This window comes from Oreochromis niloticus, linkage group LG5, assembly GCF_001858045.2.
Source record: "Oreochromis niloticus isolate F11D_XX linkage group LG5, O_niloticus_UMD_NMBU, whole genome shotgun sequence".
NCBI classification, from domain to species: Eukaryota; Metazoa; Chordata; class Actinopteri; order Cichliformes; family Cichlidae; genus Oreochromis; species Oreochromis niloticus.
Genome location: NC_031970.2, coordinates 4144094 through 4265989, shown reverse-complemented (window position 1 = coordinate 4265989; position 121896 = coordinate 4144094). Strand labels below are relative to the sequence as shown.

At 39.8% G+C, this 121896-nt stretch overlaps 3 protein-coding genes and 2 long non-coding RNA genes across 9 annotated transcripts; all 5 read left to right on the top strand.

Annotated features, from left to right (window-relative positions):
- The first annotated feature begins 3518 nt into the window (after positions 1 to 3518).
- LOC102078378 (uncharacterized) lies at positions 3519 to 23573 on the top strand. Of its 4 annotated transcripts, none has more exons than XM_019359407.2 (7): positions 11631 to 13062; positions 14251 to 14307; positions 18599 to 18693; positions 20215 to 21282; positions 21383 to 21538; positions 22427 to 22516; positions 22602 to 23573. In XM_019359407.2, exons 4-7 carry the CDS (start codon positions 20701 to 20703, stop codon positions 22890 to 22892), a joined length of 1119 nt encoding a protein of 372 aa, XP_019214952.1. In that variant the 5' UTR covers positions 11631 to 13062; positions 14251 to 14307; positions 18599 to 18693; positions 20215 to 20700; the 3' UTR covers positions 22893 to 23573. The 4 variants fall into 4 exon arrangements, with proteins under 4 accessions (XP_019214953.1, XP_019214952.1, XP_019214951.1 ...); XM_019359406.2 differs by having other exon boundaries at positions 14251 to 14405; XM_019359408.2 differs by lacking the exons at positions 11631 to 13062; positions 14251 to 14307 and adding an exon at positions 3519 to 3942.
- Positions 23574 to 30870: 7297 nt separating this feature from the next.
- On the top strand, positions 30871 to 50072 carry LOC109202275 (selection and upkeep of intraepithelial T-cells protein 3). 2 transcript variants are annotated; one of them, XR_002062259.2, is made up of 5 exons: positions 30871 to 31036; positions 33449 to 35623; positions 36033 to 36308; positions 42670 to 42780; positions 46993 to 50072. XR_002062259.2 is itself a non-coding variant. In XM_019359409.2 (5 exons), coding segments are annotated over exons 1-5 (813 nt in total). In that variant the 5' UTR covers positions 30878 to 30960; the 3' UTR covers positions 46995 to 50072. The 2 variants fall into 2 exon arrangements, 1 of the variants encoding a protein (XP_019214954.1); XM_019359409.2 differs by having other exon boundaries at positions 30878 to 31036; positions 33449 to 33796.
- Positions 50073 to 58957: 8885 nt separating this feature from the next.
- Positions 58958 to 63175, top strand: LOC112846868 (uncharacterized). The gene is made up of 3 exons (XR_003220049.1): positions 58958 to 60674; positions 60775 to 60890; positions 62381 to 63175. It is a non-coding gene; the product is annotated as an uncharacterized LOC112846868 (long non-coding RNA).
- Positions 63176 to 68527: 5352 nt separating this feature from the next.
- Positions 68528 to 74706, top strand: LOC102078600 (butyrophilin-like protein 10). The gene is made up of 4 exons (XM_019358493.2): positions 68528 to 68872; positions 73163 to 73489; positions 73987 to 74016; positions 74432 to 74706. Exons 1-4 carry the CDS (start codon positions 68797 to 68799, stop codon positions 74704 to 74706), a joined length of 708 nt encoding a protein of 235 aa, XP_019214038.1. The 5' UTR covers positions 68528 to 68796.
- Positions 74707 to 78192: 3486 nt separating this feature from the next.
- On the top strand, positions 78193 to 82009 carry LOC109202276 (uncharacterized). Its single transcript, XR_002062260.2, has 3 exons — positions 78193 to 78358; positions 80502 to 80603; positions 81477 to 82009. It is a non-coding gene; the product is annotated as an uncharacterized LOC109202276 (long non-coding RNA).
- Positions 82010 to 121896: the final 39887 nt, after the last annotated feature.

The following is a 121896-nucleotide window of genomic DNA, read 5'->3' as shown; positions in this document are numbered from 1 at the left end:
CTGAAAGGAATTGCAACACACCTGCTTACATGACATATGCCTGGAGTTATTTTTATCTTTTGTTACTTATATCCTTTAGAGCTAAGATTTAAGTTTGTATCATTTATCACTTAGATCCTTTGAAGTAAGTTTTAAGTTTCATTTAGGTTAACATCATGGTTTGAGTATCATCATTTGAGGGTGACATTTGGTCTAGAAGTCACACATAGTTCAGCTGTGTATGAGCTCAGGCCTTATGTCTGGCTATGACAGAGGTGTGAGGTGAAGCTGGGGTGCAGGAGAGGTCATGACACCTACATAGCATACATAACAGGCACATACACACTCACGCACACACGTACACACCATAGTAGATTGACTTGAGTAGGTAAAAAAGTCAAGATGTATTTTTGCTGCGAGTGCAAGATCGGCCGGCATATTGTCAGAGGCTTACAGGAAGTGCACCTGATGTTCTAAGAGATAAGAATGTGTGCATGGGGCGACACCGGGATGGAGATGAGACGTAATGTTCTTAAAACTATGGTAAGAGGTAACGGAACATTTTGTGGTTTGGGATTGACGTAAGCTGTACTTTGTCTGTTTTTGCAAAAGAGGGGGCTTTGTTGTCCTACCCCTATAAAACCTTTGTCTAATTGTTGTAAGTTTAGTTCGATCACTGACTTTGCCCAGTGGTGGAACTCCGCGCGTGTGAACAATAAATCTTCGCTTTGATCACATCTTCTGGACCAGAGTGGTTATTTGCTTGTGAGCCCTCCGTACTCCTTTTCTCCATTTTTTGAACCTTAACAAAAGGTACGGGTTTAGGGGAGTGGTTTTGGAATGGTTAAAAAGCTATGTAGGGAATAGGCAACAATATGTACAAATAAATGAATATAAATCTAATATGATGGATATAGCTTGTGGAGTACCCCAAGGTTCAGTACTGGGTCCAAAAATGTTTATTATGTACTTAAATGATATCTGCAGAGTATCGCAGATTTTAAAGTTTGTAATATTTGCAGATGACACAAATATAATGTGTTCAGGTGTGGAATTGGCACAGGTTTTGGAGATGATCACACAGGAATTAACAATATTAAAGAAGTGGTTTGATATAAATAAATTATCATTGAATCTAGATAAAACCAAATTTATGTTTTTTGGAAACCAAAAGAAAAACATCAAAATAGAAATATGTGTTGTCAATGTATATTTAGAAAGGGTAAATGAAATAAAATTTCTTGGTGTGATCATTGACCACAAGCTGTGTTGGAAGCCACACATTACTTATGTTCGGGGGAAACTGGCACGGGGCATTGCCGTCCTGGGGAAAGCAAAGCATATGTTGGATCAGAAAGCACTGCACATTTTATACTGTGCTTTACTACTGCCATATATGAGCTACTGTGTAGAGGTCTGGGGAAACACATACAAAAGTAACACACAAACAATAACTATAATACAGAAAAGGACCATTAGATTAATAAATAATGTGGGGTACAGGGACCATACAAATGCACTCTTTGTCAAAATGAAAGCTATTAAATTCCAAGACTTGGGGAAGCTTAAAACAGCGCAAATAATGTATAAAGTAAGAAATAAATTGCTTCCAAAAGAAATCTGTAAATTGTTCATAGAAAGAGAAGGTGGGTATAACTTAAGAGGGAAATGGAATTTAAAAATACAAAGTGCTAGAACAACTTTAAGAACTATGTCTATCTCAATTGCAGGAGTTAAATTATGGAACAGTCTAACAGAAGAAATAAAGGAAAGTAAAAACATAAATCAGTTTAAAATAAAATATAAAAACCTAATTTTAAATAACTATAAGAATGAAGAAAACGGGGTTAACCCAGGACGGTAATGTTGCTGGTAATGGTGTTGTGGTTCTTTTTGGTTTTTTTGTTTGTTTGTTTTTTGGTTTGTTTGTTTTTCCATAACTTGTGTATCTGCAAATATACTCATTCTGTATTTTTCATATGAAAGAAACTATACTGTGGTGGGGCTTGCTTATTTCTTGTTTTTGATTTATTTACGTTTTATTTTGTTTTGCTTTTTTTTTTACTTTTGTTTCATATGTTGATTGTTTAATTTAAGACTAAAAGAAAATTAAATGAATGAGAGGTAAAACTTGAGGGGGTAGGGACAAATAAGTAAATACTTCTGCCTACTCCTTTTCAAACAAATAATGAAATGATATTTTATAATGATTGTGAAGACACATGTTTGAAATGTTTGAAATAAAAATGAACTGAACTGAACTGAACTACAGCTGGTTCAAAATGCTGCGGCAAGGCTTCTGACCGGCACATGCAAGTGAGAGCACATATCCCCTTTACTTGCCTCGCTACATTGGCTGCCAGTTAGTTTTCGAGTTGATTTTAAGATCTTCACACTTGTTTTTAAAACATTGCATGGACTAGCTCCTATATATCTTTCTGATCTTCTAAATTGGTTTACACTAGCAAGATCTTTGAGGTCTGCAGACCAAATGCTCCTAGTTGTCCCTGGGTCTAGATTAAAATACAGAGGAGATCATGCTTTTGCTGTGACTGCTCCAAAACTGTGGAATAAACTGCCTTTACATATCAGGACCTCTCCAACACTTGATACTTTTAAAACTCGTCTAAAGGCCCATTTTTATTCCTTAGCTTTTAAGTCGGTATGAGTCTGTCATTATTTTATTCTTATTATTTTCTTATCCTTGATTTTACTTTCCTTTTAAATTTTATCTGATTATTCTGTTGTACAGTACTTTGGTCAACAGTTGTTGTTTTTAAAAAAGCTACATAAATACAATTGATTTGATATGATAAAATACTTAGAGATGGAAGTTTGTTGATAACCGCTAAGATGGAAGAGCAGAAAAATAAAATGTTAAATACTGAGAGTATCTGCAAAAAGACAGTGAGAGAGAGAAAATATTGTGGTGTGAGGAGTAATCACAGGCATCCCAATAGAGGAAGATCTAGACATTCAATCTGTAGCTAAATGTCTTTTATCAAAGAACAGCTGCTGCAAAATAAGAATCATTCTGGAATTTCACTTGGACAGTAAAATATCTTCTCACTTTAGAAAAAATTAGACGCAGTATTTCTGACAATGAGGTCAGCAGGATTAAAAGACTGATGTGGGTCGTGGGGGTGAACACAGGTATGATGAATGTGACTGTGTACAGAATAAATGTTGTAAATGTGATGGGCAGCACAGGGCAACATATGGGGGATGTGCGGTTAGGAGGGTAGCTGTGGAAATAGAGTTAGTCAAAGCAGTACAAAACATGAAGTTATGCAGAAGCAGTTAAGAAAGTAAGGCAAATTGTTCAGAGGGAATTGGCCGAAATGCTGAAAATGGGAGTAATAGAAGCGCCTGGTGTAGCCCCATAGTTCTTGTAGTGAAGAAAGATGGTTCTGTGTAGGCAGCAGTTCATTACACTTCCGTTCTGCTTGTTCAGAGCCCCGGCCACCTTCCAGTGCCTTATGGACCAGGTGCTGCGTCCGCATGCTGTATATGTTGCCATAGCGACACCTGGGCAGAGCATGTGCCGCTGGTCATGGAGGCAGGCAGGGCTCACAGCCAACCCGAAGAAGTGTGCGGTTGGACGGAGGGAGGTACAGTATCTGGGATACCACTTGGGGGGCAAACAGGTGCATCCACAGGTTGAGAAGATAGCAGCTATTGCATCCTGCAAAAAGGAGACCAAAAAGGAGGTGAGTCAGTTCCTGGGGCTGGTGGGTTACTACCGCTGATTTGTGCTTGGGTTTGAGGAATTGACCAACCCATCTCACCTGAAAGAGTGCTCCAGATCTGGTCCAGTGGATGGGGCCATGTCAGGCAGCGTTTGTGCAGGTAAAGAAAGCTCTCTGTGGGGAGCCTCTGCTCCACACTCCTAACATTTCCCTCCCTTTTGTCCTGCAGACTGATGCCTCAAACAGAGGGTTGGGGGCCATTTTGTCCCAGTAGGTAAGGGGGGTCGACCAGCAGTGTTGGGAAGGTTACTTTTAAAATGTATTCCACTACAGATTACAGAATACATGCCCCAAAATGTATTTTGTAACGTATTCCGTTATGTTACTCAATGGGAGTAACATATTCTGAATACTTTGGATTACTTAATATATTATCATGCTGTTTACAACTACATGAATGTACTATTGCTGTGTGTTGTATTACTGTTACTGAAGGTCCGCGGCTCCGAACCGTAGTAAAGGGACCTCTGGCTAATACGTCGGGTTCCGTGTCGGGCTGGTAGCCGAAAAATAGCTTTACTTTGTTGTTTGGGTCAACTTTGCTAGCGAGAGACAGAGAGAGGATTTGAAAGGCTGCTCCAACGGAACTTATTGTTTCGGAGGAAAACACGAACACAGTGTACAGTCGAGTCTTAATAGCTTACTTACAACTGGGCTCGTCAGGCACTCTTCTTGGCTGCAGTGGTTATTATTATATTTACATGCTTCCAGCTCCCGTTTCTGCTCGATGACAACTCGTACTTTTCCACTCTCCTTTTTCTCCCTCCTCTTGCTCACAGACACATAACGTGTATGGCAGTCCATTCTCCCTGCAGCACGGACTACACTGCCCATGAGGCTACATTCTTTAGGACTATGCCTGTAGCATTCTGCCTATTAGCTTAGCACAACAACAACAACATTTAGGCGCTCTCTCACCCAGGAAACACACAGTCGCAGAGAGAGCGTGCGTCACCCAGTAACCATGGCAACCGTAACGCTGCCACCTGAAACAACAGAACATAGCTGTCAAACAAAACCCAAACAGTCCTGACCCGCCTGCAGTTAGTGCAAAATGCGGCGGCACGATTTTTAACCGGTAGTAGGAAATTCGATCACATCACTCCGGTTCTGGCTTCCTTGCATTGGCTTCCCATTGAATTTAGGGTTCGTTTTAAAGTCCTTTTATTGGTTTTTAAATCTTTAAATGGTCTGGCTCCTGTCTACTTATCTGATTTGCTGAAGCCACATGTTCCTCCTCACTCGCTCCGTTCAGCTGAGCAGCTGTTGCTGTCGGTTCCTAAGTCGCGGCTGAAATGCAGAGGAGACCGAGCTTTTTCAATTGTGGCTCCGATGCTCTGGAATAACCTTCCCCTTCAAATTAGACTAGTGTCATCAGTGCAGGTCTTTAAGTCCAGATTGAAAACCTATTTTTATTCCCTGGCTTTTAACTCTGTAGGAAACTGACACCTTCTTATTTATTTTATTGTATGTAATGATTTTATCATATTTTTAAATTGGTAGTTGTTTTAATCTGTGTTGTTCAGCACTTTGGACTGCCTTGTGTGTTCTTAAAGGGCTATACAAATAAACGATGATGATGATGATGATGATGAATATGAAACAGGGAAATACCGCCGTGTAATCCATTTATTTCAACAAAGTAACTGTATTCTAAATACCACCTTCCTTATATAGTGAAGCAAGAGACGAACGCGGGGGTGTGAGCTGCGACCAGCGCCTAGTAGAGACTGTGCCATTGTGTGTGAGGGTCCATCTTACACCCCTCCTGAGGGAGGTGGGCCCACAGGAGGATGGACCCATATAACTTCAGGCTGAGCCCAGCTGGGCCACGGGATAAGGCCCAGCCACCAGACACTCATCCTCAAACCTCTAGACCACAGGTGTCGAACTCCAGGCCTCGAGGACCGTTGTCCTGCAGGTTTTAGATGTGTCCTTGATCCAACACATCTGATTTAAAGGCTAAATCACCTCCACCTCATCATGTCTTGTAGTTCTCCAGAGGCCTGGTAATGAACTAATCATTTGATTCAGGTGTGTTGACCGAGGGTATTATCTAAAACCTGCAGGACACCACCCCTCGAGGCCTGGAGTTCGACACCCCTGCTCTAGACAAAGTCTGAACCCTTGATTTTATTTATTTTTTGTCAACATAGGGGTTGTCTAAACCACTCTTTGTCTGGCCCCTTACCGAAGACAAATTGGCCTTGGCACACCCCACCAGGGGCAAACTGCCCCCGACAACAATGTAAAGTAAAATTTTATTTGTATAGCACCTTTCAAGATAAAAAATCACAACGTGCTTCACAGAAGCTAAAACATAAAAACAAAAATTAACCGAAAGCAAGTTTAAAAAGATGAGTTTTTAGCTGTTTTTTTTAAAAGAGACCACTGAGTCCACAGATCTCAAGCTCAAAGGGAGAGCGTTCCAAAGTCTGGGAGCCACAGTTACAAAAACTCTGTCACCTTTCATTTTCAGCCTCACATGCTGGACAACCAGCAAGCCCTGACCACATGACCTTAGGAACCTGTTGGGGATGTATGGATGTAAAAGATCTCTGCTGTATGTCAGTGCTTGTCCATGTAGAGCCCTGAATGTCAATGTCACAATCTTAAAGCGGACTTCAATGGGCCTTGCAGCAGCATTCTGAGCAACCTGCAGACATTGCAAGGAGGTGTTACACAAACAAGTGAGCAAAGATGAAACAAATGCATGTATGACAATTTCCAGTGCAGAGCGTGACGCAATGGGACTCAGCTTAGCTATATTTCCTAAATGATAAAAACAGGAGCGAACCAGAGATTTAACATGAGAATCCAAAGTTAGAGCTGAGTCAAACGTTACTTCAAGATTCCTAGTAGATTTGGCAAATGTAGCAAGAGGACCTAAATTTTCCATAACCTTGGACACAAATTTATTGGGAGCACAAACCAGGACTTTGTTTTTTCCAAGGTTTTCTCCTCATTAAGTTGAAGAAAGTTGTCAACCATCCAACCTCTAATGGAGTCTTTGCATCTATGCAAAATCTGTAGCTTGTAAACATCTTGGGGCTTAAAGGAGATATACAACTGAATATCATCTGAATAGCAGTGATAAGAAATGTCCTTAATATTGCTCAGAAGGTGCTGAAGAATGAGTAAATACAACAAAAACAATAAAGGTCCCAAAACGGAACCTTGTGGCACACCAAAGGCAAGAGAAGTAGAAGAGGACCTGTACTTAGAAGTAACCACAGAAAAGCATCGTTCACACAAATAAGATGTGAACAAATCCAAAGCAGACCCAGATATACACCCAGTGTTGCAGCCTGTCTAGCAAAATGTGATGGTTGACAGTATCAAAGGCAGAGGTCAGGTCCAACATCAGCAAAACAGAGCATTCTCCTGCATCACATCTCATCAACATGTCACTGGAGACTCCAAGAAGGGCATTTTCAGTAGAGTGAGCTCTACGAAAGCCAGATTGGAATTTATCCAGAATGTGGTATTCATTCAGAACAGCTATAAGCTACTTAGCCACAACCTTTCATAAAATCTTAGCGATGAATGGTTAGAGTTGGATGTCTTGAGACCGACGTGGTCTTGGTCTTGTCGTGGTCTCGATGGACTTTGGTCTTGGTCTTGTCTTGGTCTCGGATCCCTCAGTCTTGCTTTCTCAGGTCGACATAGTGATCAGGAGATTTGGAGTCAACCATCGGCAGAGTGGGGGGGTGGCTTATTGAGCTTAAGCCCGTGTCATTTTTTCAGAAGCCCGGGGTCTTTTGGAGTGTAATTTGTTTCATAGTTAGATGCCTGACTGACAACTGTATAACACAAAAACTACACACAATATTCGAAGCACAGAGCGCACAGTCGTAAATTCCCCATAATTTTGGTATGATCCGAGCTCAGGTACTAGGCGACTGAGCACAGCAGTTTGCTGTTGGAGAAGCGCAGCCAGGCAGACAGAGGAGAGCTTCAGTTTGACCAGGTACCAAAGCAAATCATTCGTACTGTACAAATAATGTAAATATGACGGTGTATCACAAAAGATTGATATCAAACTGATCACTTGAGCCATATTACGTTACTTGCTCTTGGAGTGAATCAACAAATGGTGAAATGAAAAGCCGAAAAACAATGCTGTTTTTTTAGAGAGTCTTAGCTTACATGTGTGTTTATTTCATATTTTCAGTTGTTACCCTCCACGGCTAAACAAAGCACTCTAAATCAGTTTCAGTTATGTACTGATGAACACAACAATGGACATAAGGGGCTTCTTTAAAAGAAAAAACTCCGATAGATGTTATTTTATATATTATGCTTTATATGTTGTTCAGTATATTTCTATGCAAAACAAGAGGAATTTCAATACACAGCAGTATATTCACAGTTTAAACCATATATTTACATACACTTTAGGGAAAAAACATAAAAACATTTTTTTTTTCTGTTAAACATCCATTTAGAGTAAACTTGTTTTGTTTTAGATAAATAAATATATAAATATCTTTTGAATTAGTTAAATGTCAGAATAAAGAGAGAGAGAGCTGTCTATTTTAATCACTTTCATCAAATTTAGGAGTACATATACACTAAGTTTATTGTTAATTAATAAGAAAACGCCAGACGATTCCATTCTGAGCTTAAGAATCCATATGGAAAAGATATATATAAATCTTATAAAGTTTGTATCTGTCTTCAATTCAATTCAATTCAATTGTATTTATATAGCGCCAAATCACAACAAAAGTCGCCTCAAGGCGAGTCTTGTGTGAAACTTGTATGAAAAGCATACAAGAGTGAAAACAGATATAAGATCCCTTGAAAAATCATATAAATGAAACTTGTATGTTTTGGATACTTACTAAAACAATATATGAAAGTGGCCACTTTCATGAGTAAATCATATAAGCCTTATATGATTCACTATATGAAGTAGGCCAAATCTGATGCAAGTCTTTTATAAGTTTTTTCTGTTTCTTTTCCATATGGGAAACTGCTGATAGGTTAGTAGAGTCCATGTGAGTAAATTGGTGGCACACCTGTGGATGCATATAAGGCACCCCCAAAACACAGAGCCTGTTTCTTTGACATGGGAAAATCAAGAGGTATCAACCAAAACACCAGGAAAGAATTGTGGAGCTCCATAAGTGTGGCTCAATTTTGAATACAATTTGGTGGCATTTGCCATTAAGAAATTAAGTCAATTTCTCTCTTTACTCTTAAATTTAGCAAATATGTTTTTATATTTATCAATCTAAAAAAACTAAACATTTAGTCTGATTTGATGTTACAATTAAAAAAGTGTTTGTGTTTTTATCTGAAGAGTATGTAAATATCTGGTTTCAACTGTATATTTGATGATGTTGGTGTTTGGCTGGATTGTCAGCACAAACGAAACGAAACGAAGCCTAAATAATTATATAAACTTTTCTCAATCTAAATAGTGTACTTTGGTAGAATTAAAAAATAAGTGTAGTGCACGTCTATGATGATTTTTATTGCTACAATCACCTAGTTTTGATTCTGGTTCTGTCTTAGTTAAGTCCTAAGTAGTCCTGATTTTGAACTGTTGTAGTCCTGTTTTAATTCTGGATCTGGGTTCTGGGTCTGGGTTCTGGTTCTGGGTCTGGTTGAACTGGGGTTTAGTCCGCGTGTCTTGATACAGTCCTGATTTTGTTCTGCCTTGCTGCTTAATTAAAAAACTAGTGTAAGGTGTCCTGCATATGTGATATATTTTTTTTCCTATATGAAGTCATTCTTTTTTGAACAAAACTCAAAACACAGCCTAATAATCTTTCAGTCATTTCTAAAGTGAGTGAGACAGTAGACGGCGGCGAGGAGGGCTGTGCGAGTGCATCGCAAAAACACATAAATATGCCTGACAACCGTAAACGAAGCAGCATCTGGCTGCAGTTTAAAGACTTTTTTGTCTTGGTCTTGGTCTTGGTTTAGGTGGTCTTGACTACAAGTCTATGAATGGTAGTTTTGAAATTGGTCTATACTGCTAAGCAGAGAAGCATAAAGCTTGGGGTTTTTTTTAACAGTGGGTTAATGACAGCATTTTTACAATAAACAGGGACCTGACCAAAAAACAGTTAAGTACTGGTAATTGTAAGCACACAGGGACCGATAGACTGAAAGACAATTTTAAACAAAGATCCAGGTAAAATATCAAGCGGAAAATGGATGGAGGAGGAGGATGCTTTCATCAAATCAACTAATTTGACCAGCTCAGGTAAAGACACAGGTAAAAAAATATTTCTAAAATAACAGGCCTAGCTTGAGTTGGAGCAGACAACAGAGACACAGAAGGAGAGATATTGTTCCTCACATTACTAACTTTGTCAGCGAAAAAAGAAAGAAAATTTTTACAATCTTCATTCAGGTGGAGTAGGAGCAACAATATCACTAATGGTGTCAAATAGTACCTTGGGGTTACCTCTGCTTTTTGAAACTAAGTCTGAGAAGTAGGCAGCCCTCACATCACAAACTGAAGTGTTAAATGAAACTAAAAGGTTCTTTAAATGAAGGAGATGAACATGTAATGAGTTTTCCTCCATAATTGCATAATGCTCCTAGGATCACTGGAAATGACAAACAGCTCCTCAGCGAAGAGAGAACTGAGCATAAAAGTGAAGCTGGTTGTTTACCGATCAGTCTGCATTGCTATCCTCACCTTTGTAAAACAGAGATCACAATATCAAGGATAATAACTGAAGTCTGTAAAAGGCCCACACATCACTTTCTAAGAAATTCTCAACAGCAATAAGCTTATAAAAGAAAACACACTGTTGACAGTTAATAAATGTTTTGTCATCATATATCAGATGTTTGTTGTGAAGTGTTTGATGGGAACAAAACCATCGTTCATGTGAGTGAAGGCGGACCCAAACGCAGACTCAAAGGGGGTAGGAAGAGGAACAGGTAACGCAAACAAGGAGAGGAAGTAAAACTAAATACCAACACTAACAACAAGGGCCTCGCCAAAGTAAAACAGGAAGTAATAAAACAGCACAGACCTAACACAGAAACTGAGAGTGAACAGCAAGGGAAACACAGGAGGGCAGGAGACCTGAAAGAAGGAAATCAATACCCGTGTTGTAACGTCACTGCAGTCTATTTAGTTTAATAACAGAAATTTAGTTAGTTTGTAAGTGATTTACTGTCAGCAACAGATTTATTAAGAGCTGTTAATTATAGATTTCCTCATCTACCACGAGATCATTAGACATATTGTTATTAGAAGACTGCATTTCCGAGGATTCTTTGCAATAAAAAGAAAAGGTTTTTGTGTTGTTCAACTCTCAGAAGCTTTTAGTGTGAATTTAGAGATGGGCAGATGAAACCTTGAAAAGATTCTTCCTGATTATCCCTACAAAAGATACAAATCTGAGAGAGTCTCCCCGTGTCTCTGTGTGTCAGCATGTACTCTACCTCTCACCCTGTGACAGCTGGAAGGTATCAGGGCAGGTGGGATGGACTCAGGCGCAGACTGAGAAATATAACTAAACAGTTCTTTATTGAACAACAGCGTGTGCACTATATACAGGTGGGGGAAAAGGCCAGGGTTCCAGGGGTCCGTGGGATTAGGAGAAACAGGGTCTCCACACTTGCTCAGACACACTCTATATGCAGAAATGAACATTACTTCAAGGGCAAACACAAAGAGAGACAGATATTTGCTGAGCCGGGCTTTCACTAATGTGAGTTACTCAATATTCCAGCAACGAGCAGCTCAGTGCCCCTGCCTTATGACGAGGCCAGAAAACAAAGTGATGAATCACAGGTGATTAGCTGCAGGAGCGTGGGGCAAAGGCGGGAGCTCCACATAAGCTCCGCCTAGGCAGAGCGACAGGAGTGAGAGAGAGCAAAAACCAAAACCAAAACATTTGTGGCCACACTGGGCAGGCACAGGGACTATGACAGAAGGCTCCACAGGTCATGCAGCTGGATCCTCTCCTCTACTCTCCTGTGGAAACCAGAACTCACCTTAAACAATCCTGTTACTGGTACTATCCAGATAAAACTGTATATCTGTTTTATCATGTCTCATGTCTGCAGCATGTTTCTAATTTACACACACACAAAAAACCCCACAAGTCCCTGTTTGTGCCCCTGACAGATTTATGTCTAAAGTAATGGAAACTCTTGGTCCCCTTGGTGCTACATTTGCTAAATCTTCTAAATTTGCTGAATCAGGACCCTCAGAGTAACTTTTTACCTTTTAAAGTTTATTTCAAATCACTGGTTCACTCTTGTGTTTATCACTTAGGAAATAAAACCAAGTTAAGTCCCTTTGGACTTAACGTGGAAATTATTAATTATCCTTTTATTTCATTATGTCTGGATTATCATAATTCTTTGTTTACTTGTCTAAACTAATAATGCTGCTGCGAGGCTTCTGACTAACTACACTCACATCACACAGTTGCTGACTCAGCTGCTTTACCTTCCCATTAAATTCAGAGTCAACGTGAAAGTTCAGATTTTGATCTTTTGAGCTCTGCATAGACGAACACCGGCATCCATTACTGAACCTTTACATCTGGATGTCCCCAGACCAAGACTTGCTTTTGGTTAACTTTTGTTTTTACGTTTTAGCATTTTGTTGTTAGGTACTCAAAGGTCCTTGTAAATAATGTTTTATGTACACTCTAAAAAAATATTCATGGTGTTTGTAGGTAGAACTTAACAAAAAAGCATTTTTCTACTTAAAAAAGTAAGTTGTCTACATGTACAAGTTTCAGTGAGTTGACTAATCAATGTTAAAAGTCAGTGCAACACAGAAATTAAAAAACACCTCCTTAACTTAAATGTTTGAGTATATTGAACAAAATACTTTTGTCATCAATCAACAACAGAAAATATTAAGTTTGTGTAACATGTAAAAGTGAGTTTGAACATCCTTCGTGTTTGAACTGCCCATAACTGGACCATAACGAAAAAATAATCACAACTGCCATAAAAAAAGAAGAAACAGAAAAAAACAGAGGTTGGCAACACTACCTGGTAAGTTTCTTGTTTTATAGTCTTTTATAAATATGTACTAGTTATGGGAATTTACTGCGTAAGTTTAGTCTGACAATGGCAGCTACATGATGTGAATTGACACTCTGTGTTATGCTAGTTGTTACTCTATAAAAGTAAGAGCGTTTGAATTTTTTCCTGTAATTAATTAAATCTGTCAATTAAATCTGTCACTCTGGTGGTTACTTTGGTTAGCCATAGGTGTGTATGAGACCATGCATACAGCAGAGGGTAACCCCGTAGCAGATGTTCGTATCATCACAGGCGTAGCAGTTGTCTGATTTCTTATCGCTTTGTGGGAGTAGAGGTGGGACTGTGTTCGGTGAGTTAACTAAGCACTGAATTCTAAATAGATCAATTACAAGTTAATTTTGTACACTTTAAATTTGATGGTTTTAATCATAGTTTAGCATAGTAAAGTTGCTAAAGTTAAAGTTGTTAGCTAGCTTTCTTTTAGCTAGCAAACGTTCCTCGCAAATACGAGAGTACATTGTCAATTTTTCCACTTATAATTAAAATTTGTCACTTGTCAGGGTGCATTTGGTTAGCTGATAGACCTTGCAGACAGCAGAACATGTTCAATTTGAACCTGTATATGTTCAAATTAACCAGTCAGCAGCTGCCTGCATTTTTATCATGGTGTCAGAGTAAATTTGTGATTCTACGGTCTTGGGTGAGGTAACTAATTACTGACAGAGTGAAATGTGGTGAATTTATGCCAGAGTATTTATGTGAGTAAAAGTATTTCTATCGAATGTATTGATATTTTAAGCTCGACTGTTAAATATGCCTGAGGTTAAAGTTAGTTGACCTAGCAAGAAAAAACAAAACTGTGTGTGTGCACACACGACTTGCATTCGTTACCTTCTGTAATTGTAAGCATAATGTGAAGTGTGGGATTGTGGCATGTCAACAGTGGTCTTCAAATAATTAAAAAGAAAATTGTCTCACACATTTGGATATGACACCTTTTTACAATTTTAAACTACAGTCTGTAGATTTATCTTATTTTTTTAAATTTTGGATTCATCTTTTCAGTGTTGCATTGTAGTGTTTTAGAGAAGGTTTATACTTAAAGTAACGTGTTAACTCAAAAGCCTCGATAAGTCTTTGCATTACCAAAAGTTGCAATAAATTTCAAAATGCACTGGACTTGCAAAATTTGCAAATTTGAAACACCAAGAAGGAATCAGCTCTTAAAGCATTACAGGCTTAGACATAGCCATGGTGAACTGTTTATGCCTTGTCTATACTGGGATTGTTACTGCTCATTTAAAACATGGAATAGCTTGCGAACCCATTTATCAAGAAGCCATTCATCCTCTGATACAATGACATGCTCAGAAGTCTTGTCTTTCAAATGTCCATGTTGCTCTTTAAGCACATTTTCAACTCAAAGAGAATATTTTAAGCATATTGGGCACCATTTAAAAAAACTGGAAACTGTCGCTTGTGTTTTTGAAAACTGTAACTTCAAAACAAACGTTCATGGAACATATGCTTCTCATAGGAACTGGAAACACAATCCTCACTCATTGGATGACTTCAAGCCTGAGCTGATACAGAGGTGTGTCAATCGTTTGAATACAGGAGATGATCCTCTTGAAGAACATAATGAAAATCCATTGAGTGAAGATGAAGCAAATGCAGAGGATGAAGAAATTGGTGAATTGCCTAATTTTATTGAGAAACATTTAGCCCACCTACTACTAAAACTGGAAAGTATATACAATGTGGCCATAAAGTAATTAATTCAGGTTTTCACGGAAAGTGACTGAAGATTCGGATTACAAATTACATGATTTTGAAAATAATATCGATCCAGAAAGGAATGTGCTTAATGCAATTAATGTTACATGCGAGTATTATACTGAGAATCAATTTAGGGATAATGTTGACTTAGGCAATACATTTTCATTAATTCATTTTAACTGTAGAAGCCTCTATAAAAGTTTTGTTCTGATCAATGATTTTTTGAATGATCTGAAAGGCAAGTTTAAAGTGATAGCACTATCAGAAACATGGATAGATGAGGAAAGGGGTTGGGACTTTCACATTGATGGGTATGAATTATATCATATAAATAGATCTAATAAGAAGGCAGGAGGTGTGGCACTTTTTGTTGATAGTGATTTGAAATGTAAACAGGTTGAATATATGTCTGTGGCTATTGATGATTTAATGGAGTGTGTGACAGTAGAAATAGAAATGGAAAGAAAGAGTAATATAATTGTTACTTGTATGTATAGGAGGCCTGGGACACTGATAGAAACATTCACAGATGTAGTAGAAGATTTATTGAGCAAGGTAAAGGGAAATAAGACATTCTGTATTTGCGGTGATTATAATATTGATTTTTTAAAAATGTCCAATCATAAGGCATCATCAGATTTTTTTGAGTTATTATTTGGAAGAGGGTTCTACCCTCTGATTACTAAACCTAGTAGAATAACTGAAAAGTCAGCTACTTCAATTGATCACATTTTCATTAATTACTTGGAAAGCAACATTATAAGTGGTCTTGTTATAAATGACATAAGTGATCATTTACCTGTTTTTGTTACTTTAGATTATAAAATGACACGAAAGGAGGAAGCGTGTGTGGACAGATATATAAGAATTAGAAATGATGATGCAATAAATACGTTCAGGCAAGATCTTATGAAAGAAGATTGGAATGAGGTTTATGTTAATGACGTCAATGCTGCATACGAGGCATTCTTAAATATTTATTTGGTTTTGTATGAAAATCACTGTCCACTGGTATTATATAAGCAAAAGAAAAAGAAAACTACTGGTAAACCATGGATAACAAAAGGACTGGAAAATGCATGTAAAAAGAAAAATAAATTGTATAGAGATTATATAAAACTTAGAACAAAGCCTGCTGAAATGAAATATAAAGTTTATAAAAATAAGTTAGTATTAATTATCAGAAAGGCCAAGAAAGAGTATTATAATAAATTATTTTACAAAAACAAAAATAATGTTAAGGGTACGTGGAATATCTTAAAAAACGTATTGGGTAATAAATATACATCTTTAAATTTACCTACTTACTTTAATATGAAAAATAAGGTAGTAAGTGATATGAATGAAGTGGTAAATGAATTTAATTCTTTTTTCGTAAATATTGGGCCTAACCTGGCAAACTTAATTAGTAAACAGGATGATTCAGAATGGAATGACGAATGGAAAGGAGACAGCAGAGTGGTACAGTCTATGTTTTTAGGGGAAATCACTGAAAAAGAAATTATAGCTATTGTAGCAAATTCTAAAAACAAGACATCTACTGACTGTGATGGGTTAGACATGGTCATTGTAAAAAAGACCTTGGATTGTATAATCAAACCTCTCTGTTATATTTTTAATCTCTCATTTTACACGGGTGTATTTCCTGACCGAATGAAAGTGGCAAAAGTTATCCCTCTTTACAAATCAGGAGACAGAGATAGTTTTAATAATTATAGACCAGTATCATTGCTATCACAGTTTTCTAAAGTGCTTGAAAAACTCTTTGCACAAAGATTTGATAGTTTCATTGAAAAACATCAACTGTTAAGTGAAAGTCAGTACGGATTTCGACAGAACAGATCAACAGCAGTAGCATTAATGAATACTATTGAAGACATTTCATCAGCAACACACAATAATAAATATACTATAGGGGTATTCATTGATTTAAAAAAAGCTTTTGACACTCTGCAACACTCCATCTTGATTTCAAAGTTAAGTACTTATGGTGTGAGAGGAATAGTATTGAACTGGTTAAGCAGTTATTTAGATAATAGGTTTCAATATGTGCAGTGTTTAGGCAACTCATCTGATAGAATGAAAATAGAATGTGGGGTCCCTCAAGGTTCTGTTTTAGGACCAAAACTTTTTAATTTATATATAAACGACATTTGTGATATATCAAAAATGTTGCATTTTGTTTTGTTTGCAGACGATACAAATTTTTATTGTTCCGGAGAAAATTTGAAAGAATTGGCTAACATTATGGTTATTGAAATGAAAAAAATAAAAAAATGGTTTGATGTAAATAAGTTATCACTGAATTTGGAAAAAACTAAGTTTATGATATTCGGAAACCGAGCAAAGGAGGAAGAGATAGTATTATCTATAGAGGGAGTATCAATTGAAAGAGTGACAGAATTGCGTTTTCTGGGTGTAATAGTGGATGACAAGTTAACATGGAAACCTCATATTGACCATGTTAAAAAAAAGTTGGCTAAAAGTATTTATATCCTGGGTAATGTAAGATATATATTAGATTACAAGACAATGAGAATATTATATTTTTCATTGTTTCTACCCTATCTGAGTTATTGTGTTGAAGTATGGGGGAATACATATGTGACTAATATGAAACCATTATATTTATTACAGAAGAGAGCGCTTCGAGTCATGCATAATGTTAAATATAGAGAACACACTAATAGTTTGTTTATAAAATCGAAATTATTAAAGCTAGAAGATATAGTGAAATTACAGACATTAATTATTATGTTTAGGGCAAAAAATAAAACACTACCTTTTAAGTTACAAAGTTTATTTGTATTGTGTTCAGAAAATGGGGACGGCAGAAGGAAGTTTTACTTTAAGCATCGGTTTGCTCGAACCACACAAAGGCAAATGTGTCCAACAGTCATAGGCATAAGAAACTGGAATTCTCTCGATGATCATCTTAAGTGCTGTACAAATGTTTTTCAATTTAAAATCTGCTATAAGAATAAAATACTAAATCAATATGAAGAAGTTGAAAATAACAAAGTTTAATTGTAGAAAAAATTAACCTTTTAGTTTGATATTTAGTGGTATTGCTCATTGTTGAGTATATTGTTTTGTTTGGTTTGTTTTGTTTTGTTATGTGCAGAATATTGTCAGAGTGTAATTTTGGTTGCATACTTGTATTGTCACAGGTAGGGGGCAGGTGTCAATAAGAATTTATTCTTCTTCCTGCTCCTTTTCATGCATGGAAACAGTGTTACATTAATTGAAAGGAAGGTTGTGTATGGGAAATGAATTACTGCTGTACCATGTGTGAAACAAAAATAAAATGAATGAAATGAATGAATGAAATGAATGTTTCTCACAAGTGTATTGATGAGTTAGTTGAACAGTTACAATTCATTTCTTCCTCTGCTTCAGGCCCTATTCTAAAAGAGATTTTACAGTTAAGCCTAAAGAAGCATAATTGTGCCGTTGATGATTTAGTGATTTCAGATATGGTTGCAGACCTCTGTCAGTGCAACCCAATCACATTGGCTTTTGGAAATAAAGGTCCTCTTTCTACCTCTTACAAAAGAAGCCAATATTTCAAGGAGAATTTTTGTTTGGTAGAACCCACTGAGTATTTGCTTAGTGTTGGGGAACGGAGAAGTTTCCAGTATGTACCTGTTTTAAAGTCCCTGAATGAAGTCTTGGAAAAAAAAGGAGATCCAAGATTTCCTTACACAGACCTCAGAAATGGATTATAGCTCTGAAACACAATACACGTCATTTCATCATGGCACTAATTTTAAAAATAATCAACTGTTATCAGAAGAGAGTCCAGCCATTTCCCTCATTTTGTATGTGGATGAGTTTGAAGTGTGTAATCCACTTGGCACCTCAAGAAAAAAAGCACAAAATTACAGCAGTGTATTGGGTTTTAGCTAATGTACCACCATTGCTCAGGTCCTCACTGACATCAATCTACCTAGCCATTCTATGCAAATCTGATGATGTAAAACAGTTTGGTTACAGTGCTGTCTTTGAGCCACTCTTGAAAGATCTTGCATGCCTAGAAGAAGAAGGACTTTACATTCCCTCATTAGGCATATGTGTCAAAGGTACTGTGTTTTGTGTTGTTGCAGACAACCTTGGTGCACACTCTCTCGGAGGATTTGTGGAGAGTTTCTCAAGTGCGTATGTCTGCAGGTTTTGTCTTGGAGAACGAACCCAAATCCAAGTAAGTGACGTTCGAAGTGGAGCATTTAGTCAAAGAACAATACAAGAACACAGGGTACATGTTGACACTGCAAAAGGAGATAAAAGTCAGTCTCACTGTTATGGAGTAAAAAAACTTTGCCCACTGACCGAAAACCTAAAACATTTCGATGTTTTAACTGGCTATCCGCCAGATTTGCTACATGATCTCTTTGAAGGTATTGTACCTTTGGAGTTAGCACTTTGCCTTAGTACCTTAATCAAGGGAAAGTATTTTACTCTGGACGAGCTTAACAAATCAATTAAACAGTTTCCATACAGATGGGCTGATAAAACTGATGCCCCACAACCAGTTCCATTGAATTTTGCAACAAAAAAAACTGTTGGGGGGAATGCGCATGAAAACTGGGCTTTGCTTCGCCTCCTCCCCCTTATAGTTGGGGAAAAAATACCAGAGAGTGAACCAACATGGCTGCTCCTTCTCAACCTTAAGGATATAGTTGAACTTGTCCTTTCATCTGTTCATACAGATTCAACCATTTGTTTTCTTGACAGCAAGATTTTCGAGCATCGGCAAAGATTTCAGGAAGCTTTCCCACAGGAAAGACTGATTCCAAAACATCATTTCCTAGAGCACTATCCACAACTCATAAAAGCTTTTGGTCCACTTATTTTTCTGTGGACTATGCGTTTTGAAGCCAAGCACAGCTTTTTTAAGCGTGTGGTTAGGCATACCCGCTGTTTTCGAAACATTCTGTTGTCTCTATCAGTGAAGCATCAGTTAATGATTGCCTACCATCTACATGGAAATCAAACAGCCCAGCCTTCTTTACAGGTAACAAAACTATTAACAGTGAATTTGACTGTGCTGAGAGAAGACATTAGGAAAGCAGCGGAAAATAAGTTCCCTGGGGAGTCAAATGTCCAGATAGCAAATACTGTGTCTTACAGTGGCACCAGTTATACCACTGGAATGATCCTGGCACATGGATCAACAGGTGGTCTGCCAGATTTTGTAGAACTGATTCAGATGGTTGTAATTAATGGAAAAGTTGGCTTCATTGTGAAATGCTTAAATGCATGGTATTCTGAACATTTCAGGAGCTTTGAGCTTGAAAACACTAGAAGTGTTAAAGTTATTGAGTCCTGTGATCTGTCTGATATTATTCCACTGGCAGCATACACTGTAGCAGGGAAGCGTATGGTGACCCTAAAGCATTACATCTATGTGCCGTAGAAGGCACAGTAGCCATTTCAATACAGTATGGCCAAAGCTGCTTTGTCTTCCTTGTATTTGTTTATCTTTATAGCTCAAATTTTGTGGATAGTAATGTTTAATCAATAATTAGAGATTTAGTAGTACACCTATCTTGCTCTGCCACAAGTCTGGAAGGCAATTTACACATGACTGATCTTCTCTGCAGAAGTGGCCACCGGCTACTGATTTGATATCTAGTTTCCAGGGTGATAGGAGGTATATTCCACCATGAGTAAAATTCAAAAACTAAATTCTGTTTTGTTTTTTATTTTCCTTTTTATATAGGTACCTCAATGTCTCATCCTGCTAAACTTCGGATCATACTCAAAGAGCATAACATTCGAAAACTGGACTTACCACATGGAATCCCTGGAACAGTGGAAGAACTTGAATCTATTGTGAAAGAGACTTTTGAGGTTGATGGGAAGTTTACTTTGCACTATAAGGATGCTGACTTTGGAGAAGAATATTTTTCTCTGACATCAACAGGTGATATCAAGGACAAGGACACACTTAAGGTGGTTCAGATTATTGAACCTCCCACAATTACTTTGACATTTAGTGATGTAGACAGTTCCTTCAAATCTGCATCAGAGACCTTGGTCAATGCTTCAGCAATTTCAGAGACATCAGTCTCAGAGACATCGAGTGTGTTCTGTGGCACCAGTTGCTCATCTGGGTCTCAGGATACAGTCATTCTTTCCTCACCTGAACATTTGAGTCGGCGTTTACAGCGCTGGCCTACCAATTTTTCTGTTCCTCGCTTTGCTTATGACACAGAGCTTTTACTTGCTTCAGGAAATGAAACTTTCAAAAAGGATGGAACTAAACTTAACTTTACTCCACTTCTTCCAGACATCCTTGAGAAACTGGCTGAAACGATCTTTCAGTATGTTGCCTGCACAATTAGCAGATGTAGCTGAAGCACTTGTTCAACAACACCCTTGCCTTAAAGAACCGGGATCCTATAATGGATGCTATGGATGGCAACAAAGACTGAAATATAAAATGGGCAATTACAGAAGTAAACTCAGAGGGCTTGGGTGCCCTGAGCTGGATGTGAACTCTCTCAAAAGAAAGCAAGCACATGAGAAGACACCTTCAAAGAATCTCAAAAAGCCAAGAAAGGCTGAGGTGAACTATTTGCCACCTCACCCACAAGGAGAAACAGAGGAAAGCTTGGAAAAGGAAAGATTGGAACTTCTTGATGAAGTGAAGAAGAGGAACAACTATCGGATCATCAGTGAAAAAATGGCCAAAACATTCTCGAATCGTAGACAGGAAGTTGTTAATCTGGCACCACCTGTGAATGACTTCAGAAGTAGATGGCCTGCGCTTTTTGATGCAGCACAGGTGATTTTATTAAATAATTTATAGGATAACTTATAATTGTGACATTGTGCATTACATTAACACATTGTGCTTTTAATTGTGTCTTTTTTATCTTTTACAGATAAATGATGAATTCCAAAGGATCACCACTGTTAACTTGGAAACAACATTCATGGCAAAACTGGACCAGTATTCCACAAGAATAATGTCCCTGGTCTCTTCAAAAGGCGGTGCTGCAAAAATTAAGATTGAACGCATCAGGAACATGTTGCAAGAGGTAAGAAAAAAGAAACTGAATATAACTGATAATCTTACACACCTTAAAAGTTAATTATGTAATTCATTATCTCAGGAGCATTGTGGCTATCTTTTACTGAAGAGTGAAAAAGTGAACATCAGAGGTGGACAGAGTAAAAATTTGCTAAAGAAAACATCACTCAAAATATGTTTGTCTGTTTTCTTTGTTGTAAGAGTCAAGGATATAGTGATGTATTTGTAACTTGGTAACTCAGATTGAAGAGAAAAAATAAAACTCAGATGCATAAGTATTTTGCACCTCATAAGTGAGATGAAAAGACATTAATGTAACTTTTGGTCACATAATTGCAAACTGAGGTGGGTAAATTTAAATAGGTACTTTCCATGTCACATGTAACTTGACAATACATTAAGGTAAGTATGGGTCATATTACAAATAATGTGAGGAGAAAAACTGAGGTAATAATTTGGAGTGTTACAAGTATCTTCATCAACTACACAATAAACGTTTATGAGGAAGACAAGTTACACAAATACATTAAAGAGGGTAGATAGGAGCTTTTAATGTTTTAATCACATCATTACAAGACTTGTCCACAGGTGGCTTTTTCCAGTTCTGCATCACATATATCACATATAACTATTATAGTTGAATCCTTAGAACTCAACAAAAACTGTTTGAAATAGTCTCCAAATCTAGGTTACATTTATTTTCACTCACCTTATCCTACTGCTAGCAAAGGGTGCATTGAAAGCAGGTCAGTATGCAACAGATTAAATTCAAGTTATAAAAATTAAATCGTTTATTTGTTAAAAACAAAAATTAAATCAATAATTAGCAAAACGCTAGTCCTATAAATGTAATATGTTTGACTTTTCACCTAGTTAACTTTTTTTTATTCTCCAGAGTTCGGTGGAAACAAGAAGAGAGGTCGCAATCCGTTGCCTGATGGTGTATCTGAAAGAGAAAGAAGAGGATCTCTTCAGAGAACAGCTGGTAGGTAAATCTAACATTGTTTTGTGTTATATTTTTAAATGGCACATAAAATAACCGACATGTTTCTTTTTAACCTACTTGCCAGGGTTATGAAGAACAGTTCCCAGAAGAAGTGGTAAAGATCGTAGTCACCAGATGTGCAGCAGTGTCTCTTCCAGCCGTCGCTAAAATTGTGATTGAAGGAACAGCTGTCTTGGAAGACCTTGATGTGCCGAGAGCATGTGCCTTAATGATGGGACTTATATACGCTCTCAATCTGAGCTACCCCAAACAAGTAAAGAACACTCTAGAGGTATTCCAGAAGGTGTTTCTGGAACTTGATGGGCTTAAAGCCAGCCCACGGGTAATGTCTCTTAAGTACAAACTTCTGTCATAAAACAAATGTAATTTAGGCTGCAATATTCAGATGTCCTGCTTCTTGTGTTTTTTATGCAGTCTTAGACAAGTGTAGTTTTGAGAGTTCATAATACGTATAACCTTACCTTTGGATTGTTGCATTGTTAAATACTAAAATGTTTTGTAATTTTCTTGATTCTGTAATATTTACCAAGTTGATAGGTTAAAGTTAATGTTTAATAATAAGCAGATTTGCAAAAACAAATTGCCTTACATTGCAATGTTTGTTCTCTGAGGTATTTTAGAAGGGTGTGATTTAAAATTATTGTTATTTGGAAGACGCCGCTTTATTTAATATACCTTTACAAATCTTTATAGTGGTTCTCAAAGTTGGTCATCAGGCCCCACTGCTCTGCTTGTTTCTATTAATAACTAAACAATGTTGATTGGCTGGTGTGTTCAGTTAATCAGAAGTTGTAGACACCATTGTGGAGTAAGAAAAACAAAGTGAATTAGTATGTTTTAGCTTCTGATTCAACACACCTTGTCCAGGTAATAAACATCCTACATTTTCTTTTGTTACTGAGGTTGTTTGTGGAGGAATTGTACTGAAATACATTATTGTTTTTGCCCACTCATTTATAATTAAAGGGCTGCTGTAATGTTTGATTTATGTTGTATGACACAGAAGTGTATTACTTCGAAAATGTTATGCAATAAATTGTTTCATCAGTTGGAATAAATTAAATGGCTATGTTTGATTTTTGGAAAAGTTAATTTAGTAACTTAAAACATTTTGCATGGATAATTGTGAGTTGGATATATGTAAAAAAAGTAAGTTAGAGTAACTCAACTAATGTAATTTGTCAACTCAATATTACCAGAAATTCTAAATTAATATTAGGTTGCTTAAACTTAATTATGCTTGTAGAGGTCAAAGTAAATCATGTTGGTTTGTTGAACCAGTTGAGTTAGCCAAACCTAAAAATTACTTGCTGGATTTACTTAATAATATGCAAAATTTGTAACTTAAAAAGCTGAGTGGAAATTGTTACCTCAATTTTTTTAAGTTGAGCCAACAAAACATTTTTTAGAGTGTACTTTTATTCTACTATCCTTGTCTGACTGCTCATTGAGTCCAAAAACTACAAAACTACAACACTTGGATGGTCTGTTCCTTACAACAGGGGGATAATAAGTGTAAGATGATTGGATTAAATTTTCCAAAAGCACCAACAGTACAAACAGTTCAGTTAGTGGAGGTGAGGCGTAGCAGACAGCTTCAGCCAACTGTGCTGGGACACCTGTCAAACCCATCCTTCCACTTAACTTCCTTCTTCATTGTAAATAATAATAAGAATTTTTAAATAAAACCTACCCAGTTGGTATGAAGTGAGAAGCTGATCACAGGGACCACAAACATTTATTACATCTGGCTGTAAACCCGCTGATTTCTGCTGTGAGTGCTTTAGTCTGGGAGTCTGAGGCGACTGATTCATCTCAGCATAACTGAAATCTGTGTCTCAATAATTCAGGTTCAGCTCTTCTCTCTTTAATAATCTGGGGGTGGTTATTAATTTTGGATTTCTAATAGCACTGATTATAAATCCCGCTGTAACCAGATGTTTCTGAAAAAAGTGACCTGAGGGTTACTCTGGGTTACTGTAAGAGCTTTTCTTCAGAAAGACATATTTAAATTAATTCTAGTTGTCCATCTTAAGAGTTTAGGTCAGATCTTCTTTTTAATCACTAAGCTGTCGATGTGGCAACATCTCTGTCTCTTTCTCTTTCCTTCATACTTGATGAAGCAGGACTGAGCACTGCTGCAGTGTGTGACTGCACTGTCACCCAAACACTGTGATTACTGATTTTTTCAACATTTTTCTCCAGAAAGTGCAACGACTCCTGTGACTGTAGAGGTTTTACCTCTGAAGCTGTTAGCAGTGTTAATGTTTGAGTTCCTCAGTGCTGTGTCCACACTTGCAGTGGCACAAAAAAGTGTTGCAACACTTCCTGTTTATGTGTTTGATGTGTCTGAAGATCAGCCTGAGGGTGCACTCTGGCTTACTGTGTGGGTTTGAGGTTTTTCTTCAGAAACACATAAAGATATAGAATATAGTTCAAACCTTTCCTTTTAATTACTCAAGCAGAGATCATTTCTCTCTTTCTCTTTTCTTCCTGGTTTTAGTTTTCAATGTCTTTAAATTTTTTCTTGATCTGCAAACATACATGATGGAACAGGACTGGGCACTGCTGCAGTGTGAGACTGCACTGTGACCCAAACACTGTTATTACTGATTTTTCCTATTAAAAGATTACTTGAGCAATGACAATGCAAAGACTCCTCTGAGTGTTAATGTTCAGTGTTCAGCTTTTAATAATGTTGGGATCATTATTTCAGTTCTTGTGGAAGTGTAATGTGATTTACAGTGAGTGTGCAGATTTGCAGTGATCACCGATAGCATTTGATACTAGTTAATGTCTCCTGTTGGCACCTGACGAGGAGAATATTTCTTCTTCTAAATGTTCCGCATGTTGGAAACACTTGAAGAAAGTTGGTGCTTTAGCGAGAACATTTTCTTTGACTCCTTAAGCTGTGCACACTGTGCTGTATGACAGGCAGAGGGGATGGCTATCTGTCATAACTGATCGGGGGTCAGCGGAGGAAGACGGGACAAAGACACACTGTGGGAGAGAGCCGGACTAATAATAAGTATGAATGAACACAGTAGTGATGTATAAACACAGAGTGAAAAAAGGTGACTGAAGCGGAAACAGTTAGTGCACCATGGGAATCTCCCAGCAGCTTAGACCTAACTGAGGGAGGATTCAGCCCTTACTATATGCTTTATTAAAAGTTTGAAGTCTAATCTTAAAAGTAGAGATAGTGTCTGTCTCCTGAATCCAAACTGGAAGCTGGTTCCAGAAGAGAAACTGGAGGCTCTGCCTCTCATTCTACTTTTAAATACTGTAGGAACAACAAGTAAGCCTGCAGAGCGAGAGCGAAGTGCTCTGTTCTTGGTTGTAGTTTTACATTTCCAGCTAGTCATTAGTTAAACTAATTCATTCACTATACGTTTGAAAGAATTTTTTATAATGAGTACAGTTTAATAATTAATGAAAAATTAGTTTTAGAATATCTACAGATCAAATTACATCACATGAATTTACTGCAGATTAAAACAGTTCCCTGTACTGATGCTGTCAGATTGGATTTCATCAATCTGCTGAGAAATTAACACAAAGAATGTATTGTGGTTTAATACTGAGAGGCTGAGCTCTGACATGTTGTACACAGTTACTCTGTCATACACAAAATACCTAAAGACAGAAACTGAAGAGAAACAAAATACTCATCTGAGCTGTTTTTCAGCTTTATGAAAGACTGTCAGTCAGCAAGTTTGTACGCACAACCGTTTGCTTTTCATGCAATCAGACCTTCAGTTTTAACAAAGCCAATGTCAGCCTACTTAAATGTACAATACTCACACTTTTCTTGTGATGTGATACTATTTTACTTTACTTCTGAATCTTACTGCTGCCTTTTATAAAATGGACCACAAAATCCTGATGTCATGTCTTCAGCAGTGTATCATCATTTGTGGAACTGCATCAACGTCCCAGGGGCAGTTCTCAGCTCCTGGGCCTTCTGGCTGCCTGTTGTTCTGAGGGGTTCTTGGTCTTTGGTTGTGAGGGCTCCAACCAAAGAGCATATGGACCCGTCCTCAAATGGGTCCATCTGAGGCCTCCCTCCTTCTTTTGCTGGGGTTGGTACGTGCTTGTCATCGAGATGTGTCCACAGGGCTCAGTACTCTTGTGGTGCCATTTCTTTTATGCTTGTGTTTTCTTTAACAGTTGGTGTTTTTCTACTCATTTCTACTCATTCGCTGTCACTGTATTTTCATCTCCTCTTATTTTCTCTCATTTTTATTTTTATTTTCTGTCTGTTTTTTTTATTCTCTCTTCTCTTCACCACTACAAGTGGGTACAAGCACAGCACTGCAATATCACACATGTAAATAATAATAATGATAGAGAAATGAATGGATGACAATATGAAGAGGAAAATTTGTTAAAGACCTCATCTTGGCAAACAAAATATGGTTGGCACAGCAGTGCACTCAGATCATGATTCTGATTGCAAAAGAGGCCGAAGAAGACTGGTTAAATAATAATGATAATGACAATAATAATGATAATAAAGGGGAGAGTTATTATCTGAGAAGAAGTTGCTTTAACTTGTCTAATTTGCTTAATAGTTTTAGACCTTATCAAAGAAAGTATGAATGCTTCCCCGGCTCTGAAATTTAGCCTGGTGCTAAACAGAGTTTCTATCTGCTGCCTGTTTCCTGCACTTTGTTCTGGTTAAAATACTCAGTCATTTTATGTTTGTCACTGTGGATCAACCCAGAATAAACAAGAAGGAGGAGAGCCAACTGAAGCCAGCAGTACAAGGTCTATTTTCCTCTGTTTTGTTTTTGTTATTTTTACAGCATGTAGTAGAAACTAAAATGAGCGTTTGTCTTCTGAAGTTACACACCACAAACATTGTTTTCCTGCCACCATCAAACAGAAACAGAGCAAAACTAGGGCTTCATTCTTTATGTTTAAACAAAAGCTTGTGTTTTTTACACTCAACAATTTCATGTTTCTTTCTCTACTTGCCTGCCTTCATGACTCACTTTGTTGAATTTGAATATGTGTGATAAGCTTCTAAAACATTGGTTTAACTGTGATTTTAATCAGGGACTCTAAAAAGTAGATGACAACCAAGCAGAATAACTAGTTTGTCTCACATTTTCGTTCATGTTGTTCACATGAAAAGTGAAAATGATTAGTGGTGCAAAAAGAAAACAACTCGTAAATATTACTTCTTCCTCTCACTGTCATCTGTTCTCATGAATGCCTGCAGTTTCCTTGATAGCAGAGAGGTTGCATCATGGAGATAATATGCTGTCAGTGCATGAATCAGTACAGCTCCTGACATACGGCCATTATTCCAAAGGCTGTCAGTTCTTGGAAGTCTGGCCTTCTGGATGATGGCCAGCTTGTTGTGAAATTGAATTTCCTGACAGGAAGTCTGTCGTTTAAAGTGAAAGTGAGAGTAGAGCTGAAATCTTTTTTTCTTTTTTTTTATGACTTCATAGCCTGGGTTGTAGTATCATTCCTCTGTCTGACGTTGAGATAAAATTCCGCTGTAAATTCTCAGACTAGTAGTAATGTCATGTTTAATTTTAAAATGATTAGTCATGCCTTTCAAACACTCAATTTCTGTTTAAAAAATTTTTGAATTTCTCTCTCCTCTTTAATAGAATCGTAGTCCCTGAGTGGGGGATCTGATGGCATCAGAATATAAAACGTGTCATTTCCAACATTCAGATACATGAAAACCTCACTATGTGTACTATGATCCGCGGGTGGGTAATTGTCCATTCCTGCATGCAGACAGAAATATGGACCCAGATTTATCTGTTATGTTCATTTCCAGCTTTGTTTTGAATGAGAGAGAGTTGAGGGTGGAGGACAGTACAGTGATTATTAAGGAAGAAGTGAGGGCAGTGATGAAAAGGATGAAAAGTGGAAAGCCCTGGCTCTCTCCTATGTGAGTCTCTTGCTTGTCCTTCCCTCCTAGATAATTGCAGCAGATGGCTGCTCCTCCCTGAGTCTGGGTCTGCCAAAGATTTCTTACTATTAAAGGGAGATTGTCCTTGCCACTGCCAAATGAAACTAAACGTTTGTTTGTTTGTTTGTTTGTTTGTTTGTTTGTTTGTTTGTTTGTTTGTTTGTTTGATTGATTGATTGATTGATTGATTGATTGATTGATTGATTGATTGATTGATTGATTGATCAAGCCAGAAGTGACATACAAAAAATGATCAATCAATCAGCAAATTTTATGGTAGACTGATGACCTGTTTGTGTCTACTTCACCTCTCACCCTGTGACAGCCAAGATTGGCACAAGTCCCCTCAGCCACATCCTCCAGCTCCTCCACGTGGACACTAAGGTGTTCCAAAGCTAGCCAAAAGATATCATCTCTCCAGGATGTCCTGGGTCTGGTCTGGGGCCTCCTCTCTATAGGGCATGCATACAAGAGGCATTATGGTCAGATGGCTGAAGCAGCTCAACTATCTCCACTAGAGGAAATGCAGTTTTTGCCAAATGTTATTTTCATTCAATGAAAATGAAATTTGAAAATTAAAATTAAGCACAGTGGTTAGCACTGCTGCCTCACAGCAAGAAGGCCCTGAGTTCAATTCCACCATCAAGCTGGGGTCTTGCATGTTCTCCCTGTGTTTGTGTGGTTTCTATCTGGCTACTCCGGCTTCTTCGAACAGTCCAAAGACATGCAATTGGTGGGGTTAGGTTAATTGGAAACTCTAAATTGCCAAATGAACCTGCCAGCCGGAAGGATCAGGCATGTGGGGCATGTCCTGATTTAACACACGGATGGCCTGAGAAGCTCCTCTTGAGGCTCTCTGTTCTTGCCCAGATGGTGGGGAACCTTCTGCCTGATTGCAGAAGTTGGAACAGTTTATTGCTGGGGTGGAACGGGTCCTTCAATATCTGAGCTGCTCTGGACCAGCATCTCCTGGTGTAAATGTCCAGTAGGGAGGGGAGAACAGCCCTGCAGAAGCATTCTGCTGTACTGATCACTCTGAAGAGCTTTTTTATCCTTGACACAGCTGTTCCCATACCAGGATGTGATGTTCTGTGTGAGGATGGTCTCCACAGCGCCTGTATAGAAAATCCTGAGGATCACTGGTGAGACCCTGAACTTCCTCAGTTGTCGGAGATGATAGAGGCGCTGCCTATAGGACTGGACCTGAATGTGGGCAGACCATTTCAGGTCTGAGGAGATGTGGACACCGAGATACTTGAAGGACTGCACCCTTTCCATTGGAACTCCCTTGATGATAATGGGCTTGTAGTCTTTGTGCTGACTCCTTCTGAAGTCCACCACCAGCTCCTTGGTCTTGCCAACGTTCAGCTGGAGGTGGTTGTCCTGGCACCATGATGCCAGATTCTTCACTTCATCCATGTAGGCCGCCTCATCGTTGTTGGAGATGGCGCCCAACACCACTGTGTCGTCAGCAAACTTCACAATGGTATTGGAGACATGGGTGGCCACACAGTCTGAAGTATAGAGCAGCGGTCCCCAACCTTTTTTGCGCCACGGACCGGTTTATGCCCGACAATATTTTCACGGACCGGCCTTTAAGGTGTCGCGGATAAAACAACAAAATAAAACTAGTACCGGTACCGAAAAAGAAGATTTATTCATAACACACGTGAAAAGACCCAGGAAAACCGAGTTAACGATAAAAACGATAACAAAATAACGCTGAAAACCGATAAAAACCCTGAAAACCATACATTTCACACCTGAGCCTCAACTCTTGCGGCCCGGTACCGGTCTGAGGCCCGGGGTTGGGGACCGCTGGTATAGAGGGAGTAGAGCAGTGGTGAGAGGACACACCCCTGTGGTGCTCCTGTGTTGATGGTGATGCTGTCAGAGATGCACCTTCCCACCCTCACCACCTGAGTTCTGCCACTGAGGAAGTCCAACACCCAGATCCCTCAGCTTTGTGAACAGTCTGCAGGGCACTATTGTGTTGAACGCTGAACTGTAATCAACAAACAGCAGTCTCACATAGTTACCCTGTTTCTTGTCCACGTGGCTAAGGGTGGTGTGCAGGACATTGGCGATGGCAACAGCTGGGATAGGCTCCAGCCCCCCAGCAGACACTGACAAGGATCAGCAGAAGAGGATGGTTGGGTGGAAAATTAAAACTGAATTAAATCCAAAATGGATGCCATGAACATTTTATTTCCTTTTCCTTTTGCGTTTCCTCATTAGCGCAGGTCAGATGTAGCACTGAGGAAAGCAGTCATTTCTTTCATTAATCTCTCTCCCGTCAGCCTTTCTGTATGTCTGTTACTGCTAATACAATTTAAATCTAAAAGCCACCGGAAGTGCAATTATGACTTACTGCTTTAAGAGAATAGAAACTCAAAGTAGCGTGTCAGTGCGCAGGGGAGTGGCTCTGAGCTCCGTTTGTTAAAGACATGCTGTAACATTTGATCCTCAGAGGGTTTCTGCAGACATGGAGCTTCTTCCACTTCTGTTTCTGAGGTTCTGTTTCCTGACTTTGACCGGACTGACATTTGCAGCTGACTCCGGTAAGAAACTCATTGATTTAGACTTTTGACAGTCACGTTTCACAGCAGCGGATGGAGCTTTAACGCTGCTCAGGCTGCTGCTTTAGTGGGTGGATGACTGCGGCATCTACACCTGTGACATCAGCTGTTAACGCAGCCACATTTTACTGTTGAAATAATTAGAGTTGGCGCAGATAAATGTGCAACATCTTGAACAATGAAACGAAACGAATCTCTATGTTGTTTATGATCAGATACTCATGATTCCATTAAGAGGAGTTTTAATGAAAGTGTGAAAGAGAAAGTGTGGCGTCTTTGTTAGTCCGCTGCGTGTGCGTGTGCGTGTGTGTATATATATATATATAAATTGTGGACTTACCTCCTTAAATCATGCAGCAAACTACAATATTTCAATGTTCTTGGTTTCAATATTTTGAATCCTTAAAAAATAAAAATAAAATAAAAATAAACCTCTCATTTGTTTTTTTAAGTCTTTGATCTCCCTGTATATGCAATTCAAGTTTCAGTTGCATTTCTGGCAACTGGGCCGCTGCCCACCGGCCCATCAAACAATGACAGCGGCACATTCGTTACTGAAACTGGATTAGCCAATCATATGTCTTAATGTAAAAAAGCACGCTTTAGTACAGACTCTACTATAAAAAAGGGGAACCTTTCTCAAACGGAAAGAGCAGTGGCGGAGCCAAAGACAATAGGAAATTTTAAGTTTACGTTTTTAAAAATATAATTTATTTCGCACATACAACACAATAAAATACCCTGGCCAGGGACAACAATTATTCAAATAAAATAAAAGAGCAAAATATTAATATAAAGAGTCCACTAAAACCTAAAAGTCCCATAAATGGTCTGTTTAAATAGCGAAGACAGCGGCGTCCTCCCGACGTCCTATCTTCACCAGCTCTCACGGGCCGCCACTGAGGGACAGAGGAAAACGGCAGTCACTCTTCTTTTAATGACCGGAAACGCCTTTTAATCAAGCGCGTGTCAGGTATCTTGTCCCTCGCCCGGCATTGGGTGTACTTCTCTGCCCGTCCCTCAGTTGCAAATTTCCCGCACCGTTGCAGAATATTCCTTAATCCCAGTTGACTCTCTGCAGCCCACTCGCCAGGGCCTCCAAGTCTGTTGCCGCTGCCAGTTGAGCCTTCTGCGGCCGCCGCCGCTTGCAACCAGCTACCCTCCGTCTCCATCTCTGCTCCTCTCCTCTTCCTGTCCTGCCAGGCACTCTTATTGGCCTCTGTGACCTCCCAGGTGTGCCAAGTTAATAATCATGGAGGAGCGGAGTCTCTCCTGGACAAGTCAACAATATTTACAATAAAAGCATGAAAAAATAAAAACACTCACCATTAAAACACAAACACATGCAAGATGATTAAAAAACCAAGTTAACTTGTCCATTCCACCTCGTGACATCAACGCAACTGACCTTCCTATCTTCCCTATGCGCTGCTTTTAGAACAAAGTTTAATGTAGAAGTAGTGTTTGATAAATATGGAGAAATATGCTCCGCGGTGAACAGCAGTACCAATAACAACTAGTAACAAACCCTCACAGTCATGGGAGGCTGTTGCTCTTAGCGGTTATCATGGAGAGGCGCAAGATGGGAAAGAGCACACCCACCAGCAGAGTGCGAAAGAGACTGAGGAAGGTGTAATTAACCTGTAAAGAAAATAAATCGATTCATACAGTCGGGGGGGGGATATTCAACCCCCAAAACTGAATGGCTACTTTTCTTGTATTTCGCTTCCTTTCATGTGCTATTCAGTTTTACCGTAGCTAGAAATTGCACAACTATATGCACACATTTAACTGGACCAGCGGGGCTGTTTCGAGTGATCATACGTAGAACCAAAACAATCCCTGCTCCGCTTTTCTTTCTTTCTTTTTGTCACACTCAATTTCTGTAACAGCTCATGTGGATGCAGTCATATTAGCAGAAATCAATATTCAGAGAGAGTTCTCTTTAATGGACCTCACCCTCTGAATTCTGAAAACAGAAATGTAATACATGAAGTAAAGGTGAGCTATTATACTAATTTCCAGCTCCATATTTTATTCTTGGACACTGCTGGAACAGTTTAGCATGATTCACAGTTCACAATGATCCTTGTTTATCTCAGTCTGGGCCTTGGTGTAGCCTCTGAGCGCATCCTCTCTGAAACAAGCTCTTCAGCTCCTTCAGCCTCCATTTAAACCAGTCATACAAACTGTGGGGCTACAGGTGGGACAGTGATGACAACAGGAAAATATACTTTGTTAGTTTACTTACTCTTCATGATTTTTGTAGAGGAAAAAAGAATGATCATGACTGATGAAATCAAGGGTCAACTTTCTTCTGATTAGCTGCCCCTGCCTCATATCTGACTTTTCCTTCTATCCTCATCACTGTTTAATTCATGTTTTGTCTTTCAGGGACACCTGTGACCAGAGTGACGGTGAAAGAAGATGATGGTGTCATTTTACCCTGCTCCCTCAGCACCAATGAGAACATTGAGTCAATGCTGTTTGACTGGAAGAAAGAAGGAACAGTTCCACAAAAGAATGTGTTCCTGTATGATGATGGCAAATATTACAATAATGGCCTCTCAGGTCAAGATGAGGAGTTCAAAGATCGGGTCTCACATTTTCCAGAAGAGTTAAAGCATGGCAACGCGTCTATAAGAATAAAAAAAACTAGGCTGGAAGACAACGGAACCTATTTATGTAAATTTCCAAAACTGAAGCCAGAAATCAGAACATTCCACATTGAGCTTGTTGTTGGTGAGTGCTGTTATAAAACAGCTGATTATTTACAGATGAAACGGTCAGCATGCACATCTGGCAGGGCCTCACTCCTACAGCACACCTGCATTAATATTCAGTGAACAAAACTGAGACCTTCCATGTGCATGCTGGTCCTGCACCTGTCTACTTATCATAAATCTGAGGTGTCCATGGAGTCTTTAGTAAACAAAATAAAATAAATAATTGTTCACTTCTCCCGAAATATCAGACACACAACTGTTCAAAGTGTTTTCTGACTGTGTGATTATAACACATTCATGACAATAAACTAGCCTTCTCTTTTACTTTAGGATTATAAAAACTGTCTAATATAGCAAGTTAACATGTCTGGGTTTCTTTTCTCTAGTTTTATTTAACTGCCAAGTTGATGAGACCACAGTCACCTCTAACATGTGTGTTTTTTTCCCTTTCAGAGCCCGTATTAACTTGTTAGAGCCTCTCACAGTCATGTGCAATTCTGCATGTCTGTAACTATAAGGCTAAACTTTGTAATAATTTCCAAACCATAAATATCTGATACCTGCCTGTTTGATCACTGTGAAATAAAATCTGTGATATTTAATGCAGTCTGTTAGTTTTACCTTTAGCTCTAACACAGATAATTAGTTTGAGGATTATGCAGGAAATGACTGAAGCCTTGATGTTCTCAGGCTTTTACTTCATATATTAAATACACTTAATCAGTCATTATAAGGGCTACAATGCTGAAATTTACAGGATATCATCTTCATTTTGGCTACAATAAATGTGCCAAGTTTCATTCTGATATTTAAAAGTGGCTCTACAACACTGCAGAAATTAATTGAAAGGGCAAAGTAGAGGATCCCTGAAAACTTACTTCAGAAGTTCCACAAAAATTTCTCCAAACTTAACAAATAATGAGAATTCATTCTGGTGTTTTACATTTCAAATATTCCTAAATGCTAAACTTAACTTCAAAGCGATTTCCTTAATAATTGAAATAAAAATCTGCTGATTTATTATAATTAATCGGGTCTTTTTCGACAGATAAAACACTTTTCTTTGATTTGTTTCTGTTCCATTGTTACAGCGAGGCTAACTTAATTAACTTCCATATATGGTCAGAGAGGTGATTTTACCGGCTTCAAAAGCAGAGTGGTTTCACTGCGGTGACTTTCTCTTGGATGACAGTAGCTGTCAATCAAACACCCACGTGGATGGCATAAAGATGCTCTGTTGTGATTGGCTGAAAGGATTAACAGCTTTTTGCGTGCATCATTTTACGTCGGATAAGGATGCGAATTGGTTAATTTTACCCGTGGATGCTTTCAGATTCCAGCGATAACCAAGATGATTGGTTAATTTATTTATTAATACTTTTGTTATTGTTCTTTCAAAAGTTTAGGTAGCTCAGACAAAGTTTACTTGGAGAATACTTTCTTTTTTCCCGTTAGTTTTTTTTCTGCCAGTCGAACTCAAGCAAGCTGAAATTAATCTGTGAAGTTTGTTCTCTTTAAAACGAGCCGCTGTTTGTCTTCAAAAGTCTGTTTTTGGGCCAATGAACGACTTGTTAACTGTGATGCATCAGGCTAGGAGTAAGATTAATACCTTTTTACTGCCGTAAATTAACACGTTACTGCTTTTATGTCGTAAATACTTCACTGAGATGAACGAATCTGCTGAAAAATGAGCATCTGCGCTTTGAAATGACGTATAAAATGTCTGTATCGATGTTTCCGGTCAAAGTCAAAATACAGAGTATGTTTATTTATTATTTTTGACATGTAAACTTGGGTCGCATACAACCTCTGCGTTTCAAAAGGTTAAAGGTCCGAATTAACGGTGAGTCCGGTTTGTGATTACGTCACTAATCCTTACGTCCTCGTGTGTATATATGGACTGATAGGTAAATACTGAACAATACTTTTACCATCTTACGGTTAGAACCATATAAAATATCTGCAGATTATCTTTATAAACAGTCCGAACAAAAGTTTTTATGCTTTGTAAATATTAAGAATTACCTAATTCATAATCAGTTCACTAACTTTGAATATGTTATTGATCAAGACATTATCTTAATTGCACAACTACCATATGGCTTACAAATGCTCAAAGCTATCTCATCCCTCTGAGCGTCTTGGTTCAAATTTACAGTAACCTCCAGTTATATTTTAAGAGAAGTCTGCATTAAAATATATTTTTATATTGTCAATTGTCCTTAAATAATCTGTCTATCATGTTTTCACAGGTGCAGCAGAGCCTTTTGTTACAATTCTCAATCACACAAACAATTGGGCGCTCCTTAAGTGTGATGTTAAGGGTGCTTCCCCCAAACCTACGGTCGAGTGGTGGGACAGTAACAATCAGACCATTCCTTCTGATCAGCCACATGTCTCTGAAATAGGAAACCGCTTCTACATCAGCCTCAATACTACTGTGAAAAAGGATGACCACTATCGCTGTGTTGTCAAACAGGAGAAAATCCACCATCAAACACATACGGAAATCTATATCCGTTTGAATGGTGAGTGGTATTTTAATCATTAGATGATTCCAATAATTGTTGCAGTTCAAAAATGTGAATACATGCTCAGAGTGAATGCAAAGAATGATGTCTGCACAGAAACAAAAGATGAAATCATTAAATCATATTCATTCAAATTTCTGCAAAAGGTTACTCGGGTGAAAAAAGAAGTGGTATGGGATAAAATATACTAACTTTAATCTTAATTCAACTCATAACTGATTTTGTTTGTTTATAAGAATTCTTACAGGTATCATTACATTCAGCTATTGTATCAGTGTTACACATGGTCTGATTATATTACTTTTTTATGTGTTGTAGCAAATGTTTGAGGCCAGAAACTAAAAAGTAGGATGACACCCATTGCATGTCTGAGCTCTGTCTCATTAAGGAGTCATTTCCCTTCTGTCTGGAAGTTTTCTGATAGCAAATCATCAAATTCTTTTAAAAAGTCTGTTGTGGTCCCTAAATCCAGGGCTCAGATTAGCCCAACATATTAAGTGCCAAACTATTGCTGCAACCCAAAGAATATCAAATAACACAAAAATAGCACCAAATATAAACAGAGAAATGTTGCAGTCTTACACGACTCTCTGCAGCTTCTTTCCTCCTCTTATCCTCCCAAACTCTCATCCCTTTAGAGACTGTGTCAGCTCCTAAACAGACAAAAACTTGGTAAAAAATGAGTTAAACATAAAAAATCACAAAGAAAGAACAATATAGTATCCACTTTTCCATCAAAGAGTAAAACAGTGAAATGTGGATTATTAAATATTAGGTCTCTCTCCTCCAAGTCTCTGTTAGTAAATGACTTAATAATTGATCAACAAATCGATTTACTCTGCCTTACAGAAACCTGGTTGCAGCAGGATGATTATGTTAGTTTAAATGAATCAACACCCCCGAGTCATTCTAACTACCAGAAACCTCGAAGCACAGGCCGAGGGGGCGGTGTGGCAGCAATTTTTCACACCAGCCTATTAATTAAACGAAAGACCCAGACAGACTTTTAATTCATTTGAAAGCCTGATGCTTAGCCTCGTCCACCCCAGCTGTAAAACTCAGAAACCAGTCTTACTTGTTATCATCTATCGTCCACCTGGGCCTTACACAGAGTTTCTCTCTGATTTCTCAGACTTTTTATCTGATTTAGTGCTCAGCTCAGATAAAATAATTATTGTGGGTGATTTTAACATCCATGTAGATGCTAAAAATGACAGCCTCAACATGGCATCTAATCTGTTATTAGACTCAATTGGCTTCTCTCAAAATGTAAAAGAACCCACCCACCACTTTAATCACACTCTAGATCTTGTTTTAACATATGGCATAGAAACTGAACATTTAACAGTGTTTCCTGAAAACCCTCTGCTGTCTGATCATTTCCTGATAACATTTACATTTACAATTATTGATTACACAGCAGTGGAGAGTAGACTTTATCAAAGTAGATGTCTTTCTGAAAGTGCTGTAACTAAATTTACAAATATAATCCACCCACTGTTATGTCCTTCAATACATGCACCTTAAAGCAGATGACTCATAAGCTGGAAAGGAAATGGCGTGTCACAAATTTAGAGGATCATCATTTGGCCTGGAGAAATAGTTTGCTGCTTTATAAGAAAGCCCTCTGCAAAGCCAGAACACCTTACTAGTCATCACTGATTGAAGAAAATAACAACAACCCCAGGTTTCTCTTCAGCACTGTAGCCAGGCTGACAAACAGTCAGAGCCAACCATTTTTTAAAAAGTTAACTAGTAATGACTTCATGAACTTCTTCACAAGTAAAATTGTAACCATTAAAGAAAAAATTGCTCATAATTATCTCATAGATGTAATATTATCTACAGCTACTTTCAGTACCATTGATATTCATTTAGACTCTTTTTCTCCAATTGATCTTTCTGAGTTAACTTCAATAATTACTTAATAATAATTACTTCCACCAAACCATCAACGTGTCTTTTAGACCCCATTCCTACAAAACTGCTCAAAGAAGTCCTGCCATTAATTAATGCTTCAGTCTTAAAAATGATCAACCTATCTCTAACAATGTCTTGATACATGCTCAATTATCCAGGTTCATCTGTTCATCTGGACGTAGCATTTTCATTGGGAGAAACATTTCGTCACTCATCTAGGTGACTTCTCTAGTCTCAGTTGACTGCAGATTTCCCCAACCTTATAAACAGTACCTTTGCACAATGACTGAAACTAGCCCCACTAGATGAACAATGGGATGTGAGGTCAGTTTCTTGATCAGTAATATGTAAATTGTTATATGTAATATGTAAATTGATCAAAGACTATTGTTCATTGATCGGTCACAGTCATCTGCGCCCCTGGCCTATGGACCACTTTGAATTTAAAGGACTCTAAAGCTCGACACCACTGGGTGATTCTAAGAAGAGAAGCACTCCCCCTCCTCCTGCTGGGACATGCCCGAAACACCTCACCCAGGAGGCGCCCAGGAGTCATACTTGCCAGATGCCCAAACCACCTCAACTGTCTCTTTTCGATGTGGAGGAGCAGTGGCTCTACCCTGAGCCCCTCCTGAATGGCCGAACTCCTCAGCCTATCTCTAAGGGAGAGGCCTGCCATGCTTCGGAGAAAGGATTTTCTGCTGCTTCTATCCATAATCTCATTCTTTTGGTCACTTTCCAAAGCTTGGGACCATAGTTGAGACGAGGGACTTATCAAGAGCTTCGCTTGTTACGCTCATGTCTCTCTTCACCACGACAAACAGGTACAGCGTCAGCATCACAGCAGCCACAGCACCAATCCATCTGTCAATCTCCCGCTCACCTCACTCGTAAAAAAAGACCCAGAGATACTTTAACTCCTCTAATTGGGGCAGTAACTCTTCTCTGACCCGGAGTGGGCACGCCACCCTATTCCAGCTGAGGACCATGGCCTCAGACTTGGAGGTGCTGATTCTCAGCTGCCGCTTCACACTCAGCTGTACACCTGATGAAGCCAACACAACTACATCTTCTGCAAAAAGCACAGATGAGATTCTGTGACCGCCTAAGTGGAAGCCTTCCGCCACTTGGCAATGACTAGAAATTGTGTCCATAAAAATTATGAATAGAATTGGTGACAAAGCGCAGCCCTGGCGGAGTCCACCACCCACCAGGAACGCGTCCAACTTATTACTGGCTATGTTGACTAAGCTCTTGCAACGGTTGTATAAGGATCGAATGGCTCATAGAAATGGGCCAGACACCCCATACTCCTGAAGCACCTCCCACAGAATACTCAGAGAGACATAATTAAATGCCATCTCCAAGTAAACAGCACACCTATAGATAGGGATGGGAATTGATAAGATTTTGACGATTCCGATTCCATTTTTGATTAGGTTTAACAATTCGATTCTTTATCGATTCTCCTATTGATTCTTATTTTTTAAAAAGGAGAACACACAGGTCAAATAGTAAGTGAAAATCAAATTAATTTAACTTATTTTCTGAGTAAAATGAATCAATTTCACAAAGAGAACATTCAAACAGTAATTGTTTTTATTGTGGAATATAAAATGTATACAAAATTTATAATATAACATTTTACTGATTAATTTAGACTGTATGCACTGAAATTCTTCACTAGTGCTTGGAATAGTAATATAATATAATAATAATATAATAGGAAGAATAGGCCATAATTGAAAATACAGTTTCAGCCAACTTCTCAAGAATGTCAGTCATTACTTTGGAGGTGGACAGAAGATTTCCATTCTTTTTATACTCCTCAGTGGCTCTTTCCAGTTACATTTCAGTTTCGTATGCTGACTGTGGAATAGGGAACAGCTTTGGCCAGGTCTCACAACGTTCTGTGAAGTTCTGCCTTTTGAGAATAATGGTGTCCGAGAAGTGGTTGCAGCAGAGTCTGCATTGGATACAACTGGATTGGATGATGAGTCATAGTCAGCTGACAGTTGATCACAGTGTCTTTGTCTTTATCTGGTCATTTCTGCGAATAGTGAAGTAGTCCTGAAATTTTGGTTTAAAATACTGAAGTCGTTCGAAATCTCAAAGGTATCCTTCACAACACTTTGCAGCTCCTCTACTGTTGGTGGGATCCCTGATGGAAGAACCAACTTCTTGATTTGGTCATCAGTGATTACATGGAGCTCTATCTCGTTCAACCTAGAATAAAATGTAAATGGGCAGAGTTAACTTATATTAAGTAGGGTCAACTTGGTCATTTTCTTCTCCTTCAATTTCAAAACTAGTAGTTTAATTCAATACAATCATCCATCACAACCTATTTAAAATGCACAGTCTACATACTGATCAGCTGAATTTAAGTTGAGGGATCTTCCAACAACTGAAAAGAAGACAACATTAATAACAATCACACTCTCCGAAGTAAAAATTTTACACACACAAATTGTTAAAGACAAATTTGAATTAATACTAAAATTTTAAAGGTGAGGTTCACATATAAAACGAAACTTGCAAACGCATAGAAAAATCTCCGTTTTCAAAAATACCCGGGTACATGTGGACGTAGCCCGATACACCAACCAAGTTTAACTGGAAACTTGCATCATCCCTCTATGTGAGCTGTGCCTGCACTAAAGTCACAGGGCTCCAACAGCATGAAAATGAAAACCAGTTATGTTGCTGGACTGAGCCACTTTAGCTTAATTACCACAACTGAAAAACACTGCATGGAGACAAAAGCTTCAAAAAACTGTGACTGACAAAATCCTGCACAATTGTTTTTAGCTACATCACTGAGTGCAAAACTTTTTCATAAAATTTTAAAAGTAAATGAGGGAGGTTACAGCCCATCGAAATACATCATTGATATATGTTTTTAGTATGGTGAAGCATTTGGTTAGTCAAAGCTCTGAAGTAACACAGCCGCGAAGGCTAGGAAAGTGATCTTATGCTAACAGTCCACTTTGTGCCATTTTGCGTAAAAATACAATACTGTCATTACAGTGGTCATTATTAATCTAATTTTGATGTATCATACTGTTTAGAACTTTTACTCAAAACTGCTATACGTTATTGTTTAAAACGTGTCGTATATTCGTACAAATTAAGATAATCTTACCTCAGACAAAATGGAGATTAGCCACTGCTGAAGCGTGTGTGTCCTGCACGTGGCACAACAGACTATGGGCGGAAGTGTAGAATGATTCAAATGAAAATGCTTTTATTAGTTAAATCTATTAGATTTCTTAATTTTTCATGGTACTCATACATTTATGTTAAATCTGCTCAACAAACTATTGCTTAATTTACCCCAAACAAAATTGTGTAAATTTAAATAACTGAATATCTCAATTTTTTTAATTTTGCTTAGATTTAATTAAAACAACACATACATGTTTTTACTGAGTAATAGTTACTGTTACTTTCCTATTAGATACTAATTAACCCAAATCACAGTTTTTACAGTGTACATTGATGGCTGCCTTCAACACATGTTTCAGCTCAGAAATTAGATTTGTCTTTTCAACCGCATACCAAGCAGGGATCAAGTGGTTGGTTAACTCTGTTTGGGGCTTTGTACTTAGGGTTCAGAGTCTTTGTCATTTCTCTAAACGATATATAAATGGAAACGGATTAAACATCTGGTAAGAGGAGAACATGCAGCTTTGACATTCCCTGACTTAGCCTATAATTAAACACATTCACTGTGACTCTGTCTCTCTCGTCGTGGTCATCTAAATGCAATGCACAGTAATAGCAGGTGTTGCAAGGCAAATCGCGCTAACATAATATGCAACGTTAGTTGATTAAATACCTGCCGTATTAACGGGAGGGGATGTGCAAACGTTACCGCTGCTGCTGGGTTGAGATTCACTAGTCCAGAGTGGATCAAAAACACGACATTCATTTAAGATTATCTCATGTTTTATGAGTAAATGCTTTTGCATATTCGTAGTATTTGCTCCCTTTGATAAAAAATCTACTTTGCAAGTATTGCAGGTTGCCCCAAGTTGCCTTTCTCGTAAAGTATAACCAAACTTTTGAGTGTTTGTGCTACTTAGGCGCCATGTTTCCTGCTGGGTAAATGATGCTACGCAACGTGATGACGTCATTTGAGCCGACTGGAATCGATAGTGGAATCTTTTGCAAAAATGGCAAACAAGTCCAAGGAATTGAAGCAGCTTCTCAACAAGAACCGGTTTTCGATTCCCATCCTTACCTATAGACTGGTTGGGCAAACTCCCATGCACCCTAAAGTATCCTTGAGAGGGTAAAGCAAAAGAGGAAAGCAGAAGCAGAACCAACCTGTCAGCTGTGGAGATGAACCGGAGGATGTTTTTGTTTGTTGAATATTTGTTCGTGACATGCAGTCACAGTCGGAATTACACAAACTTTTTCTCTTCTATTTCAGAACAAAACACTGGATGGATGATTGTGGCTGGTATTCTTGCTGTTGCTCTTGCTGTTGCGCTTGTTGTAGTTGGGATTCTTACCTGGCGTTTAAGACAAAACGAAACACAATGTAAGTCAAATGCATTCATGAACATACTCATATTTCTGTCTGTCTGTCATGTTTACTATCTTGTTTATTGTACTTTTTAAAAAAAAATGAATGAAACACACACTGAAATGAACTAAAGCTTATTTCATGGAAGCAAGTGAATTGAACCAAACTAAGTGGTCAAAGCTGTCATTTTAATATTTAAGGCTGCTGATTGGTTCACAGTGTGAGCTTGTGAGGAAAGAGAGGAGGAACACACTATAGAGGCTGATGAAGATGGTTAAAAAGCAACAAAACAATTATACACATCTGAAAATACAGCCACATTAAGTGATACCCCAAATTTTTTATATAAACTCAATTTACCAGCTTTGTCTGAAGGTGATCGAGCTCATCTTGGTGAACAAATAACACAAGAAGACGTACTGACAGCAATTAAATCTCTTCAAGGAGGGAAAGCCCTGGCCCAGATGGTTTTGGTCCAGACTTCTATAAAGTTTTCCAGGATCAAGTAGCTATACCCTCTTAAATATGTATCTGCACTCTATTAAAAGGGGATGTCTTCCCAATACACTGTACTCTGCGAACATATCGCTATTCCATAAGAAGGACAAACCAGCTGATCAATGTACTTCCTATCGCCCAATTAGTTTAATAAATCTTGACAGCAAATTTTGTCCAAAATATTGTCTAGCAGACTAGAGAATTATATACCTAAGCTTATTAAGGCAGATCAGACTGAATATTATAGAACACTCCAATGTAACCAGAACACAAGGACTTGTTGTATCACTTGATGCGGAAAAAGCTTTTGACCACGTTGAGTGGACTTATATGTTTGCTGTGATGGAGAAATTTGGATTGGGCAGGGGCTTTATAGACATGATCAGATTGTTATATGTCACCCCAAGAGCATGTGTTTTAGTAAATGGTATTAAATCATCAGAATTCTGTTTACAGAGATCAATAAGACAGGGGACTCGATTTCCCCATTAATTTTGCTTTAGTAATTGAACCACTGGCAGAGGCCATTAGAAATAATCAAAGTATATCTGGATACCAAAATCAAGGATTTGAATTTAAAATTTTACTATACACAGACGATGTTCTGCTGTTTGTCACCAATCCCCAGGATTCTATACCCTCTGTATTATCTACTATAGAAACTTTTGGATATTTGTCCGGGTATAAGGTTAATATGAATAAAACTATTGCTATGCCACTGGGAAATCTGCCTATGACATGCAATATCCCATTTACCTGGTCGGGTTCTGGATTTAAGTACTTGGGGATACACATTTCACCTAATATAAGAAGTATATTGAAACAGAACATAGACATAGTTCATAAAAGCGTCAAAAAAGATCTTTCTAGATGGATGGACCTCCCGGTCTCCTGGATGGGAAGAATAAATTTAATTAAAATAAATGTGTTGCCACAGCTTTTATATCCTTTACAAATGCTCCCGATAACTCTTACCAAAAAAATTGTAAAAGAAATTGAAAAAGATCTGTCAAGGTTTATTTGGGGAGGGTAAGAAACCCAGATTAAGTATGAAAACGTTACAGCTGCCCAAAGATAAAGGGAGTCTTGCCTTTCCTAACATTTTGCTGTATAACTGGTCATGTCATAGTAGAGTTATACATGAATGGATCCACGCATATCTAAAAGAGACAGATAATCCCCTTGAAGCCTGGACATGTTCGCCATTTAATCTCCTAAGCGAACTAGTGAGTAAATGTATTAAAAAACATAACAAATGATTGATACTTACTTAAAAACATGGTGTGATATGAATAAATACACTGAAAGTAATCCTATACTGAGTTATCTAACACCTTTTATAAATAATCGGCACTTTACACCGGGAATGAAAAGTGCAGTATTTCAGAGATGGTTTGGTGCAGGAATACGTGTGGTGGGTGATCTGTTTAATGGGAATGTTTTTATGTCTTTTGAGCAGGTCCAAAAGAAATATGGAATACATCAAATGGATTTTTTTTGCATTTTTACAGGCTCATCACCTAATTACTTCAAGTTTTGATACTTTGCACAATACAATGCAACTAGGACCCATGGAACATTTCGTTTTACACTTAAATGCAGATAATAGTACTATAAGACACTTTTACAATACACTACAAGGTTATAACAAACATAATATTGGAAAACTGATTAGGAGTTGGGAGGGTGACCTCCAGTGTCTGGAGCGAGTGCATACAATCTGTGCATTCTTTATTTCTTAGTAACAGATTTAAAGAAATACAATATAAAATTTTACATAGACAGTATAGAACGCCTATTTTTTGGAATAAAATTGATCCGAGCAGGTCAGCACAATGTACTAAATGTAAATCTGCGGCGGGGTCCTACTTGCACTGTCTTTGGACTTGCTCAAAAATCTCAAAATTCTGGCTCTGTGTAACAAAAGAATTAAAAGGTATATTTAAAAGCAGAATACAAAAAGAGCCAGCTCAGTATTTATTGGGGCTGCCAACTCTGAACAGATTTCCAGATAAAAACAAATATAAACTACTATGTAAATTATTGTTTTTGGCAAGAAAATGTATTCTTTTCAATTGGATTAATGAAAAACCACCAACAATAACTAAGTGGTATAAAGAAATCTTTAGAGTTTTACCAATGGAAAGACTGAGTGCAAAATTAAGTAGCAATTAGGGCTGCACGATTTTGCATAAAATGAGAATCACGATTTTTTTGCTTAGAATTGAGATCACGATTCTCTCACGATTTTCTTTTCCAATATAAATATTTATTGCACTTATTAACTGCACATCAACTTCCTAACAGTTGAGACTGAACATAAAAACAACAAATGTCTCACATTTTGTCATTGCCGCAAAATGTTGTACTGCTTGAAATTTCGTCTCCACCGTTGCTCGACACTGCGTGTATAGAGCAGGTAGTGCAACAATAGAAAAATAGTTGCGGGATGGCACTGTGTAGCGTCTAGGACAGGGGTAGGCAACTCCAGGCCTCGAGTGCCGGTGTCCTGCAGGTTTTAGATGTGTCCATGATCCATCACAGCTGATTTAAAGGGCTAAATGACTCCTCAGCATTTCTTGAAGTTCTCCAGAGGCCTGGTAATGAACTAATCATTTGATTCAGGTGTGTTAACCCAGGGTGGGATCTAAAACCTGCAGGACACCGGCACTCGAGGCCTGGAGTTGCCTACCCCTGGTCTAGGATGTTGATCATTTTCCTAAATCCCTCGTTTTGCACAGTGTTGATGGGAGCCATATCTTTAGCCATTACGGAGATAAATGATAGCCTCCGTAATTTCTTTGTGCCTGCGGCAGTTCGACGTGTATAGGGAAGCGCTGTATAAGGTTCCCGTTATTGATGTTTGGGTGGTTGACCAGGACGGATTTTCTCCTGTCACTTTCTCGTCATCTCCCAATTTTAGCACCCAGCTGGCTTCTGTATCACGTGGTATAAGGCTCCGCCCTTGTCATTTGTTGAGCAGGAAGAGTGAGCGCTTGTTTTCGTGCAGATTACGTCCCGGATCAAAATGCGGTACAATCGTCGTCGTCGTCGTCTTTTTTTTTCTTTTTTTAAAAAAAATCGTTGTCATTTGGAAATGAGATCGCACATAAGTATGAATTGAGATCGCGATTTTCTAACGATTAATCGTGCAGCCCTAGTGGCAATGATGATATTTTTTTGGATATATGGCGCCCGCTATTGGATTACTTACCTGATGATCTGAAGAAAACCATAGTGAGAGGGGCAGCCCCACTCCAATGGCGGGTTGAGTTTGTCAGGACAAATGTGTAAATGAGTGGTAGACCAAATTATATATACTGTATTAGCTTTCCGTTTACATGTCTCAGACTGCTTATTGTGTTTTTGGTTTCTTTTTGGTTTTGTTTGTTTGTTTGTTTGTTTGTTTTTGTCTTTGTTGTTGTTGTGGTAGTTGTTTTTATTTTTTTTTTGGGGGGGGGGGTTATTTTGTATAAAGGGAAAACTAAATAAAAAAATATGATATAAATAAAAAAGCAAACTTCACGATTTATTAATAAAGACAGTTTTGCATTTGATCATGTCATCATGACAAAATTGGGTAAATGTGCCCACTGTATGTATGTTGCCATAGCAACAAGGATCTCAAACATGCACGTGTCACTGTGCACTCCACTACTTAAATACATAGCGCCACATTTCACCTCACCTATGACTGTTTTAAATGCAGTTTTATTTTCCAATCTGCAGAAACACAACAAGGAGGATCCATCTGAGCCCTCAGCCAAGGAATGGAAAATCAATGCTTAATTAAGTGAGCCCATGTGAAGTATGGTATATGGTGTTTGTGTGTTTGTTTTATGAGAACCAAATTAAGTTTTGGAGCACAACAGTAAGGACATGTTCGATTATTTTTGTTTTTTAAGCACTTTGAAAGTTCATAACAATGTTGAATCCTGTTGTTTAGCAGATGATTAAAAGTAAGGGTGGAGGGATGTAGTTCCTGTTGCATTTGAGGGCTACCAGCTAGATATAGTTGGGCTCACCTCAGTGCATGGCTTGGGCTCTGGAACTAGTCTCCTGGAGAGGGGCTGGACTCTGTCTCAGTCTGGAGTTGCCCTTAGTGGGAGGCGGAGGGCTGGGATGGGTATCCTAGTATTCCCTTTGCTTGCTGCCTGTACGTTAGGGTTTCCCCCGGTGGGCAAGAAGGTTTGTTCCCTCCGCCTTTGGGTCAGGGAATGGGTCCTGACTGTCATATGTGCTTATGTGCCGAATAGCAGTTCAGAGTACCCAGCCTTCTTGGATTGCCTGGGTGAGGTGCCTGAGGGTGCTCCACCTAGGGACTCTGTTGTCCTACTGGGAGACTTCAGCGCTGATGTAGGCAACGACAGGGAGACCTGGAGGGGCGTGACTGGGAGGAACAGCCTCCCAGATATGAACCAGTGTTTTGTAACTGGACTTCTGTGCAAACCTCAATTTGTCCATAACGAACACCATGTTCAAACATAAGGGTCTCCATAAGTGCATGTGGCACTGGGACCCCCTAGGCCACAGGTCGATGATCAATTTTGAAATTGTATCACCAGACCTACGGGCATATATTCTGGACACTTAGGTGAAGAGAGGGGCTGAGCTGTCAACTAATCACCACCTGGCGCACCTAAACGTATACTGAGAGTGCCCTCAGAACGCCTGGCAGAGGCCCTGGTCCACAAGATCTTCAACTCACACCTCTGGCAGAGCTTCAACAGCATTCCAAGGGAGACTGGGGACCAGTGTTGGTAAAGTTACTTGAAAAAAGTAATTAGTTACTAGTTACTGATTACTTCTCCAAGAAAGTAATCCTGTTACTTTACTGATTACTTATTTTCAAAAGTAATTAGTTACTTTATTACTTTGTCACATAGTTACTTTTTTATTACATGATACACAACCTGAATACGTAATAAAGCAATAGACCTTTCAGCCCAGTTCTATTTTTCTCTTTTAAAAATTGTTTTATTAGTTTTAATCTTTTAACCTTATGCATATTGCATCAAGCAAAAAGTAAATTATATGCAACGGGTAAACCCTATTTTCTGCACATTCCAGCACATAAAATAAAATAATTTTTTGTGTTTACACTCACTCTTTCAAATAGATGCAAGTAAAACAGAGAGAAAAAAATAAAATCAAAGACTCAGGGGCTTTCGCTCTTAAGTCCTGTTGCTCTTAAATCTTTTTTTTATCATTTTAGCAGGAGTGGGGCGGGCGGAGGTTTGCCCGGTGCCATAACGGTCATGTCAGTGGAGGATCCGGGGGTTTCTCTGTGAATTTCACATTCCTGTGGCAGTGTGCTAGGAACTTGCTCAGAAGTTTAGGCTGTTTTCTAGCTGCAAGAAGAAGTTTTCGTCCCACGCAGAGTGTACAGTGGACACTACTGTTTTTGTCACTTTTTACGGAATCAAACTCAAAGTAAGGTCAGTACTTCCACGCTTTAAACGCTACATGGAAGCGCTCCATATTATCCTTTGTTGATCTGCTGTCTGTTACTACAGACGTGGCACCCGCTTACATCATGGCCATGAGACACTCTCGCAAACAAAATCATGGTTTATTAACGCAGCGTGCTTACGGGAAAGTAACAGTAATCTAATTACTTTTTTGCAATAGTAATCCCTTACTTTACTCATTACTTGAAAAAGTAATCAGATTACAAACGCATTACTGCCCATCTCTGCTGGGGACATTGAGTCAGAATGGACAATGTTTAGCACCTCTATTACTGAAGCTGCTGCACTGAGCTGCGGCCGCAAGGTGGTTGGTAACCCCTGAACCAAAAGGTGGACACCAGAGGTGAAGGGAGCCACCAGGCTGAAGGAGTCCCAAAGGCTTGGTTAGCCTATGGGACTTCTGAGGCATCTGATAGGTACCGACAGGCCAAGCAGAATGCGGCTCAGGCAGTGGCTGAATCAAAAACTCAGGTGTGGGAGGAGTTCGACTCGTCCATTTCTGGGGGTGAGTTCACTGAGGCAGTTAAACAACTCCTAGGTGGCAGGGCCGCTGGGGTGGATGAGGTTCGCCTTGAATCCCTGAAGGCTCTGGATGTTGTAGGGCTATCTTGTCTTGACATGCCTCTACAATGTTGTGTGGTGATTAGGGGCAGTACCCCTGGATTGGCAGACGGGAGGGTGTTTCCCAACTATAGGAGAATCACACTCCTCAGCCTCCCTGGGAAAGTCTATGCCAGGGTGCTAGAAAGGAGAAATTACTGCTGTTGTTATTCCATGAGAGATCTGAGGTCATCAACCTTTAGAGAAATGTCTTTACCTTCTCTTTTTCTTGATGCATAAAATGTTACTAATAAAGAAAGCTACTTTCCGTTGCCACAGCAGATAGCACCACATGTTTGATGCTTCTTTTAAAGGGTTACTAACCAAACCAAAGAGGATTTGTGTTTCTGGCTGCAGTATTTTTCCAAGATTAGTGTATGGATATTTTTTCCCTTTCACTCATATTTCAGTAAATATTTAAATAACATTTGAAAGGAAATTTGTCTGATAACAGCAGGTTTTTCAAGCATCTGTCTCAAGTTAATTCTTTGTTAAAGAATGCAGAAAAAAGTTTTTCTTTTGTTTTCTAACTATAAAGATACATCAACTATACATACATCAACTATAACTCTGAGCTGTTCTGCTATAAATAAATGTAAAGCAAACTCTCAGGATACACACACTGAATTAAATGTTGTTAATAATGTCTGATATTGGAATTGCTCTGAAATTATTTTATGGTTATAATTTTTCACAGTGCTCAAGGATTTCTAAATAAAATATCAAAATGGCAAACTATTGTGACTGTTTTGGGTGTGTTTGTGTATGTGTGTGTGTGTCTTCAAAGTTCATGTAATCAACTTAGGAAGACTCAAGAAGAGAAAGGCAGATTAGGCTTTGCTGAAAACACCTAAAAGAGCCTGGCAAGCTCAGAAAAAAATATCAGATGTAACCAAGTTGAACTTTTACCAGAATGGTGTACACCACCTCATCTGTCAAAGTGGATGCAGTGTTATTGCATGGCTATGTGAAAACGGGTCACTACTGATGATATGATTGTGATAGAACCAGCAGGGTGAGTTGATTCATTCTTCAGTGGCCAAGCCAGTCAGTTGGTTTCAGTTGGTAAATATGCAGCTTAAAAAATTAAAGGAACACTTTTAAAACACATCAGATCTCAATGGGAAAAACTGTGCTGGATATGTACACTGATATGCACTGGGTAATGTGTTACGAGATTTTACGGATGCTACATCGTTGGATGGAAATGAAAATGATCTGTCTACAGAGGTATGAATTTAAAGAATGACACCATCTAGCCAGGGCCTTTCGTAGTGAAGTTTGCATGTTCTCCCCTTGTCTGTATGGGTTCTCTCTGGGTACTCTGGCTTCCTTTCACTGTCAAAAGACATTCAGTTAGTGGGGCTGGATTAATTCTTGATTCTAAATTGTCCATAGGTATGAATGGTTGTCTGTCTCTGTGTTAGCTCTGAAACAGACTGGTGACACGTTGAAGGTGTACCCCGCCTCTCGCCCTATGGCAGGTCCTGTGACCCTGAATTGAATAAGTGGGAAAAAATGGATGGATGGTTTTATCTTTTTAAATGAAATATAAAACTCCAAAGTATCTACAGTCACACAGGAATCTGGTGAATGTGATAAATACACCTGAGGTCCTTTAAAATTTGACACCGGGTAAGTAACTCTCAGTAGAGGCACCAATAACAGCTCTCCTGAGTGAGAGACATGATATGTATAATCAACACAGTGTAGTTCCTATTATCCATAGTTTGTACACAACAAATTAACAGACTAACTGGATTGACAGTTAGTCTGTGACTGTGCACAAAGATCAGCAACTATAAGGACTAAGGCTGCACCACAGGACCTGACTAGGGGTGGCCTGGCCAGTCAGGAGCACTGGGACACAATGGCTTAAGAGGTGTGTTAGTCAGTCAGCTCAATCAACAAACTAGTGATGTGTCGTTCACGAACGAAATGGCTCTTAGAGCCGGATCTTTGACGTGAACGACGCGAGCCGTGGGTTTTTTTTTTCTTTCTCTCACCCTCTCTCTCTCGCACTTTTTTCCGCTTCACTCCGCACGCGAGTCTTGTGCTTTACGCTGGGATGAGGGGGGAGGGGCGGTAGTTACACTCAGTAGCACAGGAACAGAGCGGGAGGGAGAGACAGAGAAAGAGCCAGGGACAACAACTTCACATTAGAAAGGTATAGTAATCATCCACAACTATTTTCAGTTGCGGATGATAAAGGATTCAGAAAGTTTATTCATGCAGGTCCATATGACAGAGAATGTGCATCTTGTTTTTGTTTTCATATTTTAATTTATATTTAACTGTGTTGTGGTTTGCAGTGTTTTGTGTTGTTTCACTTTAAATTTGTAAAAGGAAAAAGCTGAAAATTTAAATAGTTAAAAGTTGAAATGTGAATAGTTGGATTTTGTATTATATGATTTATTTATTACATTTTATGTGGAGTGAATAAATAAAAGTATATTTACGGTGGCCCCTAGAGACAAAGCAGCAAGTACATACTCCAAAACACGTAAAAACTCAGAAGCACGTAAAAACTCCAAAACACATACAAAAGACAACAGAAGTGCTCCAGGATGCTAGGCACAGTGTTGAGCTTTTGTTACCTAGAGGCTACACAAGCCAGCAAGTACCAACGACTGGATTTGGTGTGTGGTAGTAACAGGTAAATGAACTTTTTTTTTTTTTTAAATTATTTGAGTATATATGAGTGCTTGTGTATAAATACACAAACAATACACATATGCTTTCAATTGTGTAATTTAAGTGATCTAGGTAGCTCTGTTTTGGAAGTTCAGTTAACTCTAGAAATGTGTTTTGGAATTTGTACGTGCTTTTTGGAGTTTGTACGTGTTTTGTCTCTAGGCTAGGGGCCACCGCATATATTTATATATACAAATATATAAATAAAACCACTTTTTTTTTTACATTAGTAATTCCTTTTGTGCAGAATTTTATATTAATGTTAATAATAAATTAATTAAAGCAACAAAAAAACCTGAGGAGCCGGTTCAGAGCCGAAAGAGCCGGTCTCTAAAAAGTGCCGGAAATCCCATCACTACAACAAACAGTTGATTGAGCAACAAACACCGACTGCACACTTTTGGCACACTCTCTTTGGTGAGGCAGACAGGATGAAACAAGGTTGAAAAGATGAAAGATGGGGGAGGTGTCATGGAGCTGAACGTAAATGGAAGAGGGTCAAATTGCAGGTGTCTCTTCAAATCTTAAAGGACTGCTGGCATCTCTATCAGGATACGGTCAAAGAGACTAAAAGGGAATACGTCTCCAACATCATTTCCTCCAACAGTCATAATCCATGTGTGGTATTTAACACCACTGATTTAGTTTTAAATGCCCCACAAAGTTGCTGTTTGGAGGCCTGCAGCTGATGATGACCCCAGTTTTTCTCAAATATCTGTCTCAGCTGCACCTGATCCCATTCCTGTTGTGTTTGTCCCATCATCCCCTTTCCATGTAGACCCTGAGAATGTGGGAATGCAGTGTGTAAGCAACACCAACTGGGCCAGCAGGCACAACTGACAAGGCGTCGGGGTACAGCACCCACTCGGTATGGTGAATGGGTCACTTAGTTTTGTTCATCACAATGGACAGCTACAATTAGGACAAGAGGCTCAGTTCAACTTTTAAGTCATTCTAGTCTCCTACAGTGTTAACAAACATTTTTCAACCAAAGATATGTTTTTTTGTTATTGTTCTAATGTTTAAAAAAAGGGCCACTAACTGATGAGTCAATAGGTTGTTTACATGCAATCTTTGGTTTGTATTTGTTTCCTCCTGAATGCTAGGGATCAGTTAGTGTTATTCCTGGTCACTATATAATAAATAACATTGTGTAATTTCTTTCCCACTTTAAAGCACTTATAATGTTTATTAGTGCACACATGTGTACACCTTAGATGAGCTAACTTCATCACTGAGATTTATTATTTAATAGTAAATCCTGCCTCATATATACAGTAATGGTTGGCAAAGCCAACTTGTGGATTTAAAGGGATTGTGTACTAGTTTTATGCATGGCAATGCTGGAGTGGAATTATTGTTTAATTGCCAATTGTGTGTGGTGCCTGACCTGCGACCGCAGAGCAAATGCACAGTAGTATTATTGTTCTGGAAATTAACTGGAGAGTGACCGGGAACTGTTTTGCAAGCCACAGACAGTGTGCAATGCAAAAATTAAAGCCTAATCACTTCAGTAATCCGGTGTTTCCATGGTTTTTCTGTGGTGTGCCTCACTACATTTATATACAACGTAAAATGGGAAGGTGGTTAACCCCAAAGAGGACAATTTCAGCTCTGGAGGAAGCATCTCTCCTTTGTCCCCTGTCAACACTCAGGTGACCAAAGGAGGAAAGGTTAACATAGTGAATTTGTGTGTGAAGTACTCCTGCCTTACACGCCTCTCTGCAGCTTCTCTCCTCCTGTTACCCCAAAACCCCATCTCCATAGAGACTGTGTCAGCTCCCAAACCAGCAACAAATACTTTAAAATAAAAAAATCACAAAGAATGAACAATACAGTATCCACATCTGAACCAAAGAGTAAAACAATGAAATGTGGATTATTAAATATTAGGTCTCTCTCCTCCAAGTCTCTGTTAGTACATGACTTCATAATTGATCAACAAATCGATTTACTCTGCCTTACAGAAACCTGGTTGCAGCCGGATGATTATGTTAGTTTAAATGAATCAACACCCCCGAGTCATTCTAACTACCAGAAACCTCGAAGCACAGGCCGAGGGGGCGGTGTGGCAGCAATTTTCTAAAAATGCTGCTACAACATGGCATTTAATCTGTTATTAGACTCAATTGGCTTCTCTCAAAATGTAAAAGAACCCACCCACCACTTTAATCACACTCTAGATCTTGTTTTAACATATGGCATAGAAACTGAACATTTAACAGTGTTTCCTGAAAACCCTCTGCTGTCTGATCATTTCCTGATAACATTTACATTTACAATAATTGATTACACAGCAGTGGGGAGTAGACTTTATCACAGTAGATGTCTTTCTGAAAGTGCTGTAACTAAATTTACAAATATAATCCACCCATTCTTATCAATACATGCACCTTAAAGCAGATAACTCGTAAGCTGGAGAGGAAATGGCGTGTCACAAATTTAGAGGATCATCATTTAGCCTGGAGAAATAGTTTGCTGCTTTATAAGAAAGCCCTCTGCAAAGCCAGAACATCTTACTATTCGTCACTGATTGAAGAAAATAAGAACAACCCCAGGTTTCTCTTCAGCACTGTAGCCAGGCTGACAAACAGTCAGAGCACTACTGAGCCAACAATCCCTTTAACGTTAACTAGTAATGACTTCATGAACTTCTTCACAAATAAAATTTTAACCATTAAAGAAAAAATTACCTATAATCATCCCACAGATGTAATATTATCTACAGCTACTTTCAGTACCATTGATATTCATTTAGACTCTTTTTCTCCAATTGATCTTTCTGAGTTAACTTCAATAATTAATTCCTCCAAACCATCAACGTGCCTTTTAGACCCCATTCCTACAAAACTGCTCAAAGAAGTCCTGCCATTAATTAATGTTTCAATCTTAAATATGATCAACCTATCTCTAATAATTGGCTATGTACCACAGGCCTTCAAGCTGGTAGTAGTTAAACCGTTACTTTAAAAAACCATCTCTAGACCCAGCTGTCTTATGTTGGGCATACACTGTGCGATTTTTGGCCCATTTTGAGATGATTTTTCAGTCGTGCGACCGTTTTGGTGATCGGCCCGAGTTTCGCCTTCATCGTGTGTCATACATCGTGTAGTATACATGGGGTAACGAGAAGCGATTAACACCTCATGACCAGCTCCCGATCATCAATCGTTTGGTTGTAATAAAATTAAACCTGTTTGAAATCCTGTCGGCTGTCGTCAGGGTGTCACCGCAGCCTCTCACACTGCGCACGTGCAAACACAGAAATGAAAGTGAAAAGACAGAGCAGCACGGCAGTGCGGCGTGTGATCTGGACACAAGCGATAAAAGCACAATTTGTAGAACTTTGGCAAGCTTATCTGAGCCTTTCGACGTGGCCTCACAAATTTATCACGATCACAACAACCGTGAAAAGAGTTGGATGGACATTGCTGCTCAATCACAGCTGCCTGATCAATGTTTTTCATTATCAGTTTAGCAAAGTTGATGGTGGTGGTGTGTGTCTGTGTGAGTGAGAGACAGAGAGGAAGAGCAAGAGACAGATTTTGTGTTATAACCTTCATGTTATGGACACACAGTGTGAGCACTCAGGTTGCATCAGAGCATTGGGCCGTATAGTGTGAGACCCTGCATTGTGACCTACGAACTTCTAACCCCTGCGAGTCAATTGTACAGTTTGAGCAGGAGCTGAATAATGCGACTGAAAAAATCGCACAGTGTATGCCCAGTCTTAGCTAATTATAGGCCAATCTCCAACCTTCCTTTCATATCAAACATCCTTGAAAGAGTAGTTGTCAAACAGCTAACAGATCATCTGCAGAGGAATGGCTTATTTGAAGAGTTTCAGTCAGGTTTCAGAGCTCATCACAGCACAGAAACAGCTTTAGTGAAGGTTACAAATGATCTTCTTATGGCCTCTGACAGTGGACTCATCTCTGTGCTTGTCCTGCTAGACCTCAGTGCTGCGTTCGATGCCGTTGACCATAATAACCTATTAGAGCGATTAGAGCACGCTGTAGGTATTACAGGTACTGCGCTGCAGTGGTTTGTATCATATCTATCTAATAGACTCCAATTTGTTCATGTAAGTGGAGAGTCCTCCTCACACACTGAGGTTAATTATGGAGTTCCACAGGGTTGACTGCTAGGTCCAATTTAGGACTGAGCAGCTCTCTCTGCAGCTGGATCCTTCACTTCCTGTCTGACAGACGCCAAGTGGTCAGACTGGGCAGCATCACCACATCCCCCGTCATAATGACCACTGGTGCTCCACAGGTGTGTGTACTGAGCCCTCTCCTGTACTCACTCTACACTTACGACTGCACAGCCACTAGCAACTCCAACATCATTGTGAAGTTTGTGGACGACACTACAGTGGTGGGTCTTATCACCAAAGGTGATGAGACGGCTTACAGGGAGGAGTTCAGTGCCCTGACCCTGACCCATCTCACCCTAAACATCACAACAACAAAGGATTTGATAGTGGACTTCCGGAGGTGCAGAGAAGTACACACCCCCATCACCATCAACTGAGCTGCTGTGGAGAGAGTGAACATCTTCCGTTTCCTTGGTGTACATCTGGCTGAGGATCTCACATGGTCAGTACACATAAACAAAACAGTGAAGAAGGCACAGCAGCGCCTCTTCTTTCTCAGGATACTGAAAAGATTCGGCATGAGCCCCCGCATCCTCAGGACCTTCTACCGCTGTGCCATTGAGAGCATCCTCACTGGATGCATCACCACCTGATATGGCAACAGCACCGCTTACAACCGCAAAGCTCTCCAGAGCGTGGTGCAGTGTGCCGGAAGGATAATGGGAGGTGAGCTTCCCTCCCTCCAGGACATGTACTGGAAGTGGTGCCTGAGGAAAGTGGGGAGGATCATCAAAGACTCCAGTCACCCCAGCCGTAAACTGTTCAGACTACTTCCATCAGAAAGGATGTTCTGCAGTATCCTGTCCCGAACCAGCAGACTGAGAGACAGCTTTTTCCATCAGGCCATCAGACTGCTGACCACTTCAAGGACACCTCACCTTCACTTACTGGAACCTCGACATTATGCACTCCATATTGTACATAAATGCTACTTGTTTTGCACAATATCCAGCTGCTGACCTCTGTATATTTTATTTTATTTTATTTTATATATATGTACACACACACATGTATATATACATATTCAGTAATGTGCATACATTCTTATATTTGTACATATATTTATTTTTATAATTCTCAGATTCCCATTCTTATATTTTGCTTGTTTTTATGTTACTGTATTTTGCACACCTCTGTTGCTTGTGAAGCTTGTACACAAGAATTTCACTCACATGTGCTGTACCAGTGTACCTGCACATGTGATGTGACAATAAAAGTGATTAGTGACCATGACTTGTTTAAGTGAAAAAAAAAATGGATGGATTTATCTTTTTAGAAGGAATATAAAATTCCAAAGTATTTGCAGTCACCAAAGGCATCTGGTAAAGACATTATGACCAGATGGTACAAACGAGGCAGGCACAAAGAACAGGACGTTCCCAAAATAAAACTGAAAGTAAAAAGAGGACACCTAACATGGAAACAGGGAGGAAACAGGAGGCCAGGAGAAGGAAACACCAAACTATAAACAAGAACAGAAACTACACAGCAAAACCAAATGAACTCAAAATTATCACAACAAAAATAAGCATACAAAAGAAATAAAACAGAAGCTATAAAATAGTACATAAAAACCAAACTAAATGTTTGGGAATATTTAATAACAAGTTGAACTCAAACTCAAAAACACTGGGTTACATCCCCATGAACATGTGGTTGATGTTTGGTGGTGGATGGGATGTTGGTCCTTCTGGTGTTTTTCGTTCAAACCAGCGAAGAATCAGTCTGATCATCTGCCAGCACAGCAGCACCACACACAGCTTTGGGTCTGGTTTTGTTGTTGAACATCACTAACTAAATATCACACACACCTACCTTGAGTTATTCTTTGGAGGTATTCTCGAAGTTGGACTTTCTTCAACATTCTTGAATGTTCAATTTTCATGGTGGAGGACAAAGGGTCTGCACATAATTGTCAAATACTCTACGTGTGGTGATCAGTGACTACAGTATCTACAGTCTTGGTTTGATTAGCACATTCTGGCTAATATGAATGCTAAGACCTTCACCTCATTTCTGTGAGCACTGGTTTCTTTCTTGGGGGTGTAAGATGTGACCTGTTACCCTGTTAACACAGGACCAGGAGTGGACTGACCAATGAGGAGTATCCGCCTGAGGCCAAAGGGTCGTTTTGGACAGTCAGCTCAATCAACGAGCAGCTTATGGACCATGCTGACTGCACGCTTTTGGTGTACCCCTCTCTCTCTTTGGCAAGGCAGACAGGATGAACCAGGTTGGTCACATAAAAGAAGAAAGATGGGGAGTTAGGTAGAGGTAAGTGCCTGTTAGAAATCAGGTCAGACTAAAACAGGAGCTGAAACTGGAACAGCTTCTTTTACATTGTTGGAGCTCAGGATCCGTGTGGTGATTTGTATCAACAGTGTAGCCTGGGATGATGTCAAATTCCTGGCCTGAATTATTGAACCTGACCTCACTGAATGTGCCTGTACAAGGAACGCTAAAACCAACACAGATCACAAAGTGAAAGACAATGATCTGCAGTCTCTGAAAGGCCAAGACAACAGCACATGTGACACAACTGAGGCAGAGGAAGTAAAACTAAATGTAAGAACAGGAGGCTGTCAGAATAAAACAGGAAGTGATAAAATAAAAGAACATCTAACATAGAAACTGAGAATTAACAACACAGGAAACACGAGAGGGCGAGAGAACTGAAAGAAGGAAATCAATAAGTGCAAACTGACCCAGAACAGAAAATACACAGAAAACTAACTGACCTTCAAAATGCGAGATTACTATAAATGACGAAACCTGCAAAAAATAAATAAATAAATGAAAGCTCCTAAATAGAACATGAAAGCAAACTAAGAATTGACAAGCAATATTTAATAAAAATTAAAAATAGAAAGTCCCAAACTAAAAAACACTGGACCATGACACGTTAGGAAACACTGAACTACCATCACAACACTACATGTTCACATCACTATTAAAATTACACAGTAATTCTTCATTTTCAGACAGAATGACTACTTTAACTTTTAATACTTTTTGTGTATTTTGCAGATAATCAAAAAATTGTAAATATGGTAAAGAGTCAAGAATAAAAACATCAGTGTAGCAACATGATTATTGGTGTCTTTGCACAGCGCATACTTTGGAGCTGATATTCTAACCATTACAGAGGTGCTGAATGCAGTAAAATACAGTTGAAGTTGTTTAGTTGGTTCGTTAGGTAGTTAGTCTCAGTGTACTCAGTTTTTGTTTGTACCTGTTCGGGCAGTTTTGTGTGTCACTCAGCTCTCAGCACCTTTGTGTGTGAAAGTTATTATTAAGTTCAGCGTCTGTGCAGCACAGAAGGATCAGGATCCCCACCCACATCCTTTTAATGCAGTGTTTACATTAAGTTATTTTAACATTTACTTGAGTCCCACACAGGTGAAGCCTCTCACAGGTACACTGCAGTGTTGATGTGCAGTGAAACTTTTTTATTTGAATTTTCTCCATGTTTTCAGGTCTGCTCGGGTATTTAGAAGCAGCTTTACATTACTTGTCATTTGTGACTTAAACTATAGGGTGCATACAAATATTAATAAACAGTTTATTGGTTTTAACTATATAAAACAGCATCTTAGGATTTACTGTGTTCAAGATGGTGCAGTGATTATTATGGTTCCCTCTCAGCAACAAGGATCCAGTCAGAGGGAGTTGTGTGCTCTGTACTCTGGCTTCGTTCCACTCTGTCAAAGAGCCATGTGACAGGTCAGTGACCTGTCCAGAGTCTGTTGCCCTGTGACCATTAAATGCAGAGTCAGAACATAAAGTAAACTGACTGAAATGAGTTTGTGAACTTGGAAAACCAACCAACATGTAATAAAAGGTACAGAGGGAATATTCTTAGTTTTATTATCTGTTAGTTTGGTAAAAATCTTATTACAGTGTGTCTGATGAGGCTTTGGTGTTTACCTAGTCTCCGGATGTCTACAACACTGAGTCGGCTGCTTTCAGAAGGTTCTGTGTTGTTATTGTAATGTCTGTACCGATTTTCTAAATCCTACCTCTGACATATGCCCCCCATACAATAATAATAAAAAAAATAAAATTAATACTGAAACTAATAAAGACTAAACAATATAAACAAACAACAAGAAAATTTACTCAGGAAACAAACTGAAACTAAACAGTAATAAAAAAATAAATGAAAATACATTCTAAGTAGAAAATACAAAGTTACAATGTGGAGGCTGGGCTGCTAACTTATGAGCTGACCCTGTAGTAGTTAAACTGTACTACACTAACACTAGATCAGCAGGTTGTGTTCATAAAGTGCACGGGTAACTGCTTATTTGTGCCAGCAGATCAATAAAACACAAAACTCGACCTCAAACTTGTTTGTGTTCAGATTCTCTCTCTTCTGTCAGGTGGAGAGGTGTTCAGATTCCTCATGTCTCCACCTGTGAGTGAAACTACTCTTCCTTAGCTTGCTTTCATCCATCTGGAGCTCATAGCTCATCATTAGCACCGACCGTGTAAGTCACTCTCTGCCAGATCGTTTTCTCCACCATGGTTGTTAATCTCTAGCTGTTGTTCTTACCCCTCGATAATTCCTTTGCTCTGTTTGCTTCCTAGTTCTCAGCTCACAGAAGCACACCTGCTCCCCAGTCTCCACTCAACCTTCTATCATCTCCAGATTCCAGCCTGATCCCCTGTGTCCCCTCTCTCTTCTCAATCTAATCTAACTCCAAGTAAGGACACATAAGTAAGACTCTTGTACATACAGACAACCTTTAATCATCAGCTCTTGCTAATATCATCTCTCCCTCTCTGTGAATCCTCTGATACATCCTACATAGGAGCTAGTACCTGTTCCATCAGTCTGCTTCCATCAATTATTCAGTTTTAAGTAAACTGTTTAGACTTTTTCCCGACTGTACGAATCTGCTCATCAGTCCAGAAACTACAAAACCATGACAATTAAATGGTGTGTACCACACAGCAGGTCATAATTGCATTAAATGTTCCAAAAGTCACCAACACCACAAACACTTCAGTGACTTCAGTTAACAGACACCCACTACGTTCAGCTGACTGTGCTGATGTTGTACACCTAAATCCATCCAAACATCTGCTTTCATGAAATCTCACCATCATAAATTTTGAATGCATCATATTTGTGGTGGTCAGGTTTGGCACATCAGCGAGTCAGAGTCCAGAGTGACTCTGATATCAACCCTCTGACTCCACATGAAACAACATTTACCCCAAACCACAAAAAACTGGAGCATTACTGGGATTGGCAGCTTTAATTAATTTCAAAGTAAAACTCTTTGTTCAACTTATTCAAATTCAAATTCAAATTTTTATTTGTCACATACACAGTCATACACAGTACGATATGCAGTGAAATGCTTACACAACTGCTCGTGACCTAAGGAAAAAAGAAAAGGCTATGAATAAGATAGGAAATAAATATGAAAATTAAAAAGGGTAAATTTAACTAGGAGGGAATAAAATAAAATATATATATGAATTTGTTGAAAATAAAATAACTGTACAACACAAATTAGAATGAAGGGTAAATTTAACTGGGAAAGAATAAGATAAATATATATGAATTAAAGTTGAAAATAAAGTAGCTGTACAACAAAATACACAATACACAGTATAGAAATATATAAGAATGTATGAAGAAATATAAATATATATACAATAACAGCAGCATTTTACAAGTATTAAATGGAAATGGAGAAATATAATGTCCAGTGTTGTGCAAACCACATTGTAGGTGTCTTGTGCAGTGCAAATATGCTTAAAGTGATTAAGTGTAAACAAAGTCCAGACTGTCCAGTGTGTGTGTGTAAGAACCATATATGTGGGTCCGTTCTATGTGGTGGTGTGATGATTGAGAGACCGTATTCCTGGCACTGGATCATCTGACAGCCTTTAAAACAATTTCCCTCGGGATAAATAAAGTATTTATTTAAGTACTTATTTCCCATAATCCAGCATCTGAGCTTTTTGTTTGACTTTCTTTGTCTGGCAAATTTTCCAAGCCTCCATTTTCATCTTTGTCACCAGCAGCATCTGGACTCTGGTCATCAGAGTCTAATCGCCAGAGAGCTGAATTTTGTATTTCAATTATTCATTTTCAGTCTTTCCAAAATGTTTTCTCCTTATTGATCTGGAGGGGGTTATAAATTTTAGACTGATGCTTGTAAGATGTTTCTGTGTCCAGACCTGAAGTGGATGCTGAACACACCCTGTTTGCGTGCCTGCTGTTTCTGAGGAAAACTTACCCGAGGCTGCCGTCAGAGTTGTTGTTTGGTTTTATGGCTTTTCTTCAGAAACTCATATTTAAATTAATTCAGCGTCTCACGCCAACCCGAGAATATATTTCATGTGTTTCCTTTTAATAAAGGATGGATCCTTTCTCAGTTTCTCTTTTCTTTCACTTTTTAATTCTTTTTTTCATGGGTTTAATTTTTCCTTTTGCTAATTGATGATCTGAAAACATACCTGATGAAACAGGACTGCAGTGAACCAAACATGTCATTACTGATATTTACAAGTGCAAAGACTCCTGGGACAGTTCATGTTTACCTCTGAAGCTGTTATCAGTGTTAATGTTTGATGTCCTCACTGCTGCAGATTATAAAACTGCCTAATGCTAATATGTTTCTGAGCGCTGTGTCCAGACCTGATATGAAACAACGACAAGTGTTGCAACACAACCTGTTCGTGTGGTTGATGTTTCTGAAGAGTAGCCTGAGGGTGCGCTCTTAATTAATGTGTGGGTTTGTGGCTTTTCTTCAGAAACAGGACTTGGCACTGCTGCGGTGTGTGACTGTTAACCAAACAATCTTATTACAGATTTTGCAAGAAGAAAATACTGCTGCAAAGGTGATACAAAGGCTTTTGAAATTATTTTTGTAAATATCTTAGAAATATTTTATCTAACCTGATACTTACTCTCGATGGCATTACCCCAGCCTCCAGTAACACTGTGAGGAACATTTGTGTCATTGTTGAGCCGGACTGCTTTCTTCCATCAGTGTAATATCTGTAAAATTATATGCATCCTGTCTCAGAGTGACGCTCTGCTGCAATGCATTATTATCAGGATGTCCTAAAAACTCCCTGAAAAGCCTTCAGTTAATCCAAAATGCTGCAGCAAGAGTCCTGACAGGGACTAGAAAGAGAGAGCAGATTTCTCCTGTATTGGCTTCCCTTCATTGGCTTCCTGTTAAATCCAGAATTGAATTCAAAATCTTGCTCCTCACATACAAGGTCTTAAATAATCAGGCCCCATCTTATCTTAATGACCTTGTAGTACCATATCACCCCATTAGAGCACTTCGCTCTCACACTGCAGGCCTACTTGTTGTTCCTAGAGTATTTAAAAGTAGAATGGGAGGCAGAGCCTTCAGTTTTCAGGCCCCTCTTCTGTGGAACCAGCTTCCAGTTTGGATTCGGGAGACAGACACTATCTCTACTTTTAAGATTAGGCTTCAAACTTTCCTTTTTGCTAAAGCATATAGTTAGGGCTGGACCAGGTGACCCTGAATCCTCCCTTAGTTATGCTGCAATAGACGTAGGCTGCCGGGGATTCCCATGATGCATTGGGTGTTTCTTCTTCAGCCACTATGTGTTTATACATCACTTTCCATTTAATCATTAGTTATTATTAATCTCTGAATCTCCTCCACAGCATGTCTTTATCTTGTCTTTCTCCCTTTACCCCTAACCCATCATAGCTGCTGTCCGCTCCTCCCTGAGCCTGTTTCTGCTAAAGATTTCTTTTTATTAAAATTTATCTTTTCCTTCTTACTGTCACCAAGTGCTTGGCTCATAGGGCTTTTTTGATTGTTGGGGTTTTCATGATCCTCAGATTAGCTCTTCCTCACTAACCGTCTCCACTCCCCCTGAAAACACGTCTCCTCATGAGCTTCAGATTAGTTTCAGTTTATTGTGTTGTTTTCACAGTGCATCTCTTTTGCTATTATTATATGACTTTTTCTATCATTATTTACTTTTATCATTTGTATTTATCCTCCAATTTTATTTATTAAAACATTACTATTATTGCTTTAAATCTTTTTATTGTTTCTTTGATTTGTACTTGCTGTGAAGCACTTTGATCAATGTCTGCTGTGCTTAAATGTGCTAAATAAATCAAATGACTTGTCTTGACTTGTGTACCTCCTTAGTCCCAAAAATCCTCACAAACCTGTTCCCAGTCTGGCGCCATGTGGCTGCAGTTCTTCCAGAAAATGTGCAGAATTTCATCTGAGCTGAAGCTGGTTTAACTTCTTATTAGCTGAATGGTTTTAGACTTTCTTAGAGAAAGTATGCGTGCTTCTCCTGCTCTGAAATTTTGCCTTTTTTATGTTTGTCACTGTGGATCACCCCAGAATAAACGAGAAGGAAGAGAGCCGACTGCAGCCACGAGATTTGCCTCTGATTAGGTTTTATCTTCATTCTCTGGCATGTAGTAGAGCTGAAATGATCTTTAGGAATTAGAAACCATAAAGCCTCGTGGCTGCTGTATGAATTGGCCCAAACCTCTACTCTGAGAGTCACAGACACATTTTGGAAAAGGTTCATGATGGAGGACAGGATGAGGTCTGAAGAGGTCACAGCTCTGGTAACACTTCGATTTAAAATGTCTTAAATGCACCGAGCAAGTGATGAAATCCTTTGATAAAAAACTTGATTGACTGTAAACAAAAAAGCCTGAATCCATGAATGACAGCGAACACATGCAGCTTTCCTCCAGCTCTGCTCTTCAGTCACATTCAGTCTTTCATACCATCATCTGCCATCTTTGAGCTCGAGGTCAGAAACCAAACACAACCAAACATTTCACACAGAGTTTCATTCTTCATCTTTAAACAAAGGTTGGTCTTTTACACTGAACAGGAAATTTCATCCTTCTTTATTTCTACTCGCCCACCTTCATGACTCACCTTGTTTATATGGTTGCATGTTCCTGAGTCACTGCAGGTTAATAACTAGTGCGTCCCACATGTTTACACAGATATGGGTCTGTTGTAAAAAGTTTAATCTCCTTTTTCTCCTCCACCGCCACAAAGGTCGGACAGTCCTACAGAAAATATAACTCCTATATCTGTATACTTCTGCCACAGTTTTCTTTGATAACTGAAGATAATATGCTGTCAGTGCATGTGTGTATAATAATGCTGACACACAAAGCCATTATTCCACAGGCCGTCAGTTCTTGCACATATTTTCGTCAAACTGAGGTCATACAAAGTGAACATGAGAGTGGAACTGACAATCTTTTTTCCTTATTGACTTTGTATTTAATCCTGAGATAACACTCAGCAATAATAATAAAATACACACGTTCAGTAGCAATCCCAAATCAATATTTTAACTATTAACTTTACAGTCAGTTAACAGTCAGTTAATCCTCTGGGGGCTTAGTAGATTCATAGTTCAACTCCTTCATCCTGAGTGGGTGGATGAAACTATCAGCCCACATGTTCAGGTTCTCATAAACATTCCATTACTGGCTGTAAAAAGACTTTAAACTTTATTTAAACCTTGTTTACACAAAGCACAATCTGAAAAATCAGCTGGTATGAGGCCAAAGTAAGTCATAAAGTCTGTTCTTCAGAATCTAACCCACGTCATTTCCCACCACATCCTATTAATTAAGATCATGTTAGATTAGATTAGCTTTCTGCACAATGATTCATGAGTGGTTTATTGTGTTTTCCTATTGTGGACAGAAATGTGGACCTATTGCACGTTAATGTGGCCATGTTAAACAGAAGCAATAAAACATTTTGGTTAAAACTGATCTATTCTGTTCATTTCTAGCTCTATGAGAGAAACGAGGATGGATGGAGGACGGTTAGTGAATGAGGAAGTACAGAGCTTTATGAAAGAGGAAGTGAGGACCGCGAAGAAGATGAAGAGCAGAAAGACGGTTAGTCCAGATGACCAACTGTCTGATTATTCAACACAATCTTGGAGAGTGAGAAGATGTCTGAGGAATGGAGATTTCCAAGAACAAGGGTGATGGACACAGATGTAGTTACAACAGAGGGATAAAACTGATGAGCCGTATCATGAAGATACAGGCGAGAGCCTTAGAAGGCAGGCTAAGAAGAGTGAGGATCAGTCAGCAGCAGTTTGGCTTCATGCTGAGAGAGAGCTCTGCAGATGTGATGTTTGCTTTGAGAGTCTTGATGGAAAAGTATAGAGAAGACCAGAAGGAGCTTCACTGTGTGTTTGTGGATCAGAGAAAGCAGATGGTAAGAAAGGAGATGTGGCTCTGCAAGAAGAAGCCAGGAGTGAAAGAAAAGTGTGTGAGGGTGCAGAACATGTGTGAGGACGGAGAGACAGTAGTGAGGTGTGCAGTAGGAATGACAGGTGGGTTCAAGGTGGGGGTGGGATTACATCAGGATCTGAGCTCCTTCTTGTTTGCAGTGATGATGGACAGACTGACAGAGGAGGTCAGGCAGGAGTCTCTGTGGAATCTCATGTTTGCAGACGACACTGTGAGAGTAGAGAGCAGGTGGAAGAGAGCCTGGAGAGGTGGAGGTGTGTGCTGGAGAGATGAGGAATGGAAGTCAGTAAGTGAGACAGAATACATGTGTGAATGAGAGGGAGGCAGGTGTAACAGGGAAGGAACAGAGGCAGTGACTTTGAATACCAGGACACGGTTCTACTTAGCAAGGTCAAGATAACCAGGGTCTCTTTCTGTTATCTGGATTAATTTCACCAAAGATTGTTGATCAGGATAAGATGGCACACAAAGCTGGTTATCAGCTAAGTTGACCCAAAGTCTTTAAGTTTCTGAGCATGAGCGTGTTCATGTGAAAGAGGTGGCGTTCGAAACATCTGACCAATCACAGTCATCATAGCAACAGCAGCTGAATTTACAAAGGAAGGCTAAAATTATAATATTAGAAAAATATGAAAAGGTTAGAAGAAGTAACACAGATGCTGTAGATAAATCAGCAGTGTGAGAGGAACAGCTCTGTGCAGTAGTTTAGTGTCCAAAACACTGTACGAATCTGTGTGAGCGCTTTAAGTGTTTTGGTCAGTAAGACTGAAAATGAACTGTGATATTAATAAACTTTTTGAAGTAAAGAAGAAAACCCGGCAAAAATGTGAATATGTGAATGAACAGGCTGAATCATTGAGACACAAGAAAATCTGAAGGGTTCTAATAAAGTCTTAAAATAAATTTATGTGTCCATTTGTACAAGACGGTTTTAGTTTTTATTGTTTTAGATGAAGTTTAATGTTCTGAGCAAACAAAGAATAACTGCAAAAACTGAATTCCAATCTATGTTCAGGTTTAGTGGGTGTAATAAGTGTCAGATTTATGTTACCGCTCACAGAACAACCAGCCAAGAAGTTAAAAATTCATCAAGGAATTGTGTCTAAGAATCTGTATTTATTACTGATGTTCATCAGGGAAACACAAAGACTTTAGACCCTCCCACTATCAGCACACAGAGGTACGAGAGATCGTCCAGGAATCGTAACATTATTTTCTGTTTATCTCTAATCTAGAATCTAACCTGCTCCGCTGCAGCTACATCATTCATCATGGTGATTTACCCAATAAGAAGTGAACCTATGCCGTCACACAGAAAACCAAAATGCTGCTTTTTAGCACAGGCCTCCAGGGTCAAACATCCAAAGCACCAGACAGTGCAGGAGACAGGCTGGTGTGACAGAGGAGGAGCCTCTGGACTGGGTGAGATGGAGGCAGACGACTCCTAAAGAGGGCACCCAGAGGACAAGGAAGACGACTCTAACGACCAGAATAACTTTGTCTCAAACAGCTCATTGACTGTTTGAACAGATGTGAACCACACAGCAGCTTTAACATCCATAAACAAACACTAATCAATACAAGTTTTAACCTGAAACTCTTGAACTGTTCATAAGTCCATTAAAGTGGGCATACTGGCCCATTGCAAATATTTTTATTCTTGAACATTATTAGAGTTTAAAAAGTTCTTATGTGATCTCATACTGAGCTGTGGTGCAGCCCCTCAGTTCATCCCAGACTGTCTCACACAAACAGGTTTGATGGGTCAGTGGGCGGAGCTTCTGTGCTCAGATAAATCCAAGAGCAGAAAGAAGTGTGAAGTGATTACTGTAGTGTACTCACAGGGATTACTGTACGTACACTGATGTCATCATTTAGTCATTGACCATGTTTAATGAGGACGAGGAGGAGCAGGAACAGCCTCAGTTGTATGTGTGTGTGTGTGTGTGTGTGTGTGTGTGTGTGTGTGTTCATCATATAGGTCATGTTAGTGTAAAAAGAACCTGCAGCTGTCTTTGACCTTAAAGGCTGCAGATTCCGCGGTGGGAGGGTCCTTTCTCTAACCTTTTTACAGTAATATGCCATCTTTGCTCATTAATCTTTCTTCTGTCCGCGTTTCTGTGTAACTGTCGCTGTTAATCACGTTCAATCTAACAGGCGCTGATGTTGCGACATATCACACCGGAAGTGCAGTTATGGTTTACTACTTTAAGAGAATAGAAACTGTCTGAAGTGTTTTGGAGTGCGTCAGTGCGCTGGGAGGAGGAGTGGCTCCGAGCTCCTTTTTTTAAAGAGATGCTGTAACGTTTGAACGTTTGAGGATTTCTGCAGACATGGAGCTTCTACCACTTCTGTTTCTGAGCTTCTGTTTCCTGACTTTGTCCGGACTGACGTTTGGTGCTGAATCCGGTAATAAACTCATTGATTTATACTGATCATGTGTGCAGGCGCAGTCACGTTTCACAGCAGCGGATGGAGCTTTAACCCTGCTCAGGGCGCTGCGTTAGTGGGTGGATGACTGCAGAGTCTACACCTGTGACATCAGCTTTTAACGCAGCCGCATTTTAGTGTTGAAATAACGAGAGTTAGAGCAGATTAACGTGCAGCATCTTCGACAATGAAACGAAATTATTCTCTTTAGTGTTTATGATCCATTATCAGCCATCCTGACGTCTTTTAACCTGTAAACACATTTCTGCTTTCATTCTGCTGACACGGTGTGACGTTTGTTTGTGACTGAATGCGATTTCTTAATGCATCCAAAGTTTTATGTTATCTCAAAGTGGGTCGACAATAATAAAATGACTCATAGAATAGAGAATAATTAACCACACTCTCACTCTCTCTCTGTGTGTGTGTCTCTCACTCTGTCTCTCTTCCTGTTTCAGAGTTGTAGCTCTTTGGCCCCTGTACTCTTTTTTTCTCACACTCCTTGTTCCTGTCACTGTCTTCTATCACACCTGCAGTCTTCTGCTCCTTGTTACCCACCACAGTATCTGGTTGGTTGTTCAGCAGCTGCTTGTCCGTGTGGAACTGAAGTCCCTCAGAACCACAGCCCTGTTGTTCTCAACCACCATTGGTGGTGTCTCCCATCGGGACATTTGGACTTCCAGTTCAATGCAGCACAGATGTTCTTGTACACCTTCCCAGCTTCTTGGTTGTGGTGCTCACTGTACGCTATCCCAGATGTAAGCTGGGACAGTTTTAAAAAAAATCTTGTGTTGAAAGTCTCCGGGACATTTTTGCACAGTCTGCAGCGTGGATCCTGTAGGCTGTGGTAGACTCCTGCCTCTGTCGATCTGCTGCGTAGATCCTGTTCTGGTTCTAGTATGATCAGAGCCTCTGTGCTGTCCTTTTGCGCAGATCAATGTTCACATCTCTGAGCATCTCCTCTGATATTGTAAGCCTGGGAACTTGTGCTCTCAGTTGGGTGGTTACCTTGAGTTTGGGCACAATCTCCATCTTCAGCTCAGTAGGTGCATCTGTGATTGGAGGCGGCCGGGCATCATCTAGTTCAGATCCACTCCTCCTTTCTTCCAGGGTCGGCTCGTTATCTCCATGCTGCTCACTTTTGATCCCACTGTGTCCTGGACTAGGACAAAAAATTGGCCCTGGCAGTTTTGGCCCAGGTGACCCACCATGATCGGTCACCCAGGTTAAATATGTGCACATAAAGCAATGATAACGCTGAGTAGTGCATGCAAAAAAACAGGGAAATCGAACAGTTAGTCATATAATTACATTATTTTCTGTTTAAAAGATGCATTACTTAGCAGGACTTGGGTAAGTAAAATAGGTCTTTGTGTTTCTCTCCTTCACTTCTACCACAACAATCTGGCCCACCTACAGACAGGGGGTGATGGCAGTTAATGTTGTTAGCTAGTGCTAACCACAGCAGCTATGTGGAACCTCCAGGGTTTGTTAAAAGTGTTGGTCGTACAGCTGGTGACGGTGCAGCGGCCCTGACAGCTAACGTCTCCCTTAACTTGACACATTTGGCTGAATCTGTTTCTATTTCTTTTCTGTTTCTCTCTCAGCTTTTCAGCTCCACTTTTATTTTATTTTCTTTGTCCATCTTTATCAAACACATCTTCCACACTAAACTCTGTTCTGCAAGGTGCACCAGTGCACAGAGACGGTGGCTGAATAATTATATTGACAAGGAAAAGAAAATGACCCATCGGGCCAGATTACCAGTCCAGCCCTGATCCCACTGAGCTGTGGGCTCTGGATCACCAGTCTCGATAGCAGCTGTTTTCTGCTAATGTTGCGCTGAGTTACTGGATGCTGTCAGTGTGGATGTTGGCTTTTACTCATCCATAGGTCTCTCATGCATAACATATAGTTTTATTATTTTTTTTTAACTCTTTCAGGTCTCTGTTTGTGTTTTAGCCCCAGTTCTCAGAGCGAGTGATTCAATGAGTGAAGAGGCCCCGCAGGATTAATATGACTACGAAGACGAACAGTAGGCTACATTTCCATTTCCTGAGGTTTCTACAGTCAGGGTTAAAACTTTTGTGGCCCATTAACATGAGGCTGTTACTGACTGCGATGTGCAGGTTCAAACTGGCAGGAAGATTTTTGAGAGCTCAGCTGTTGAAAAGGACACAGACTGGATGTGTTTCAAATCTTTATCAGTGAAACATTTTGGCCTCACAGTGTTGACACTGTTGCTGGCTGAATTAGTGATATTTCATCACGTGGAAATGAAGAAACCTGCTGCCACACAAACTGCCTTTAACCTCTGATGAGGCACCTGATCCTGGTGAGCTGGTTAGAGGCAGGGTTATATTCACTTTTATCTCTTTATATGAATTTTTTATGCATTTGCCACACTTTAATAGAAATATCATCCCAGAAGAACTGCAAGACCAAAATGCTCATGAGACACTTGAACTGAGAGGCAACATCTTCTACTTTCTGAAACTCTGCTTGTTTAGCGTGTAGCTAAAAGCCAGTCTACACCTAACCAGCATATGTGGTTCACTGGTGACCTGCTGGATGTTTATGAGTTTAATACATTTCTTGTTATGCCAAATTCTCCTGAGCCCCCAACTGTGTTTGTTTTCCCCATAAACACAAAAGTATGAAGATCTTTGCATCAAATCAGAAATTAGAAATTACATTACAATCTTTCCACACAGCTTTGTGGCAACGACAGTAGATTAGATATTTGTCTGTTTGTAGTCACGTTTGAGTGAGAAAGTCAAGTTTTGTCTTCTTCAGAAAATGGATGAGGCCTGCACACAAAGCACAGTGTGTTATGGGGAAGAAGCACTAAAAGCAGGAAGGAGCCAGTCAAAGTGACTATCAAGGATAGTGCCACTCTATTTCACAGTGGATGATGGTACTCTTAACTTAATATTTTGTTACTCAACCACTGGAGACGATGACTGTAATCGAGCGATTTCTCTAACTGTCAATGACACTTCTGCAGCTGTCTACGTTATACTTTGGCCCAACTCTCAGGAGCAAACTACTCCAAGTGTCTCAGATTTGAAGGTTGCCTTCTGCAGTGTTCAGCTTGATTCACAGAAATCAACCAGATTGGATCAGGGCTCATAGTAAGCAACTTCCATATAGTCCATTGTTTTGTTTTTAGTTATTCCCAAGTCTTTTTAGCTGTGTGTTTTAGATCATTATCCTGTTGAGTGATTGAGACAAAGCTTTCTGACGCAGGACAGAAATTACTGATAGCCATGAGATTTAGTTGTACCTGCGCTGAATTAACATACACTGCGACAAATCCAGTAAATCAGCCCAAGAACCGAGCATCCTATATGTTTCACAGCTGGCAAAGTGTTCTTTTCTTTATATGCTTAATTTTTGTGTCTATGAACATAGAGCTGAGGTAACATACCAGTTTTGTCTCATCTGTCCAAATAACATTCTCCCAGAGGGTTTGTGATTTGTCAATATGCATTTTGACAAATTCCATTCTGGCTTTTTAAAAAAAATTTGCTAGTAACAGTGGTGTCGATGTGAGTCGTCTTCCATTAAGGCAACTTGACACTGATGTACCTTGACCCTGAAGTTCACCTCTAATCTCTTTGGAAGTTCTGGGCTCTTTGGTTGCCATTTTTATGTCCATCTCTTCAGTTTGACAGGGACGCTGGCTATAGCCCTGTGGACCTTCAGCTTCTGCGTAATATGCCCAACTAGCCACAGGAACATCAAACTGCTTGGAGATAGTTTACTGTATAGCTTTAATATGCTTGTCAATAACTGCCATTCTCATTGAGATAGTTCTCTCCTTAGCTTTCTGTGGTTCATGTTCAGTGTGGTGCAGGGACAGCAAACACCACAGTGACTACATTTCACTCTTTAAATAAGCAGACTGATTACTAGATACAAGACCTTTGTCATGCTAATTACAAGACACGCTTTAGTTAATATGTCCCTATCGTCATCTTATTTTGATTTTTTTTAGAGGTCATTTTTGCCCAAGCCAGTTTCATAGTTTGTTTTATGAAGGAAGAATGAGCTGAACAAATATGATTTTTAAAAGGTTTGCAGATTATATTGTTGCGACTGTTAAGGCATAACAAAATTCAATGTGGATCCTTTTTAATGTTCACGCTTAATAGAAATCAAGGATGAACTTCCTTCTGATTAGTCACCCTGATTTATGCCTATATTTACTTCTATCCTCATCAGCCTTGGTGGAACTCACTGTTTAATCCATGTTTTTTCTTTCAGCCTCACCTGTGATTGTGAAAGAAGATGATGATGCCATTTTACCCTGCTCTATCGGCACCAATGAGAACATTGAGTCAATGCTGTTTGTCTGGAAGAAGGAAGGAACAGTTCCTCTAAAACAGGTGTTCATGTATGATGACGGCACATATAGCAAAGGTCAAGATGAGGAGTTCAAAGGTCGAGTCTCATATTTTCCAGAACAGCTGAAGCACGGCAACGCTTCCATAAGAATGAAAAAAACTCGTTTGGAGGACAAAGGAAACTATACCTGCAGTTTTCCAATAATGCAGCCAGAAATCAAAATCTTCCACATTGAGCTTGTTGTTGGTGAGTGCTGTTAAAAATCAGCTGATTATTTACAGATGAAACGGTCAGCATGCACATCTGGCAGGGCCTCACCCCTACAGCACACCAGCAGTAATATTTGCAACAATTGGTGAACAAAACTGAGACCTTCCCATGTGCATGCTGATCCTACACCTTTCTACTTATCAAAGAGCTGAGGTGTCCATAGGGTTCAATAAACAACATCAATCTCTGTGAATTAAACTATAAACACTGAATAAATAAATGTTTCTCCCTATATATCAGACACACAACCTTTCAAAGGTTTTCTGACTGTGTGATATAACACGTTCCCCACCGCAAATTAGCCTCTTTTATAAATGTCCTAGGACATTTATGAAATCTCTGACTGTGCCTTCATTTTTAGTTTAAGATTATAAAAATGGTTAATACTTGTGGGGTTTTTTTTCCAGTTTATTGACTGCCAAGTAGATGATTACACAGTCACCTCTAACATGTGTGTGTTTGTTTCCTTTCAGAGCCCGTATTAAAGGTCCGAAACGTCCCAGGTGAGTCCTGTTTGTGATTACGTCAGTGATGTTTATGTCGCCGTGTGTAAACGTAAACTTATAGGTAACTGATAGGTAAAGACCAACACCTTTAACTTCTTTTGGATACAACTATAAAACGTATCTACAGATTGTCTTTATAAACATTTTTTTGTGTGTGTTTTATGTAAATATTTACAGATTTTTTGTGCGGTATTACCTCATTCATAATCAATTCGGTAACGAGTTATCCAAGGCGTTGTGTTCGTTGCACATAGCTGTTCTGCCCAATAGAAAACTATCTAGGCTCTTATTAAATATGCTCTGCTTTTCTTTTCCTCAAAGACAATGTAACCCACATCTGCACTCAAAGTAGCTGAATAGGAAAAACTGGTTAACGGCACTTGTTCTTATGCAATATATTATGTGTTCACAGGTGCAGCTCCAGAGCCTTCTGTCACAAATCTTAACGAATCAAGTGACTGGGCGCTGCTTAAGTGTGATGTAAAGGGTGCTTACCCTGAACCTACAGTGGAGTGGTGGAATAGTAACAATCAAACCATTCCTTCTGAGGAGCCGCAGGTCTCTAAAGAAGGAGAGCACTTTTATGTCACCCTCAAAACTACTGTGAAAAAGACCGACTACTATCGCTGTGTTGCCACACAGAAGGAATCCACCATCAGATATATACGGAAATCAATGTGCATTTGAACGTGAGTGGCATTTTAATCATTAAATCATTTAAATAATTATTGCTTTTGGATAGTGTGAATATATGCTTAGGCTGAATGCAAAGAATGATATATGCAAGGAAATAAAAGATTGAATAATCAAATAATAAAGACATGGAGTCAAATGTTTCTCTCAAAATCTTTCTCAGGTGAAAAAAGAATAGATGTGTGATAAAACACCTCAGCAGTCAGATTCACTTGACCTGAAGCAAAACTTTAGTCTGAATTCAACTCATAAATGATTTTTTTATTTTTTTATTGAGACTTTTTACAGGTATCATTATGAATGGCTATTATATCAGTGTTACACATGATACACAGTCTGATTACAATCCTATTTTATGTGTTGTTAGCAAAGGTTTCAGGCCAGAAATTAAAAAGTAAAATGACATCCTGTAAAAATCTGAGCTCTGTCTCATGAAGGAGTCGTTTTCCTGATAAGAAAACATCAGACTCTTTTTAATAAGCCATGTTGTGGGCCCAAAATCTAGGGCTGAGATGAGCCCAACATATGAAGCGCCAAATTGTTCTCCCAAAGAATATGTAATAATACAAAAATAGCATCAAATAGAAACAGAAAGATAGAACAAACAAAAGAGAGAGAGTTCTGACAGTTTCTAAACTAATATCAACAATTAAACAATAAACCCAAAGACAAGAAAGGACTCCCAATCATACTGTATATAAAATATGCACATAGCCACAGTCACATTGGTTAGTGAAGGGCAGCTGTGATCCGTCAGAGTTTTTGCTGTCACTGTGTTGGTGTTATGAAGCATTGCACGCTTATAGGCTCGTGATCAAATCATTCTCTGCTTTATCCTAATTTTTTACAATAATGGAATCATAATGTTTAAAATAAAAATAATTTTGTAAAAGGTCCACCAACCATGGCCACAGCATTCTTGTGGGAGGAACTTTGGTCAGGATATCATATATCCAAGTCTTGTAATTAAAGTTTTGTGGGGCTGCCATGTTTTCAGGTGGTTCAAATGGTTATGAGGAAAATTACCTAAAATAATTCACCACTGCTGCATCCCACTGGTGGCACATAGATTCCCCTTTTCCTGATTTTTTTCCTTTTAAAGGACAGAGACCATTCATCACTCGATGGCCTTTCAAAGAGCAGTAGAGCAGAAAGATCCAACATCAATTTAACAATTATTTGTATTTGATTATTATGCTCTCTATATCTGAATATGAGAGCATAAAAGATAGGTTCACATTACAGTACAGCAGCCAGAGCATAAACAGGAAACAATGAAAAAGCTGTCAGACTTTTACATCAACATTTCAATACCAGCTCTGAACTCCTAGCCTTCTTTACTCTTAAAAGGGTGAAATAGGGCTATGAACCCTAACACACACACACAGTGACTTTTGTGTCATCACCTATATTTAAATATGTTGCACTGATTTGTGCATGGGCTTTGTTCATGGCCATTAATTCTATAACACTACAGATGTTGAATGGACAGATTCATATAGTAATAAGGACTGTATTAAAAATTATATTCCACACACATTACAGACATATCAAATAGAAATATAATAAAAACTTTGTAAATAGATTCAGTTTTGGGTTTATTGGAGCTACTTCATCTGATGCATTTTGGAATTAAATCTCCTTTCATGAATGATCAGATTTTAATTATATTATTAAGTGTGGTCAATTTGTGGACTCTGCAGTTTGTGGTCCTGATCTTATACTAAAAATTGACTGTAAATAATTTTGATTCACCTGCAAACTGTCAGCTGAGTGTCTGTTGACAGAAACTGTTTAACATTAGCTCACATCGATCTAACATTAGTGTGATAATGAGCGCATACAGTTAGGTACATAAATATTTGGACAGAGACATCTTTTTCTAATTTGGTTCTGTACATTACCACAATGAATTAATTTTCAAATGGTAAATAGTAAATGGCCTGTATTTGTATAGCGCTTTACTTAGTCCCTATGTACCCCAAAGCGCTTTACACTACATTCAGTCATCCACCCATTCACACACACATTCACACACTGGTGATGGCAAGCTACATTGTAGATATAAAATTAAATAACTGAAAATACAATGTTCATTTGTAAAACTTGGTGAAAACTTTTGCTGGCAATGACAACTTGAAGTCTTGAACTCATGAACATCAGTAGATGCTGGGTTTTGTTATTTTTAATGTCCTACAAGGCCTTTACTGTAGCGACTTTCAGTTGCTGTTTGTTTGTGGGCCCTTGTGTCTGAATTTAGTTTTCAACAAGTGAAATGCTCAGTTGGGTTAAGATCAGGTGACTCACTTAGCCATTGAAGATATTCCACTTCTTTGCTTTAATAAACTCCTGGGTTGCTTTGGCTGTATGTTTTGGGTCATTGTCCATCTGTATTATGGAGCACCACCCAACTGACTGCATTTAGCTGGATTTGAGCAGACAGTATGTCTCTGAACTCCTCCGAGTTCATTCAGCTGCTTTTGTCCTGCATCACATCATCAATAAACACGAGTGTCCCAGTGTCACTGGCAGCTATGCACGCCCAAGCCATCACACTGCCTCCTGTTTCAGTAAACAGATAAAAAACAACCTAACTGTAGCTGGAAAGACTAACAGGAAATAGTACAAGTACACAAGTGTACAAACTCTGTGAAATGGACTGAAGAAATAATGCACCACAAATAAACAGACTGACCCTCACTGGGGTCTGTAATTTGATATCCTGAAGTCCTCACGTTTAACTTTTTACCAAAATTAGTTAATGAAATTAGTTACCTTTTGGGGGGCAGGGATAGCTCAGTAGGTAGAGTGGTCGCCGCATGATCGGAATGTCGGGGGTCGAATCCTCTGAACAGCTATCCTGAGGTACCCCTGAGCAAGGTACCGTCCCTACTAATCGGCCGCCTGATTAGTGGCTGCCCACTGCTTCACTGAGTTAAATGCAGAGAGTAATTTTTCTACGGTGATTAATAAAGTATACATTCCTAGTACTGAGGGTTACACTGAGAATGTTTGAAATTGAATATTTGTACTGGGATTTCACTATTAACAAAATTTGTAAAATTGAAACACAAAAACAAAAGTTAGTGTTGATGGATTAAAAAAGATAAATAAACTTAAAATACTTCTGTGCAGGTATAAAGTATAACTAAAAATAACAGTGGTAAACAGTTAATCTGACTAACCAGTAAACTCTTCACAAACTGCTGTTTCAGATTAGGTGAAGGAGAAGACTCACTTGTAAATTCTGTTACCTGACTTTCTTCTATCCAAGTCACTCTGTATGTCAGTACACTGTTTAACGGATGTTTCTGTCTTTCAGAACAACTGTGATTGTTAAAGAAGGTGATGATGCCATTTTATCCTGTTCCCCCAAGACCAAGGAGAGCATTGAATCAAAGCCTTTAGTTGGACAAAAGAAGGACCAGCTGGCCAAAAGAAGGTTTTCCTGTATGACACCAGCAATAATGACCTAAAGGTCAAGATAAGCAGTTCAAAGATCGAGTTTCACATTTTCCAGAAGGTCTGAAGCACGGCGACGCCTCCATAACTATCAAAAATACGAAGGTGACTGACACTGGAAAGTACATCTGTAGTTTTCCACATCTGCAGCCACAAAGAAAAGCTGAAATCTTTCTGCTTGTTGGTGAGTGTCATCATAAAACACTGATTATTCTCTGATAAAACTGATCACACATTCAGAACACACATCTGTAGTGATATTTGCAGTATTTGGTTTACAAACCCGAGACACTCAACACCTGAGCAGTGACTTTAACGTCTTTATTTACATCTATGGAAGCAACAGCATAAACAGTGAAAGTCTATGCGAGCGCTCATCAGGCTGATTCTGTTTAGCCTTTTTATTCAATTCTGTAATAACACAGTCATTCTGGGAAAAAATATGTGCGATTTTCCTACACACTACTTTCAAAGCAAGCACTTTAATTACATAGTATATTAGAAGATAATAACAGATAGCATAGAGTCAGAGACAGGCAGAGACAGAGAGAGATATATTTCCTCAGCTTGCCTAAAAAGTTGTTGCATAACTTTAATTTTTCAATCATTTACCTTCTGTTTATGCTACACTCTTATAATATTTACAATTTTGATTTAGTTTAGTTTGTTTTTGTTATTGTCCACAATGAAAAGAAATTTCCACAATTTGGACTTTTTAGTGCAGAATATTTTGTTAAAGCAATGTAGCAGGAGCAAAACAAAGGTACAATCAAATAATAATAAAAACAGAATCAAATCACTTGAATCATACTTATAAAATTAGCCTACTCTGAGGTAATGTTGTCTTTGAGGTTAGGGAGGTTAGAGAAAAGAAGGGGAGAGAAGCACTTATCTCTGTAGATATAATCAAGTAAGAAAATAGCCAAGTTTAGAATTTGTATTCCAGTCAGAAGCAATCCAAGATGGCAGAAATGAGCAGAGAAAAGGCCAAAAATCATAAATCCAGTGTTGGCATTGGTTGCTCCCCTACTGTTACTTGCTACAATTTCTAAGTGTGGACCCCAGAGCCAAGTCTTCAGATGATGTCTTCTGCTCATTGCAAGAACTAGAGGAAGTAACGACCCGGAATCTTCCTAGGGTTAGGGTTTATACTCATTTGCTAATTTGCATCCCCTTTTCTCTCGCTCTCTCTTTGTCTATAAACATCCAGTCATGGTCGCTGACATATAATCACTCAATGTCCAGCAACATTTATCTTCTTTCTGACTTTTCACATACAAAAATAAAAACAATTTAAACAGTTTTAAGTTTAAACCTTAAAATCACTTTGATACATTTTCTTCTTCTCCATGTTGTAATTAACATGACTTAACATGATCTATCTATCTATCTAATTAGTTAAACTTATACCTGTTTATGTTCTGATCAGTATCAAGGAATTAAGCATGATTAACTATCAGCAGAATTACATATGAATTATGATTCTGTGTTTAACAATTACAATATACTAATTTCTTATCTTTTCACATTCCTGCAGGCACACACAGACACTAATCTGCCAGGGTCGAAGCTCAATCATGTCTACATACACAAAATACAGACATTTTCCTTACTCAAATTATGTTTCTCATTAATCATATAATTAGACTTAGACTTGTATGTCTTTGATTAAGAATAAGGATTTTTTTTCATTATCAAAAGCACATAGGTGCACACCATCATAGCACTCTGTATTATTTTTAACATAAAAGACTGGATGTTAAGACCTTTATCCAACCATCTCAGATGTAATGAGAGGTAAGTCTGAGAGTCTCTCTCTATCCCACCTCTCTCAACAAACTTCATCCTCTAAACTGCTCTCAGACTCCATTTTGGTGATACATTAATAAGAGGAGAAATAAGGCATTGTGACATAACAAAGAAACATTTCTGAAAGACTGAAATCACGCAAACACACAGTAAACTTCACACAAAGCCAGTGATGGATTTAGAAAAAGCTAGTGTGACAGGTGGGTCAGGTTTAACTTCACTCTTGAACCTTAAAACCTGATTTTTACTGCACAGTCATGCTGTTTAGTCTGTGAGCACATACTCAACATTAATAGCGCCATCCCACTTTTGATCCTTTCTGAAGTTTTATCCTGGAGGTGGAATCTGATTGATCAAAAGTGGATGAAATGACGACATTCATTTCTTCTGTAGATCACTGTTAACTGTCATACACTTGTTGTTGTTGTTGTATGTTTTCCCATTAAACGTTGTAACCTGTGATCAGTACATGTTTACTGTTATACTGTGAGAGTAACTTTACCTTTTTTGTGTTTCAGATGCCCTGTCGGGGACTGGAATGATTAAAGCTGCTGTTTTTTCTGTTGTTTTTGGAATGATTGGAGTTTTTGTTGCTGTTTAATTTTACTGCAAATCTTTAGGTAAGTTTGAATAATGATGTCACCTAATCTGTGATGTGAGAGAAATACTCCTGTTAGTGTTTCAGTTTCCACACCAAATCCACCTCACACACTAATTTGTTGACCCTCCTTTAAAGACAACTAAACACTGAAGTTCCAAACATATTTTTCAAATCATGTCCTAGATTTTCTCTTTCATTAAATATTATTTTTATTTAATCATAGCGAGTGGACCAATCTCAATTAAACTGCATTGCCTAGCGCACTGACATCTATATGACCTATTCAAATATATATTTAACCGTTCAGCTGAACACAGGTGTGTCACAATATAATGATCCTAGCATATGTATCTGTCTATTTTTTCTATCGTAGCATTTCTTTGGTAGTTATCTTTATTATTTATGTAATGATTTCATTTGAAATAGTGTAATAGTCATTTGAAAATCTACATATTTTCCAGCTGGATTAAATCAGCTCTGTTTCAGGATCCAAATATCAGGGTAATGCTTCAGGTCTAAAACACAAACCAAAAAATGTATAAATGCTGAGAGGAATAATGGAGAAGTTGGTGCTGTTGAACAGGGCTACCTTTGGCTCCGACAGATACTTTATGAAACCTTTATTTATATGGATACAACATTCCATTTTCATCAGGTTGTGTTATAATATAATTTTAACTATGTGTAATAAATGTGCAGAAACAGAGCTGTTAGGAGTGGCTGTCCCTGAAATGACAGAACAGCTGGTGAAAGACAAACCAGGCAGAGCAGAAAAAATGTTTTATTACCCTGATAAATGATGTAAAGAGAATTTTAATATAATTTATACAGTCTGCATAGGATAAAGACAGCTATGATTTAATTTAAGTATTTTCTTTCTGCAATCCCACAGCTGCAAAGTCACAGGAACAGTGTAGAGCATCCAGTTATTATAAAAATCAAAAACCACACAAACGACTCTCTCCACTTCTGAAATTCTCTGCAGTGATCTGAAGCTGTGCAAAAGATGGAAGAAAACCTTCACGTCACAGAGCTCCACTCCACTTTTTCCAGGATGTGAAGATGTACATTGGAGTGTTATTAAGAACGTTTTATTTCCTGCACAGATGTGATGAAACTGTAAAAAATTCAAATTGGTCCCAGAGCTGTTTGATATAAATTGCCTTATTTGTAATTTTTTTGAAATGTAATGTGATGTTAAAGACGATCATAGAATAAGTGATGACAGTAAAACATTAAAGTGACACAAAAGGAAACAAACTATAAGAGAGTGACCTGAGAGGTTTGTGTATGAATGAGTGTGGATGAATATCTGCAAGTAAACTGTTAGAACATCAAACATCTGGAGCTAAAATGCATTTAACATTGATTCAGCTGCATTAAACACGAGCACTGATAAAATAGATGCTGAAAAATGATAATAAACTTTTTGTATAATGTGCCTTCTTTAGTATGCATGTGCCTTTGGTATTAGTTTAGATTTTTAAGGCATTAAGCCAGTCTGGGGTGTGCTGCTGCTGATTGATTCTGGAATTTGACTGAAAGTATGTTTATGCTGTTAACTGATGATTTTACATTATTACGTCATTTCAAAAAGTGCTTAAATATTTCTGCAAAAGTCTAAATAAAACAAATGAAAATAAATTATTGTGTCTTTTTTATGTCTTCAAACTTTTATAAAGGAAAACAGAATTTATTAAACTATAGTTTTTTGAGGGTAAGAGAAAATTTGAATGTAGCAGATATTCTATTATTTTAATTTATTACATTTATTTATTGTGTAAAGTTTCTAACATCAGACAATATCTGTTGTCTAGTATTAAAAAAGAAACCAAAGTGTTTCTACCTGCAGTAGCTGATAGTGTGTTGGGATGATTGTTTCTCTGTCAGGAGTCGGTGACTGTCCTTTAGTGATTTTAAAGTGATGTTTCCTCCTCAGAGGACTTCCACAGTGATGGAGCATCCTCTCCTCCTCGTGTGTCTCTACTCACTTTGTCTGGAGTCACGTTTGGACATGAAAGCAGTAAGAAAACTGACAAGTGACGGACTGAACTGGAATCAGCTGGAACATGTGGAGTCTGGAAACTGCAGTTTATCTGTGGAGGGTGGATGAGGTGGGCATCAGCATTCAGCTCTGTCTGAACCTTCATCACACGGTATGAGCCAGCATGGATCCCAATAAACAGCTCAGATCAATACAGCAGCATTGGCTGAGGTCACACAGACTCCTTCTGGACTCTTACTCTTGCATCAAAGACCTGCACAGTGTCTGAGAGCTTTATTCACCCTGCAGAGAGATTCTACTGTTTCAGAGCAAAGCTGCTTTTTATCAAACCTCCTTATTACTACATCATCATTATTGTCATAATGAAAGGTGCTGGGAAGTTTATGTATAGATCGAATGGGGCAGTGATAATACTGTAAATAACAGATATGTAAACTAACTGCTCTCTGATGTGTCTCAGTGGTGTTTATAAGTTTGATTCATAGATTCATAAGCTCAGTATGAGTGCTGACATTTCTCATTCCTGTGTTTCCCCTTCAGTTCTTCAGTTTGGGAGCAGCTTGTTCGTGCTGTAAATGCATTACTAAGGTAGCCAAATGTTACACATACAGGACAAATAAAAGGAAAATCCACCAAAGTCTTAATTTACTCACTAAATAACAATGTTTTGGATTCTCTCTGCATGATGAACAAGGAACACTATCATTCCAAAAGGTACTCCCTCATTGGGTGTGAAAAAAAAAAAAAAAAAAAAAAAAGATCTGATGACTGTGAAGGCCAAACAAATGATACGCATTCTAATCCTCATCAAACCCCTCAGTGAGCCTGAAGAACCCGACATAACTCAGGATTTCACATTCACAGTTCTTTATTTGCTTCGACCGGATGTTTGAGACTGTTCCACTTTGCTCCAGCACCGTTTCTGGGATCGTTCACTGCTTTGGCCCTTTGCAGTGCTCAGAACTCCAGCTCTCTGCTGCAGCTGCTCTCGTCCTCTCCGGCCTGGCCGCTACTGAAATGAGGAAGGCACGATTGGAAGATGCTCACCAGATGTGAAACTCTGCCTTCCCTAACACCACGCCCTGAACCCACTGCTCCACTCCTCCCTTGCAGCCGTGCCACCACACCATTGTCACCCCGCCACAGAGCCCTGCTGAGCTGTATATGTCCACAAGGTAAAGAGATATCGCATTTCAAGAATATATAACTCCCATCAGGATAGAAACACTGTGAATCTTGAGAAAACCTATTACTTCTTTTAGCTCATTTCTTTTCTTCTGATCAATTCCATTCAGTTTTATTGAATTCAATTTTAATTTTGTTGGATTGAATTTACATTTTACATTGGCAAAGAATTTAAAATCAGCTGGTTGTGGTGCGAGTGCACAGGAAATAAACAAACCAAAAAACAGAATTGTAACTGTAATGTGATTACTGTATTTAATACAGCAGTGTATCACACTCAGCACTGCTCAGATCAATACTGAAGTATCAGCTGAGATCATGTGATTACAGCCTCGTCAAACAGCTGCTCAGCATCTGAGGGTGTTGTCTCCATCCTGCAGAGAGATGCTGCTGTTTCAGGGCAAAAGTGCTTTCCATCACAGCTCATTAATACTGCAGCATCACCATCATCTCCATCATCAGGGCTGCTGGGAAGTTTATTTATAGATCTTATTTAGTAATGCAATAGATGTGGTTAATAAATCAGATTTAAGATGAGACCTCTTCTGTCATTTCCTTCAGTTCTTCAGTTTGGCTGTAGCTGCAGTTTGGAAGCTGTAGTGGTGGAAAGTAACTAAGTACATTTACTCAACTATCATGTTTGAATGCTCTTCTAAGGTAGCTTACTGTTAGGGTCATATAATGAAATTAATTAAAGGAAACATCAGTAAAGTCAGCTGGGTTATGATCTGGTGACTGTGAATGATTCACATCATTTTCATCCTCATCAGAGCGACGAGTGAGCCCTGCTGAGCTGTACATGTCCACATCTGTACACATCTGTCCAAATCCTCTAAAACTTTGCTCCCTTAAGAACAGAAACATTTTGCTCTAAATATTTTTTATCTCCTTCTTTCCTAAACATCTATGTTTAAAGAATAACTTTATTCATCTTTACAGGAGTTTGACCATCAGTGAGAACAAATTTGATCCAAACCATGGCAGCAAAACGCCGCCACATCCATTCAGTTTTTATTTTAGTTCTAGCTTTAAGATTTGCCATTTGAAGCAGCTATAAACAATTTTGCCTTTAAAAAACACTTTATAAGAATTCCTCTGGAGCATTAACCCACCTGGACTCGTACAAATAAAAAAGCTGCAATCACAATATTATGATATCAACTCATCCTTTCAGTCCTGTAAGCTGTGAGGTTTGGCCTCCATGGATCAGAATTGTTTGTTTACCAAATCACACAGATGTTACATGGAAAAGTAAATCCACATTGATGGCAGGACCTAAAGTTTACCCAAAGCGCCTCGCACTGCCTCCTCCAAGTCACCTTTTTCCCATAGTGCATCCTGGTGCCAGGTGTTTTCCAGGTAAGCGATGAACCAAACCCTGTCGTCCACATAATGTTAAAGATGTGATTGATCAGACCAGCCCACCTTCCTCCATTGCTCCATGGTCCAGTCCTGATGCTTGCATGGCCATTGTTGGTGTTTTCAGTAGTGGGCAGGGGTCAGCATGGGCACCCTGACTGTCTGCCCCATACACAACATACTGTGATGCACTGTCTATCAGAACCAGCATGAAACCTTATGGCAGTTTGAACTACAGCAGTTTGTCTGTTGCATCGAACCACACGAATGATGATCTCTCAAATCCTTAAACTTTTTCTTGCTTCTAACATCAACTTTGAGGACAAAGAAGAGATAATCAGTGCTATTCACTTCAGCTGTCAGTGGACAGACTGTTATACCTGATCAGTGTGGATCAGTCATTAAAGGTATATTCCCTGTACATCAGAAACTGTTATTGTAACGTCTATCCATAAATAAGGAAGTAATTCCAGACCCATCAGTTTACCATCCACCCTTTCAGGAATGGTAGAAAAAGTTGTAGCTGAACAGCTGATGGCCCACTGAAATGCTGAGATGGCAAAAGTACAGATATTCTGTACTTAAGTAGAAGTACAGATACTTGTGTTAAAAATATTCCAGTAAAAGTTGAAGTACCAGCTCTGAAATGTACTCAGAGTAAGAAAGTAAAAAGTATCTGCTTGGACGACATTACTGCCAGCTATTTCTGTGCAGAGCTAACTGAAACTTGTGCTACATTAATGTAACAATAAAATGATATCAGTAGATTTGAATAAAAACTTTATTTTAGTCTAATTCTAATTGTACTCAGTTTGAATCAGTTAATTAGAACATCAGCAGAGAAAAAGAAGGAAGATTATAGAGGAAAAAGAGGAAGTTTATCCTGCACTAACCTGCCCTTTAAAAATAACACAGTTAGTGTTAGTACACACTGACTTTTATCCAAATCAGTCCTTACAAAGTCACGTTGGATCTGTTTCTATTATACTGACTAATTTTAATCTCACCACTGTGCTTTCTGTAGTTTTTCATTACATCCTTTTTATTATCAGCTCCTACTTAAAATGTATTAATTAGTTCTGTGCAATAGGAGAGCAATTTTGTTGTATTCTCGTTCATAAAATAACAATAATAATTTTCCAAAGAGCTTTTTTGTCTGGATGAATAAATTTGACATAACTTCAGGTTTGAGGCTCATAAACATGAAAAAGATGTTTAAGAAGAACAAATCTGTCAACAGCATCAAATCTTAGTGGTAAATGGACTCATGGATACAGCACTTTCTTTGAACACACCCACTCATGCAGCCTTATATGATATCCGAGAAGCACTCTGATTATATGGCACGTACAAACGATAAATCAGACACTTGTTTCCTGGTACTTTGTTCTGGTCAAAGTACTCGACTCAGTTTAAACACAACTGCTGCCAACAGCTGATGCTGGCATGTAGTAGAGATGAAGGGATCTTGTGTCTTTGGGAGTTTCATACCACCGAGCTTTGTGGCTACCTTCAGTCCACAACTGTCACTGGAAACCTCTAAGCAGATTCCTTATGAAGTCATGCTGTACAAAGGCCGACATACAAGGCTGTTATTCCACAGGCTGTGACATCTGGCAAGCCTGAGCTTCTGCACACAGTCAGCTTGTTGTGAAATCTAATTTCCTCACAGGTGTGTCATTCAGAGGAAAAGTGGGAGTGCCGGGATTTTCTGAAATTTGCAAAAATAACAATAATAAAAATATTTTAAAAAAAGAGAGAAACATCTTTTAAAAAGTATAAAATCTGTTTATAAAACATGTAAAAACAAAAGCCTGAAATAATGAAAATTTATATTCATATTGATTCCTGTGGAAGACAGTAGGACATGAAAAAGCATCTGTCCAAATGAAGGTTTACAGTCAGACCTGACTTCCTGTAAACTGTCAGCAGGAAATCTCTGGGATCAGGTTTACAGATGTAAAAACCACATGCATTAACTCAGCTCAGTGTGTGGATGAATCATAGCTCACTTTATGCTTTGAATTTCTTTGGACACAAACTGTAACCACGCCCACATTCTCAGGTTGTCAGTAAACATTTTATTACCGGATATAAAAAGGCTCTAACCGTTATTTAACCTGTTGTTAATGACGCGTTATGTCATAAAATCTGAAGTCATTTCCTACCTGTTGATTAAGATAAACGAGAAACCCACTGTATGTTTTTATAATTCAGCTGAAGGCTGCGTGAGTCACACTTTATAACACTTTTATTGCACTCTTACATATCATAACATGACAGACTGAAACTGACCGAAGCCAGAGCAAAAGTCCAACAAAAAAAACCTGGAGCTCATGAAATAGTGCAAAACAAAAGTCTGTGAAAGGTACTGAAGCTCAGGAGACAGTTCTTAAACCTTTCAGGGGGCCGACTCGGAGGTCAAGGGCACAACGGTCCATAGTTCAAATGTTCAGGGGGCCTGCCAAGAGTCCAACAGTGGTGACGGAGCAGATCAGGGGGCAGGCCACGTGGAACGTGGCGGTGGCAAAACGGGCACGACTGACCACACTTGGACAGCTTGGCTGGCGGTGACATGGGCGTGTACGAAGACTGTCAGGCGGCATTGCTGGCGGTCGACGGTGGCGTGGGCATGTACGAAAACCCTCAGGTGGCTTTGCAGGTGGTCGACGATAGTGTGGATGTGAAATGTGACCCCTTGGGTGGTTTGGTGGGTTTCCGTGGACGGGCTGTCTTGACAGGCCCCGGACGTGGCCGTGGTGGGCGTGGACGTAGCTTGGCAGGCAAGATGAGACCAGGCGTGTGACAACCTCTGGCTGGGTCAAGACGAGACCCGGTGGCAGCATGGCGGCTGCAAACGATGGCGTGGACAATTCCACCTGGGTTTAAATGAGTCTAGATCTCTCTCCTTTTTTTTAATTTAGGTTCAACAGGGGAGAGCAGTGTGAACAGTGCCAGGGACAGAGAGTGAAGCAGATAATTATTTGTAAAAATAATTTAAACACACACACAATAAACAAAGTACCTGTGAATAAAAAGCAAGATATAAAAAACAATAAAAGAGTTTACGTTAACCTAAAACTGGTATCAGTGAGAAACTTCCAGACAAGGAGCAGAAAAAAATGTTGCAGTCAATAAAAGGACAAAACAACAGAGACGTCCAGCAGACTGTTCGGTACCACGCAGTCCAGAATTTGTTGAAATCCTAAATCCTGCGACCTTTCAGAAGCTCAGCTTCCCTCGGTTCTGACCCACGAGTCCTCAGCAGAGCAGCAATACGTCCATGACTGTAGCAGCTCCTCCCATTACCGCTTCCAAGGTTCTCCATCAGCGGCTGAGGCAGTGAGCCACATCAGCCTCAGAGTCGGAGACAGGAAGAATCCGATCAGCCCCAACTCAAGTTCCACTCTCGGGTTCTCCTCTCTTGTCCCAAGTTCTGCTGAACCAGAACCCAGTACCCTCTCCCTCCAGTTCAGGCCTTCTTAATGATCACATCTGGTACATCGCATCCTGGCTGCTGATTGGCCCTTATGCCTTGTGTCAGGTTACTCAGTTAAGTAAATTAGCCAAGCTTGGGTGAGGGAAACATAATCCGTGTGATGGCCAGTGGGCTGGCCTTGTGTTTTGCTTTTTCTGTTACCTGTTTCTTGCAGGTAGGTGGAGCTGACCCAATTATAGATGCAGCACACCTGAGTAGGCCAGTCCCAGTGTATATAAAGACACCTTGACTGAACCAGCTCACGCTCTCTCTGGCTCTCGCTCTCTCTGTCTGGCACCCATCATGTTCACTTGGAAGTTTCAGTTATGGCTGTTATGTCTAGGGATGCACCGATACCACTTTTTTGGAAAACGAGTACGAGTACTTGCATTTCAGTACTCGCCGATACCGAGTACTTAATAAAAACACGATTTAAATTTACAGGTAACAGCTTTAGTCATATAATTTAACAAAAAACAAACAAGGGACTAGTTTGGAATTAAGAACATTTATTTAAAATGAAAAGCATGTTGTATGCAACATATAACAGAATAAATAATTATACAAAAAAAACAAAATTTAATTTTAAATTTGTTCGTCTGTTTCTCTGTTTAGAAGTCTCACTAGCACAGTCACAGCTGGGATGACATCAGAGGCTAGTGCGTCGTAGCTGCTCACCTTTTTAGTTTTAGTTCCTCAAAAGGGGCGAGCATGGCAACAGTCTTCTCCATAAGAGCCCATTGGTGAGCAGAGAGATAGTCAGGGAGTTCATGCTCGGACACATACACCCCCAGCACTCGCTTTTGGTCTATGAGGGACTGGAGCATGTAATACGTGCTGTTCCAGCGTGTCTGTACGTCCTGCTGCAGTCTCTTTATTGGCTGGTTGAGCTGTCCCTGAATGTCCTCGAGGCGGGAGTAGGCTAAGGCGGAATGTTTAAAATGCCCAACTATTTTCCGCCCCACTGCTATAGCATCAGCTTTGCTCCTCTGTGCTAATAAGCCCTCGTGAACAGCCAGTTGGAGCGTGTGCGCGACACACGGCAGACTTGGGAGCCCTGCGTCATTCATGGCTATGTTTTTGGCATTGTCACGAAGCACAACATGTACTGATGTTTTATGTATACCCCATGTCTGGAGCATTTCCTGAAACACATGTGCTATAGCCTGGCTGGTGTGCGAGCCGCGGAATTGTTTGGCATGTAATATGGCTCGTTGCGGCGTGAAACTCGTCTATCCACTGGGAGGTTAGGCTAATTAGCGACACGGGGCTAACACTGCTTGTCCAAATATCCGTGGTGAAACTAAACGCAGAGGAGGCTTGCAGTAGGCTGTGGATATGTTTTTTCACGGACTCGTGTAGTTTAGGCAACTCCGTGTCAGTCATGTAGTGGCGGCTTGGGACTAGGGTTGCCAACTCCCTGAAAAATAAATAAGGGACACCTCGTAGCCAGGGCCGGGCGACCCAGTTGTCTTCACCCTTGCCAGTGTGGTGAATTTTGTAGCTCTTTTTTTTGTGTGTGAAATTATTTTTTTTAACCATTTAACTTGAAGTTGATTTAAGTAGATGCATATTCTTTGTGATATGAACACATGGGAAACAAATGATCATTTAGCCATTTATTTCTAGCTCAAAATGACAACATTAACACAATAAAACAGGTCTCTTTCTTAAACAGAAGCCTGTCGTGCTTAACTTTTGAGAATATAAGTGTTGTATGTTCACCAGTATGATAATGATGAAGCAGTATATTCAGTTAACGTGGTTTTATTAACCAGCAGAGCAGCAGACAACTTACATGCTTGGACTCAATAACGGAATGGGGCGTATACCACTCCAAACACACACAGACCTACACCGAGGTACGGCAAGCGGATTAGGACAAAATACCAGACTAACAGCAGGTTGTCTACATCCTCCTTCTTTAGTACACCCCTAACCGGATATAAAGTTTAATGCATGCTAAACAACAATAATCACAGCATTAAAAGGTGACATACGCTGATCCTTAGGAACATTTAAATTTACAACCGGATGGAAGAAATAAACATGACAAAATATCATTTTGCTGTATAAAGTTAAATATGATCACTACTGAAAATTACCTCAAACAGAATTTTAACTTGAAACGTGGACATCAGTTACTGTTGGATCAAATATCAAACCTGAACAAGTTCTGTGTTTTAACTAGTACCCAATTAATCCCTATATCTTGGATTTGGTTTGCATACATGACCAAAGCGTGTCCTGTAAACACCATCACTCCTGGAAGGTCTTGGAGAATGCAAAACATCAGAAGAGCTCTCAACATGAGTGCTGTCTTTAAACTGTTCTACATCATTGTTTTCACCCACACCCTGCAGTCCATCATAATGATGATGATCAGTGTCTTTCTGAACAGTAGCAGGCTCAGACACAGGCAACATGTGTCTGCGATTTCTCCTGTAAATGTTCCCATCCGACTGTACCAGGTAGGATCTAGGTTCTTTACAAAGTTCCTTCACCACACCTGTGCGGTCATAACCCTGTGCGGTCTGTAACCTCACTACTTGTCCTTCTTCAAGAGGTGGAAGTGGTCGGCTGGACCTGTCATAACAGACCTTCTGAGTTAGTCTCTTGTTGAGTAGCTGGGCTTTCACTTTCTCAGATCCACGGTGTCGTGGTTCGAGCAGTTTGGTTGTGATTGGGAGCGTAGTTCGAGTCTGTCTGGATAGAAGTCGTTCTGCAGGGGAACCCAGGTTCACATCACGTGGAACATTCCTGAGATTCAGCAGGTTGAGAAATACATCAGTGCCATCTCTGTGAGATTTCTCCATCAGTTGTTTAGCACTGCGCACTGCTCTCTCAGCAAGCCCATTGGATTGAGGATACTCTGGACTGCTGGTGACATGTCGAAAGTCCCACTGTGAAGCGAAGTCTTTGAAACGCTGGCTTGTAAACTGCCTTCCATTGTCTGAGATCAGAGTGTGTGGAGCACCATGAACTGAGAAGTGTCTTTTCAGCTTTTTGATGACTGTCGCTGATGTCAAATCCTTCAGCAGGTCAATCTCAAACCAGCCTGAGTAAGAGTCGACTACTACTAAATAGTGCTGACAATGCCACTCAAAGATATCTGTAGCCACAGTTGACCAAGGAAGATCTGGAACATCATGCAGATGAAGGGGCTCTTTTTGTTGATGAGGTTTAGTGCTGTTACACACCGAGCAAGAAGTAACTGTTTGTTCAATATCTCTTGACATGAATGGCCAGAAGACGATCCCCCGTGCTCTCCGCTTGGTAGCTTCTACGCCGGGATGTCCTCTGTGCATGATGGTGATGTAGTCTCCTTGCAGTGATTTTGGGATCACGGCTTTAAAACCTTTAAGAATGATGCCATCATCCACAGTCAGCTCATCCCTAAAAGGAAAATATGGATGAACCGCCGTGGGAAGGTTGTGGAGTCGTTGTGGCCAACCATGTTTGATGAACGAGCTGAGCGCTTGCAATGTCTCATCCTCGGCTGTGTGTCCTTTAAGTTCCTCCAGGCGTGAAGAAGAGATGCAGCTCACCGTCATGACATCAAAGTTGTCCTCTTCTTCAGACTGCTGGAAAGTGGATCTGCTGGGAGCACGAGACAGCGTGTCAGCCAGATACATTTGTTTTCCACATTTATATGTGAGCGTGATGTTGTATTTTTGGAGCCTTAATAACATCCTCTGCAATCTGGCTGGTGCAGCGTGAATAGGTTTCTTTAGTATGGTGACCAGTGGCTGATGGTCTGTTTCTACGACCACAGGCTTGCCATAAATGTAGTCATGAAACTTCGTACATGCGAAAACAACAGCCAATAGCTCTTTTTCTATCTGAGCATATCTGGTTTCAGTGTCTGTCAGAGTACGTGAAGCATATGCTACAGGCTGCCCTTCCTGTAAGCAAGCTGCACCAAGACCATACTGTGATGCATCGCATGTTAGTGTCACAGGTTTGCTGACATCATAATATGACAGAACAGGTGGATTCGACATGTGCTCTTTAAGTGCGTCGAATGCAGTCTGATGCTGTGTGTCCCACATCCACTCACTGTCCTTGTGTGTGAGCTGTCGCAGAGGAGCTGACAGATGGCTGAAGTTTGGAATGAATTTTCCAAGATAATTGACCATCCCCAGGAACCTCTGCAGGGCTTGGACATCCGCTGGAACTGGCATCTCTTTGATTGCGGCTGTTTTGGAAGGGTCTGCTTTGAGTCCCTCGCTTGTGAAAATGTGTCCAACATAACTGACCTGATTCAGCCGGAATTTGCACTTTAGCGGGTTTAGTCGCAGGTTTACTTCTCTGGCACGATCAAGGACTTTTCTCAGGTTGTCGTCATGTTCTTTCACGGTTCTGCCGCCGATGAGTATATCATCAACAATGATGGCACATGGATATCCAGCGAATATCTGCTCCATGGCTCGCTGAAACACCTCGCTGGCAGCATTAAGACCAAAAGGCATTCTGAGAAACCTGTAACGACCAAAACAAGTGCTGAAGGTGGTCAGCATGGATGATTTCTGATCCAATGACACCTGCCAAAAAGAGTTCTTAGCATCCAAAACAGAGAACACAGTAGCATTTGACATTAATGCAGCCACTTCTTCTACTGTTCGCATTGGATGGTGTGGTCTTTTCAGAGCTGTGTTTAAATCTCGAGGATTTATGCATATCCTGATTTCATCTTTGCCTTTCTTGTTGGTGGCTACCATAGAAGACACCCAGTCTGTCGGCTCTGAGACGGGAGTAATGACGCCTAATTTCTCCATCCTGTCCAACTCTGCCTTGACTCTGTCTTTCATGGCCAAAGGGATGCGATGTGCTGGGCGAACAACTGGTTTCACATCTGGGTTCAGTGTCATGCGATAGGTGACTGGCAACCTTCCAAGCTCATCAGAAAATAATTCGCTGTATTCCGTGATAAGCTGTGGTGACAGGTCATCTGCAGACGTGCTCAATTGGTGGACGGCATTGCTGAATGATACAAGTCCCATTTCTCTGCATGCACATAGTCCAAGTATTGGCTGAACATCGTCATTAACGACAAAGAATGATAGCACATGTGACTGTCCATGCAGAAAACACTGCAGCTTAATTACACCTAAGGTTTGAATCTTGCTGCCTCCAAATGCCACTAGCTTAACGGACTTGGGGTGTGCTTTCATTTGTTTATCTGCTCTTATAATGTTAACCGTTTTCTTGGGAAGCACATTACATTTAGCACCTGTGTCCACTTTCATCTCAACAGGAATCCCATTAATCTGCACGGTGACAAAAACTTCCTCTTTGTGTTCCACATGCACATCAGTCGCATGGATTGCATATTGCAGGTTTATTCCATCAACGTAGAATGTGTCATCTCCGCTGTCATCAGCTTGGTCTGGTTCCACATGATGGACTGACTTTCTGTGCCTTGCTACATTTTGGGTACGCTGAATGGCTCTGCACCGTTTCTTAAAATGATTCCACTTTTTGCATGCATGACACTGCTGCCCAAAAGCCGGGCATTTACTCTTTTTTGCAGCATGAGCACCCCCACAGTTAGTACAGTTAGTGATATGCTGTGTTTCAGACCTGTCTCCTTGATTATTTATTTTATCTCCTCTGTGCTTTCTTGTAAATTTGGGCTGGAGCACATCAACATTTGTTGCAGATTGTTGAGGAAAAGCAAGTGTTTTATTATGCTCTTCAGTCATTTCATGAATCTGGCAGACAGATATGGCTTTTGCAAGTGTTAAATCACTGTCACGCAGTAGCACTTTCCTTAAATTGTCATTGTTGATGCCACAAACTAGTCTGTCTCTTATTAGTTCTTCACTCAGATCACCAAATCTGCAGCTTTTTGCTTTAATCCGTAAATCACTTACATAAGATTCAACAGTCTCACCAGTCCTCTGATTCCGCGTGTTGAACTTGTGTCTTTCCATCGTGACGTTGGTTTGTGGGCTGCACATTTCCCTGAATTTCCTTTTGAGGCACTCAGGATCCTCCTTAGATTCCGCAGGAATGAGAACTCGTCCTCCATCGCCGGGCTCTCTCACTTCTGGCGCGTAAACAAAAGACCGCTCCCGTTCTATAGCTTCGGGACCTGCTAAGTTGAGCAATATGTAGGCTTGTGTGCGCGCTGGCTTGTCAGAGTGTGCCGCCGCTATAAAAATGTCATACTCTTGCTCAAAAATGCGCCAATTTTCGGCAACATTACCATCGAAAACAAGCGGGTCGGGCCTCCTGAATCCTTCCGCCATGTCGGCTGTAGTCCGGACACGAAAAAAAAATGCACCCACAAAATAGACTTGAGACGGGAGAAAAAAATACCGTCAACTACGAAGAACGTGTTCTGTCGCTTCTGACACCATGTTGTATGTTCACCAGTATGATAATGATGAAGCAGTATATTCAGTTAACGTGGTTTTATTAACCAGCAGAGCAGCAGACAACTTACATGCTTGGACTCAATAACGGAATGGGGCGTATACCACTCCAAACACACACAGACCTACACCGAGGTACGGCAAGCGGATTAGGACAAAATACCAGACTAACAGCAGGTTGTCTACAATAAGTAAATCTTTCTTTAAAAGAACTCTGTCCTGCTTAACTTAAAATTATATAAATTAATAGAAAACAATAGAACGAAAAACATTCTTGTAACAGTGCACATTTAGTGCATTTAGTACAATTGGCTTCAGTTGAGGTATTATTTCAGCTTTTCTAATGCTAATCAGCTGCTCCCGTTTGTAAACCCGCTTGTTCCCATGATTACGCATCATAACTCATCATCATTATTCATCTATGTATTACTTTTATGTATTAGTCATTTATTTGTTGTAATCATCTATCCTTGCAGTTGTTTATTACACAAAATAAATGATATTATCACACTTCTGGCCACATAGCGCTGATATTCACTGCACATGCCCATATTAACCTTAACCAGAGGGTTTAAAAAAACAAACCAGTGTTTACAGACCATATCTGCTTTTGCCGTGGCCTGGTGGACAAAAAATTGGTTAAGGGTTCCCCGAGCTTTCACGCCCCTCATGTTCTTCATGTGCCCACCATTAGAAGCATGGCTATGGAAAAAGTGCGCCGGCACACAGTGCAGTGCGCTTTATAGATGTTATCGTGCACTTTTCCAGCCAGGTGTTTTCCTTTTCCCATTCCTCCCTGTACTTTTGCAGCCTTTTTTTCTTTCTCCGAGGGGAACAAACATTGCTGGTCTAATGCTGGGCTTACACTGTGCGATCTTTTTGGTGATCTGCCCGATTTTGGCCTTCATCGTGCATCGTGTAGTATACGTGGGGTAACGAGAAGCGATTAACACCTCACGACCAGCTCCCGATCATCAATCGCTCGTGAGGGTGTCACCGCAGCCGCTCACACTGCTCACGCGCAAACACGTAAATGTCGATGAAAAAGACGGAGCAGCACGGCTGTGCAGCGTGTGATCTGGACACAAGCATGGAGGCACAACTTGTAGAACATTGGAAAGCTCATCTGAGCCTTTTCGATGTGGCATCACAAAATTATCACGACCACAACAACCGTGTAAATAGATTTACATTGCTGCTCAATCACAGCTGCCTGATCAATGTTTTTCATTAGCAATTTAGCAAAGTTGATGGTGTGTGTGCCTGTGTGAGTGAAAGACAGAGGGAGAGCGAGCGACAGATTTTCTGTTATAACCTTCATTTTATGGAGGCACAGTGTGAGCACTCAGGTCGCATCAGAGCATCGGGCCGTCACTGGCGTGCACAGATAGACACGAGGTGGTGCTGAAGCACTTGCCCTTTTGCCCTCAGTCCAAAAAAGTGCCCTTTTGAAAGACGTGATTTTTTTTTTTTTTTAAAGCTGCGCAATTTAAAAAGGTGTGAAAATAATGGCTTGATTTGTGCCCCTTCTTCAAAGACACCTGAACCCTGTCGCTTTTTCACTGTCACCGTGTCACGTGAACACGCTTGCAGTTCATTTGTTGTGAGGCGTGTAGCAGCGGCATGACATAGGACTACTTGGAGTAGGCATAGTAGGCTAACTATAGCGACTGGGAGCCACGGCGGACAACACGGCAGCTCTTTCCCTTCCCAACCAGTCAGGTAACCCATGAATCGAGTGAAATTATTCTGTTTGCCCTCTAAGACCAACCTGCAATTGTTTTGTTGTGAAGTAGCCTGTCAGAAACTGCACATGACAAACTTTGCCAGCTTGCCCCCTCCATCCATCCATATGGATAAACAAAAAAACGACACATTTAAAATGTAACCTAAACCATTTAGGCAACCCCACTCTCCATCAATTCCGACCTTTTTGCATACACTATTGAAAATATCACGTTATGCTATAGGCTACATGCCGTTAGGCAGAGGGCTCTTTTGAGCCCATTTTTCGTTACAAATTTTAGGATGATCTCACGGAAATCTGTGAATAAATACAAAGTTTTCAAACTGAAGTCAGTGACGGGAAGACATCACACATTTTAGAGATGGAACTGCAGAAAAACCTAAAACCTTGACATGATTATGAATAATAGAATTATGGACGTTTCTCCGTTTTTGTGGATGAGCCTTTCCATAACTAACGTCAACTACTGTCCTACTTTGGTAAGATTGAAATTAATGTCTTTGACTGTCTTTAGTAGGTGTCTCCTGTGAGAAAGTTAGAACACCGTCCAACTGTCTAAAGATGCAGTCTTTAGCCTAACTGGTTGTTACTGACTCAGCGATGCTCGCAGACATTTACGCACTGTGTTGTGACCTGATTGTGACAGAACAGTGACGTTGTTATTGGTAGTTTGAAGGGTACGGTGTTGGGGGTGGTGCATGTTAAAAGTTTTGAGAAGCACTGGTTAGACATGTTAATTTTTTTGGTGTAACATATTGGCAACATTAACACATTAATTTGCTAAAGGAAAAATAGGCAGTTCCCAATTGCCTGTGAAAACGACCATTCTGCCCCGTTCTTGTAATGACCACAGTCAGTCTTATTCGTTCTCATACATTTTGGTCTATTTATTTACTAATTTCAGCAAGCATAATGCCTAGGAAAGAGAGGCTGAGAAAGGAGAAAGAAAGGGATCTACAACAGGCAGCCCAGGGAAGCAGTTCTCTGCTCTCCTGGATGAAAGCAAAGGAAAATGAAGATGAAAGGTCAGAGTCAAGGGCAGAGTCAGGTTCTATTTTAATGTTTTAATGTAACCTGCTCCTTGCAGTTAATTCTATTGAAAAATCTTAAAAGCTGTTCACACTTAGTTTTTAATGAACTTAATCAGCAGGCATTGAGCTAACTATTATTTTGTACCTACGAAAGTTATTTCTATGTTACAAGACTTGCAGTATGGGTTATTATTAAAACTATCTGTTTAAGCTTATTATTATGATAAATAATAATACTATTATTATTATTATTGTTCCATTGTAGTCAGTCACAGCAGGGAAGCAGCTCTATGCCATCTACCAGCATAGCAGAAGAGGGAGATATAGAAACAGATGAAGCCGCGACCAATGCAGCAACAGGTTCAGTTAGGCCTACAGACACTGATGTAGTGCTCTCTGAAGACCACAATGAGGAAGAACAGATCGATCACATAATGTCAAAGTTAGCAGCTTTACAATACCCAACAGATCCAACACACATCCATACATTTAAAATAAAGCGCAATGACAGATACGTTTCAATGTGCTGCAATGTGGGCCCATGTCAGTCTGATATACCTTACCCAAAAACTGAGGGGAGATCATTCCAGAAACAGTGGTTTTCTGCTAATGTGTGGCTGGAATACTCACCCACTGCTAATTCAATGCATTGTTTTAGTTGTCGGCTTTTCCTCTCGGATGAAAAATATAAAAGCAGAACAGCCTGGACAACTGATGGCATCAGAAAGTGGAGTACTGCTCTTGAAAAAATCAAACAACACTCCAGCACAGAGATGCACATGACAAGCATGGTTAGATGGATCAATTTCCAGAAAAAGGCCCTTCAGTCTGCATTTGATGTTTCAGACGTAAAAGGGGTGGAAGTTAGAGAGCGAGAGAGGCAGACAAACAAAGAAATCCTGACAAGATTAATTGACCTAACAGTGTATCTTGCACGTCAGGGACAAGCATTCCGAGGTCATGATGAGAGTGAGTCCAGTGATAACCGTGGCAATTTTCGTGAATTAGTCAATGTATTTTCCCGCTACGATAGTGTGCTGAAAATGCATTTGGAAAAAATTGCCACAGTTAAAGCCACCAAGACAAGGCCCCAGGTGTCACTGCTTTCCAACAGAAGTCAAAATGACATCATTGCAGCACTAGGAACTTACATCAGGAAGGAGATACAACGTGAAATAAAAGAGGCTGAAATGTATTCCATTCTACTTGATGAAACCTCTGATGTTTCACACAAAGAGCAAGTGTCATTTGTTGTGCGATATTTTCATCATATGCAAATAAAGGAGAGATTCATCGAAGTGTGCAATGTTGATACAACTACAGGCCAGGAGCTGGAGAATACAGTGTTCTTGCTTCTGCAAAAGAATGGCCTAGAGATGAAGAACATGTATGGTCAAGGCTATGATGGAGCAGCCAACATGAGTGGCATGTATAAAGGTCTCCAAGCTAGAATCCGTGCACACAATGAGAAGGCCCTCTATGTGCACTGCAAAGCCCATTGCCTCAATTTGGTACTAGTGGAGGCATCAAAGTCCAGCAAGCATTTTGTGACATTTTTCAACTTGGTGGAGAAATTGTATGCCTTTTGCTCAGGCTCCCCAAAGCGTCATGCTGCCTTGGTCAAATTTCAGGAGTCTCTCTTTCCTGGACAACGTGTTATGGAGCTCCAGCAGCTGTCAGATACTCGATGGGCTTGCAGGGAAAAAGCACTGAAGGCACTTCAGAGAAATTTGAAAGCCATTTTGATGCTCCTTGATGACATCAGTGACAGTGACCCACCTAACCTGGCCCAAGGTGATGCTCAGATGTACAGAAATGCCATTAATTTTATGTTCATTCTCTGCATGGAAATCACCACACCAGTATTCGAAGTCACTGCTTTGGCATCAGATTCTCTGCAGGAAGAAGGGTTGGACCATTCCACTGCCTACAAGGTAATTGATGGTGTGCTTCACACATTGCAAACCATGAGGTCTGAGGAGAAATTTGGAGAGATATTTAGATGTGCATCAGAGAAGGCAGAGAGTTTCAACATTCCAGTACCTACCGTGGTGCCTGGTCAGGAGAGAAAGCGGAAAGTTCCAGTGCGTTTCCAACACAGCACCACAGTGTCTCAAATAGGTGCTCAGTTTGAGTCAGTGGAGGCATATTTCAGGAGTGGTGTATATTTCACCTTTCTGGACATCATGACTGGGGAACTGAACAGGAAGTTCAAAGGGGACAATACTGGAAGCCCAACGGCCAGAATCATTCAGTCCTTCCAGCCCTTAACTGTGCATGCTAACTGGGTAGGCCCACCAAACCCAGAAGCCATTGAAGCTGTCCACATCCTCTGTGAATTCTATGGAGAAGATGAGGACCAGCTCAAAACAGAATTAAAGGTCTTCCACTCCAGCTTTAGTTCAAAAGACCTCAGAGAAATATTTCTGATACTGAGGGAAAACAATGGCCAGCTGATCTTTCCTGCCTTTGTCAAAATGATTCAGATCTACGCAACACTACCAGTGACAACTGCGACAGTTGAAAGATCCTTTTCAAAGCTAAAAATAATCAAAAATAAACTAAGAAGTTTGTGTGGAGAAGAAAGGTTGTCTGATATCCTCTTGTTGGCCATTGAGAAAGATGTGGAGATCAATTACAACGAGGTCATCAACATCTACAAAGACATGGCACCAAGAAGGATGCTTCTTTAGAGCAGTACACTCCATTTAATGGACACTTGAGAATATGTATGTATATAGTTTAGAGTTGGATACAGATTTTATCTTTTTGTGGTGTGATTTTTGATTTTTAGAGAATGTTTTGAAATAAAAGTCAAATTGCATTTAACCTGTGCGATTTTTTTATTATAAAAAGAAAAGGTTTTCCACATATGCAAAAAGTGCCCTTTTTTCCCCTGGAGCACTTGCCCCCCAAAATGTCTGTGCACGCCACTGCGGGCCGTATAGTATGAGACCCTGAATCGTGACCTATGAACTTATAACCCCTGCGAGTCAATCGTGCAGTTTGAGCAGGAGCTGAATAACGTGACTGAAAAAAATCACACAGTGTAAGCCCAAGCTTTAGGTGTACTGTCGTCCGAGACTTGCACCACAGTGTCGGCGTTTGTTTCTCTGTTGGCCATGCTTCTTGTTGCGGTCATCTGTTGTCTTCCGGTATTTTCTCCGCAAGCGACCTTTCCTCGACCAATGAGATAAGCGGTAATCTGAATTGTCATAAGTGTGCTGTCAGCTCATTGGTCACAGAGCAGGAGAGGGGCTGGGAATTATGTTTTCAAACAAAGCGTTAATTCCATTAAAAGTTATAGACTACTTTTGATTCTCACTGTATTACGGGACAAAGTGCGTCCCTTATTAGCTCAATACGGGACGTGTACTTTTGTCTCTAAATACGGGACGATTCCGTTTTTTAAGGGACGGTTGGCAACCCTACTTGGGACATCATATCTGGGCTCCAGAACATGGAGGAGACGCAGGAATCCAACATTTTCTACCTCCGAGAGTGGCTGGTCACTCAATGCAATGTACTCGATAATTGCCTCTGTTATTTTCACAGCATGTGGATTGTCTCTGGACATTTTCTCTCGTCTTGCAAGAGTTTGCTGCAGCGTGGGTTGTGTTGGTTTAGAAGCGTGGGTAAACTCTTTATACTCCTTGTCGTGTTGGGATTTTAGGTGCTTAATTAAATTGCTTGTGTTAAATGCGCTACCTTTTGAGCCTCCTCTGGACAATTTCGCTAAGCACAATTTGCAGTCCGCCTTTGTTTTGTCGTCTTCATTCACTTTGAAATAGTTCCACACGGCTGACCTGTCTCGCCTCGCCTTCTCGCCCGCTCTGAGCTGCAGCCGGGGCCTGGGGGTGGGCACTCGGCCCTGCGATTAACCCCTTACACGCCGCTCAAACATAGACATTTCTCAGACCGTGGTATCGGTCCCCGGTATCGGGGGACTTTTAACGAGTATGAGTACTTTAGAAAATGTGGTATCGAGACCGATACCTGATACCGGTATCGGTATCGGTGCATCCCTAGTTATGTCTTATTTTCATTAAATATGTCTTACAGCCTTTAAACGCCTGTGTGTGGTCTCCCACTTGTTGTTATTTCCTATGAGCCGGGTTGTGACAAATGGGGGCTCGTCTGTGCAATTATCCTGGTTTGGTAAGCTTTCTACCATTTGATTAACAGCTGGTCTGTTTGCAGCTGATTGCGACTAGTGCTGTTTGATTTCATCTGTTTAGGTGACTTTGTCTAGTTGTGTCTTGGCTAGGACTTGCCTTGTAGGCAATTGTTGAGTTAATTGCTGATGAGTTTGGTTATTTGTGGTGCTTTGATATTCTGAGTTTCCTGTGTCACGCAAAATCTTTACAGGAACTTTATGAACATCACCTGGGAGTGACACAAACCCATCTGACACAAAATCCTCAAACCCCAAATAGCTCTCTGAGTCAGACATAGTCGAAACTAGTGTTTCCCGAGAGTCTACTGAAATGTCCCGTGCAAGAATGGTAAGAGCCGCAGGCTTAACCTGTTTGCCTGTACGCGCCAACTTGCTTTTCAACAAGGGACATTCTGCTTTCCAGTGTCCATCGCCATGGCAGTAGTTGACAGACTTTACACCAAAAAATAAAACTTTAAAACAAATAAAACCAAACCCACACTAAGGCCTTAAAACAGAATGACTTAAAACAATAAAGCACCATAAAAATAAAAACATGAAAGTCTCAGCACATCAACATTCTGCCTTATGACACACTGATCTCCTCCTGTGTGCAGACTGTCTGCGTCTCCCTCAGTGGGTTGGTGGGTTGGTACTGAGTGCTGATAACGAGCTGAATGTTCTCTCTCTGCCTTCTTGGAGCTTTGACCTGCATTTGTGGACTTCATGGTGAGCTGTGTTCACAGAGAGGGATTTCTGGAAGTGTTCCTGTGCACTGATTTCCATCACAGTCTGAAGTCTCAGCTTCATAATATTGATTTTCAGTCTCGTCCGTGAGCACAGAGAATTCTCCAGATCCTCTGAATCTCTTGGTGTATTTGTATAAATATTAAGAAAGATTCACAGTTTTACATTGAGGAACATTATTCTGAAATTGTTTCACAATATGTAGACACAGTTTTAGCAGACTGATGAACCTCTAACTCTGTAAGATCATCTTTTTACACCTGATCATGTCACTGACCTGCTTCTGTTTTACCAACTGTTCCTCCTGCTGTTTCTCACTCAGCCTTCTGTCACCTCTTGTTGTGCAGATCCCTGTGTTCTGTTTTTATTTACAACTTTTTAAATTCTGGTTGAACTGTTAAATGTTAGAACAACGTTATTGTCATGAGAGCCCCATGTTGGTTAACCCTTCTTTCCACCAGCTTCTTGATTCTGGACCTGCAATCATCTACAGATCTTTACTGTATCAATGCACAGGTTTGTAGAATCAGAGTAGAATTTGAAAATAGATCGACGGTTATGTGGTCCAGTGAAGTTTTGTAAAAGTTCAACACTTTGGCATAATTTGAAGTTACTGTGTGGCAGCATTTGTTCAACCCTCTTGGTCTTCACCTGGAATAAACATTTTTGATGATCTGTTCGACGCTCAGGGCCTTCGTTCATTTCAGGACTTAAGGACACTTTTCCCCTTCCTGCATCTTCTTCTCCCCTTGCTGTCTTATTTAATGAATCATTTCAATGTAAGCAGCTATCTCCTGGAACTTTTCAGTCTTTTGAACATGTGGCTTTACAGCTGAAGGCCCCATCCAAAGTTGTGTTTCTTAATGTTTACAGGCCTCCCAAATACTGCACAGACTTTTTTAATGACCTCAGTGAACTGCTGTCTGTGATCTGTGTTGATTTCGACTGTGTAATTATTGTTGGGGATTTTAACATCCATGTGGACAACCCTCAGGACAAAGGGACTAAAGACCTGAGTAACACTCTGGGCAACTTTGGGCTGACTCAGCATGTAACAGAGGCCACACATAATAGAGGACACACTCTTGACCTACTGATCTCCAAGGGCCTGAGCATTTCAAAGGTTACTGTGTCTGATGTTGGCCTGTCTGATCATTACTGTGTTTTCTTTGAAAGTAAAATCTCAGCCCACACAAATATATCAACAGCAGTGATCACAAAACGGTGTATAACTGAACACAGTAGTGAGATCTTTAACCAGGTCTTCCCATTAACACCTGACCTGTCCAGAGGTTCAGTCAATGAGCTCATCACTAGCTTTAATGCTAAAATGTTAAATGTAATGGACACTATTGCTCCCATTAAGGTGAAAGTTATCTCTGGAAGGAAGAAATCTCCATGGAGAAACTCCACACTGGTGAAAAATGAAAAAAGAGAGTGTAGGAAAGCTGAGCGCAGATGGAGAAAAACAAACCTCCAGGTTCATTATGACATCTATAAAGAGAAACTTCACAATTATAATTTACAACTGAGGAGTGCAAGGAGGTCCTACTTCTCTGACATCATCACCAAAAACAGTCATAATGCTCGGGTCTTATTCTCTACAGTTGACAGGCTAACAAACCCTCCTGTGTCAGTGGCAGCTGAACTTCATTCGACCATGGCCTGCAATGACTTTGCCAAATTCTTCACAGAAAAAATCCAAAAGATTAGACAAGCAATTGGTACATCAACAGCAGATCCAGGATATGTACTGTGTCCACCGAAAAACTGTTTAAACACCATGAAACAGTTTCACCCTATTAACAGCAAAGACCTGGAGGACATCTTAGGTCAACTGAACTCCTCCTCTTGCTGTTTAGATGTCCTGCCAACAAGTTTTTTCAAAAAGGTCTCAAAGACTTTGGAGTCAGACCTGTTACAGATCGTCAACTTTTCTTTAATATCAGGTGTGTTTCCAGAATCACTAAAAACTGCTGTAATCAAACCTATACTGAAAAAGGACAATCTTGACAAGACACAAATGAACAACTACAGGCCAATCTCAAATCTCCCATTTTTAAGTAAGATCATTGAAAAAGCAGTTTCTCAACAGCTCAATTACTTCTTAACACAGAATAACTGCTATGATGCCTTCCAGTCAGGTTTTAGACAGAACCACAGCACTGAAACCGCTCTGACCAAAGTGTTCAATGACATATGTCTGAATACAGACAGTGGAAAAATGTCAGTCTTAGTTTTACTGGATCTCAGTGCAGCATTTGATACTGTTGACCACAACATATTACTCAAACGACTGGAGAACTGGGCAGGTCTTTCAGGAACTGTACTAAACTGGTTCAAAACATACTTAGAAAACAGGAAATACTTTGTATCAATAGGTAACTTCACATCTGAGCAGACAAGTATCACATGTGGAGTTCCCCAAGGTTCCATCTTGGGACCCCTTCTGTTTAACATTTACATGCTCCCACTTGCACAGATTATAAAGAACAACAAAATAAACTATCATAGCTATGCAGATGACACACAAATATATATCACAATGTCACCAGGAGACCGAGGCCCTGTACAGGCTCTTGGTAAATGCATTGAGGAAATTAATGACTGGTTGTGCCACAATTTTCTCCAGCTAAACAAAAACAAAACTGAAGTAATAGTCTTTGGAGCCAAAGAAAAATGATTACAGGTCACCAGAGAACTTCAATCTATACACCTAAAAACCACAAACCAGGTGAGAAATTTGGGTGTAGTGATGGATGCAGACCTAAACTTAGAAAAACACATTAAGACAATAACAAAATCAGCTTACTATCACCTCAAGAATATCTCAAGGATAAAAGATCTGATGTCTCAACAGGACCTGGAAAAACTAGTCCATGCATTCATCTTTAGTAGGCTTGATTACTGTAACAGCATCTTTACAGGTCTACCTAAAAAATCAGTCCGACAACTACAGCTCATTCAGAACTCTGCTGCTCGAGTCCTCACTAAGACCAAAAAAATGGACCACATCAGTCCAGCTCTGAGGTCTTTACACTGGCTGCCTGTCCGTCAGAGGATAGACTTTAAAGTTCTGATGCTGGTCTATAAAGCTCTGAATGGTTTAGGACCAAAATACATCAGTGACCTCCTGACCCAGTATGAACATTCCAGATCCCTCAGGTCATCTGGATCCGGTTTTTTATCAGTTCCCAGAGTCAGAACCAGACACGGAGAAGCTGCATTCAGCTTTTATGCTCCATATATCTGGAACAAACTCCCAGAAAGCCTCAGATCAGCTGAAACACTCAGTTTATTTAAATCCAGATTGAAGACCCACCTATTCTCAGCTGCTTTTGAATAAATCACCAAATCCACACTTTTAAGCTTAAATTTCAAAACTTACATTTTAACTACTGATTTTATCTACTGTTTTGATTTTTGATTTTATATACTGTTTTGTTTGTTTGTTTGTTTGCTTGTTTTAATCAATTTTAAATCATGCTTTTTATTTGTTTTTGTTTTTAATGTCTCTGTAAAGCACTTTGAATCACCTTGTTGTTGAATTGTGCTATATAAATAAACTTGCCTTGCCTTGCCTTGCCTTACTTTGTGCACCTGCAGCTCAGATCAGCTGTAAAAGCATATGTTTCTCCTGGGACTCCCATGCTGGACTGGATCTTGCCCAAATCTGGCAGATCCTCTGTTTCCATAATTTACAACAAATGAGCCGAACATGATGTAAAGCCTCTGCCCATTGAATCTACTTGGATTAGGGAACTGGGAGACCTACAGGTTGATATAGACTGGGATACAGTATGGTCTAATCTAGGTTTGACTTATAGGAACTTGGCACATCAACTAATTCATTTCAAAACCATCCACAGAACCTACATTACACACCCTATAAGAGATTCCAGATGAAGCTACAGGCTACGTATCACCGTCACATGTGCAACGATTCATCACCAGGCATGTTTTTACACATGTTTGGGACTGACATTTATATCTGACTTTTGGGTCTTTGTGAACTCTGTGTTATCTGAGGTACCTGAAGTTTTTTATATCCTCAATCCTGGTCTTTAAAATAAGTTTATGGTTCATAAACACTATAGAACACAGACGGCATCAAACCTCATTCAAAGCGCCCTTTATCCCATCCATGCATCACATCGTTGATCACACAAATGAAACATCACAATATTTTGGGACTGAGCATCTCGCTCAAGGACGCTTTGCTAACCTGAGGAGCTGCATCAACCTGACCTAAGTAGTTGAGACCCTCCTACTCCTCCTCTCTTCCTCCTCTTCCTCCACAAAAACCTTCACAGACCTGTTTCCAGTCTGACTCCATCTGGCTGCAGTTTTTACAAGAAGGTTTAATAAAAATGCGCAGAACTATATCTGAGTTAAAGCTGCTTTAACTTGTCTTATTAGCTGACTTTTTTTAGACTTTATCAAAGAAAGTATGCGTGCTTCCCCTGCTCTGAGATTTAGCCTGGTGCTACGTAAAGCTTCTATATGCTGCACTTTGTTGTGGTTAAAGTACTCGACCATTTTAAATTCATCACTGTGGATCAACCGCAATAAACAAGAAGGAAGAGAGCCGGCTCTGTTTGCCTCTGTTTAGGTTTGATTTTCACTCTCATGCTGGCGTGTAGTGGAGCTGAAATGATCTTCAGGAACTACAAACCTACAAAGCCTCGTGGCTGCTGCATGCATCGGCCCAAACCTCTCAGAGTCACAGACACAGTTTCTTCACCTGTAAAAGGGCCATGATGGAGAGGACGAGGTCTAAAGAGGTCACAGCTCCAGTAACGCTCTCCTATTTAAAATACCTGAAATGCATCAGCTGTCAGTTTTCACTTTCACATTAACACATGTGACAAATAATTAGTGGTGCAAAACAAAAAAACTAGTAAAGCTGCATTCTTCGCTCACTTTCGTAGAAGTCTACAGCTTCCCGGGTCACTGAAAGGCTGCGTCGTGAATGTCTGTGGTTCCTGTACAACCACAGAGGCCGTTAATCCTGTCAGTGCTGGAAAGTCTGGTTTTCTGGATGACGGCCAGCTTGTTGTGAAATCTGATTTCCTGACAGGAAGTCTGTCGTTCAACGTGAAAGTGACACTGGAGTTAAAAATCTTTTTATTTAATAACTTTATACTCTGGGTTGTAACATCGTTCCTCTATTTGACTTTTACATGAAATTGAATCAAATATATATAAAGGCCTGCAGTTCATTCAGTTTCCAGTAAAAAGTGAAATTTGAGAACTTGGTGGTAAAATCCCAGCTTCTGTGAGACACAAACAGATATACTGAGAACAAAATAAATAATAAATATGTTTTAAATGGGTGTTTGGATTTTTCTGCTGATCTGTTGGATGTTCTCTGAGGGGGGAGTCCTTACTTACTTTACTTTATTGATTTATATAACACTATTCACAGGATAAAAACCACAAAGTGCTTCACAATAATATAAAACAGATAAACATGAAACCGTGCAATCAAACATACAGCACAAATCCAATTAAAAGCTAATCTAAATAAATGAGTCTTAAGATGATGTTTAAAAGAATAAATACAATCCAGAGATGGAGGGAGAGAATTCCACAACCGCTCTAAAAGATCTATCACCTCGGGTTTTAAAACATGTTCGTACGACTACCAACAGCCTTTGATTAGATGATCTCAGGCTGCGAGAGGGAGTGTGAGGTTCTAAAAGATCAGAAATATAGAGAGGAGCGTCATAAATGTAGTTTCATTCTGAATCATTGACAAGCACTGGCAGGAAAATCCATACTTTTAATCCATCCATCCATGTCAGGAGAACACCAAGGTGTTCCTACACCAACCAAGAGATATAAACTCACCAGTCTGTCCCGGGTCTCCTCCCACGATTTAAATTCTGTTTGTTAGTAAAGATTTTCTGTTTGGCTTTTAGTTTATATTTTCATCTTTGTGATTTTTCTTTTTGCAGTTTTCACCTCTGCTTGTCAGCTGTTACTGTTTACACGAGAGATGTTTCCTGAGTTTTCCATTTGTATTGAATTGTTTTTTAGCTTGTTAGTTGTTCCTGTGTCTGGTTTCTACCTTTATTTCCTCACCTGTGGGTTGGCCTGTGTTCATCTACACCTTGTTTTCCCTGAGCTGTGTTCATGTCCACTGATGGTCCTGTGTTTCCTTTGTCTTTGCTTCTGTCTGCGTTCAGCCTCAATAAAAGTTTTGTTCCCTAACCTGTGAGCATTTAGCTCCAACCTGCCCACTCATGACAGTCTTTGTGTTATCAGGGGATCATTTTGAGCTCCTGATGATTTGATTATTGAAGGCGGATTCTTCAATAGTAGGTCTGATAAAGTCGGAAAAACAAAACTTAAAGGTAAACTCATTGCTTTGTTTCATTGATTCTGATTTATGGTCTCAAACACTATTCCAGCTTATTTTTTTAACTGTAAATGACGTCATGATGCCCACAAACATAAAGGATTTATCCTCTGCTGACTCACAGATTACTCCTCACTAGAGGCACACACTGCTCTCTGCAGTCATTATCAAAGCACAAACCAGTTCCTCCCACACGAATGCTGCTCCCATGTTTGATGGACAGCAGATAATTGTATCACTTAATCTTGTTTAGACTGAGAACACTTTCTTTGGAATACGTTTGACTTACGGCTATGTGACTGTGATAACCAACCAATCCAAACACAGATTTGAAGCTTAGAGAACCGGTTCCTCCACGCTCCCCTCACTAGCTTTGATTGGCTGTAGAGATGAACTTCAACACACTGAAAGTCTTAGTTTCAGGTTTTATTTGACACAACATGTTTATTTTGTAAATGATGGTCCTGTTAGAGTCAGAATGATAAACCAGGGCAGGGTTCATGGCAGATCCACTTTGTGACTGACAGGTACATGTTAGCGTCTCTCACTGGTCATAACAGCCCTTCAAACAACTGGTTTGAATCCACTGAACGGCTACCCTGAGGTGCCCCTGAGTAAGGTATGGTTCCTACACACTACTCCCCAGGTGCCTGTTCAGTGGCTGCCCACTGCTTCACTGAGTGAATGAGTCAAATGCAGAGAAAGTAATTTCCCCACAGGGATCAATAAAGTATACATTATTATTATTATGTCATATTTTTTCAAATATGTATAAAAGAGTCCACACTGTCAGAGGTTTACTTGCAACAAATAGAAATATATGTATGTTCAAACAAACATAAAGGATTTATCCTCTGCTGACTCACAGATTACTCCTCACTAGAGGCACACACAGCTCTCTGCAGTCATTATCAAAGCACAAACCAAACCAGTTCCTCCCACGTTTGACTTAATCTTGTTTAGACTCCGTACACTTTCTCTGGAATACGTTTGACTTACGGCTATGTGACTGTGATAACCAACCAATCCAAACACAGATTTGAAGCTTATATAGAGAACTGGTTCCTCCACGCTCTCCTCACTAGCTTTGATTGGCTGTAGAGATGAACTTCAACACACTGAAAGCCAGATGTTAGTCTTCAATCACTGGTCTTAGTTTCAAGTTTTATTTGACACAAACTGTTTATTTTGTAAATGGTGGTCCTGTTAGAGTCAGAATGATAAACCAGGGCAGGGTTCATGGCAGATCCACTTTGTGACTGACAGGTTGCTACATGTTAGCGTCTCTCACTGGTCATAACTAAAGTAAACAGCCCTTAAATTCACTTATTCTATGACGTCATATTTATTCAAATATGTATAAAAGAGCAAATACAGATCCACACTGTCAGAGGTTTACTTACAACAAATAGAAATAGATACGTTCAGTTTTGTGTCACAGCTGCTCGTCCAAATTTCAGTGCACTGAGATGTGGTGACTGTGGAGGCCTTTGGAGTGTTTTTCAGTCTTCGTTGTCTAATTTTGGTGTAAATGTGGCCTCTGTTGGATTACTGTGATGACCAGTGGAACAGGTGTACCTAATAAAATGGTTGCTGAATCCATGTAAGCCTGACTTTACTGGACTGTACAGTAGTTGCTGATGTTCTCAGATCATTTTCTTTGTCTGTTTTCTGATGCATATAGTTTCATGAGTATCATTTTGCTTTCCTCCATGTTTTAAAAAATCCTTCACATCTCATTTTTGTGTCTGAAAGGTTTTTACTCTCCATGAGGCCGACATGTGTGCAGAACTCTTTCCAGAGGCAGTGAAGTTTTATGAAACAAAAACTAAACACTTTGATGACTCAGTCTTTAAAGTCTGATGAAAGGTTTTTATTCATTCATCACACAGTTGACTGGTTTTAATTGGTGGAGTGTCTTTGAGACAGTGTTATGAAAAATGCCCTGATGTTTGTGAGACCTGCATGAAGACGGTGAATTTCCTGCTGTGAGAATTGAGTCAAAGTGACTGAAAAAAACTGTAAAATATTGATTAGGTGTTGTTAATGCTATTTTTTGTTTTTGTGATTGTTTAACCTGAACAGCAGTGAGTCCATGAATCTTATCAGAGGTGTTCCTCTTCTCCTGCCTGAAAGCTCCATCTTCATCATCCTTTGTCCAGTATATCCACTCTCTCTCCTCTACACATCTCAGCCTCGTCTCTCTAACTTTGTCTGACTGCTCAACCTGAGCTGTCCCTCTGATCTGCTCATTTCTAATCTTGTCCATCGTGGTCATTCCCAATAAAGATCTCAACACCTCCCAGTCAGACATCACCTTCACACACTTCTCTGCCGCTCCTGACGTCTTCATGCACGACCACAGTTCCTCTCTTATAATCTGCTTTCTCTGATCCACAAAGACACAGTGAAGCTCCTTCTCACCTTCTCTATATTTCTCAAAGCAAACATCACATCTGTAGCATGAAGCCACGCTGCTCCTCACTGATCATCACCTCTCTTCTTAACCTAGATTCAACAACTCTTCCTCATATCTTCATGGTGTGGCTCATCAGATTAATTTCTTTATAATTACACATTTCCCCTTGTAGCTAAGTACAGGATAGGGTAGAGGAAGTTAAAGTAAAATGGAGAGAATGGGCCAATAGGAGGGATAAAGTGAGTTGTGTGGAGAAGAATGAATACAGCCACAGGTAAAGTTGCTTTGAATTGTATTGAACTATGTAGCAACAATTTAACAGCACTTCATAAACAGGAATGAAAACATAAAATAAAACACAACAACAGCAATAATAATAATACCCAGAATCCTATCTGAGCTCAGATATGTCAGTTTTGCCAGCTTAATAGTCAGTGTTCAGTCAAGTCGAATCCATAAGGTCAAAAGTCAGTGATTAGTGCGATTTCGTCCGACTGCACTGTTGCAATTGTTGGTGAGAGAAGAGGAACCTGCCCTTCTGGGGACAAACAGCTTGACAGCGTGGGAAAGTGGAAGTGATGTGAAGCTTAGCTTAGCTCAGCGTTCAACACCTGGGAGCAGACAGATGTGAAGCCACAGATCTTCCTTATTGAAGTTACGCATAACCTTCATAATCATTTATTTTTTTCCAACAAAAACCTGAATTAACACCCATTTATCAAAAGTATTTGTAGGTAAATTTATTCCATTTTAATTTTTAAAGTAGAATTACACCACTTTCTTTGTTTTATGTGAATTTCATTTTCATACAGATGTAAGAAACAAAAACAACCAACAACCAACAGAGATAATTTAACAACACTTAACACTTTAATTTTGTTTTATTTTATTCATCTTATTGTCAAAAACTGCAGCTGGCTTTGACCTTACAGGGTGCAGATTCTGCAAGTAGGAGGTCCTCTCCTTTTATGGTAAAAGGAGAGGTCAACGAGAGGACAAGTGGGACCCTGGACTATTGTATTCATTATTGTTTGGGATTATCATTTTAATAAATTATCTTTTAGAATTTTATTGACTGTCATCTTTTGCCCACAGCTGAGACGGCTGGTCAGGCCTAGATTCTGGGTGTTACAACAACACAGGATTACTCGGGAAAACACACAAGAGTGAGAGTTGCTGACCAGATTTTACCGCCGTAGACAGGCAGACGATTTGGTGAAGAGTGGAGGTCTGTGCTGCTCCTAAAACTGCTGCACTTGATGATCAGATTGAGCTGCAGATGAGGAGAGTCAGGCTCGAGTCCTGAATTCGCCACCCAGAGGTGGGCTGCTCTTTCAGCAGGAAAGAATAGCCAAACCCCGATAGAAGACAAATGAGGGCATGACAGTTATTTTGGTTTAACATGTCTTAAGCTTTCCATTTTACTTAGTACTCTAAGGAGCTTGGAAAGAAAAGCGTCTTCTTCCTTAAGTTTCTTTGAAGACGTTTCACCTCTCATCCAAGAAGCTTCTTCAGTTCTAACGTCAAATGGTGGAGAATCCCCAAGCTTGTGTTCCTCTGGGGTTTGTTTACCTTTCTAAACCTCGCTGCTCAGGTCGTGGGGGTGGTCTCGCGATCTTCTTTCGCCAGCACTTGAAAGTCCTGCCAGTTAATGTTGGTACCTTTAGTTCTCTAGAGGTCCTTGCATGTGAGCTGACTGGACCTATTCCCACCATCATAGCTACTGTATACCGCCCCCCCAAACCTAACCCTGTCTTCCTCAGTGACTTTGCTAATCTATTAACCCATCTTTCATCTCTCTCCCCAAATGTGATCTTGTTGGGAGATTTCAACATTCACATGGACAATAATGACCTTCTGCTCACCAGAGACTTTTCCTCCTGTCTTGAAGGCTCTGAATTTAAACAATTTATCGACTTTCCCACTCACTCTAAAGGACACACCCTGGACTTGGTCTGCTGTTCTGGTCTTACTCCCTCGAATCTTTCTGCTACTGAAATCCCCATAACTGACCACTTCCTCCTTTCATTTAACCTCACTCTCTGCTGCTCTTCTACCAAGCCAACCCGTCTCATCTCGTTCCGCAACATCAAGAACATTGATATGGACATTCTCACTACCAGACTGGACAATGTTCAGATTCCGGACTTCTATTCTACTCCTGATGATTTGTTGTTATATTATAATAATTGTCTATGCACTGTCCTTGATTCTCTGGCTCCTGTAAAAACCCACTCTGTTTCCTTCGCTCGCTCTGCTCCCTGGTTTACCTCTGACCTCCGAGCTCTGAAGGCCAGAGCTCGGCAGCTAGAGCGTAAATATAAGAAATCTGGTTTAACTGTCGATTCAGAAATCTATAAATACCATGTACTTCAGTATAAAGACTCCATTAGCAAGGCCAAGCAAAGCTTCTACTCTGGTATTATCAGTTCTTATGAGGGTAATGCAAGGACCCTGTTTTCAGTTCTCAACAAACTAACTCAACCCCCCAACGTTTTACCACCACACTTCTATTCCTCTGAAACCTGCAACTCCTTGATGCTGTTCTGGACCACGAAAATCAATAACATCCACCAGCAACTCAGATCAAATGTTGTGTCTACGTCCTCTCCAGAACCTTTTCTCCTTTTTGAGCCGTTTTCCACTTTTCATCTTCCTGATTTATCTGATATTTCCGAGTTCATATGTAAATCAAAACCTGCCACATGTCATCTTGACCCCATGCCCACAGGGCTTGTGAAATCCTGCCTCTCTTCTTTACTCCCACTCATCTCTGCTATCATTCACTCTTCTCTCACCACTGGTATCGTTCCCTCCTTATTCAAGACTGCTCTAGTCACTCCTATATTGAAAAAACCTTCTCTTGATCCTAACAACTTCAACAACCTCCGTCCGATTTCCAACTTACCCTTCATTTCTAAGATACTCGAAAAAGTGGTTGCAGCTCAACTTCATTTACACCTGGTTAATAATAATATCTACGAGAGATTTCAATCTGGTTTTCGCTCATGTCATAGTACAGAAACTGCTCTACTTAAAGTCACTAACGATCTTCTAATCGGAGCTGACTCTGGTCTTCTCACCATTCTCGTCCTTTTAGATCTGAGCTCAGCCTTCGACACCATTTCTCACTCTGTACTTCTAAGCAGACTTTCCTCTCTCGGCATTTCTGACACACCCCTCGCCTGGTTTCAATCATATCTCCTCGACCGTTCCCAGTTTATTCAACTAAGATCATTCCGCTCTCGTCTATTCTCCGTCACCTCTGGTGTACCTCAAGGCTCAGTTTTAGGCCCTCTTCTCTTCATAATATACATCCTCCCTCTAGGTACCATTTTTCGCAAATTTGATCTTCAGTTTCACTGTTTTGCTGATGACACCCAGTTATATCTCTCTTGCAAACCTGATTCCTCCCTCCCACCTTCCTCCCTTTCTGAATGTCTATCCGAGTTAAAATCCTGGTTTACCTCTAATTTTCTACAGCTCAATGAGGATAAAACTGAGATCCTCCTTATTGGCACCAAATCCAACCTTCTGAAGGCGAACCATTTCTCACTCACCATCGATAACTCCACAGTTTTCCCTTCTCCTCAGGTTAAGAGCCTTGGTGTCATCCTAGACAGTTCACTTTCCTATAAATCTCACATCAATAATCTCACTCGTTCTGCCTACTTCCATCTACGTAACATTAACAGATTGCTTCCTTCTCTTTCCACCCAGTCTACGTCCATTCTTGTCCACAGTCTTGTTACCTCCCGTATTGACTACTGCAATTCTCTTCTGTATGGTCTCCCCCAAAAATCCCTCCATAAGCTTCAACTGGTTCAGAACTCTGCTGCTCGCATTATCACCAGAACCCCCTCCTACCAGCACATCACCCCTGTTCTTCAGGAACTTCACTGGCTCCCTGTTAAATTCCGGATAATATTCAAACTTCTTCTGCTCACCTTCAAGGCCATTCACAAGCTCGCTCCTCCTTACCTTTCTGATCTGTTAACCACTACCTGTTCTGCCCGTTCACTTCGATCTTCCTCTTCTATCCAGCTTGCTGTACCTTCCTTCCGTCTCACCACCATGGGAAGCAGAGCTTTCAGCTGCTCTGCTCCCAGGCTGTGGAACTCTCTACCCCCAGAAATAAGAAACATTGGTTCTCTCCCCCAGTTTAAATCCCAACTCAAAACTCTTCTGTTCAAATCTGCATATTCACTGTGAATCCACTGTTGGTTGATTTTAGCTTTTGCTTTTGTTTTATTGTTCTTATTTTGCCATTGTTTTACTATGTGTTTTATCCTATTGTAAAGTGTCCTTGGGTGACTTGAAAGGCGCTTATAAATAAAATTTATTATTATTATTATTATTATCAGAGGGTGGTGTACCTCCTCCTCCCACCACCCTCTGGAACACAAACTTGAGTAATCAGGACCCTACAACACCGGGCAGAAACTGTTCCCTGTAAGACTGAAGGGGGGAAGAAGGAACACACACAAGTAAAGAAAGCTCTTAAACATGCGGTTATCCTAATTGGGCTTTCATCAAATCAGCAAAGATGCACAGTAAAGAAGCTCAGACGCCAACTAGGGAGGATCAGAAGGACAAACGGAACAACATTGTCATCCCATATGTAGCCGTTTATCAGAAAAACTCAGGAAAGTCTTCTCCAAGCACAACATCCCAAACACAAACTTAACAACGTAGTGTTACTGTACAGTGTAGCGAGGAATGCTCAGACCTCTACATTGAAGAGACCAAACAGCCACAACAACATAGAAGAGCCACCTCGACAGGACAAGACTCGGCGGTACATCTGCATCTAAAGGACAAAGGTCAGTCTTTTAAGGCTACCAATGTTCACATTTTGGACAGAGGACAGATGGTTTGAAAGAGGAGTGAAAGAAGCATCTATGTCCACTGTGAACAACCATGTTTAAACAGAGGCGGTGGTTTACGACACCAACTGTCTGCCATCTATAATCCAGTTTTGAGATCCCTTCCCAGACGCCTCAATGCCCACTCACACCCTGGGCCATCTGACCTCAGGAAATCACATGATAGGGTGGAGCTAGGGTTCAAAACCACCACCCGTTTTCACACCTTGGCTCGTGTGATTAGATAGAGAATCAATAGGGGGTCCATGACCCTCTTTGGGGGTCACTCCCAGGGTTTAAAATCTGGGACTCTCCACCAGTTGATCTTAGAACTGAAGAAGCTTCTTGGACGAAACGTCTTCAAGCAACTTAAAGAAATCCAGACGCTTTTCTTTCCAAGCTCCTTAAACTACGATGACCTGGATGACTAAGAACCTTTAAATACATATTTACTTAGTACTACAATTATTTTTAGCTATGAAACCAGTTTTGGCCTCATAAATGCTTAATTAGCTGTCTGCTTCTCTCTGAGTTTAACACAACTGTGACTGCTAGCTTGCTAATGAGCTAAAATCAGTTATACAGATAACTGGGAAAAGTGAAAACTCCAATTCAGTTCAATCGGCCTCTTTATTCGTCACATGCAATGTCACACGTTCACAGTAGCGGTTTTAGATACGGGCGACACGGGCGGTTGCCCGGGGCGGCATCGTGATGGGGGGCGGCATCACGGGCATCGGCACAAAAAAAATAATTAAAAAAAATTGCTCGTACTCATGCTGCCCCGACATCATGCCAGCGCATATTGGGAATGTCATAGGCACCGATCGGTTTTCTATCGCCCATTTGCTGGGAGTAAGGGCGCCCTCCGTTTGCGAGGTGCGCCTGCTGCTTGCGGCACAGGGAGGAGAGGGCGGGGCGGCGGGGGATTCTCTGGCTGGCTGGAGCAGCATCTAATAACCAACTCGCAAAATAAAACAAAATAAAAACAAAACAACAAACACGAAAACACCGGACATTATGATACAGACTTATAATTTGCACCGATGTTTTTTCGAAATTCTATACACGAAAACTGAGCGTGAGAGCCCTCAGTGCGCCTGCGCGCTGCTGAAGTCAAAGTAAACTTTGTCATCTCCGCTACATACAGTCCAGTATATAGAGAGACGAGACGACGAGGCTCCAGTTACAGCAGTGCAAATAAACGAACAATAAATATAGTAGAGTAAGAAAATAAATATACACTTTAGGACTCGGGGTAAAGGGATCAATAACAATTTAAAATTTATAATTTACAGTTTGATGATTTAAAGTCTCACACATAACCCGTCGAAAGGGGAGGGAGACCTGCTGCTTCCAAAAAGAGCACATTTCATTCATAATGTTGTAAATCCAAGCCCATTATGTATTCATGATTTGAATCCTGGGTTGTGTGAAATCCCAGAAATACACCCTAGACAAAGTTAATCTGTGAACTAAGGTGTAGGTCTGTTAGGTTATGTTGTGGTGATCCTCTGGTTGAGGGATGGGTGTTCATACTGGAGTGCAAAATTAAAACCAATGGAAGATGGACAAGAAAAGTTCAAAGTCATCAGGTCCTCAGTTTAGAAAAAAGAGAAAAGAAGAGAAGAAGAAACGAACAAATGATACAGGTAAGCAGATGTGTCATTGGATAATGGCAGGTCATCCTGAAACAATCAGAATCAGAATACTTTATTAATCCCTAAGGAAATAATGTGGGTTACAGTTGCCCCAAGAAGAAATGGTAAAAATAGTAACAGTAACAGACTAAACTCCAAACAATACATTATGTTACAGATTTTAATATTAATTAGTCATTGTCAGTTGTTGATTTGTCCTGTTCTCATTGTATGACGAATTATGATGGCTGTTTAGTAGCCGTTTGCATACTATGCATACTCCCTATCTCTTCATATGTGTGTGTGGACAACAGTTTTATGTTAATGTACAATCCCTAACATGTTTTGTGTGTGTGTGTGTGTGTGGGGGGGGGGGGGGGGGGGGGCACAGGGAGTGTTCGCCCAGGGCGCCAAACAGGCTAGGACCGCCACTGCACGTTCATGTTACATTGCAGTGAAATTGGACCCCTTCCGACCATACATACACATACTGCACAAACATCACACTGGGGAAGACAGGTCAGAGGAAGGTAGGATTTAGGGCTGGGTATCGTCACTGATTTCGAGAATCGATTCGATTCTGATTTACAAGGTCCCGAATCGATTCGATCCACGATTCGATTAAATTCGATTTGATTCGATTCAATTCAATTTGATTGGATTCAATTCGATTTGAATCTGGGAAATTTTGACAGTCAGAAATATTATAATTCAGATCAGTATATTTACATATTTTTGTATCTATAAAAAGGAAGCTGACACACGCAAGATGCCTTTGTGTCAAAGTAGCTGAAGATAAAACACAGAAAAACGTGAAGGTTTTCCTGGCCTGGGATTTTATAAAAATATTCTGCAGTACATCAAAAACAAAAGAAAACCATTAATCAACATATGAACGTTACCTCGTTACAGCGGTTTTATTAGAGACACGGCTAAGCGTTTTGCATTTTGCATAATTTTAAAAAGTTTAAATTTGTTCAGTATTGAACGGCAGAAATTAGGTTTTCTTTTCAGAAGTATGTAAACGGAAAGAAAACAGCGGCCGACAGCGCTGTAAACAACGGTAGACTTGTGCGTAACAAGCAAGCGAATAATGCAGAAAACAGTACACAGAGAGAGAGAGAGAGAGAGAGAGCTGTGCATGAAGTGTGATTTTATCGTGGTGGAAGCAAAACAGTAAAAGTCAGAGGAAATTCATGACGATTTTTATGTGAAGCGTAGTTTGGATCTTCTTTTGCTGCTGGTTCAGTCAGTTTTATTTTTATTGTTTGGCGAGAGATAAAACTAACAGCTTTAGAATCAGCGCAAAAAGGGCGTGAACACAAAGCGCGGACCCGCCGACAGATCAGAATCAGCGAGCTGTCGGCTTTCAGTCCCGACTGTGTCCATGCCGTCAGGTGAGAAAGGCGACATCTCACTGATTCTGATCCGCGCTTTGTGTTTACATCCTTGTGCAGAATCCGTGTACCTGCTCTCATTTACTGTCTTAGCTGTTTGGTGGTTGTTTAAATTTTGTGAGGTTTCACCTGAGATTCTGTCATTTCGGGCAAAATAAATTTATATTAAAAAATCAATTCAGGATTTTAATGAATCGATTTCACGTTATCCAAGCCAGAATCGATTTTAATCGATAAATCGATTATAAAAACCCACCCCTAGTAGGATTATAAGAAAAACAATGAAAAATACACAACATAAGGGACAAGAGGATAAGAAAGAACTCTACTCAAACTGAGCTCTAATGGGAGAGCAGTTTGAGAGCACCAGTTTGATCCAGTCGAAGCTGAAACAACAAAAATATCCCTGATAAGGTGACTGTGTTTTGACTCTCTGCCCACATCCTTCAAGGCCACCTGTGTTGGCTGGAGGACTGTTGACTTTCGCTTAACTGGGTCTACGGACACTCTCTCTCAGTTAAACATTGGACACACACACACACACACACACACGCACGTACACTGACACAGACACACACTCAGCCCCCTCCCTTCTTCCAAATGCCTTCGATGCTTACTCCCAGCCGGTGCAATCAGGCAGGTCTGGGTCCAGTGCTGGAAATGTTGTTGTTGGTTGTTGTCTACATCGGCTCACCCCACACCCCCCTCCCAGTCTCAAGTCATGTGTTTTTGTAAGATTCATGTGCTTCTGTGCTGAGGTGTTTTTTTCTGTTCTCAAACTCTCGCATTAGGAGTTCAGTTTGTGTCTAATGTTCAACTGAGAGAGAGTGTCCATTTATCCAGTTAAGCAAAAGTCAACAGTTGAAGGATGTGGGCAGAGAGTCAAAACACAGTCCTCTTATCAGGGACAATTTTGTTGCTTCAGCCAGCCTCGGCCCTGGGCCTTCCAGCTGGTGACAGAGGTAGCAGCATGACAGAAATGATGGTTGTTTGGGTCAAACAAACTGCATCCAGTTTCACAGCAGATCTAATGTCCATCACACTTCATAGTTCTTCTGATGTATAGACATGATGGAATAATTTTACAAATAAGTTCTACAATAATACATATGTTTGACAGTTGTCTCTATTATAGACTTTAAAGGGTTTCAGCCAAACTTACATTAACCCCAGTTTTAATCTCAGACCTTCCTGGATGATGCTAACAAATGCTAACATTACCTTCTGATTTGGGCTGACCAGCATTGACTAATTTCGTGCTTAACAAACTAGACCAGTGTCAGCCAAATGCAGACACTGGTGAGGGACGTACTGAAAGTGAGCCTTTATTACGGCAGAGCAAAATACAAAAGAAGACAATGACTAAACTTGTCATGGTCCTGGGTCAGTGACCCAGCAGTTTGAGTTTCCTCTGTTTTTGTCTTTTTGGTATTATTATTAAGTCTTCTTGGTTATATTTAGGATCATTCTACAACAAACCCAGGAACGTGACAGGTGTAGCGTCTAGATAATTCATCAGAACCCGAATACTTTATTGATCCCCAGGGGAAATTATGTTGGTTACAGCGCTCCAGTACAAAAAGTAACACAAACAGACAATACAAGAAGTAAGAAATAGCACAATATATACATATATAAGTCACTTACTAATAAATATCTGAATAAGAAAGAAGAGTATGTCACAAAAAGGGTGTAGCTATTGCAGTATACAGTGTGTAAGGTGGATGAGTTGTACAGGGAGATGGCCACAGGCCGGAATGATTTCCTGTGTCGTTCAGTGGTGCTTTTTGGTAATCTCAGTCTCTCACTGAACGTGCTCTGAACGTAATTATCCAACATTGTCTTTATCCCGGATAACATTCGCCTCTCCATCACCACCCTAAGAGAGTCCAGCTCCATCCCCACAACATTACTGGCCTTGCAGATCAGTTTATTGAGTCTGTTAGCATCAGCAACCCTCAACCTGCTGCCCCAGCATGCAACAGCATAGAGGATAGCACTGGCCACAACAGACTCATAGAAAATCCTGAGCATTGTCCTCAGCCGCCTCAGAAAATAGAGACGACTCTGGCATTTCCTATAAAGTCAGTAGTGTTTTTAGTCCAGTCCAGTTTATTGTCAATGTATATTCCGAGGTATTTATAGTAGTGATGGGTCCAGCAACACTGACGCACCGGCGCATGTATCAAGCTCACAGAGCGACACCTGTATCGGTGCGCGTGTCGCTTTAAGAAAAAGTACGTGATCGATACAGCTGCTGTATCGCTCATTGCCAATACGCCAAACTGTGTTTAAAGGGTACCGCATCTGCATCTGTCAACGGAATGAGTCGCCACCAAAAAAAAACAAAATTACTCTCGCAAAGATAAAAAAAAAAATACATATCTCTCCATAACAAAATGGAGCCCCCCCAAAAGAAAAGTTTCTGCTGTGTGGGATAATTTCGATCTTTTAACTGCAAATAAGGTAACTGTTTGTCTGTCTTTGTTTCAGTGTAATCTATCAGAATAGGAAAAACAGCAATGTGACCTGCAGTGTA

Excerpts from the sequence above, each read along its gene's own strand:
- LOC102078600 (XM_019358493.2), top strand. The coding sequence starts at position 68,797 with ATGGAGCTTCTACCACTTCTGTTTCTGAGCTTCTGTTTCCTGACTTTG. Across the intron at positions 73,490-73,986 it reads CCACATTGAGCTTGTTGTTG|AGCCCGTATTAAAGGTCCGA; the intron begins GTGAGTGCTGTT and ends GTTTCCTTTCAG. Across the intron at positions 74,017-74,431 it reads AAAGGTCCGAAACGTCCCAG|GTGCAGCTCCAGAGCCTTCT; the intron begins GTGAGTCCTGTT and ends ATGTGTTCACAG.
- LOC102078378 (XM_019359408.2), top strand. The coding sequence starts at position 20,701 with ATGACACAGAGCTTTTACTTGCTTCAGGAAATGAAACTTTCAAAAAGG. Across the intron at positions 21,539-22,426 it reads TCAGGAACATGTTGCAAGAG|AGTTCGGTGGAAACAAGAAG; the intron begins GTAAGAAAAAAG and ends TTTATTCTCCAG. Across the intron at positions 22,517-22,601 it reads ATCTCTTCAGAGAACAGCTG|GGTTATGAAGAACAGTTCCC; the intron begins GTAGGTAAATCT and ends CCTACTTGCCAG.
- LOC109202275 (XM_019359409.2), top strand. The coding sequence starts at position 30,961 with ATGGAGCTTCTTCCACTTCTGTTTCTGAGGTTCTGTTTCCTGACTTTG. Across the intron at positions 31,037-33,448 it reads GACATTTGCAGCTGACTCCG|GGACACCTGTGACCAGAGTG; the intron begins GTAAGAAACTCA and ends TTTGTCTTTCAG. Across the intron at positions 36,309-42,669 it reads AATCTATATCCGTTTGAATG|AACAAAACACTGGATGGATG; the intron begins GTGAGTGGTATT and ends CTTCTATTTCAG.